This window comes from Paramormyrops kingsleyae, chromosome 9 (assembly GCF_048594095.1).
Source record: "Paramormyrops kingsleyae isolate MSU_618 chromosome 9, PKINGS_0.4, whole genome shotgun sequence".
Taxonomy (NCBI): domain Eukaryota; kingdom Metazoa; phylum Chordata; class Actinopteri; order Osteoglossiformes; family Mormyridae; genus Paramormyrops; species Paramormyrops kingsleyae.
Genome location: NC_132805.1, coordinates 30406354 through 30550532, shown reverse-complemented (window position 1 = coordinate 30550532; position 144179 = coordinate 30406354). Strand labels below are relative to the sequence as shown.

General features: G+C 42.1%; 2 long non-coding RNA genes across 3 annotated transcripts; both read right to left on the bottom strand.

The window, feature by feature from the left end:
- Positions 1-56827: 56827 nt before the first annotated feature.
- On the bottom strand, positions 56828-117885 carry LOC111844152 (uncharacterized). Of its 2 annotated transcripts, XR_002838321.1 has the most exons (6): positions 117847-117885; positions 78026-78081; positions 76656-76715; positions 71315-71427; positions 65620-65664; positions 62682-62763 (listed from the first exon to the last, which is right to left on the bottom strand). It is a non-coding gene; the product is annotated as an uncharacterized lncRNA (long non-coding RNA). The 2 variants fall into 2 exon arrangements; XR_002838322.2 differs by lacking the exons at positions 62682-62763; positions 65620-65664; positions 71315-71427 and adding an exon at positions 56828-57903.
- A 13796-nt stretch (positions 117886-131681) lies between these two features.
- Positions 131682-138366, bottom strand: LOC111843868 (uncharacterized). The gene is made up of 2 exons (XR_002838263.2): positions 138164-138366; positions 131682-132086 (listed from the first exon to the last, which is right to left on the bottom strand). It is a non-coding gene; the product is annotated as an uncharacterized lncRNA (long non-coding RNA).
- Between the last annotated feature and the right edge of the window lie 5813 nt (positions 138367-144179).

The window sequence follows — 144179 nt, the reverse complement described above, 5'->3', positions numbered from 1 at the left end:
ACAGTGCCAATACTTCACCTGCTAGTGGAACAATATATTAATATAATAATACTGTCTAAACAATGCTTGCATCAGGGAAAATTCTTTTATAGAGTAATGAACGCCTGGACGCATCCCTGGGTAGCATAATGAGCCTCGACATAAATACGAAATATATATTTATTTCGAGACCATAACCGTACATTTTAAGAGGACAGTGTCATTCCTACGCACTCTCAGAATGCCATGTAGTGGAAAGAAGATGACAGCCTTTCCAGTTTTTCTGCCCCCCCCCCCGATAATCCCCACACACTGCCACCTTGAGGTCAGTTGAAGTACTGCAAGGTAGCTGGATCATCATAATTCAGCGTCCCTTACAGACATGCCAGGAAGGGGTTCATTCCATGAATCCTGTACTCTCACCGTTTTCTTTTGCTTGATCTTCAAAGCATCTTCTGATTGGGCAGCAACGTTATTAAAAAGTGCCAGCGTTATAATCCCAAACATACATTATTCGTCAATCAACGAGATGTGGAAAAGCATCAAATGGTAGCCTGCTGAAGCTTTAATCATCGAAAGGTAAACAGCTTCTGTAATAGGTGACCCTACATGTACTGCAATCCTATCCTGGTAAATGGTTTGGAAAATGTCAGAATGGATGGATTACTCTTATACATTCCAAAACAGCAGCGCATATTTTTATGCATTTTAATATTCTAAAAATGCCACACTGAATGCAAATCCACCCATTATACATACTTTATCTACCTTATAGCCCTTTTGCTGTCATTTCTAAGAATATATCAGTAATCCAGGCCTGGAATTTATAAGACACATGGGGGTCCTGCTTCTTATCCAAGGAAAGCTGCTTCTGATTAGAATAAAATTCAAATGTGATTGGCCACTGCCTTTAGTTAGGGGATGATCTCTTTCCCATGATCTTAATTAATTTGGCATATGTGTGTGTATATATATATATATATATAGACACACACACATACACGCTCCTCTACTTACGAACTTTCAACTTACGAACTTTCAGACATACGAACAAAGAGGACTGGAAGTCCAAATTGTGTTCCTTGGGCTCCCATTTCCTGTCCGCAACATAAATTTTTTTTTTCTGCTTGCCAATTCCTCCTAGTACGACTTCTGGCCGCTACTCCCGCCTCACAGCAGTGTAGCGTGCGTACTCCCGGCATCCTAGCTCTTAGTACTTGCGTATACCCTTAAAATGATGTTGAATAATGACTTGCAAACATTTCAAGTTACAAACGGCTGTTCGGAACGTACCTCATTCGTAAGTAGAGGAGCGTCTGTATACATAATGATATGATTATGATTTCCATTTTATGTCTGGGACTTCTTATTCAATATTGAACATAATCCATCCATCCATCTTCTAGCCATGGGTCATGGAGTACTAAATGTAATAATAAAAATAAATTATTATTATTATTAGCATTATGATTGAATTTGTTAGCTGATATAGCAGAGGCGGAGGACTAAATAGTATTAAAAGTGAACATTTCAGAAAAGCGATAACTGAAGCGAAATCACTATTGTGTTAGAAACATAGATCAATAGACCATGTGAAATTAAACTTTATTTGCCATTTGTACAAGCACTTAGGAATTTGTTACATATGCATACCAATGGAGATGATTATGTGGCTAAGCATGGGATTCAAACCAGCAACCTTCAAAGTAGAGACACAGCAGCCTAACCCACTGAGCCACACAGAGCTTCAGATATGATGCACGAAGTATCAGGGCATCTTCTTACAAGGTGAAACCTGGCCGAGCTGTGTCACGGTATACGTTTTAGTGATCTGGAGTCCCGCAGCCGGTACTGCATTCCTGTCACTCACTCGACTTCCTGCCACAGCACACACGGGAAGCATCGACGCAGGAGTGCGGTGGCGGGTCGGCTGGCAGACCTGGTCGGGGGTCCGTCTGCAGTCAGACTTACATAAAAGTCAGAGAAAGAAAAGAGCTCTTTGAGGCGGAGGCTCACAGGGGTCTGTGTCAGTCTCAGGGAAGGAGCTTCCGGAAGATTCCGGGAGGTACATGTAGCTATGGCAGTGGAGCGTCCTGGTAACCAGCAGTTTTTAGCGGGGGTGTGCTACTTACATATACCAGGGAATACATTCAAGGGAATGGTTTATCCCGCTACAATAGCAACACTACATTATTAACAAACAGTTTACCACATACAGTGGATAAAAAATGTAGACTAGCAGCGGAAAAATGGAGCGAAGCGATTGTAAAACAGATGCACGCTTACAATTCTGGTCTCACTAATAAATTGAACGAAAATAAAACGTGTCACGCAAATCCATCATGCAAATACACATGATCTTATTTCCACATCCCATAAACATAAAACAAAATTCCATAAATGCTGATTATGTATTGGGTTCGCAGAGGAAAGTCATCAAGTGATCAGCATTTATCCGTAGAAATGCCTCCCCAGTGATAAGCCTTTACGGTATAAATCACGAGGGCGTCAGGTGATTACAGATCAGGTAAAAGGCTCATCTCATCACACAGTGAGTGTCAAAGGTCACCTGAGCTACACTGACGCTGGTGATAAAACGCATCGATTAGCAAACCATGCTAACGAGACGTCACAGCAAGTGCCCAGGGGCGTCCTTAAAAACCCAAAGCGTACATCGGCTAACCAAGATGTCAGACCGTAAATCAGCATGGTGTTTTAGAAGGTCGAAGCGCACTGTCTGGGAGAAGTCAGAAAAACGTGATCTTCACGCAAACGCAGAACAAATTTGTTTGGTGTCAATAAAACTATAAAGGATCCCTAAAGATATAAAGAGAGACATGATGTAAATGGGGTTTCTGTTCCATATCACTGAACACATGACATGGCCAGTGGTCCAGAATTGAAAGGATCTATCCAATCCACAACTGAAACTTCCCTACAAGACAAGAGATGCGAGGGGAACAAAACACTGATTGAATGCATATGACAGAGAAGGACTCAGACTAGAAGTAGAAAATAAAGGCGGAAAAATCTTATATGGGTAACGATGCACAGCTAGTGAAACTGTCTGCTCGCGACTGCTTTTGCTTTTTGATGATGCAAGTATAGCTTGCTGTTTTACCACGACTCATTTTGACACAAATATCTGAATCTACTTGTTCACATTGATCTTATTCAAGTCTGCACGAGTGTTAAGGATGGATATGAACATTTGTGATTCCAGCATAAGTCACTGGATCTGAATCCAAGTCACATAAAGGCCTCCCCTGCCTCTGATCAGAAGGTTGCCAGTTCAAATCCTGTGATCGGCAGAGTGATGTCACCATTGGCCCCTTGAGCAGGGTCCTTAACACCCAATTGGTCCAGGAACTGGTTGACCCTGCTTTCTCTGTTGTATGTCATTTTGGATAAAAGTACTTGCTAAACAAAAAATAATGAGATTTGTAACTCATTATGTAGACATATTTGCAATAGTATGCTGACAGGTGATAGTTACTTCAGATGGGTAGGTTCCATATTACAAACACTCTTCATTAGTCAGGTCATACCTGAGATCCCGGTCCAGGTATCTGTGAAAAGCGTGACCCCGCTGGGTCAATTCCCAGCCCTGCGGTGCCCTCGTTCTGTCTCACTAAGCCTCAGCCGCGTCTGTTTAAGCAAATTACTTAAAGCAAATTACTTATGATGACTTAATTTGCATAATACCCACCCATTTGTGCAGCAGCCCCTTAAATTAATATGCATCAATAATACACAAAAGTACTCAAATAGAATGCAGTAGCCTTTTGCATGTGAATTAACCACATGTTTGCATGTCCCTACAGCTTTAACCATGTCCGCCCTTTCATAACAGAAAACGGCAGAGTTAAAGTCCTTCTTTAACGGAAAACTGCTACACAGCAGCATATTCAAAAGCCAAACTAAAGAGCCAGTCTTTCTGCCCTGCTGAATAGAAGATAATTGGAGACAAGGCACCAGTGACAATAATCATCATGAGCCAGAACAGCAACGGGAGCGATCTGGTTTCCTGGAACCTATTTGCCTAACTGTATTTCTCTGGTGTATTGAAAGATGGCATTTAAAACTGAATAGCTACTCTCATGCTGTCTATTCAAATGCCTTTTTTTTCACAATGAGCAGAACATTAGTAATAAGAAAATCAAGTTTAAACTCAGTTTAAGGTCACAAAGTGCGTATCAGACCACCCCCCACAAAAAGTACACCCTTTAAAGAAAAAAAACGAATAAAACACATTACTATATTGCTATTAGATAGCATAATACTCCTTCTTAGTGAACATTGCGAACCGTAACATTATCCCAAACCGATTTCTCTTTACGATGGATCTGACATGCATTCGCTTTAGACACAAGTGCCATGAGCATTTGTACACATTCAAAAAATCCCCTTTTGTTTCTTCTGCTAATTCACTTTCCGACTTTATTTATTTTAAATAGAGGCGGCCGCCCCCTACTCCCCTGGTTACGCTGGAATTTACACCTTTATAATAAAGACGCGTCAAGGTTGCACGCTTCGGAAGCGCGTCTCCCGTGCAAGACGCTTTATTAGTCCGAAAGCCCCGAGGTTAAAGCTTGGCGCCCAACGCCTGGTTTCAGATCGGTTTTCATCCAAATGATTCCCAGCGTTACCACTGAGGTATTTCAATCAGACGTAAATGTAACACTGCATTTCGTTTTTAGACCCGCAGTAAACTAAATAACGCGCAGGACCTTTTAAAACACGCGTCTCCGGTCATTTTAAAGCGTTCAGCTGCAGCGGAGTGCATGCAGTTACCGTGATGCCACGTGTAATATCAGTTTACCATAGGGGTATTTTATTTTAGCTTTACACACTTGGTACTCAGCAAATGATTCAGTACTCTGTCAAGCAGATTTACCAGTCTGGCAGATGTGTATGATAAAAAACACCAAACGTAAGCTTATTGGCTTGTTGAATAGGCCTATATATATTAAGCTGTTTTTTCATATCCCTAAAATGCATTAAACAACACAGTTTTAACGGTTGCCTTAAAAAAACGTTATGTACTCACACTAATAGAAATTTAAAGCTAAACATTTATCCATCCATTTTCTGTGACCGCTTGTCCTATTCAGGGTCATGGGGGGTCAAAAGCTAAACGGTTTTCTTTAATTGGTACTGCTTTAATCAGATATGCATTTACCGATATTTATATATTTTTCAACCTAAATTGTATTATTTTTCAACAAAAAGTCATTTTTATTTTGATTACATTCTGCTTACCATGGGTACCCTTGGTTTACTGTTACTGATAATCAGAGATGCAGAAACTGAAATATTTTGTATATATATTTCAGTAAAAAAAATGTATATATATCGTTTAAAAAGTATGGTAGCAGCATTGTTGAGAGTTCTTAAGGCGTATGTGTACAATGCTAGACCTCATTTTCAGCTCTGTGGGAGAGCTAGAAGCCAGCTGGCATCAGAGTGCGATTACGTGTTGTATATCCATGTACAAGTGCCATCATCCCAAATCACCCACTCACGCTGACAGCCAGTAGTTATCAGCAGAGTTCATGCAGACAGTGTCAGATCTGTGACTTACAGCTTATGCAAGGCATTGTGGGAAATGTCCTTCTCAGCACCGCTAAGAGTCTGACCCCTGGGGAGTTATGAAACCGGCCAGCTAGATACTTCACAGCTAACTTCTAAAGGGTATAACAGAAGGATCCCTCTTGCATCTGCATCCTGTGGGCTACAGAACTCTGCTTCATGAGCACTAAAGCCAAAGCAAGAAGCCAAAATTGTAATTCTATTTGCAAAATGGGGAAAAATTATGTGAAATCAACAGTAACAGAACACATTGCTTATTTGAATTTCATTTGGCTAATCTAAATTATTCTGTACATTTGATTCTGCCATTCCCTTGCCCCACAGTAGGGGGCGGTAGCATTAGGCTGTGCCCGGCTATTTTCTTTGAGCCTCAGTGCACAGGGAGGAACATGATCAGAAAAATGTCTGGAAAATTCCTGCCTGGAAATTCTGTGTCTTGTTAGGTTCTGTGTTTGTCCTCCACTCTTTGAGAGACACGTATGAACGGAACCCTTTGTGTTTTATCGTTTTCACAGAATCAAAGTTTTTTTTTCACCTTTCTTTTTATCCCCCCCTCTCCTGCCGGTACAGCACCTCTCACAACGGAATAATTGAGTGGAGGCTTTTCAGCTGCCCGCAAAGTGATTGCTGTAACAAATGCTTAGAAGATAACAGGCAGCTAAGTCATAGCGGCCGGACGCAAGGGCTACAGAATAACAATGTTCCGATAAATAAAATAAATCACACGGGTTATCTAATGCAGCATGGTTACATAAATGCTAAATGCTATTTCGAAAGCAACCGCCCTCAAATCCGAAGACAAGAACAAATGAAAGGAGAGTTAAAAGCACATTGTGCATGACAATGAAGCCTTGCAAAGGTGGTGGTTGGGGTGGTGAGGGGGCTAGGCTACTAGCTCCATCCGATTTCATTTTTTCCACAACAGGCAAAAAGATCGAGAAAAACCAGGGAAATGAGAGAGAGAGAGACAACTCGTTTGCTTCTTTGCAGTATCCAGCCACATAATTTCCACAAGTGCCAATACAGGGTGAGGGAAATCTGAGGGCCGCTTCCGGGAAGTGCAGGGCGCGCACACACTACGCAAATTTCAGAGACACCCATTCACCTAAACCACGCATCTTTGGAATATGGGAGGAAACTGGAATGCCAGGGAGAACATGCACACTCACACACACGGAGCTGGAATGGAACCCACAGCTATAGAGGTGTGAATCTGCTGAACTGATACACCTAGTGTTACACCTAGAATAAAAATGATCAAATCAAAATGAAGTGACAGCAATCAATGCCAATCTAAGCATCGCCTTTTGCAGAGAATCGATATTATTCTGGAATTTAATAATGCGAAATACAAAAAGGCAAGAAATGTGTCTGAATTTTAATTTGGTTACTTAGGATTATTATTCTGTGTGTCTCTGGTATAATGCTTTCATTGAAGGATTTAATGATATTTAAGTTGCAAACAGGGTGATTTGCCTGAAATATTTACAGAATAAATAAACTAAATGAGAACTTAATCTAGAAATAATATACAAAAAAAATATAAACCTATATTCTCTTTGGGAATGGCAAATATAAATCACCCAACAAGCATCACTTGAATAAATGAAAAGTTCTAATTAGATTTAAAATCTTTGCAATATAGATTATTGGTGGAGTTTTTCAACAAAGTTGCAGAGGGGAGTCTAATCAGATGGGTCCCTGCCAGGGCTGTACGTTCCCATGGGCGTCTCCCAGTTTGATGTCCTAATGGGAGAACAGGGAATCTCACGCCTACATTCAGGTGTGATTCCCTTCCAAGCAGCAGAAAAATGATAGACAGTCTCACAGATGATCCAGTGTGTGTGTGTGTGTGTGGGGGGGGGGGTTATGTATACATTTACATTTAGAGAGAGAGAGAGAGAAAGAGAGGGGGTGCTAAAAAACTACTAAGAGCAGCTCAGTGGGTTACAATGCTCTGTCTATGATCAGAAGGTTGCTGGTTCAAATCCCAGGCTCAGCAGAGTGTTTTTATCATTGGTTGACTACAAATGTATGTCACTTTGAATAATAGTATCGGACAAATAACAGGAAAGCAGATCTACTTATAGGAGCTGCATATCCCATAAAGGTGATTCACTTGGAAAATGTACAGTCACTGATCTTGTTTGTGCAGGTTTGAAGAGAAACTTAACACTCTGAAACCGGGTTTATACTGTCAACTATACATGATGCTCCCCCCCCACCCTGATTGACAACTGTTACCGTCCCCCCCTCACCCCCCGGGAAGCTCTCCAGATCATTTTCTTTGTAAAAGTAGCTCTATCTGCATTAGACAGTCAAGGGTAGCCAGAAAATTTTGAATTATGTAAAACATAAATTAGAAAAAAATGAGTTGGCAGCTTGATTTTGTTATAATATAATGTACATATCCAAGAGGCCAATATCCAAAGGGCCAGTTGTTTGGGAGTGGGGGGGGGGGGGGCGCTGCACGCAGAAAGAGGTCATCCAGCAGAGCTCAGAACGAACGCCATAAACCAAGCCGGCCCTTTTAAATGGGCCATACTTCATATCGGAGGTGTTAAATGACACAGAGGCTGCCTGGCAACCATCAATCCTGGCTGGATGGGATGTGAGACGCGCGTGTGTGTGGAATGCAGGCCTGTGAGGCTCTGCCGGTCCTGTACCCACCTGCCCAGCGCTAATGAACTCCAAAATGACAAACACCATACAAATCATACACAAATAACACTAATTATACAGCCTTAACGCTAAACCATAATAAATGCCTCTCTCTTCAACAGGAAACATACTTCTTCAATTAGACTACAGAAGACTCATCTATATAATCACATACACAAAACACCATTATAGACTGATGCTGTAACCTGCCCGGTTATGAAAAATCAATACATTTTTATCAACATATACACTGCATGTATAAATAGGCCAAAATAAATCTTTTGCTTCACAAGAGGAAACTTCCAGAACTAATATGTTCCGGAAAAATATGTCTCTTCATGCTCCCGAGAATGGCGTTCTCCGTAAATGGTTTAATTTCGGATATTCATTAAGAACAGGCTGTTTACGCGCCGCCTGGATGTTAGTGCTCTCAGCACACAGCGGAACCTCAGACTTGCTAATTACAGATTCACAGACGAGAGCCTTGGATCAGAAGGGTCTAGGGGCTGAAAGGGGATTAGCCTTTTCATTAAATCCTGTCATGATCTAACCACCACAGTGTTCTAATAATTTTACTCTAACGTTCGCTAATGTTATATGCACATTTAATTCACAGATTTAAACCAGACAGGTGTATAAATTCATGGTACATATGTGCATCAGTATTTTTTTTAAAAAAAAGGGGATGGTGCTTATAATGTTGGATGTGACACATCCACGCTATAGCCGCCGTACTGACAGAGATCCAGTCCGCCCCACGGGGGGTCCTGCCACCTCCCTTCATCTCATGTTGAGTCAGAGACGGTCGCCATAGAAACCTGGCAAATACCAAGTGGCGTCCCTTCATGAAGGGATGTTAATACGGGGGCTTGGTTGAGGCTCAGGTTGGCGAGGAATTACTTTTAAGAGATCTGAAATAATAAACGACGACGAAAAAAAACGTAATACTGCAGTGACTCACAAAGAAGAAAGGACTGAAAGTCAAACTGGAAAGAAAAAGGGTTATTACCATGTATGTATTGGGTAGGAAAACTTTGTTAAGACTTTAATCAGACAATGCATTCCTCAATGGGCAATAAAAACAACAACATAACAATAATAATAAAAATAATAATGTACTCAACTTCACACACAGTGTGAAAGAATGGACACATTAATATCCAGATTGTGATGAAATAAGTCCAGGCCTCAAGATAATTAAAGTCAATTAATCGTTTCCTCTAATATACCACGCGTATATAACTCTATAATCACTCTTACTGTGGTGTAACTGTGGTAAAGTAACCATGGCAATTACATCTGGACAAGAATGGAAAATAACCAAAGACTTACGTGGCAGGCCTGCGTTTGGCAACCCTCTTTAGCCACGTTTATAAACGCTCTACAGCAAGTCCCTGGCATTTCAAGGGAAACCTTTAATTGGGTATTTATCCCAAAAAGATCCGCGGTCCAAATCCCATGCTCATCAGACTATGCGAGGGTCCTACCTGTAAGTGTGGGCTCAACCGGGCCGGGGAAAGGGATTAAAAAACAGACGATTACACATCCAGGTAGACAGGAAAAGCAATACCTGGCACCATCATAGAAGACTCACATCGTCACGACATTAAGCTAGCAATAAAAAATACCCTTACTCAAGAAAACCACCAGTGTGAAGACTCAAAAAAGGGCTAGCCTTGCCGTTCCCTAATTTTGACATAAGATTACAGGTCCTCTATGCCTTTGAATGAAATTAGCCGTATCGAAATGGCTGGAGTTTTTAAATCTTCGATACATGTAAAGCAAAGCAGATAAAGGCAAGTAAGCGTAATGTTGGAAGCACCAAAGGTGAGTAAGGGCAGACATGCGGCCTGGGCTACAGTCCAGTCCCCTCCCACAACCCTGTACTGGACCAACAGTCAGAATATGGATGGATGGACTTAAGATGGAAACCTTATCCGTATGACATAATAAACTCACATTACAATTAATATTGCATTATACGTATTCTTTCAAGCGAAGTCTTACCGCACAGATCGACTTATGGAATCAGTACCATCAGGGTGACTCTGTTGGAAAAGGTGCTCGTGTACAAAATAACTGAGGGACATTTCCCCACCGGCGTCAGGATCTCCAAGCATCACAATCTATACAAGCAGGAACTGTCGGCCAGACCTATCAATGGAACAGAAGGGAAAGGCAATCTGGAATTCAGTACTGTTCACTGAACAGGCTTAAAATCAAAATCAATATCCATTCCCATCTGTCCGCTGATTTTTTTTAGGGTGAAAATCCCAACAGATGTGTCTTCTTTGAACCTATTTGGTAGTGGCGAGCCAGCCATGAAAACGGAGTGATAACTCGATGGGGAAGAGGAGCACTGTGAGTTTTAGGGATTAAAAAATGATATTTGGTGGTAGGGGTGGGGGGGGATTTTAAATTCTCATGAAAATGCAAATCCTTTTATTTGTAATAATTTCAAATGTGCGATATTTTCCCTCCACATGCGTGCTCATTAATTCCGGATGTAGGGGGATGCATCTTAATCGGCAATGATATTGGGCCTGGACTGATTATTAAGTAATTAAACGCATTTGGAAAAACCTCGGAAATCGGTTTTCCCAGAGACACACATTGTTTTGCGGTGAAGCTCTTGGAAGCGGGGCCGATTATAGGATCTAGGTGGGGGCACAAGAGGGCCCATAATTCATGCAGTGGGGCCAACCTTATCATTGGCCAATGATATGTTTTGAATTGGTGAGTGACAGAGTGACAGGGGCGGGGCACTCCAGGGGCCAATCAGCTTTCAGCTGGGGCCAATGGTCCTGTAGGCCCGCCCCAGTATATGCCCCTGTTTGGAGGGCTGTCTGTAGAACAAGGCGCAGTCAGATGAAAAGTGTCATCACCATCTTTCATTCTACTATCAGCTCCAGGAGGTGTACTACTTTTTGATAGGATGAAGACCGCTGTCCCAGGCGAGGAGTGACACAGCAAGACACAATCAGGACATTTCCACGGCCACAAGTCTTACGTAAACTACGATTTGTGACACAGAAGTGATAAACAACACTTTGCAGGACTGCAAATAAAATGCGCCAAACATATAAATTCACATGTAGGTTGGGGGACGAGCTGCTCTGCGCAGGCCTCACCTTTGACCCTTCTTCTTCACGATTATCGGAAAATGCTGGGTGAAACGGTGCAGGACTGGATACGGTGTGGCTCACTGAGTAGCGCCCTTCAGTTGTGCCTGAGGGGCTGGGGGTTTGAATTTGGACCCCTGCTATGTGGCTGAGGAGTTTGCTGCTCTGTGTTGGGGGCTCTGTGTGGCTCAGAGGGTTAGAACGCTGTGCCTGCGGTCAAAAGATCCGCGGTCCAAATCTCAAAGTCTGCAAAGTGATTTCACTGTCGGGCCCTTGAGCAAAGCCCTAAACTGACTGCTCCAGGGATCGTTCTTTCACAAAAAGTGTGTGTGTCACTTTAGATAAAAGCATCTTCTAAATAAATAAAACGAAACGTCAAAATCACAGTGCCAGTCCAGCGAGAACCGGTGCATTCAGATCAGAGACCGCAGCCTTCCTACTGCTCAGTACCATAACAAAGATGAAGATTGTACAGCATAATACTGGAACGGCAAAGTGCAGAGCTCAGCCGGTGAGTGTACACGCGTGTGCGAATTAACCGCACGTGCAGCCGGTGAGTGTACACGTGTGTCCGAATTAACCGCACGTGCAGCCGGTGAGTGTACACGCGTGTGTGAATTAACCGCACGTGCAGCCGGTGAGTGTACACGCGTGTGCGAATTAACCGCACGTGCAGCCGGTGAGTGTACACGCGTGTGCGAATTAACGGCACATGCAGCCGGTGAGTGTACACGCGTGTGCGAATTAACCGCACATGCAGCCGGTGAGAGTACACGCGTGTGCGAATTAACCGCACATGCAGCCGGTGAGTGTATATGCATGTGTGAATTAACCGCACGTCCAGCAAGTGAGTGTATATGCGCGTGTGAATTAACCGCACGTCCAGCCAGTGAGTGTACACGCGTGTGTGAATTAACTGTATGTCACAGCTCCTCTGTGAAGTTATGCATTATATACGCAATGACACATGTCCACAGTCGTATGTCTTGAGAAGCTGGACAGATACTTAAATAAAAATGACTTGACACCGCGCTCAAATTCCAGACAAACTGCTGACATGAAGCATAACCCCAAACATGTCACTGCTGAAATAAGATGCAGCATTACCCGTGTTAGATTATCACGCTGGTATGTTACATTTTAAGGGATTTCTATTTTGGCAAATTATATGAGTACATCACTGTATTACGTACACTCATATACAAGGGAATGTGAATCATATGTGTGTGTGTGTGTATATATATATATATATATATATATATATATATACACACACACACACACACACATATGTTGTAAACATGAGCTTAACAGGTTTTTTTTATCACATTTTGGGGACATTTGCTCTCCCCACACATACAAACACACACACACTTGTGCAAAAGTCTTAGACAGTCATAGAAAATTATGTACAAATGATCTTCATGTGGGTGCAAAACTGTCTCTGTCAGCGTAGCCATTTCAAACCCTCCCCTAAAGTCACCCCAGTATTTGCTGCAACCATCTAACATACCTGTGTTTTTTTTTATTATTACTCAACCACGAGCATACCATGTTTGGCTAATCAATACCTCATTGACTTTTTTAACTAATTAAATTCATTAATTAAGTGAGCTGGTGGTGAAATTTAACAGGGATGCCCCTGAGGAGAGGTTTGGGAACTGAAGCGGTGTTCATCTAGCCGCCCAACAAGATAGCGGTGACTTACTGGAGAACAGAAGAAATTCTTTTATGTTATCATGTTACTAATTATTTGCATATGTTCTAATGTTAAATTGTGTCTTTTTTTTCTTGAACAAGAATAACATCTACAGAGAGAGCAGGATAAGGCCTCCCAAACACACAAACACAGCCGTATAAATATCAGTACTCATACATGAGCTTCTCCTTTGCACTTAATCAGGTTATTCTACAGGTGACCAAATAGCAGGAAATTACAATACATTATTCTGATTTTATCAGCTGGACACATCTTAAGAATCTGTAGGAATGGGCCTATTGTAAAAGACACATACAGAGAAGGCGCAGAGTAAGGTCACTCAGCTGAAGGAAACATGGAAAACATCCCTAATAAATGTTCTAGCTCACTTCCCGTTACAGGACACTTGCTGGCCAATCAGAGCCAAAAGGAGAGTATTTAACAAGTTGCTCTTTAGCGCCACCTACGGTCAAAGTGGGGAAGTCAGGTGGCAAGTGGAGCTAATAGGGGCAAGAGTTCTCTCTCACGCAAGATCTGCATTTCTATTCTTGGTTTGTGATTAAGAAAATGTTTGTTTATTCAGGGGGGTTAGTCTCCCTCCCCCATCCTGTGTGCTATTAAGTACAGGGTTGTAGGGGGACCTGAAGTCTGTCCCAGGCAGCATAGGGCACAGGACAGGGTAGTACCCAAATGCAACCCCTCAGACATACTACGGACAGTTTAAAGACACCGAGTCACCTAAGAGCATCTCAGACTGTGAAAGGGGAGTGGAGGACTTGAAGGAAACCCTCACAAGCAGCACTCAAGCCACCAATCCCAGCGTGGAGGTGCTCCGTGCCGAGCCGCCACGCCGCTGAGGCCCAGAAGGGCCCGCTTTTATTTTGAGCACGACCCTGCAACCCCGTCCTCGATAAGATGCTGAAAGATGGATGGATGCTACCCAGTTTGGAGACAGATACAGACAAAAATAACTAGGCTTGCTCGCCGTTCCTTTGCATGCCCGGGCATTAATATTGCAGACCTTAGAAAAAATGACGAAAATGTTGTCCATCCTTCAGAACAATGCTGTGCTTATACATTATAAATAGGGTGCTGAAGACACTATAGGTCCATCAGGACCTGGACTGCAGGGCTCAGAAACACCATATTGGTATTATGGTAAGCATGGTAAACATCCACTTATAACTCACACTATAATCCCAGTCAGCACGACCATTTATTAACCACTGCCACTGTAACCTCAGCACCTTGTTGTCCTACTTGTATGTTATTGTAAATTGTATGTAAGTTACTATGCAGTATTTACTATTTATTGTTTTTTATTGTTACATGTTGTTTGAGTCTACAGGGCGGTGCACAAACAAGTATTTCATTGTATTGTGTTTGCAAAAGACAATGAAGCTTTGGAAGCCTTTGAATCTATTGGTAGCTGATGGAGTCAGACTGAGTGCTGGCAGCATCAGCTATGCCGTATCTCAGGTTCTGCCACCAAAGGTAATAATTAATCTGCAGTTCTGCTTGTGTGGGTCCTCTAAATTAATTATATACTGCCACAGAGCTCTTCCCAATTAAATGTGAAACCCCGTTGCTTTTTGTTTTTTTTTTTGTGTGAGCATGATGTAAGCCCTCATTGCCGAAGGACTGTTTTTGGTGATCTGTTTTACTAGAGAGAGAAAGAGAGAAAAATGGTGAAATTATGTGATTTCGCTTCCCTGCCTGAACCAAGTTACTATTTAAATTCTTTTAGTTGACACTTTTAGCAAAAGCGGTATTGTTTTTTGAGAAAGCAGCCAGTCCATGGAGAAATTGGGTTAAGGGCTTGATAGCGGGACACACTCTGCCGGCCCTGGGAGTCAAACCAATGAACTTCTGATCAGCCTCCTAACCTGCTGAACCAGACATAGCACATACAAGGCACTGAACGCTATTGAAATTCAGCTAAGAGCTATTTTTATCTTATTTTTATACTATTTTAGTTTTCTCTGTATTACATATTTACTTTCAAGCTCAGTCCTGGAAGCAGGTGAAAAAACTTTTCACTACACAGTGAAAAAAATAGCCGGTTCAATACATTAAGGAATATTCCTGCATTCCTGGGGTAAAGCTTATTAACTGTTTTAATGTAACTTCTGATGTGACTGATGTGACTGATGGCACCGGTTTCTCTCCCCGCACCTTCATCCAGAGCAGAGAGGACGTGTGATGTGTCCCACATCAGCCCACCCTGGGGTGTCGCTTAAAAGTGCACTTTAATCCTCCGCGCCCTTTATGTCAGTTTCTGCAGCTTACGTCTAATTACGATAAGGTTATCGCTTTCGCCAATTATCCCTAGGATGCAATTAAAAGCAAAAATGGCTGCAATCAATTTTCTATAAATTGTAACGAAAAGTGAGATACGACTTTAGTTGGATGAATGTACACCTCGAAGTTTCAATAACGTTCCCGGGCTAATTTAGCGCATGCAGCATTCATGACATTACTGCTGCTGTCCTACAAGTAGCTACAATATGAAGAATGAATATAGGTGTTTTGTTGTGTAGACACGAGCATTTTAGCTAAGCGGCGTTTAGGAATAGCTGGGCTTTATGAATAATGGATGGAATGATTCATTACTTTGAGGTCTAGGAGAGCAGCAGAAGCTAATGGACTGATAGAGGGCAGGTGGCCATTTCACACTGTTTGTGGACGTTATTATTGCACTCAGGTTGTGCGGCTGACAGGGAGCTTTGGGTGTCTGTGTGCCGAAGTGTGACACCATTAAACCAAACAGTAAATTCCATTTGGTGAAGGAGGACTTTATCATCCTGGGACGTTCTTTACACAACCTTCTCTGCGTCCCACATCATATCGGAAAATCATACAGACAAATGATTACACTGAAGAAAAATTAAAGACCAGAGGTGATTCATCGGTTTTGTAGAACTGATTTCACAATTCAGTTTGTGGGATTTTATTCAAGAGATCATTTTCGGTGATAAGTTTTGGGGTTTCAGGATTAGAATGAGATGAGAAGGTGATATTAGCATAGGCTAATTTGATGATGTATATTGTAGAATCAAGGCTCTGTAGTGTTCACATTTTCCTTCAAATCTGTAAAAACATGGGTTTTTATCATACATTTTATCAGATGACCACATAAAAACCATGCATTCTAATGATTCGGAGAGATGACATCATCATCCACTCTGCTCCCCCGATCCATTTATTTCTACCTCGACTAACTGCTGATAACAGATCCAGCCATCCATCTCCTGACTGATTACGCAGTACCAGCTCACAAGATCCGATAAAACATCACTTGTCTGGGGAAGATGCCACAGAGCAAACAGGAATAATCACAAGGTTGCTGTGTGTCCGTGTATGTGTGTGTGTGTGTGTGTGTGTATGTGTGTGTGTTTTTTTCAATGGGACCCAGGTCTAGTGCCTTCCACACGCATGGCGCTCTGAGACACAGGTCTTCGAGATCCACAGCAGGTCGCCCATGGAGTGATTCGCATGCCGTGTCTGCAGCAGCGTCAGTCACAGGTGTGTAAATAATGCTCGTCTCCTAAAGAACACTAACACTGATGTTCCAAACGATCTGTGCGTTTTTTGCACAGACCTGGATGTAACACAGGTATGTGATCTGTAAAGGAAAATGGAGGAATCCACAAGCTGACCTGCAGGGAGAACCAGGTGACCTGGTTTAGTGTGCTGATTAATTTCACGTGCCCACAACCTCCTGTTCTGCATCCCATAATGGACCTGAGTCCTTCCCGTCTCTCCCCCCCGTTTGCTTTTCACTTCACTCCCCCGAAAAAGGGCGGCTTTTCTTCTGCACTTTCTGGTGTTTACGGCCACTCAAACCACGGGGCCCCGGGCTACTGGGGGGTCCCTCTTGGCCACAGACAGACAGTTATTACCCAAAATGTTACAGACTACCTCAGTTAGCGACCACTTGCAAATACGACGGTAATAAAAAAAATTAATTTTCCTACAAATGCTCACATTTACCACCAAATTTCGTACACCTGACAACAACACACGAGTCATGCACAGGCATGTCAAGAGAAGATGTACATTGAAGGCATTGGATGCTGTTTTATTTATGTCAACTCTTGCATGTACAAGCCCCCCCCCCCCCCATTATCTCTAGGGTGGCGTCCCCAACAAGTTGAACATCCTTTTTTTTGTGCCACAGCCTTGTCCTCAAGTGACACGAGTTTCCATCAAACAGCACACGCGGTGCACACCCAACCCCCCCCTCCCCCCCCCCACGGAGACACATGATCCAAGAAACGCAATGGCAATCCTTCAGTGATCTGTCTTAAAGGAAAAGCCATTAACCAGGCAACAAAAGCCATTTTATTTAGGAGTAATTTAAATTCACAGTATGTCGCAGTACAAAACCTAATCGTCCCCGAAAAAAGGAGAGTAGATTTATAAAATCACATTAACACGTCTGATGCTCTGATTATTTTCTTAAAGGAACATCGCACCTAAATCAGTCATGTGATTTCAGCAGCGGGATTGTGATTACAGTTAATGTCCTTTACTTTGCAGAACAACAAACCTTTTCATATAAAAACACCTACACCAGTTTTTCTGAAACAGCACAGAGAAGGAGAAGGGAAGCGTTATATATATCTTTACACACGATGAACATTGCTCATTCTCCGCATCGGGAGATAATTCCTGAGAATGACATGGCTCCACTTTGCGTAACGCTACTCCAGCCATCGGGCTAACGACAACATCCTCCTAGTCGCCGATCCGCAGCTTCGAACGCCAAAGGAAGAGCGAGATGAGACACATCCGCCCCCCCCCCCCGCCGTCCGCCAGAGAGAGAGAGCATGCCTCGCTTGACTTTTTCCCTCCCTTCTCTTGTGATTTTTCCCGTGTGATACCAGCTGACCGGTGGAGCCGGGGCAACTGTCATGAGGACGCGAGGGCTTGGCGTCGCTGGAGGAGCGGGGGCTCGCCTTGCTGCGTGCTCGTCGCTCGGCAAAAAGCGAAATAAAATCCGGGAGAGGGGTATTGGAAGGCGACGAGCAGGGGCTGGGTGGGGACATCGACGGATTCTCCGTGTGCACGGAGAGCCTCACTTCCCCTTTTTTCCTTCTTGTGACCGGCTATCGTGCTTCATTCTTCGTTCGCATGCTTCCTCGGTGCTGCTGGATAGATAACCTGCAAGCCGGTGCGTCGCTCCAGCCCAAAACAATAGAGTCTGCATCAGAGACGGCTCACGCTCTCTGCCGCAGAGCCGCCGGCTGCTCCCGATCCCCCGACACCTGCCGTACGCTTACGCGCCGCTCACCTCGCCAAGCCGGAGATGTTCTTCACGGTGGAAGTCCTAGAGGACCGTGGGGGGAGGGGGGAGCGCCGAACGAGAGCGGAGAGGTCTTCGTGTTTTTGGATCTACATCTACAACGCCCAAAGAAAGAACAAACTTGTCTCTCTTTTTTTTTTTCCTGCCATGTGTGGAATAATGCTCGGAGTTGCACCCATCCCCGCCGCTCGGCAGGCTAAGGTTCATTTAGCACTTTGCGGGAGATGGATCAGCGCGCCGGCGCCGTGATGTATCCCTCTTGTCAAAAGCGGAACCTCAGGGAGCGACCGGCGAACCGGCAGCCGGGGCTGTTTGATTGCTTCATCCATTGCATCTGCCGGCTCAGCTCTCGTGCGAGAGAATCATTTACCACCGGAGAAGGACGCGCTCGCGAGGACGGGCGACGGAAAAGAGGCGACACGGGTGCCTGGACCTTCCGTTAGGGGGAATCTGTCAGAGTGGATGAAGTGGGCTACCCCCCGGGAGCCTTCTGCCTGTTCTGGGGCAGCCCACGAGTGTCTGGGGGATCACTTATAGCCTCCATCCTCATGCATCTCTGCCCTGGGCTTGCCTTACCGTGGTGTTCCCAAAAAAAGCAGATCAATGTCCGTCTGTGTCTGTCTGTATTCTATTTGTTTTCAGTGACCAATCTATCAGTCTGTACCTGTTTCTGTGCCGCCTCTGGACGACGAGGCAGAGTTTTTCTTCGTACCCCGTTACCCTCTGCGTGTGCGCGTGCATGCGAGTTTGTGCGCACGCGATAATACAGCCCATCCTCACTCTCCTGCCCCCCCTCATTACTTCCCGTCACAAGGCATCACCCCCCGCCGTCGCAGTTGGTCAAAACTCGCAAAACGCCTTTAAATAGCGCAACACTGGAGGGATGCTTGGTTTGTGGACGATTGCATCATCAAACTGGATGGGGTCATTAAAATCCGGGAGAGGGGCATTTTAAAAGTTCCCTTTTGCCTCCATCCACTTCATTGACAGACGTGGCATTTTAAATCCTACTATCGCCCCCACGTCAGCCCAAATGATTGATTTCTATTATCACTGGCAAAAGATACTGAACACTCCTGTTCCATATCTCTTGTTTCCCTCCATGTGCTTGAAATCAGGTATAGCCACATAGTCGGGTGCACTGGATTACAGAGCTGGGAAAATGTCAAAGCATTGATGGCAGTTGATACAGTTTTTAAATTTTGGTCGGGATTTATTTATTTTTTTGCTGAATCTGACAACTTCTCACAGCTTGAGATCCAGTCCCATACTCAAGTCTTCTATGCTCCATTTTTGGAACATGTTGGCCTTTAGCTATATACCTCCAACAGTCTGCTACCGTATGACGAGCAGACCAGCATGAGGAGAAGAACAGGTCTTCTGCTGTGTCAGTGAAGGTCAGGATTCTTTAGTTTGAGTCGCACTCTGGTGCCTACGAAGTGATGCATGGACAAACGGAGAGCTTTGTGATCTAAACGTAACAGATATGACTTTCATTCACGCTGGAGAATCAGTGCAGAATTAGCGCTTTACGGCAGCTACTGCTTTTTCAAAAAGGGTTATTTACTGAACGAAAGAAAATGTCCACCGTGTGTTTTTGCAGCTACTTCTAAGCATCTGCAGTGACTGAGAGCATAACGGAAACAAGACTATGATAAAATATACCAGATCTTCAGAAGTAATTACTCTGAAGATTAACGCCATCAACTTGACATTATTTTAACCTCGAAAAAGCATAAAATTAACGAAATCTAGTAAAACATGAACAAAATCACACCTGACAGTGTTTTGCGCCGCTGTATTTGAAACTCGAATCATTTTGTATTGAATACATCGGCATATCAAAAGCCTCTGGGTAAAACGTTCAGATTAAAGCATTCATATTCATGAGCAGTTTACATCCTCAGATACGAAAATGCAAGTGGCACACTTTTTATCATTTTACCGAATGCTTGTATGCCGTGGTTTGGATGAAAAGCTAAAACAAACTCTTAACAGACAGTACAATATATCGAAAACTTGGGCTCTCAATTGGCACAAAAAAATGAACAAATGCTGTTTGTGGTAAATGTTCTGTTTTAGTGGAACAAAGACCATAGGTTTTATTTCCATTTACCACCTGTGACTATATACAGTATGTGTAACAGGGAAGAATCGACATAGTGTGTGTTCAAGAATATTACAGGAATTCACAGAGAAAGATAGATTTCACGTTCATGTTTTGAACATTTTTGGTGCTACACCAAACATTTTGTGACTGAAAATGGACATTGTTGACGAATCCATCACAATGCTCAATTCATATTGGTTGATTTCATCGCTTTACATCACAATATATCATCACAATGATAAGTCCTCAGTGACATTATCCAATCAAACCTTAAAAAATGTGACCTGGTTTGACCTGAACCAGGAAAAGTGTTTAGCAGGTCCATGCATAGATGGAAAAAGGCAACTTAAGTAACACTGTTTACTGGGATTAAATATAATATTTATGGAAAATTTAAGCAACAAGCATAAAGCATCACCATTCAGGACTGGCAAGAAAATAATTTATAATACACTGGAAATGTTGGTAACAATTTAATGGCTACATTATCCATCCATTTTCTACCCACTTATCCTGGTCAGGATGTCAGAGGGCGAGGAGGCTATCCCAGAAATCTCAGTGCACAGGTCTGGGGTACTCCCTGGATGGCATGGAGAGTGGTACATTATATGCTGTAACTATATCCTCCTGAGACCCAAGGAAAAAAGTGTCCTTCAATTTTAGGTTATTTGTCTTTGGAGGAAATAAGACATCTTACAATTTAGATTTTTTTCAAATTTATCTTTATTTCTAATTTCACAGCATGTTCTCTTTAGTGTACAACACAAATAAATATGTTTCCTTACATCAGTGAAAAGATAGATGCAAAAACAAAATGTCCACTACAATGGACATAAATGAATGTCTCAGGAGGATATACACCTAAATACATCTCGAAATGCATTTTATACCGGCGCTAAGTGCTTCGGAGATACTTATCTTCAGAACACGAATTTAAATTTGAAGTGCTTCTGAAGATTTGCTTTTTTTCTGAAGAAATTCAGGTTAAGGGCTCCTCCAAGTACTTGGAGACCAGTTTCTTAATCACCATTATGGAAAATGAGGACAGCTGACTGTGTCTGGCTTGTTACCTTGGCGACCCATCAGGGCACTTGGTTATAATTCCTATTTCCTAGCCTTAAAGATTGTTCTCGGGGTTGTGGGTGCATTAAGTGCCATGTGGGTACCCAGAACACCTGTCACCAGCTCACATCTGGGTCTGGAGGGCACAGAGACTCCCCTCTGTCAGATGTCCGTACTTGTGGCCCAGCCTCCTTTACAAAAACCGTGAAATATAAAATATTAATTCTCCCATATCGGTGTGGGTACTTTCCAGGAAGATGGCAGCAGAAAGCTTAAATATCATGCACATTAGGAATTCAAAGCTGCACCGTTGTCAGAGAAAGTGTCAATAAGATAGGCTTTCTTTCTGACGCCACCAGGGAGCTAATCAAACTGTCTGACAGAGATCACGTATCCATATAATGTGAAGCTGCTCAGGGTTGTGAAATGCATTCTGTCTGTGCAGATTTCATGTGAAATATCTGTGAGGAATATCACTCCGTGTCACATAGGGGATCCATTCAGGGTCTACACCCTGTTCCCTAAATTCCTGGTGACGGATGATTTTATAAGTGGAAATTGAAAACGGGTGGTCTGGATGGAATAATATATACCACTCACAAAGCTAATATTGTGATAACTTTCTTTGGTATATTTTCTATTTTTCCTAAAAAAAAAAAACTGGTACATCTTAATAACTGCTGACTTTGCATTATCACACTAATACAGAGGATGACTACAAAGGAGCAAGCATTATTAATTACAGGAAACTAATTGTGAAAGACAGGAAAAAACTGACAGAATTTCACAACATGTATTCATATGACCATGCAAATGAACTTATATATAAGTTGAATACAGAAGATTATTCATTAATACTGAAAAGCAATTATCATTAATAATATCAATTAATACAGAAGAATCAAGTTTTACAGGGAAGATCTGAATAAATTTCAATGTCAGCAAATTTTGCCCCATTTTTAAATGTAACCATGCAAATGAAAGAAAATTTAGATCTGTAAAAACAGTCTTATGGTGTACATTTTGTGTTCACAAATTTGACAGTGGTTTTTGAGTCAGTTTGTGACTGAAAAGCTTTCAGTTTAATAAGGTCACCCTGCCAGAAACGGAAACCTCACATCCTGGTCAACAGCTTCTCGATGGTCTCGATCTGTCTGTTGAGTTAGAGATTAGCTTCCTCGCTAAGAATGAGCTAACGACGAATCACTACGCAAAAAAATAATCAGCACATCATTTGATAAATTGGACATGAATCTGTGGGGTGCAATAAACAAGTACTGTTTTTTAATGAAATAAGAGCAAAAGACGCAAACCAGAATAACAGCTTCATTTGGAGAAATGAACATTGAGAAAGAGCCAAGTGGTCTCACAAAGCAGAGGATGAACAGGGAGGTTGGTGACATGGGAACCGGCTCCATTCTGCCAGCACCACCGTAGACGGGGACTTAAGCAGAACGATCCGGAAAGCGTGGAATGACATTTGGATTTCAGATCAGATCAAAACAAGACAGATATAACCCTCGAATGCAGAACAGTCTTTAAGGTCTATATTTGACCCCAGAACAGAAAAACAAGTCCGCATTGGAAGGTAGATATTAAATTCCCGAAAGAGTTTTCATTTTAATCATAAAAGAAGCGGCAGGCTCCTCACTCCCATGCCCAGCTACCAGCGCCATTATAATCTCAAAAGAGGAATTATACATGAGCCTCTAACCCAGCGCGCAGGCGGCCTGCATGCTCCTGGATGTCAGCACATGTAATTTTGTTTGTATTTTTTCTCTAACAGTGGGTCATTAATATAGGGCCCTGTCTGGAGTGAAGGAGTCGCGCGGGTAAGACTTGAATGACTGCTTGATTGATGCTGGCCTCTCTCCAGGGTCCCAGAGTCCTGTCAGTGGGGCTCTGGCTGGAATAATGCAAACTGATTTGACTTGCACTCTTACAGGGGTAGTGTGTCATCGTGTCACCAGGCAACTGAGGTTATTACGGGGCTAGGGCAGACAGACGGGGACGGTAAGGTCAACAGACCGTGCCGTCATTAGGAATGCAGGTCTGACCTAGTTGCAGTCTCTGATCGCGGACCGGAGAACAGCACCAGCTAGGCTCAGGCAAATTCCTCTGATAGGCATGGGCTGTTGCTATGGGAATAAGGGGAACGTTTTTTTTTTTTTTTTTACGGTCCATACAATTTTGTTGCACCACATAAACACTTCCTCGCAGGCTTGGAAACAGATAAAGACAGTCTTCTGCTGGGGACACAAAACGTGAGGAGCGTGAAGAATTTCACCATAATTTTTTTTCATTGTTATTGGGAGCTTTGAATCATGTTCCAGTTATTGTATACATTCCCCCCCCCCCAATAAAATGGTTTCCTTGACTCCTTAACTGTATTCTACGTTAATAAATGTTCTGGTTCATACATGAATTATGAATACGTTTTCTCTTGGCGTAACTAATTCTTCCATGATCTTCTTATGCAAATCAGGTCTTAGATTGATTCTCTTATATCCCGATAAGCAGACAGAAGATGGATGGATGGATGGATTGTTTTATTTGCCCTTTAGCTTGATACTATTTTCCTAATGATTATTTTTATTTATGATGTATTACAATGATTGTAATGTCTTTTTTTCTATTGGAGGATATTACCTTCAATAAAAACATATATTAGTAATAATAATCTCCCATTGTCTACAATCATATAATACCACCATTTTCTTTCATAATGGATCTATTATAGTATCCCTGAGTAAATAATTTCTCTGATACAACAGTTTCACAGTCACATATGAATTTTATTCATGATAATACATTCAGTACACAATTGTACAAATTATACTGCAATGCTTTTTGCTGGCTAATGACTTTCCATTTTAAATGTGCATTATATCCCATGGCAGGTTTATTTATTCTGTGGTTATAATTTTTTCCCACAACTTATTGGTTTGGCTTAATGAATGATCTGATTAAAGACGCCAGCGTTGTGTCAATGAAGGTTGCTTTGCATCCAAAAACCTCCAGCTAGATCTGTGCCATTTACAACTTGCTGTTTTTGATGACATGATTGTAACATCACACCTTAGTCGCAGTATGTCCTTTTTACCTATAAGCACGGCTGATCAACTGATCTTAAATCGACTTTGATTTATAGACAGTAGAAGTTATTGAGAATAAAACTGTACTGATCACTTACACTTGGGCCTTCATAGGATGCTCAGCCTTGCTGCACTAATGGCCAGTCCCCACTGTGACAGTATATATGTGTGTGATGTGCCATTTGCCTCACTGTACAAAAGCATCTGCTAAATGCATAAATGGAAAGCACTTGTTCACAAAGGGGAGTATACTTTCTGTTAGGCTGTAGTGTTCTCACCTGTTCTGTAATGGGAATTGTCACCAATTGGACAAACACAAACATATGTTTCTTCTTTTATTTTCATCCCTATCCTTCCCTTTCACAGTGTCACCTCTTCCTCTATTAATAAAAAAGACTCTCTTTGTGACATTTTGGTCATTGTATATACGCTACATCTCAATTGGACTGTTTACCTCACCTCTCTCTCCTCTGCTGCCAGCCAGGAACGAATATGGAAATATAGAACCCTAAAGCAGTAGTGTGATCCAAAAAATGATCTATACATTTAATGGGATAAATATTGCCTGGCCTCTTCTCGCCTGCCTTCTGCATGTGTTCCATTCCATCCGTCTCTGAATCATACTTACTGAGCAGCTTGTAAGCCATCCCGGGATTCTTGCGCGGTTTACAGAGCACTTACCTGTGAGATTTACGCATCACTCACTGAGTCCCACCTTCCACGTTCTGTCAGTATCCGCCTGCCGATACACAAAAAGGAATTCAATAAATACCCAGAAAATGATTATCAAATGATTACAGGCAGATAAAGCAATAAATACAAATACAATGTAACAGACATGACTTTTAAACAACAAAACCGAGCAACTTAAGACATTACAACATAATGATAAAATACCTGCCTGTGATTATTGAAGCTACAGTTCATATTTAAGTGATGTAAACACAATGAAAATGCATTAAAACACAAACAAAATAGCAACACATCTAAAATTTGATTTCTCAGTTCGTATGCCAAGGATACGTACAGTGATACACAGACGAGTGAAACGTGTTTTTACGTTAACGTCAGCACACCGGATGAGCCAGGTAGCTACGGCTCATTATTTTCCGAGTTTAGAGATGGCCGCAGGAGGTCGAGCTTCAGATACAGCAAGTTAGCGAGTTGTTTATCGTTAAGCGATTCAGGCTAATTTCACCATAGGCTGCATAACAGCGCTCAATTTGGCCCAAACCCAGACAGTGCTGAATATTTGTATGTTTTATGATGTAGCTTCACCCAGTGGGAGGCACAGCGAGGGCATGGGGCCGGATTCGGGTGATTGTTGGTATTTCCACGGCGATTGATTAGCAGTCCCTGCCTTGCATGCCCACAGGTAACTCGTTAATGGAACCCAGCTGGCTCTGTTTAGGCTAATTGCTGTGTTAGGGGTTTTGTAGGGTCAGCTGGATGTATTTGGAGAGGAATTGTTCTGGAGGAGAAATAAGGTGAAGGATGGACCAGATGAATGTACAGGGTCTTTCTTTAAATAGCTTTGTTTTTATGGGTTTTTAGGTAAGTCTTTTCAGTGTTACGTTTGAGCCCATTTAAAGGGCTTCAAACCATCTTTATAAAGACAGTAAAGACATTTGAACCCTGGTATACTGTGTCTTTGTCCTTGTGCCCATACGTCATCTCACAATGTGACACAACAGCATCCGGCACAATTGCTAGAGATTAATAGTAGCAGTCAAAACTATGGAGAACAAAGATTCAAATGGACTCCATGGATGTTCTTAGGTCTGATCACTCGGGGCTATAGCCCAGAGTATTTTTAGCCTAGCCCCGAGTATTTTTAGCCCCGATGCCAGTCTTCCTTCCGTCAAATAAAAAGTCAAGCCCCAGGTAAATGATTGATTTTTTTTTAATAGCTAGAAACGGACTTCCATTCAAATTTCACTGGTAAAGCACATGCCCCAAAGATCGTCTTACTAAAGGTCATAATGAAGTCCAATCAGGATGAGGCTGATGAGAATGACATGAAAACTTACCGACTTTTGGTTACTTCACCTGACAGTCACAAAGAGAACTTGCAATCCTCATCCCCTAAAAATAAACTACTGTTGAACAAAATTCACTTAACTCAAAATTCACTTTTTCTGTCAACAAAGAATATATTTGGTCTGTAGTAGTCCTTTGCTATGATAACTCAGTTACAGGTATCCCATCCAGGGTATATCCCAATGTTACGCCTTGTGCTGTCTGGAATAATCCCCCCCCATATAAATTGATTAACAGCGGATTTCAATATCCCAATTTTTATTATTTTTCAAAAAACTAGACATGTTTTCATTTAAGCATAAATCAGCAGAAAAAATGAAATGATTTCTGTTTGACAGATTAGTGTTGTGGTTGCATTTTGAAATTTCATGCGGAGAATAACTCAGCTGGGCTGGGCGGAACAATGGAGGTCGTTGATTATGGGATGGATGTTTTACACCGCGGTGGGCTAAAATTGAGGAATGCAAAGAGAAGGACTCCTGCAGGCTGCATTAGTGTCATCGCAGCTGGAACCGGAGCAGAACAATCACTCCGGGCCCGAACGGCGCTCATCACATGCCGGATCCGCTCAAGCATCCCATTTTAATGTGAAACTGTCTTTTCCCATAATGCATAGCACTCTGTGCCTGTATTGTCAGGCTTCTAGCATGAGATTATTTTGAAATGCAGCAAATCTCAATGTACTGTACATAATTTATAGAATATTGCAAGACTGCAGGATATTCTTCGGTGGATAATACCGGGGGGGGGGGGAGACGGGGGGGGGGGGGGGGGGGGGGGGAGAGGGTATACTGTATACAGTTTATATTATCATGTGATTTCTGTGAACATATTGCAGCCTCGTTACACAAACACAGCAATTAGGCCACAGTAGGCTGAAGAGAGAGAGAAGGGAGTATTGAACAATTAAGATGTTGATTCCAAGCTGTATCCCCTTGTTTGGACAATCTGTAATCGCGGTATGAAACAGATCTTCCCTCCATAACCGCAGCCATGTAGTCTTTTGGGCTTGGTAAACACTTAGCAGTGAAGATGACAAAATCGCAAAGACGTGACCCCGGGAAGAGGCCGATTCTATCTGAGCCTCATCACAACACCTAAACATCACGGGAGAAGCTTGACAGCTAAATTGCCGTCAAAATATTAGTTTGTATCGAATGTGTATCTGACAGGAAATATACTGAACCGCAGGACAAATGAGCCGTCTGTTTTCACAAACTGCTTATCCAGACGGGGCGGCGGTGATCCGAAGCCAATTCCGCAAAGCAGGGGGGCATAACAGGGGGCGCGGGGCATCTCGGGGCACGACTGCACACAAACCGGGGCAATTTAGAGTCACCGGATCACCTGAGGCAGAGGTGTGAAAGCAATAATACCTCCCACTGCGACAACATGCTGGTTCTTCTAGAAGGTACTATGCCCCCAAAAGGCAGAACAACCACTCATTATTGTTTATTAGTATTAAAAACCATAATCATTCTATTTTGTTTTCTTCAAAGTCATACATAAATATTTCAAACATTTATCGTTTAAAAAAACGAAACAAAATTCTTTGAAAATGAAGGTTAGACAAAGAAAACAAAACATAAATCAGAGAAGTACGTTAGGCTACGTCTGCCTAATTAAATTGCATAAATCATAAAAAGCTGACGCAATTTCAATGTGTGCCTTTTTTAATATTACTTTAGGACTGACTCATATATCCCTATTCTGTTCCATACTGTTATATTAGACATACATTAAAGCAGTCATGATCATGAGATACCGGCCTCCTAAACTGCATATGATTTATGCATATGAATGCTATAAATATACTTTTGCAAAGCTTACAAGAAGCATATTTTGTAAAGCATTACTCTCCATGGGGTTAGGAGGACCCTCTTTCATCATCTTTATTAACGCCTGTCATTGACCCCCCTTCCTATAAAAGCAACCCCCCCCCCCCACGCCCCCAATTTGTGGGACTGGTCCTATGCAAATGCACGCAGCAGCCACCACAGCCCTGAGAGGAGGGAGCAGTGATTAACGTATGAGCCTCGCCAATCTCCCCCCGGCCCTGGTCCCTGACCCTTTTATGTAAAGTGAAGGTGAACCGGGAAGGTGGCCGGGAAGATTAAGAGAAACAGCCCCCTGCCAAAAAAAATAAAAAAATAAAATAAAATCCCGTCTCCCTAGAAATGTGTCTCCATGACAGGGTCTAATTTGGTGTGTCTGAGAAGGAGCGGCAGGCGAGCGAGCGACAGGCAGGCCCAGAGGCCAGATCACACAGATGATGTGTGATCGCACCGAACTGGCATCCCATCTCGTAATGAAAGGCAAGACGGTGAAACCAGCTAGTCACACACGGATTACCGCAACTTGCTCTCCGCCGGCCCGTCTAAAGCCAGACACGCCATCTTATTTTGGGAAAGGAGAGGAAGGTGTAGAAGATTTAGACGGAAAAAAGGAGAGGGTAAAAATGGTCATGGGGGGGCGAAGGCCATTTTAGCCACAAGAGCGACGGTCAGGAAAAGATACACTGCAATTCTCGGCTTTACTTTCTTACTGTAAAACCTGGGAAAAGCGACTCCAGCCACGGCGTGACGGTAATAAGCGACTGGATAAAGCGACTGCACCCAGAAAGGCTTTATTTTCTGACAGTAACAGGCCCCAGAAAAGGATCCACAGTGACAGTGTGGGTACCGGACGCCCCGCCGTTCTCCAGGCCCGCGATGAGTGGGAAAACATGCCTGAGAGTTGCAGTATTGAGGGGCTTTTATTTCCTGACGGGCAGGATGAAATAAATAAAAAACCAGAAGAAGCAAAGGGAATCACCCAGGCCCTTGTGACAGGTCCGAAAGATCATGAGAAAGAAGGGGCTGCAAATGAAAATGGCAGCGGGGAAACGGTCTGGAAATGCAAATGCTGTCTAGAAAGCAGAGGAAGGAGGCGGAACAAGGGCAGACAAAAGAGGAACCGCGGGCTGTGTGTTCGAAGTGGAGAGGCTGGGACATGAGCCCGATCACGAGGAAGACAGAGACAACATACTGTAACAGTAAATCATACAGCAAACAGCCACCTAACCCCCACTACGTGATCTCATTGGGGACAGAACCATTACCGCTGTGTTCACCGCCACAACTCGCATCACCTACAGAGGACCTCGAGACCAACTCCTAGGCGATCCGGATAAACCGCTCTATAGGTTTCGGAATTGAAACGTGACCCCGGGTAAAGCGGACGATTACTTAGGAATGTAAACATTTCGTGAAGGTGAACAAACAAAGAACACAGCTCAGCACCCTGGGACTGGAATTAAATAAAGTTAAGATGGTTAGTGTGTAATGCCTTTTCAGATAAGCGTGAGGGATTACTGCTGTGTTCCTGCTTGGTAGGAGGCTGACTAATTAACTAAACTCAGGCCCTGACAGGTCTAAGACTCATTCAAACCTGCGCCTTGTAACCTGTTAAATGTTCAGTGACATTAAAAGCTGTGCCAAGGTAAAAAATAAAAAGTTTAATGATGCCGGCTAGGTCCAAAACAATGGTACGTATTTGTATTATAGGTGTCTTATAATATAGTATGACACTTCAATTAATAACCTGAGCTGACAGCAATTATAATTGTCCATTTTGCTGGGACATTGGCAGGGCGTATGTCCCAGCATGCCCCACGTGGAATTGTAAATAGTCCTTGTCATATTGTTGTTGTTAATGTTAATGGTTGCATTTTCCTACTGTCGCGTGTGTGCTTGCCCTTGTCTTGTGTGTACCCAGTCCGATCCTCGCGTGTATTGAGCGTGTGTAAATCTCCCGCCGTCTGTGCGTCTTGCAGTTGGGCGTCTGACAACCTTGAACTTCCTATCTGTGTATTGGGTTTGGTGCCTGTTGTAGTCCTTTTCAGAACTGATCGTCCAGCAAAGTTGCTCCAGCTTGGCGGACCTTGAGATGGCAGAGAAGCGATGGCACCCCAGGTGAGACGCGAAGCTCGTCTGCTGGTGCTGCAGCAGAGGAGGGCACCGGGCTCGGCACTGCCCAGAAGCTTGCACCAGAGCCTCCGGCAGACGAGGAGGGGACGCTGGAGAAAGAGAGGCACCCTCTGCTCCATCCAGGACGCACCGGACCCGCACAACACGCCCTGAAACTGCTCCTGCCCACCCGCCAAAACCTTGGCAGAGACGATGTCGGGAGACCAAGAAGGGTGGGCACCACAGCAGACTCCAGCAGCTCACTGGATGTCAAGGGTTCCCCACTTGTCAGTGGCGAGAAGCCGCAGCGTGACTCAGGCTGTGAGGCAGCAGAGGCAGCGGGTAGAGGCTGCTGGGTTGGAGCGGGAATAGGCATGCCGCAGCTGGGAGACCCAGCTCGCTAAAAAGCGCCGTGAGCTTGACGAGCAGCGGGAGCGGGACCATCACAACCGGGAGCGGCTGCGGGAGCCCATGGGGCAGGAGCGGTAGGGGCTGGAACAGCTGTGCGGTGAGTTGGCCAGCTGGGAGAAGGAGCGCGACCACCAGAAGTGCCTGGCCGAGGCAGCAGAGGCGGCGCTGCATGGCTGCGAGATGGTGCTGCTCGGCCAGGAGGAGGCGTGTCGCAGATTGGAGCCCCAGCTAGCTGAGAAACACCGCGGGCTGCAGGAGGCGGAGGTCACGCTGCGTAGCCGGGAGGAGGTGTGCCATGCTCTGGAGGCCCAGTTGGCCCAGGAGCGCGGCGAGCTGGTGGCCCAACCGGAGTAGGGCAAGCTGCTGTGCAGGGCCACCCGACCCTGCAAGAAGGAGGCCCAGCGGCAAGACCAGCCGGCCCTCCCAAGCGGGGGAGGAAGAAGGGGGTAGGGGCCAGCAGGGGGCCGCTCCGCCGGAAGTCTCCGGCAGTATCTTGCGCTGGGTGTCCCCGGAGTAGGGACCCTGGCTGTGGGAGTCCCTGGGTGTGGACCCCCTGGAAGCTGTGCTGGGTCCCCTTACGGCGCGGAAGAAGGGTCAGCGCCGGCGGGGATCTGACATGCCAGCACCGGCCAGCAGCTAGCCACGCCAGTGCGCGGAGAGTGACTTGCCCCGTCATCGGAGGCCTCGCACCATTGGCTGCCAGCGGAACCCTGGGACTCGCGTTGGCACTGAGGTGGGGACGGGGGCTGCTGGTCGCCGGGATGGTCGACCACTGAGGGGGGGCAGTGTAGCACCGGTTTTGTTGTATTGTGGTTGTTAATGTTAATGGTTGCATTTCCCTTTTGTTGCATGTGTGTTTGCCCGTGTCTTGTGTGTACCCGGTCCAATCCTCGCATGTATTTAGTGTATGTAATTCTTCCACCGTGTGTGCATCAGCAGTTCGGTGTCTGACAACCTTGTGTTTCCCATCTGTACATTGGGTTCCGTGCTCGTTGGGTGCCTGTTGTGGTCCTTTTCAGGACTGCTAATAAAGAGCATGATTTCCCCGGCAAGCGAGTCTCCGTGTCTCTGTCTGCTCCCACAATGCCTCGGTCCGCCCGGGGCCACAGTATTGATATAAAGTACTTTTACTCATGGGCAATCAAAGACATTTTATTTCTTATTATATTATAGCCTCTGAAACTAACAGGATATACAGGACATATTAAAACTGAGAATAAAACCCTTATATACAAACATTCAAAGTTTAATCAGTTTTATGTATTCAAAAGTAATATGGGCGACAGTTTCAAAACAGAACTGATGCCTCCAGTCTATATTATTTTAGAACCATATTTTATTTAGTCTTTTTGACAAAGATACCACACACTTTCATTTGCTGTTTTTATGTGAAACACCGACTGTAAATTATTTTTGTAGGTTCCGGAATATTAACGTAAAACCCAAACACTGCACTATTTCCTTGGAGAACAAAATGCTGAGATGACGCAGAAGGGCGACTAAAAATCTGTATCACTGTCACCGTGCGAACGATTCGCCGTCGTTTAGTGCCAGTCCTCGATTTGCATTATGCATCACGTCCCACTGTTGTTCCCAATAATGAGGCGGGACGTCGAATTTAAACACTACAGTTTCATTCATAAAACGTCTTTAGCGTATGTCATAAAGCTGTCATAAGATACAGCAGAACACTTAGCGGCAGAAGGGAAAAAAAGCGATAATGTCATTTAACTCGATTTAGCCAAAATGAAGAACATGGCGCGCGGCAACGATTTACGCTTTGACAGAAACAGCCACTCCCGAAACAGGCCTAGGGGACGCCCACAAAAAATAATGGAGGCATGAAAACATTTAACTGTCAGTTACTGCTATATGAACAACAATCATGGCAATAAAACTGATGCCTAGAGCACATTTAGTTACATATAATACACAGAATAATGTATGGTGCTGCAGAATTCCATTTTATGAAATTACAAGGATACATGTACCCTCTGACTATCAGCAGTTCAGCGTGCATCACCTGCAAAGTGCATTGTCAACAAGAAATCAATTGTTGGACCGGGGCAGCGTGCAATTACATTGTCCAGTTAGCCTGGCATTTTGCAGTGGGGAGACGCAATCTTGTTGTGCAACAACTTAGCGATTTATCACCTTGCAGTGAGCGGAAGTTGTGATGGATAACTCGCCTTTGACCCGTACGCAGGTCCCGGCAGAGTGCACGGGCCCCCCCACAAAGAGGGTGATTCTATGACGTACATGAGTAGCTTAACAATGAAGCCGCAATCCTCAATCCACCATCTTGGCTGTTTTTCCAGTTGTCACCATGGGTTTGATTTTCCAATTTAAAAAAAAACCCATTTTTTTCCTTTAGAAATATTCAATTTTAACATTTCTCCCTCACTTATCCAAAAGGTGATTGTCTGAAGGACTGCACTTACTGAAAACTGTGCATAACAAAACCAATGGTGTCAATTCGACTTTATAAGTCCGGGGGGGGGGGCGGGCGGTGAAATAAACACCAAGGGTGTTGAATTAGCACGGCCAAATATCGTGGTGTGAGCTTTATGGATTGTATAATGCCTTGAGGGGTGAAATACATACTCTTTTTTGTCCCTAACTTTGTAAGGATTTAAAAAATACGGTTCTGGCACTGAATAGACCTTCAGTGGTTATCTTTAGGTTTCTACCATCTTATAAAAAATCTTTGGCTCACTTTTTTTCACCATTGATGACAAGGAAATACTGGCTGGGGTAAAACAAAACTGGTGCTTAATTAAAACTATTTATATGGTTAACTGCTCTATTAGTTCCTATAAGAAAATTTTGTTATATGACTATGGAATAAGAAGTAGGCGTATCATTACCGGAGAAGCTTTTTTCAGCCAATAATGGTTCGGTTTATAGCTGGTTTATACAATATGATAGATCATAAAATACTGTAATCATATATAATAATCAAGTCATGTAAATATTGAAGTTTTTAATATTTAAAGTTTTCCATGTTATTATTTTGTTTAAGTATGATTGGTGGTACTTGATATATTATTGTTATGTTTACTATTGATTGAAATCATTAACATTGATTTTTCAGTAACCACTTATACAATGCAGGGTCAGGAAAGGCAGGAATCTATCCCAGGGTGCACCAGAAAACGGGATGCCAGTCCATCACAGGCATCAGCGAGCCACCTAACCCATGTGACTTTGGTGACGGCGATTCCCAGGTGGAATTTCTGGAGAGCATTAAAACTACTGCAGGAAACAGATGAACCCACAGCCCTGCAGGTGTAGAAGTTTCTAAAAGAAGTTTAAAGACTTTAACAGGCAAACAGTGACGTTACTGCGGCTTGTAAACGTCATCGAGGAGCCAGCTTGTCATTCTCAGGATAAACAATCAGCACGTAAATCCTCAAGAACAAAATGGAAGAGATGTTTGCATGACGTTGCTTTTTTGGCCCAGTCCACTTTTATTTTTTAAAATTGTCTTTGGTTTCCTATAAAGCTTCCCCTGAAAGTGCACCAACATTACACACGTTGCTGTTGTTTCAGTATCGGCAAGCACACAAACACCTACCTCTGCGATTTTTAACCTCACCCCCACTAAATGTCCTTTCGCTAAGGACATTTGCTGCTAAGATAATTCTGGTCGGATTTGAATCAGGTTTCCTACTGAGTCATTTTTCACTATTTTTTTATTTTTTTAAACACAAGCACTAACTTCTACATGCAACAACAGCACTACTGAGCTACAAAGAATTTAGTATTTCAGTGGTTCTTTGGTAATTTTCCTTAAAATATTTGGGCAAGTAGTACAAAATATGGATTGGATCAATTCACGCAAGAAAAGGCATACGGCACGAATGCTGGGCAGTGCACTGGTCAATGCATGGCCTTCCACTAAAAATACAAACTCCAGTATTTAAAAACAGGATGATATTTGAAGTGGTAGCTGTAAGGACTGAAACGTTTAAAAATTTCTGGCTGTATGTAAGTAAAACGAAGGACAACAAACACAGAAGACAAAAAGTAAGAGAAACACGACATTGACAAACATAAAAAGGTATTTGGTACTGGCTTCACAAGAATGGAATGAAGTACCTCATGTTGTATTTACTTTATTACGTACACCTAGCTAGTAGGGTAAGACCTACCCTCTGCACACCACTATGGTCCTATCTTTGTATATCTGGCCTTCCTGGAAGCTTCGAGCCTGACCATTCTCCTCTGATGGCAGAGCTACCCTTTACTGGAGGTTTTTTGTTCATTACATCATTTTGTAAATTTTACACACTGTATTGTGTGAAAATCCCAGGAAGACGGCTGTTTCTGCGATGCTGGAACCAACAATCACACCATGCTTAAAATCGCTTATATCGCACATCATAGCAGTCATAGCCATGCAAATGCTTAGCCAAACAGTATCTGAATCTCTTGTCTCTCTCTGCATGCTTTACGTATTCAACTGCAGCCACATGATGCGCTGTTTGCATTTACAAGCAGGTGCACCTAGTAAACTGCCCACTGGGTGTATATTAACTCTGCTGTAAAAATAGGTAGCTAGTGCATTTCCTGAGTGCTATTAAAATATTTAAGTGGAAATTTGTTAGCTTAATTCAGTGGAGGTGCAGCTGAATATGTTTCAAAGCTTTTTGCCATCATTTTCCATGCCTGTTTATTTATTCAAACTACCAGTTTGAACATTTAATTTCATGAATAAAATTACATGCTTGTATTGGGGTCTAACACTGGCATACGGAGAAAATGGCAACATTTGGCCGTGTTCACAGGGGGAACCAAAGGCACAACAATCTTAGCCGCAAACGCTGCTCGCAATCATGCTTCCCCAAACACTACGTGCATACAGTGATTTCATAATTGTTTGACACACTTTTACGCATTCAGTGAAATGTCTAAAGGATATCGTGGATTGATAAGTTATACATTTGGGTTTAGCGGTGCTCCGGCTTTTATGCAGGGAAAACTTGTAAAAGCAGAGGTTCTACTGAACTATGGCACATTTGGTGTTTTTGATCTTAGTTAAAACACTAAGGGAGATCGAGGAAAAACAATCCCAGGAATGGCCTGTTGGTCTGAAATATAAATTTGATCATTTTAATTCCATTTCACGCCCATACTCACAATCCTAAGAGAGAAATACACACGGGCAGAGAAACAGGGAGTCCCTCCCCTTTCAGGTCACAAACAGAAACGTCCATGCCCCCTCCCCGTGTTTGGGAGACTAAGGGTGTACTCACACTAGATGAACTGTACTGTGCCCAAGAATGTTTGAACCCTAAAGTCTAGTTCATTTGACTAGTGTGATCACTCTATTCCCTCCTCGAGCACAGTACACATAACCGTGCCGAGACTCGCTCTAAGAAGTGGGCCTAGGCATGGTTCAGTTGGACTTGGACCCAATACGCATCCAGTGTGATCGCTAACCACTCCCAAGTACGGAACACACACATGATGTCACTAATTTGACTGGCACACGCACATGTACCCTGTATATGAACCAGACTTGGAAGAAACGGATCCGCTAGGCTGTATGAACCAGGAAGCAACAAACATTTAATCAATCAATGCGGCAAAGGGATCACTTTGGTCTACGGCAGAGATGGTGTGTAAAGACCAGCGGGGGAATAGAGAGGAGAGACAGTCATGCTCAGGCACTATACAAGGCAACCGGGCCAAGTGTGATATGACCTAAAAGTGGTCTGTTACAATTTGTGCAGTTCAGCTCTTTCTGGTATTTACTCTCAACTTCAGAGCTGTTGCTGGATAGGTGTAATGGGTTAAAGGCACTGGCTGGCAGTGAACGTGTGACAGGATTCTCCACTCACTGACACTGCGGTTACACAGACTGATGGACGGTTAGATAAGGTCTATTCTCACAACATGCCCCTCCCCCGCGCAGGCACATTCGAGTAAGCATTTCAGATCACCTCCCATGATAGTGGACATTTGGGTACATTTTCATAGGGAAGATAAAGCAACAGAAAAACTACATCCAGGTTTTCACGTCCGACATTTACACACAGCTTGAGCTCAGAAATGACCTCCCACGTCTCCTTTGTGTCCTGAACCTTCACTTTGAAGATGTTATTTGTCACATGCATCTGCATTCTTGCATCTCAGAGGTAAATGTACGAAATCATTACATGCGCATTGCTGAAATCCAGCAGCATCTCACCCCGGCATGGAAGGTGAACATGGGGGAAGGTTGAGCTCAACTTTCCAGCCTCTCCAAAACCTGTCAGATCTGCTGCGATTCATTTCACTGCTGAGAGCCTATTGGCTGCTAAGGACGGCATGCCTGCGCCCTCCTAACCGGGAAATCCCATCACCTATTACAGGCATTCAGGGGCGGAACACATCGTCACACCGAGGTCGCTTTTCACAAGCCTGCCGCTTCCTTTAATCTCATGTCTCCAACACACCCGGTAACAACAATGAACGTATATCATACATGTTTAATCGCTGGAAACAATGTACATCTGACCTGCGGATTAACTGAGGTAACAAAAGACTAATGAACAGTGTCAGAATTTAATAAACCCTATTAATTACAAGGGCTCCCCCGCCGTATCGTGCTTGGTAGTAATTCCTGTCTTAAGTGCTGACTAGACGACCGTGTTCACAGAGGGAACCAAAAGCGCAGCAAACACTGTCACTCCCCACGCTAATCTAACACATCTGGATAGTGTTTCGGTGCCCTCGCCCTGTGACACATGAAATCTGCAAGTTATTTATGTATTTGCTTATTTATTTATAATTATTTTTATGATCCTGTTTCCAGGGAGTGGGAATCTGTCAGGGAGAAACACTATTAGCTTTCATCTGACAGAACCCACAAAGGCATCCAGAGATTGCTCTTTTTTGATTTTCTTGAAAGTTTTTTCTCAGGTCAGACTGACTACTTTTTGCACTGAAGTAAAAGCACACCAAAGTGGTTACCCCCTCCATCTCACTCCACCCTCATGAATTTCACTTCCACTCTTCTCTGCCTCAAAGGTCACACCTACATGTTGGCCAGAAATAGCGACGAGTGTTGGTTTTAGGCTTCAGGAACTTCTAACGCAACTGTAAGTACACGGGCTGAAAATGACAGCAGAAACAGCACGGAAGGAACAGAAAACTAAAATTCATGTAAAAGAATTAATCTTAACAGGCAACTAAGGTGCATATTTTTTGGTAATATGTCTTAATTAAGAGACTGACAAAATCGTGATGTTCTTCCAAATACTTCAGATTTTTACAGTAATAAAAAGCCACAACAAACAGTAAAAGGGCTCTATAAAAAGATAATAAGGGCTGGCTATCTCCGGTGAGTTTTTCTCTCAGACATAATACCAACACCTTGTTGTAATAAATTAGCAGATTGGAACTGCAACTGTCTCCTGTGTAACTGTAACTTGCTCTAGTTGTCTGAAACACAAACAGAATACAATATCAAATCTGAAAAGAAACAGATAGTATATTCTTCAGTGATGATGCAATCCCTACAGTTTCACCACTTTCAATTTGCGAAAAAAAACGAACAGTATTTTCATTTCTTCAAAATGTTATTACGGTGCAGCATTTTCCACATTTAGTGTATAGATGGTTGAATTAGCTAGACAATAAGAAAAATACAGGCATGGTTTTGTCGAAATCCCCCGCTGGAGTAGTCTTACATGTTGTCTCACCATCGCATGTGTCTGGAACAGCAATGCCACCTGTTGATCTCGCATGCTGAGCGTAATGATTAAGGGAATGTGAACAGAACACAGGTACAGGACATAATGTTCTACTTACAGAGCTGTACAAACACACTAGGCATTCGATTTCAGTGACAAGTAATATCCTCATATGTCTCTGGTCTAACTGTCAGAATGTGGTTGATGTACAAGTAGCTGCAAAGACATGCAGTTAGACAGAGATCATTCTTTATTTGCACAAGTCAGAAAACAGGTACGTTGCAATTAATTCGTTTCTACATATCCCATCTTGTCTCTTTTTTAAGACATACACATATGTGAGAGGTGAGAGCAGAGATTGGGGTCAAGTGGGTGAGAGCAAAGATTGGGGTCAACTGTCCATCCAGTGCCACTGGGGTGCTTTTGAGGGGAATAACGACATTGGTCAAGGGCCCAGTGGAGATATGGCTACTTGAGCACGGGATTCAAACCAACAACCTTCTGATCACAGTCACAGATGCCTAACCCCCCCCCCCCAAGCATCACACCAAACCCCAGCAAATCAACCTAAATGGCATCTGTAAATTTTATAGTGTGCGATGTGTGTGTGCCCTGTGATGGACTGGCATCCCATTCAGGGTGTAACCCAGCCCCGTGCCCTGTGATGGACTGGCATCCCATCCAGGGTGTAACCCAGCCCTGTGATGGACTGGCATCCCATTCAGGGTGTAACCCAGCCCCGTGCCCTGTGATGGACTGGCATCCCATTCAGGGTGTAACCCAGCCCCGTGCCCTGTGATGGACTGGCATCCCATTCAGGGTGTAACCCAGCCCCGTGCCCTGTGATGGACTGGCATCCCATTCAGGGTGTAACCCAGGCTTGTAACCTGTGCTGCCCACCCCAGCCACATTCAATAATGTTTCTTAAATTAATTGTTAATATGAACAGTTTCATTGCAAATGTTCTTTCATGTACATTGTTAATTTTTATATGATTTATAATTTGTAGTTTTTATACTATATTATTATTATTTTCACATTTTATCAGTGGTCTAATGGTATAAAGGTAGGCTGATATAGTGATAACTTAATGGGGAAAATTATGAAAATCAAGTATTTTTTATTCAGTAGTATCAAACATAACAATGAAAAGCATTTTAGCTGAAGTCATCATTACATAACGGTAATTTCAATTACAAAGCTCTTGCAACATAAACTTGTCCCCCAGAGAAAAAACACACCTCACACTTTCTTCTTGGTTCAATTAATCCCAAGATGCCTTGTGGTTAAATACCTTGTGAACATTTATATTTAAATGTATGTAAATTAAAACAATGCAATGTGTTACAGTAAGTCAAGTCTGCTTTAATAATTAATACCAATTGCCGAAGGTTCATTATAGTTTAAAATTAAGCATTCATATATATAAATATATATAAATATATATATACACATACACATATATATATATATAGATGTTTGTATATATTTCAGTATAAAAATGCAAGTTGTTATATAAACATATACATACATAATATGCATCAATTATGCAAAAAAGCAAGATGTCAGCTTTAACGTATATAACCTTTGTAAATAATACATTTAATTAAAGTGGTACGTCTTTCAAAAGAAATGGCTCTTCTATGGTCTATTTGCATGCTGATTGCTCTCTAAAAGATTCTCTGTTTATTTCAGATATCAAATTACTGCATATGCATGGTAATTCTGTAATGATACATTCTTTACGTGAGGCCACAATATAATTCAGTATGCTACAAAGAACTAGTAATTAAATTCACATAATTTTTATATTCTAATATTATGCAACAGGGCTGCTGCAGTTGTTAGCCCTGGTGCCTCACACCTCCAAGACCAAAGTTCAAGGCTCTGCTGTGGCTACTCTGTGGCTACTCCATGTGTGTGGAGTTTGAATGTTCTCCCTTTGTTGTTGTGGGGATTCCTCTGGGTACTCCAGTTTCTCCTCACAGTCCAAAAACATGCTGAGGTTAATTGGAGTTACCAGATTACCCGTAGGTGTGAATGGTGTGTGTGAGTGTGCCCTGCGATGGGTTGGCACCCCGTCCTGGGTTGTTCCCTGCCTTGCACCCATAGTCTCCAGGATCGGCTCCAGGCCTTGCGACTCTCATTAGGACAAGTGGGTACAGAGGACAGAGACATTATGCAGCATGTTATAAGATGAGCTTTTTCTTATAATGAAATATTTAAAGTTTAAGACTTTAAAGGTAAAGTTGATTTTCCCTAAGAAGTCGATAGTTAATTCCTATTATTGGTTTCATCTGTATATTTATCGCTACACTCACATGCTGATTAATCGGATGACCGCCTTGTAAATGTATGAGTAAATCTCCAATGTGGGAGCTTCAAAACCAAGCAAAAAGTAATGCAATTAGCCCAAACATCAGTATCAGGAGTCATATTAATACAGCTCTTCTAATTTCTCCGTCTCAGGTTTTTAAAAACGTTTACCCTTGGGATGTGCAGACGTCACGTGTGATGGCTAATGTCGCAACGCAGCTTGTCGCGTGGCTATCGAACATGCCTAGCTAGCAGCAAATGTTGCGTCCGCCAGGCCGCCCGCAGGCGTGTGTTTGGCTTGGGTCGATCCCCGGTCTCCAGCAGGCCTCTCTGTGCCCAGCGCCGTAACGAGTAATGCAGCTGCTACAGCTATCAAAAGTTTAATCACAACAGCCAAGGTCTGTACCCTTTCCAAAAGGGGGTTTGCGTGAGTTTGCCAGACCCATCCAGTCCCACTCCCGCCCAACTCAAACCTTGTCCTCACCCGGCACACTCTTCCCCCTCCCTAAAAGAAACCTCCAGCTCATTTATATAAACCTCAGCGCCGTGCGGAAAAAAAAAAAGCCATGCGAATTTATTTGACTTTGTGTCGGAGATGTAGAACACAGACTGCCCTTTATTACAGAGCTTGCTGAGAATGTGCAAGATGAAGCTAGTATTTGAAAAGGCAAGCACTCCACCAAATTCTCCTCACCCCCCCCCTTAAAAAGATGGTGACCCTTCAAAATTGCCTCCATCTGTTTAGGTCACATAGCATAGAAAATGTATTTATCAGATTTTACTGGGTCTGTGTTGCATTTAGGCAGACCCAGCTGCTCAGGGGCAACACACAGCCCCACAGCCCAAACAAACAGGTGATTCCACACATGAGGACTCATAACAAAGACTTTTATGGCTTTTCTCACTGCTGTAACCCATTAAACGCTCTGGGCTGCAGTTATTTTCTTTACAGGATCTGACCCATCGTTTTGGCCGGGAACAGCATCTCAGCTGCGTTAAAGACAGGTTTTAAGGGCATGGGATTAAGAGCATTTCTTCCCCTCAACCGTGCGCCTTTCCTTATAAATGATCTTCAAACATGTCAGCACTCTGATTAGGGATACGTATTCGGGAAAATATTTGCATGCTTTTTGCGGAAATGTTAGATTTATGGGCACTAAGTATAGTATATGTGGAAGCTGGTGTGCTGGTAAGGATCATATTGGCAAGAGCGAGTATCGAGCAAAATGCTTTAATTATTCTTTTAATTATAAAAATTAAAATCGCTCACTCATCACTCTTTAGTTTGCTAGTTTGTTATGAATAAAAAAATGATTGTCCTTGTCTGTTATGCCTGTTTATTTTTTGGATAGAATGTGTATTCTTTTTATAATACGTATTAAGAAAAAAGATTTATGTTTTGGATTTCCTTTCAGGGTTACGAGGATCACAACCCTATTTCCAAGAAGCATAAGACTAGGCGGGCAGAAGCTTTTCTGGGACTGTGGGAGGAATCGGAAGAAGCCGCAAAATCCTCCCGTTACGTACGGGACCCACTTGCGGAGAGCTGGGGGCTGAACAAGAAGAACTGTAAACAGTGCAGCCGGTAAATAATGGCACTTACAATCAGCATATTTAATGTAAAAACATTAAAGTGTAACATCTTTCAAGGGGCCATTCTCTCCTTAAAAAAAGGTCCCGTTGTCAGCAGTTTTCATACGAGTGACTGTAGGCAAGAGATAAAAATAAATGAAGAAAGCTATATGAAGAGTCTTTGTGTAATTACGATGTTTAATCGACATCTGGAGCATAGGAATGCTGAGGGGATTTGCACTTTTAATACAACAGGCTTTATTTGAATAAATCAGTTGTTTTAAGGCTACAGGGCTGCAGGGCAGGAAATAATATGTAAAAATGGGGCACTTTTTACTTCTCAAAACATCAAATTAATCTACTAAGGCTAATATGCAAAAAGGTGTAAGCATTAGGTTAAAATCTGCTTTAAAAGTGGGTTAGAATGCATGGGTAACAAAAAACAGAATTTCAGTAAAAGCTTGATTAATGAACTGCTTATAGACCATGTGACCACATAAATTAAATATCTAAGTTAGTGGTTTTTGCATTTATATGACTGTAAATGTGAAAATGTGTTTTAGTGTCAAACCTCTTAAGTTATTAATATAACAATTAATTGACTAATGCCATGTCATAGATCATTAGAACCATTTGTTATGCACTCTGTTGGCATATATGAAGTATGTTCAGTGTAATAAATAGCATGTGTTCATTCGTAATACTCTCAATAATACTGAAAGAAGTTTATTTTTTTCAGGAATCAAACACTCGAATAGTGAAGTGGTGCTTAATTTCTGTCGCTCTTTTCAGTTTCCTGTTTATATCTGCATTAACTAAAGTGGCTAATTTTTTTTTCTCTGTGAGTAACGAACACGCTAATTGATGAGGAAGGTCACAGTCAAAATCTGACTTGTGTTTAAACATTGAAAACTGGAGACCTGCTGGCACTTACTTTTTGAAATTCAAACTGTCAACACAGTCAACACAGTAAGGCCTTCTCTAGGTAAATATACAGTTCCTGAATAAAAATACACAAATAAAACTTGCATTTGGGGTCTGGTTCTTTCCACAGTTTGTTTTGCTGATAGCTGGGCTATTATCTGCCTTGCTTACAAAAACAATGGTATTAAAAAACAAAACAAGAAACTCCTCGCTGCCTCCTGCTGTACACAAAATGAAATGGCATGTAGATAAGTAACCCTAACTAAGAAGGTGTAGGTTGCTTTTAGACATCTCCAAACATCCTTAAGGTGCACATACATTTCATCGTGCTGTTCTAACACAGCACTTAACACTACATTGAGACCACATTCCTAGCAGTTAACCTAACATGATTAAATTAAATAGGTGTGGTGGCTATTTTCCTACCAAGATATGGACCATTGCTTCTTATTTATCAATCATTAGATCTGCATAAAGCCATAATAAAATCAAAAAAGGATTGGGAGGGGGGTTCATTAAATAGCAGATTAGGATAATTAATGTTGTGCTTCTGAAATAGCTTATTCTTGAAATTTTAATCTGCCACTGAATGAAAACTCCAGAAGTCAACGTTTCGTTCTAAACTTTTGCATTGCATTCCAGTTCACTATGACCTACCATACACCCAAAAACAGTAGTTTTTTTTTTATATATATCACTACAACGGCAAGATTGATGAAGCAAAACTCTTGACTTTGTTAGTTGGTTCCTCCTGGCACGGATTTCAAACAAGCAAGATGACCATGTTGTGGAAAAATAAAGCACGATTTCTAAGATTCCTTAGCCTTGAAGGACCATATGGTCCTCATCATGCCTTAAAAAAAAAATAAACTGAGCAACTCTGGTAAAATACATCATGTAAGCAAGAATTTAGCATGTAGGGTGCCACAGCAAGCACGTACGACTGAAAACCCCAGCATGAAGAGTGTCCCTCTTTCATAAGCGTCAATCTTTCATGCAAAGTTCACCTCTAACCCTAACCCTTCACCATGCCTGTGGTTTGTGAAGCCCTTAAAACACCACAATTCCCAGGGGCAGACACCTCTATACTACAGGGGTAAAAAATCTCATATCAATGCCTTGGTCTATATGTTTACATTTGTCATGGTTGGAGGCCAGAGGTGAAAATATTCGTTGACGTAAGTCAACCTAACCTTATAGCTACCCAAAAGCTTGATTGTTTTGAACAATTGGGTACAGACTGTCACAAGTTGCATTTATGCATCCATCTGTCCGTCCAGGCCTGTAGCCAGAAATAAATTTCATGTGGGGATTTTGTTGGCAAATTCTCCTACCAGGCTATGTGTCTGTTTGGTCATTAAAAAATTGGAGGGGGGGGGAGGTTAGCACATAATTTCACTACATGGCTACATGCCTTTGTCCAGCTTCCAAACGCTTTTTGAGTAAAGGGTGGCAGGGGACTGGGACCAAGCCCTTGAACCACAGGGCTCAAGGCTGGGGAGCACTAGTGCTTGACATTCATTAGCTTAGAAAACACTTTCATCTAAAGCAAATTGCAGCTTATGCAATACTAAAGATATATCGTCTTCATTTTGTATTAGTTGTTTCTACACCAAAACATGTATTGCCAAATCAATGCAATTGATGTACCAATCAGGGTTGCCCACTCTCACGCATCGGCCGTGACACTCACACTTCCAGACTCTCATGCTCACGTGAGATATCTTACTGCAAATCTATATCATTCCATTATAAACCTAAAATTAGCTGCATCAAAAGCATTGGGGTAGTTTGCAAACCTTACAGGCTATTTACAAGGTAATAAACCTGTTACATACATGTAAATGCGTGTGAATATTTGTGCAGACTTGTCACTAACTGAAAATCTCACTGCAGCCAACTAACCAGCGTTGGCATCCCTGCAGTATCTTATAGTACACAAGTAAATATTCCTTATATAGAATGTATAACAGATTGGAGCTGAGTAGCTACGTAGGCAAACCATATGGCCAACAGGGATGGTCACTCAAGATCTTACTGATCCTGAGTGAGGTTACAGGACCAGAAAGTTAGGTGAAGCCTAACAAGGTATTTGTTATCATGACAAGGTCCAGATACTGTAGGTGTCAAATGTCATGGTGCAGACAGGAAATGAGGTGGACGATCCACTTGCGGCTCCAAAACAAAAAAGGGTTTATTTAAGGGAAGTACAGAACACTAGGAATCACACAAAAACCACGAGGGGTTAGAAAACTATAACAGAATTTAATACTAAAAACAAGCTACAAAAAGCATAAGGGAAACACAACCAGGGAGCAGGACAACACAGAGAGCAGAACCAGGAACAGAATACAAGGAGAAAAACACATGGCAACATAACACCATGACATTACAATGGCAGATAAAGCACAGAGTGAGGGAAGGAACTTAAATACACAGACTTCCAGGGAAAACAAGGAGCAGGCGTAACCTAATCAAAGAACCAATCAAGGGAGACACAGGAGCAACGAGAAACAGGTGGACACGATAACTCTAAGAAGACTAAGAATCTACAGCAAGAACTAGAGGAAAGACCACCAGGAAAAACTAGAAAAAAGAAAACACAGAAGTAATCACAATAAACCAGGGGAAACTGTAGAATAAGAGAACATGAAGTAAACACTAGAGAAGAAAAATCCAGGTGAGACTGGTCTCAAGGTAGCCTTGAACCCACCACATGGGGAAACAGACTTGGAGCCGCACACTCAGCCACTGACCTATGCAGAAGTCTGGGGAACAGGGAAAACACACTAGACACACTGGGGCTGAAGGCCAACAAACAGGGAAGAGGACAGGATGGCCAGCGACCCCTGCTGGCCAAAACGGGAAGAGGACATGGAGGGCAGGGAGGGATGGGCACTGAATCTGACAGTCAAATATCAGCTTGTAAAAAGGTAAAACCGTTACTGGGTTTATGAAATGGATCAAAACAGCTATTAGCTGTAGTTTGCCTTACATTAAACCACAGGTCTATACAAAGCAAAGGTGTTTTATTTTTGAAAGTTTCTTTAGATAAAACCATTTGCATGAATTGGGCCTCAAAAATACTCAAATCTTTATGGGCAAGGTCTTACACTGACTGAAAAGGATCCATAAAAGAGATCATTTCTGGATTTCATGCAACTAACCTTGGTAGTTCACATCTTATATTTAATCAGAAGAATGTAGTGAGCATGTAGTTTATTCACTGTGCCCTTGGTAGTAATGTCTTAAATTATGCACCTTGTTGATCATCATAATGAAATTAGTATATATATTGCATTTTTCATATTCTAACTGCTGATCACAAGAATTCAAAACACACAGCCTTGGTTTTTCAAACAATTTAGTACAATGATCTAGCCTTGGACAAAAACATCAGACAAATGTCATTTCCAGTTGACAGTAAGCATTCCTGTAGGGCTGCACAAACACACAGTCAATAGGATGAGAAAACAGCTGTGTTCATGCTACTCTTAAAAAACTTTAACCTTGGTCTTCATTTGCTATGAAAGCTCAAGTACTCGCCTTACTTTTGTATTACCCTGTAAGAGCCTGCTTGGGGAAGTAACAAGTATTATCAGAAACACCACAATAGACGGGAAAGCATCCAGGCTCACTGTGTGCTATAGAGTGTTGATTAAAGCAGGGCAATAGGTGGCGTGATAGTTGAGGATGCAGCCTTGTGACCCAGTAGATACCAGGTGGAATCGTAATAGAACTCCTGGTACAATAACCTTATGCAAGAAAATTAACTGGAATTGCAACCGTTTAAATGGACAGAAGCAAAACATTACATTTTAATTAACAGCTGCTAGAAAATGCTTGGAGAAATTGGAGGTTTAGGACCTTGCTCAAGGGCCCTGTGGTGAAGTCACATGGTATACTGTACCTACCAAAAGGCAGCTTACATATGCTATACCTACTGAAAGGCAGCATTACACACACTATACCTACTGAAAGACAGCATTACACACACTATACCTACTGAAAGGCAGCATTACACACACTATACCTACTGAAAGGCAGCATTACTCACACTATACCTACTGAAAGGCAAAATTACACATACTATACCTACTGAAAGGCAGCATTACACACACTATACCTACTGAAAGGCAGCATTACACACACTATACCTACTGAAAGGCAGCGTTACACACACTATACCTACTGAAAGGCAGCATTACACACACTATACCTACTGAAAGGCAGCATTACACACACTATACCTACTGAAAGGCAGCATTACACACACTATACCTACTGAAAGACAGCATTACACACACTATACCTACTGAAAGACAGCATTACACACACTATACCTACTGAAAGACAGCATTACACACACTATACCTACTGAAAGGCAGCATTACACACACTATACCTACTGAAAGGCAGCATTACTCACACTATACCTACTGAAAGGCAGCATTACTCACACTATACCTACTGAAAGGCAAAATTACACATACTATACCTACTGAAAGGCAGCATTACACACACTATACCTACTGAAAGGCAGCGTTACACACACTATACCTACTGAAAGGCAGCATTACACACACTATACCTACTGAAAGGCAGCATTACACACGCTATACCTACTGAAAGACAGCATTACACACACTATACCTACTGAAAGGCAGCATTACACACACTATACCTACTGAAAGGCAGCATTACACACAGTATACCTACTGAAAGGCAGCATTACACACGCTATACCTACTGAAAGGCAGCATTACTCACACTATACCTACTGAAAGGCAGCATTACTCACACTATACCTACTGAAAGGCAGCATTACTCACACTATACCTACTGAAAGGCAGCATTACACACGCTATACCTACTGAAAGGCAGCATTACACACACTATACCTACTGAAAGGCAGCATTACACACAGTATACCTACTGAAAGGCAGCATTACACACAGTATACCTACTGAAAGGCAGCATTACACACACTATACCTACTGAAAGGCAGCATTACACACAGTATACCTACTGAAAGGCAGCATTACACACAGTATACCTACTGAAAGGCAGCATTACACACACTATACCTACTGAAAGGCAGCATTACTCACACTATACCTACTGAAAGGCAGCATTACTCACACTATACCTACTGAAAGGCAGCATTACTCACACTATACCTACTGAAAGGCAGCATTACACACGCTATACCTACTGAAAGGCAGCATTACACACACTATACCTACTGAAAGGCAGCATTACACACAGTATACCTACTGAAAGGCAGCATTACACACAGTATACCTACTGAAAGGCAGCATTACACACACTATACCTACTGAAAGGCAGCATTACACACAGTATACCTACTGAAAGGCAGCATTACACACAGTATACCTACTGAAAGGCAGCATTACACACACTATACCTACTGAAAGGCAGCATTACACACACTATACCTACTGAAAGGCAGCATTACTCACACTATACCTACTGAAAGGCAGCATTACACACAGTATACCTACTGAAAGGCAGCGTTACACATAATATACCTACTGAAAGGCAGCGTTATACACACTGTACCAACTGAAAGGCAGCATTACACACACTATACCTACTAAAAGGCAGCATTACACACACTATACCTACTGAAAGGCAGCGTTATACACACTGTACCAACTGAAAGGCAGCGTTACACACAGTATACCTACTGAAAGGCAGCATTACACACACTATACCTGAAAGGCAGTGTTTCACATGCTATACCCACTGAAAGGCAGCATTTCACACGCTGTACCTACTGAAAAGAAACATTAGACACACTATACCTACTTAAAGGCAGCGTTACACATGCTACAACTACTGAAATTACTTTACACATCTTATACAAACCTAAATGCAATATGCACGTAGTATCTGGGTGTCCTGGTGTCTGGGTGGGACTGCTGTCATGGACGCTTGTTAAGAATTTATGAGCAGATAGAGGAGGTCAGATTATGGAATGTTGCACAGCCATGCTTGTGAAGCGAGTGCAGAATTGAAAGTTGGGCTGAATTTTTAGTGTGGTTTTCTTTAACAAACCGTGAAACACCTTTAAGATGATGTGTGTATATGATCACCATCCATCTCCCAGTCAGCTGTCCCACGTAGGGGGGTCCTGGAGCTCATCCCAGGCAGCAGCGGGCAGGAGGCCAGGTAATGACCTGGATGGGGTGCCAGCCTATCGCTTTTATACATTTCACAGTATATGTTTCTCAGGGGAATGTCTTTCTGATGTGCATTTCCAGTCATAAATACCATCTACAAAGGTGACTTGGGTTTCAGCCCGCACTTTCTTTTGTGTTAGCTCTCAGCAATATCGCAACAAACAAAATTATTAATCAAGAGCAGAACAGACCAATGGGCCGTCTTCCAGATAGAATAACGGAATTCACTGATCCACATGTCTGTCTTGTAACAGCGTATCCTGGTCAGGAATAATAGTGATGCAACTGCAAATTTTTTTTTTTAAAAAGCCATTTTTAAAAAAAAAATTAATATAATTCACATAAAAGAGAGATGCATTTGCATCATAAGGAGAATTATCATATAAGCACTGAGGGAGGAATGCAAAATAAATTGTCTTCTCTTTTTGGAGCAGTTTTCTTTTTTTGTGAACTCAAAAGAGGACTTCCTTTTCATTTGGAGAGCAAAAGCCATTAAAGGAATCTCTGACATTTTCATTCAGCGGCTTGACAGTTCTGCACCCGTCTTACTTCCATTTATAAGTGCGACAAAGCGCGAGACTCTGATAAGTGGCCTAATTAAGCATTTGTGTTTCTTTATCACAGAGCCCGGGCTCACCCGCTAATTGCATTAATACATCCAATATGAGACAGTTTGTTTAGGATTTATTTTCGGGCTGCAGATTGTTTCTGTGCGAATGCAATTTCCAAGTCTGGTTTGTAATAAGAAACGACAAAGACGACCAAAGAGAAAAAAAATAGTTTCACTTGTGCATTACTTCTGACAAATTTACTAATCTCAAGTGAATGAGGAGACGGTAGGAAACATTTCAGTAATGAAAGAACAATTCTGGTACTTAGAAGTCATGTATAGCAGAGATAGAGCATAGAAAACCTTATTTATGTTTAATGGATTTTACCCTGTGCTGCATGGGACCGACTCCACCAAGGGAGGGACAGCTGGTTAATGGAGTCACGGATAAATGTTTTTTTGGGCGGGATGTGGGATAGGATGCTGCGTCTGTTATAAGAAGGTCACTGGTTTGAATCCCATGGGATGTAATGCTCCTTTTCAGTAGGTACAGCGTGTATAACGTTGCCTTTCACTAGGTACAGCGTGTGTAATGCTTCTTTTCAGTAGGTACAGTATAATGTACAGTATGTAGTGCTGCCTTTCAGTAAGTATAGTGTGTGTAATGCTGCCTTTTAGTAGGTATACTGTGTGTAATGCTGCCTTTTAGTAGGTATACTGTGTGTAATGCTGCCTTTCAGCAGGTATAGCGTGTGTATTGCTGTCTTTCAGTAGATATAGTGTGTAATGCTTCTTTTCAGTAGGTATAGTGTGTGTAATGCTGCCTTTTAGTAGGTATACTGTGTGTAATGCTGCCTTTCAGTAGGTACAGTATAGTGTGTGTAATGCTGCCTTTTAGTAGGTATACTGTGAGTAATGCTGCCTTTCAGTAGGTATAGTGTGTGTAATGCTTCTTTTCAGTAGGTATAGTGTGAGTAATGCTGCCTTTCAGTAGGTATAGTGTGTGTAATGCTGCCTTTCAGTAGGTATAGTGTGTAATGCTTCTTTTCAGTAGGTATAGTGTGAGTAATGCTGCCTTTCAGTAGGTATAGTGTGTGTAATGCTGCCTTTCAGTAGGTATAGTGTGTGTAATGCTGCCTTTCAGTAGGTATAGCGTGTGTAATGCTGCCTTTCAGTAGGTATACTGTGTGTAATGCTGCCTTTCAGTAGGTATAGTGTGTGTAATGCTGCCTTTCAGCAGGTATAGCGTGTGTATTGCTGTCTTTCAGTAGATATAGTGTGTAATGCTTCTTTTCAGTAGGTATAGTGTGTGTAATGCTGCCTTTCAGCAGGTATAGTGTGTGTAATACTGCCTTTCAGTAGGTATAGTGTGTGTAATACTGCCTTTCAGTAGGTATAGGGTGTTTAACGCTGCCTTTCAGAAGGTATAGTGTGTGCAATGTTGCCTTTCAATAGGTATAGCGTGTAATGCTGCCTTTCAGTAGGTACAGTATAGTGTGTGTAACGCTGCCTTTCAGTAGGTATAGGGTGTGTAACGCTGCCTTTCAGTAGGTATAGGGTGTGTAACGCTGCCTTTCAGTAGGTATAGGGTGTGTAATGCTGCCTTACCCAGCACCTCCACACAGCCACATTTACATTCACTACAGTCCTGTACAAGTGGATCGCTTTTGGCATAAAATGACCAGATATTGCAAATGATATAAAAATTGTAATTGGACTCAAGGAAGTTGTATGAAATGAACACAATTGTGCCCTCAGTTTCTTGAGGAATGTTTCGTTTGTGTTGCTAAGGTGTCCCCCAGTCTTGTACTGCCTGGGACAGGCTCCCCCCTCCCCCCACCCACACCCCCCACGACTAAGCAAGATGGATATTAGCTTTATATTTTGCACACAGCAAGCAACATCATGTGACACAAACTGTTCTTGCAATATTATTAATAATATTAGTGTGCATGGAGGGTTCTATAAAAGGAACAGACGGAGTCTAAAGGTTTCATTACCCGGCATCAGCATAATTACATACATTTCATTTGCCTCTAATGGTCTGCACCCCACATCTTCTACTGGTGAGCAATATTACCATAAAAGACATTTCTTATTACCCTCCTGTATGTGTTTGTGCAGCTCCAATGAGGTGGAGATCAACAACAGGAAAGTGCAAAGACACTGACTGTCTCGTATCCAGGCAGAACATTAGCTCAACCCAGCACGACTCTTAACATGTCAGGCTTGGGGGGGGGGGGGGTTAGAGAGAGAGAAAGAGAAAGGGGGCATCCAGCTTTAATTGGAAACACAGGGAACTTTCCAGGAACTGTTAAACTTTCCTAAGGTTCCTGCTGAAGTAAAACGAGCATTCTCAGCCTCAGGGCCGTACGAAGGGTTATAGAGATTGGAGGTGATGAGGATTTCTGAATCTTGAAATTTAAAATGGGATTTCTGCTTTTATTTTGTCACTCAGGTCTACAACCCAGCTACTTAAACTATGACAAGCCTGAAATTTTATTGCTTTTTAGCACACTTTGTATGTACAGTACTAGGCTGTTTTAGCACACTTTGTATGTACGGTACTAGGCCGTTTTAGCACACTTTGTATGTACGGTATTAGGCCTTTTTAGCACGCTTTGTATGTATGGTATTAGGCCTTTTTAGCACGCTTTGTATGTACGGTACTAGGCTGTTTTAGCACACTTTGTATGTACGGTATTAGGCCTTTTTAGCACACTTTGTATGTATGGTATTAGGCCTTTTTAGCACGCTTTGTATGTACGGTACTAGGCTGTTTTAGCACACTTTGTATGTATGGTATTAGGCCTTTTTAGCACGCTTTGTATGTACGGTACTAGGCTGTTTTAGCACACTTTGTATGTACGGTACTAGGCTGTTTTAGCACGCTTTGTATATACGGTACTAGGCTGTTTTAGCACACTTTGTATGTACGGTACTAGGCCATTTTAGCACACTTTGTATGTACGGTACTAGGCCATTTTACCACACTTTGTATATACGGTACTAGGCCATTTTACCACACTTTGTATGTACGGTACTAGGCCATTTTAGCACGCTTTGTATGTACGGTATTAGGCCTTTTTAGCACGCTTTGATTGTACGGTACTAGCTTGTTTTAGCACACTTTGTATGTACGGTACTAGGCCATTTTACCACACTTTGTATGTACGGTACTAGGCCATTTTAGCACACTTTGTATGTACGGTATTAGGCCTTTTTAGCACACTTTGTATGTACGGTATTAGGCCTTTTTAGCACGCTTTGTATGTACGGTACTAGGCTGCCCCTTCTGCATCAGGCCCGATCTTAACAAGCGGTCATCAGAGTGCTTTTTATGTAGAATGACGCGGCCCATTAATGAACGAATATTGAATATCTTGGCTTATGACTGTAACTAAACGGTTTTCTTAGTCTGCTATCTGATACGAGCAATTAAAATAGCCCCATTTATGCGCCTGGACCATGACAGCAGCAGTAAAAGACATTTTTGCGGAAGGCAGTGATGCGAGAATTACATGTTGTTTAGCTGTTGAAATAAAGGCGCAGATTCTTTTATTGAAATGGCAAAAAAATAAAATGGCAAAATGGAGGACGGCTAACAGCTCCCTGATGGATTTAGTTATGAAACCACAATAACACAAGATAATTAAATCCAGCAGCACCTAACATAAATGCCCCTTCATGTTACACTCTCACTTGGCAGTTTTCTGGTACAAGGACATTGAAACATGCTGAAATGAATGATTATAAAAATGCTTAAACCGGTAAGGTGTCAGTTCACTGGATAAAGCTTGCATGCAGAGCAGGTGAATTTGTGAATTTTATAAGTTAATAATGAATGAAAAGTAGCATGGTTGCCTCAGACTTTGTGCTGCGGGTGTCTGACTTGTTCTGTTTCTGCAGTTCCCCACCACATTGTCCAAAGCACGCAGTGATTAGTGTGATTAGTGTCCCTAGCGTGTGACTGCGCGCGTGAGTGTGAGTGCAGTGATGGACTCGTGTCCCGTCCGGATGTCCCCGGTCTCGTCCCTCATGGCCCTGTGATCGATAAGTGGGCATGAAGGATGGATAGACAGATGGAATGCTGGTGAAGAACGAAGATGCCACCGCAATCCCGCCTTATGCCATCACTGCAGATACGGTGTCAGCAAACAGCCTGAATTTTGTCTAGGTGCCACACTGTGAACCAGTCGCATACTAACACGCTGCAGCATCAAGAATACTGACCTCGGTTGTCTAAACTCTGAAGTACAATTTGATTGAATAATAGTTTGCCAATTTCTGGGATGCAAGAAAGGCAATAAATCAATTAAAAAATCATTTTCACAGTTTCACACTTAAATAATTTAAATAATCTTTCTGAAAAGTCATTAATAACTCCTGGCAAGGCATTTAGGGGATCTCAGTATAAATTTCCACATATTAAATTAGTTTTCTCACAATAAATTTACAGTCATGGATTTTAAACAGAAGACAAAAAAAAAAATCTTTCATTAAATAAGAAATACGGCAGTGTCAGTTTTTAGGGTTTAAGGGAATTATTTCTTTGGCACACAATGAAAACCACATTAAACTGTACATATGGATATCATCCTACACTCTAGCGGGGCCCCCTGCTGGCAGACAAAATTCGGGCTAATTTCCAGGAAACTTATAGCATCAGACAAGATGTGGTGGCAACACACAGTTCAAGCAACAGTGAAATCGAACCAGCAGTCATCCAGTAACACCTCGCTGTGGAAACGATGCTCTAGGAAGCCCATTTCTAAGGCTTCACACACTAAATCAATGGGGCAAAATTAATTTCAACACACAAGGGTTCAAGTCACAGTGCCGAAGCTCACTTCAATTATCGGGGCAGTATCCTGGTTTTTGATGGCAGTCGTTCCTAACAGACCCATTTCCCTCCTTTGTTGAGGAGCAGAACCTGACGTCGTTCTCTAGGTCTGTCACTGATACAGAGATCGTGACAGGCGGAGAGTTTGTCTGTCTCACAGGATGTGAGAAGTGGAAGGAAGCCGCGACCGGTACTGACGCGACTCGGTGCGGGTCGATGCATCTTAATGTTTTTGGCATTGGACTTAATAGAATCGCACCCCCCACCCCCAGCCCTCCACCACCCAAGCATCCGTTGTTCCCCACAATCCCTCAATTAAATCAAGAGATCCATCACTTAGCAGCTGAGCTTGACGCCGCTCTTAATCACTGGGTGGGAGATTGTTATAGGCTACGATCGATCCTTCTTGACCCGCAGACCCTGGGGGAGAGTAGCCTGGAATGGGTTAGGTGAGAGTAACTGTGTGGTGCGTTAGTGAACTTCAAAGGAAGCTCTGTCACACAGACTGCCTTCCAGTGACGGACTAGCGGACTTGCCTCTGGGGTAACTTCCCAGGCGTACGCTGCCATTCCGTAACCATCAACCGGCCTCCTCAGCTGACAGCTCAGTTCCTTACATTACACTGTCTGCACAGACGGATAATCTACCCATCCATCCATCTATCCATCTTCCATACCAGCTTGTCTGCTGCAGGGTCACAGGGTTAACCTGGAACCTATGTCAGGAAACAGGACACACTCGTATATTAAAAGTGCGCGCGTGCACACACACACACACACACACATGCGCGCGCACACACACACACACACACGCACACACACACGCACACACACACACACACACACATTAGGTATCTATATCTTTGTGGGGACTCTCCAGTCATTTCTATGGCTTTAACCCTAATCCCAACAATGACACCCTTATCCCCTACCCAGCCCTAACCTTATCTAGAAGTAGGTAAACAAAACTTTTTTTTTTTTTACATTTTTTGATTGCATTCACAGATTTTTATAATGTCCCCACAAAGATAAAATATTAGGTGTTTATCACATTGTGGAGACATTTGGTTTCCATAATATAATATATACATGACCATACACACAACATGTAAACACAACGGAACCAATAGTAAAGTTAAAATGTATAAAGTTAAAAAAATAATTAAGCCGGCATTGAACATTTTGTAAGGCATTACGCACAAAATCTGCTGACTTAATTTATCAAATTAGCTGAAGTGCTATAGCTGTTCACGGGTAAGAAATATGTTAAAGCTTGGCTGTACATTTTCACTTTGTAAATTAGGGTTTATGCAACTGAGTTCCCATGTTATGTAGCGGATTTTTAAAAAAGGAAAAAATGTGTGTTAAAATGCTTATCTTGTTCGGATTTTTTTTTTTTTAAACACAAGTTAATCCGTATTCAGGACTGCAAATCCCTGCCGTGCATCTAACCCCAAGCATGAGAGGGGTAATTGATGGGTTGTGTAAATGTAAATTAGGATTCATATAGGCCCAGTTTGTGCATTAAAATGTTTACTATTTGCCAACGGGTCTGACCTCACCTCCAGCACTCTCCTCATCTAAAAACACACATGACAGCTCTTAGGGAACCCCAAGGCTTAAATATACATGGAAATCAATATGTGGTGGGTAATAAGGAAAGGGATAAAGCATTGTGTATTCATCCTGATTTATAGCAGTTTTATTTTACCAAAGGATGCCTGTAATTGCTTGACCTCAAGCCAGAAAAAATGCAAAGTTCAGCAAATCAGACACTTTTTAACACTGGTGTTTGTAACTGGTGTGGGTTTGTAATTATCTGCTTGAGCACTGTGAGGTGAAAGGATTTGGAGGTCCAGGCTGATCCCTGAAGTCCAGGCTGATGCTATAGGTCCAGGCTGATGTCTGAAGGTCCAAGCTGATGTCTGAAGGTCCAGGCTGATGCTTGGAGATCCAGGCTGATGTCTGAAGATCCAGGCTGATGTTTGGAGGTCCAAGCTGATGTCTGAAGATCCAGGCTGATGTTTGGAGGTCCAAGCTAATGCCTGAGGCCCAAGCTGATGCCGGAGGCCCAAGCTGATGCCGGAGGTCCAGTCTGATGTTTGGAGGTCCAGGCTGATGTTTGGAGGTCCAGGCTGATGTTTAGAGGTCCAGGTTGATGTTTGGAGGTCCAAGATGATGTTTGGAGGTCCAGGTTGACTTTTGGAGGTCCAGGCTGATTTTTGGAGGTCCAGGCTGATGCTTGGAGATCCAACCCTTCTCCTGACTTTTGTCCAAATCGTAGTCAATCCTGACACTATAACTCCTTGCCTGCAACCTTATGTCATTAACCTCTAGAAAGACATGTAGTGTAATGCCCTCTTTGCCCCATTAGGGACAGGATCAGGGACCTGCTGAAGATGAATGCTGGTTCATCTCGGACATTAGATCCAGCCGCTGCATCCTCTCCAGTAAGGACGCGGCACTGTGTTCCACCTTCGCAATAGACCTGAACCAATGTTATTCCGGCACTGCTTCACATTGCTCACTTTTACATTAGTTCATACCTAGGGAATTTTGTTTAACTTTAATGGATGGGCCTTTTTCCCTCTTTAATGTACCAGTTCAGTTACAAAAATGACACAGGGTTACCGCACAGCACACATATTAAAATTTAATGCGAAGTCGCGTCGGCGATGATGAATTAACGTACGGGCTTAAAATCAATATTGCGCCCGCAGAAGCGTCACTCTAAGCATCCCACCCTAGTAATGTCCTGGAGAATAGTGAGAAGTCAGCAGATTATCTGTGGGCATAAGGGAAGGCACTGTTAGGCTTTTCTCCCCAGACACACTGCCTGCTTACCAAGTCTGCAGCTCTGCCTTTGTTTACTTGTCCTATTCATTCATTCATTCATTCATTCATTCATTCATCCACCAGTGGATACTTCTCAAGCTCACCGTACTGAGTGCGAACACCTATTTGTCTTGCCCTGCTCACTCCCCGCACGTGTCTCACACCAGTGTGCACCACTCTTTACAATGTGTTCCCCCACATTTCTGCAGTTGAAGCATTAGCTCAGTGGCATCGTATGAATAATTTATGACAGGAACATTTTGCTAACAGACAGCTGACTAAAGAAGAGTAAAGCATACATTTCCCTCACTACATCCAGAAAGCCTTTTTTCAGCCTATTATAATGGGTATATGTGAATGACTGAGCTATAGAATCACAGTGGGGCTTCCTCTTTCCTGGAGATATTGAACTTAACAGCACTGTATGTATTCTGGGAAGAAAGTATTTATTATTACAGGGCTGTATGAAGAGCACACTTACAAGAATGTGCAATCCAGCCCTGTTCTTCTATAGTCATCTGTACCTGGAATCCAGCTTTCCATTATTTAATCTATCCAACCATCTACTTGAATCTGTGTTTTTGCCAGGATATTTTAAATGCCAATATTAACATACAGACCTCTTTTTCATTCACACTGCACTGTGAATCAACTTGAAAAATCACTAATCAACCTGAAAAATGTACGCCGCATCGCAGTACCTAGATTCCTGGTGCTGAAGGTACCTCACCATGATTCACCACAGCCAGTGTCCTTGCGAAAGATCATCGGATGGAGCAATTTTCTTCTGAGAGTCAAGTTCTGTACCAGTTAAGCCCCAAGCTTTGTATTTATAATTAATTTAGTGATAATTAGGTGGATAATTCTTAATCACAGATCCCCACGTCTTAATGAAAACACTGCAAATGGGTGTTCCAGCTTTGCGGGTGTTGTGCCGCAGGAATAGATTAATATTGTGGGAGACTGATTAATTGCAAAAATTGTATAAACTAAATAAAATGAAAAAGAACACGATCATCCGGTTTATGGTAAATTCACAGATATATGGAAGATCGATTGATTGAAATATGAACTCACTCTGGGATCATAGTGCCATGTAAACAAAGACTGATGCAGTTATGCATGTATACATATGACATGTCTGGCCCTTCACTTCTGCCAGCCCGTCACCCCTCTGACTCAGTGCATCTTCCGTTGTTACCCTTCGTTACGTCAGACACTGAAAGGTGACCCTTGCCTGCAGTGGAGCAAAACCACTTTGAACCGGCCTCTGTTTGCTGAACTCGTGACCATACAGACCGCAGGTCCCAATTCTGAGGGAATCTCGTGCCGCTTGCAGACCTCTGTCTCCATGCTCCTCGATTACCTGTCTTTGGACCTTTGGGTGATTTGCTTCAGGTTACGAGAGTGTATTTCATAAAAAGGCATCATAAAATGCCTGAGACTCACCTCGAAAGTTAGTCTAAAATCTTAATGTGTCACGTATTTATGTTTAATTTTATTCTAAATTAATTACTGTATCTAAATGAAACGGTGTAAGTATAGTCCCTTAAAGGTATTTGTATAAATGCTTCAAAATATAAAAGATTCACAGACTTCAGGTCAAGTGATCACCATCGCCTTAAGAAATGCGTTCCCAGAACATAAAATCCTCTGTGTATACGAGCTACAGGATTCAGTACGAGGGACACAGATCACCTAATAACAGCCATCAGTGATAGAAAATCACTAAACACAAACCTGTTCATTACCAGGCTTGCTTTCAATGGATTCATACACAAACTTTCAAACAATCTCTCTACCATTATTATTATTATATATAATAATAATCATAATAATAATAATAACAACATGGCTAGTGCCCCTGGTTGTACTGTAGTGATTCTGTGAGTGACACGCAGGGTTGTCGGTGGGGGGGGGGGGGGTTGGTTTGCCTTGCTTTTTTATCTGCGGGGGGGGGGGGGATGCCTCTCTTTTCCCCATTTTTGAGCTTGCCGCTTGCTGATATTAAAAGCATCACAGTGCCCCCAGTAGAAGGTGAATCAGGCCCCTCCCTCCTGTGGGGGGGGGGGGGGCCTTCGGCCAGCGGTGGCTGCACTCTTCGCACTCTTAGTGAACAGACTGCCGCAGACAGCTCGCATCTGCGCATTTTCACCAGGGACGACGCAGCACGTTATTCTGAATGCGTTATACAGTAGGTATGCCGAAGGTATGACAGGATACAAACATGGCAGCCGCTCACAGGATTACAAGCTGACGCATTCGGTCTTCCTGGCCCCCAGGGTGTCGGGGGGGGTCTGTAAAGCATGTGATCCTCACACCACCCACCGAGCAGGCAATGCGTCATATTTACTTATTGGTGTAGCGGATAGGTGTGACAGTGTTAATCAAAAGGGGGGCGGGGGGGGGGAGACGACGTGTTTGGGAGAAAGAAAAAAGCCCCACAGACCTCAAGACAGCTGCCAGCCTTAGTGACGTTATGCAGATATATTAGGGACGTGGATCTGATATGAAAAAAGCTGCAATTTAGAGTCATTACCTTAAGAGTCTCAAAGTCTCAAATGCAGGACTTACTACTATCAGAACTCCAGCATTCCAGATTACCTTCCTATAATATCAATTATTCCATCGTAACATTAGCCTTATAATTAAGAACAGATTACCTTAGAGTAAACACGTTATCTAAATTAAGCACCGTTTAGATTAAAATCATTGTTCTTCATGGTAAACACTTAATTCTCTCATTGTGTTTTAATTGCCACTTGATTCCAGAATTTACTGCAAAAGACCAACATCCCCAGACAAACAAATTTAGTCTTTACTAATGTTTAATGCCTATGGTGGGTTGTATTTTTAGTGTGTTATTTTCAAAATGTAAAACTCAGTGAAAATGATTCCCTTTTGAATCAGTATGTCTATTGAGCCGTGATGGAAGCGCCATCTTCATAACAATGGATGCCTACATAATTTTAACATTTATTTGAATTCTGAAGTAGGCACCTAGACTTTACATTAAATCTGTTTACATTTAGGAGAAAATGATTAAATTCAGTTTTTAAGAAGCATGAGTCTCTTCTACCTTTGACTTACTTATTTTTAGTGATTTATGTGATGCCTGATGTACCACTGCCATGGGAATGAGTAATATTCATGTACAAGAAAATATAAATTAAGTGATATATAGAACTGGTGCCTCACTAAGTTTGATTTCCTTCATTTTATACTGTTAGAACACAGAAATAGCAGTGTCCCATAAATATTTAATGAACACAAGAAGAGCCCATTAAAACACTTTAATGCATAATTGTTTTTGTAATTGTTTAACCAGTCTGAACCGTGTGGCCCTTGTGTTCGTTCACTGGAAATATTTTTCTGAACATTTCATTTACTTAGCTCCTAAATACAAATTAAAACATATATAATTATCTGAATATAATTCTGTCCTCTGAGGTTGTTTGTAATAGCAATAGCTTTGGGCTAGCAGATCGCATTCGCTATTCTGCGTTTTAAACTGTGTGTTTTAAAATAATTTAAAATACATTCACAGTGACTTTTGTTAAATTGCCAGGGAAGCAGTTGCCTTCATTAGCATTCGAGGGGAAACTGGAGAGCGCAGCTCCGCTCACTGCATACAGCACTTCACTGTAAGCTAAAGCTAAGTACCTTCCTCACTTTGAGTATTTAATACTCCGCAGCATGATGCTACTTTTCAACCTGGTCGCTTCACTGCAGCCTGCATATTTTGAACATACCTGTATTCATTTTAGCCCTGATTCATAGTTCAACGTGGATCTTGAAAAAGTGAACTAAGGCAGCCACTGCATTTTCATTACGTTTTAATTGTCCTTATTTATTTGGCAATCTTTCTTCTGACGCCATATATTTTAAGCCATTGGCCTGGTTATAACATATTACATGGTTGCATTGCTGGTATTGAAATCTGTGGAATCCCTTTGTGTAACAGACCTAGTGTGCCTTGACTGAATCTCATCCCATCAGTCGACAGTTTCCATTGCATGCTTGGCAGGAATTTGCCGCAATATTGTCATATTTATACACAAGTATACTTACTTGGGCCCTATTGCTGGCATCTGTCTGGCCTCCTAAAATTCAGACAGCTGGTCAATTCACACTCTCTCTCCCCCCCCCCCCCCCCCACCAAAGTCAGCTGGAAAATGGTCCATATTTCTTCAGCCTCGTAGCACATGCTACCATTCACCCAGTCAAGTCAGTGATTAACATTAAACAATTTAGTCTGAACTTCACCAAAAGCACAATAAACATAGAGCTGTGGCCACAGTTCTGTGAAACTGAGAGCCTATTTAAAAATGCGAATACGTATTAGTGACCCTTAATTTAAACAGCACTACTTGTCCTGAAATGCGACACCTACTGAAAATTATTTTACGCACAGCTTAAAATGTGGTGTTATGGAAATGAAATTAGTGCAGGAATCGCTAAAAGCCATTCTCCCAGTGATCCTTCCTGGAGGTATGTATCACTGTCTCATTACGTATCTGCTGAACCTGTGACCTTTAATGTGAAGGGATTGATGTTGTGTTCGCCAAATAAATAAACATACTCCAAAGCAATGAGATACCTTCGGCTGATTAATAGACTACTTCATGGAGAGTTAACATTATTATTGCTTGCATTTCCTGTAAATTGGAAAAAAAGTATGCAGACTGCTTTCCTAACACCGCACAAAACAGACCGGTCATTAATCTGCTCCTTTATTACATTTGTTAGCCTTGCATTGATGTACAATCCCTCCCCTCTTGAGCAACGAGGAATCCCTCAACGAATAAAGCTGAAAAAGAAAAAAAACAAAATCCATTTTCTAGAAGATACTCATGCTGTTTTGTCACAAATATACACCGATAGCTTACACAGAGAGACTGTTCATTGCCCCAGACTAATCTAAACCGGTATCAGTGCTATTGGGAGGAAAAAAAAAATGGCACGTCAAGGAACAATGTAATCTCCTAATTATCCTTTGGCACCATGGGGTTGTGCTTGATGACACATTTCTCATAATAAATATATGAGATAGGTCTCGTAATTCACTGTATTAATTAAAACATGGAAGAAAAATGTTCACTGTAAATCCACGTCCACGATGCGTACAGAACGATAACTCTGTTTGTCTTGTCACTGACTGCTACATACTAAGTGCCCCCCACCCCCCGGATCTGGGCTAGTTCCCCACAGGTTTATCTGTGTAATGTTCATAAAATGAATGTCCTGCCACCTGTATTGTCCCAGCACTGAATAATTCCCTCGAAATCTACTGTACGTCAGAAGCGGCACAGACAGCCCATGGACAGGACATCGTTAGAACTGCCGGCGTCTCTGTGGAATTTGGGTCTGCCTGAAAATTGAATAGCTGGCCCCAGTTTTTCTCCCAGTATCCCGCGTGTCCTCCTCCTGTTCATGTTATTTCCACTAAACATATGATATAAATATATGCATAGCAGACAAATAAGCACATATTGGGAATAAGGTGGATTGAAATGTCTTTTAAAATTGATCGTATTTTCTGATGCTAAAGATACACAATATCGAATACTGAGTATCAGCAACATTTATCATGTTCCAGTCGCGGTTAACTAAGCGGGGTAATTGTGCCCCGCCCTCAAGCAGTGATTGGCCGCTGGGCTTGCTGAGGTAATTGACCACGGCCTATATGGACACTGAGATGAACCAGAGCACTTCTGCTGCAGTCACAGTCAATGGCAGCTTTTTAAAGACTGATGTTACTTTTTACTCTTGCTATTGCTAAGTGTCGGGTTAGGAAAAGAGGACCAGAGAATAACTTTAACCATCGATTTTGGGGGGCCATATGTGGATCAGCAAGATAGGATGTTGGTTTGAATCCCAGGCAATTGACTGAACCCCAAATTGCTCCACAGCTACTGGCTGACCCTGTTCTCTGTGACCCCCAAACTTGCTCTCACCTGCAAGATGAGACAAAACGATGCCACCCCCCCCACCCCCCAACAGGGATGAAGGAAGTATCATTACTGGACCCAAAGACCGCAAATTTCTACCAGAAGTTGTGCCCCGTTTCCCCACCTATGACTCCACAGCCAACATCAGGAGGTATGCTAACACCACATCTCCCGGCCCACATCTCCCAGCCCACATCTCCCAGCCCACATCTCCCGGCCCAATAGCGATGCATCTTCCTTTCATAATTGCACTTTAAAATTCAGTATCCACCATCATTACTTACCCCTATCCTGTTTGTCCCTCTTTTTTTTAAATCATTATTCATCATTAATGAGGATTAAACAGAAGTTATGGGTAATTCTGCAAGTGAGGGGTTGAAGAAATGTAACCATAAAATGGGCCACTTCCATTTGCATAAAGTCGGTAAGGTGAATTACTGGACTATATCATTATTGCTGTTGTTAAAGATGATATGTTTTAATGTAGCCATTTGAGCACCGTACTAGGCCGCTCAGAATGGCCGTCCAACACATTCCACAGTTAACGTTACGCTGAGACACAGCCGGCTATTTAACAGATCTGCTTTAACAGGATTTTTCATTATGGTTAAAACGGTAATGCTCATTTCTCTAAGTGTCTTACTATCATCTTCTATTGAACGATTTTAAAATTTGTTAGCAAAACTATATAATTCCCCAGCTGATGTGCTAAAACATGCATTTCATCAATGCCGGAGTATTTTGCAGAAAATAAAAAATAAAATGAAAAAACGGTTCTTTGGAGTTCACCTGTATAAAGGCGTAGTATATACTGATTTTATCCAATAAAGAAACATGATGCTGTCAACAATCTCACTCCCAGAGGAATTTCATAGCTAAGCATTCAGAACACTGAATAAATGTCAGGTTTTGGAGGAAGCATTAAATTGGTGGCACATTAAAAAGTGAGCTTCAGGCAAACCTCTTTGTAATATCCTCACAGAGGCTGGGCTTTTGGCTGGATTGCACTGACTGGACCACTGTGGCAGCTCGTTAGATCTTTCGCCCACCGTTCTCCCCGCAAAAACCCGGCATGAAGAGATTTGTCTAGAGAAAACTCAGCCAGACCTTGAAGCCTGTTTGCTTAGTATATGCAAATTGAGCCATACTTCCAAAAAAAAGTCAACGGCACATAAACCACAAAGTACTGCTACAGAAATGCAGTACCTGTTACGGGGAGCTAAGGCACCCATTGAATCTGTCATTTCAAAAGTATATTTCCTTCCTTTTGCAATTAAATATAATTTGGCTCTACAATCATAGATGACAGTCGGATGACAAAGATGACAAAAATGAAGTCTGGGAATATTAAAATACCTACAGCATTTTCCCCAACTATTTTGGCATCTTGTGGAGCTTGCACATCAATTTGCAAACAGATTATGTCTGTGACTGGAGACAGTAAACTAAGGAATGCAGTATGCATTCAGGTCAGTCTGTTAGGGGCGACATTCAGGTAACAAACGAGAAGAGAAAGACCCATTTTTTCCTCCCTAATTTCCAAACAAAGACACCACAGAAGAAGGAGAATATTACATACAAAAAAAAAAAACATCCAAGGCCCATAAATTAGAGATATTACATCTATCAAGGAAGTACCTATCAAAATATTGTGGGAAAAATATTTAAACCAGACGTGCCATCAATAAAACAAGCCTAAAAGAGCGGATTGTTACCTTGACATCTGTTTGGCAGCGGTCAGCTGTTACTTTTCTCCAGACCTTGAAGAATAATGAATATTACTCCCACTGCATTGCTAAAAACGTTAACTCCATAATGCCTAAATCAGCATGGAGGGCATATGGTACTTTGCTTAAAGAGCTTGGGGCATCTGGGACTTGTGAATGGAGGAAACGCAGCTCGGCGAGGCAAAGTCAGGACCGATGGAGACAGAGGGAAAAGTGCTTTGTATCCATAACTGAGCTTAATGGAGTATTAGATGTGTTATATTACACATTACACAAGGAAAGTGAGAATTTTAGCCTTATTTAGTCAAATTTCCATCCATACAGCCCTCCATCGATCCTCCAAATGTTCATCCACTTTACGGGCAGCCCATCGTAGGTAGTGTAAAAACAATTTTATGCATTGATTGACTGGGATTCACATTGCTTAAAAATGACAAACTAGCCTTTCTTTAGAGAGATATGGATTTGAACGAGAGCTACTATTTCTGACAAGGAAATGCAAATGAATTGAGGCAGGGGTGCGTGAAACTGGTTACAGGGGGATTGTGGGATATCACGGTGGGACCCCACATGACCAAGGTCACAAGTGCCCACGGTGTTTATTGTCTGGCAGTTCACCTTGGTTTAACGGGCGTATGCGCATAACGCAGGGGAGCGCAGATGGCATTTAACTCTTGGTGTGCCACTGAGTGTGCCAACTGGACCAGCTGGCGCTGAATGGTGTTGGAGAGCTGAGGCCATTAATCTTCCAGCTCTTGTCTTACCACGACCGCATGCAGAAGTGCCCTGTAGGACTGATTTATCGATGGCAGGGTGTATAACCACTGTCTTAGACTGAGGGACAAGACAGAGCCTTCTAAATGAATTAACTACTCTATTCAGAGAACAGGCAACAAACCATACCTGCCCTGTGTAACATAATTAGCTATGTAACAATCCGCAGAAAGATGAACAGATAAATAAACTCGTTCTGTTCAGTCTTCATTCCCCAGTTAGGTCCTTAGTTTACAGAATTACACAATTAGATTACAGGATTTACAGAAATTCAGGCCACACCTGAATCATAGCTACTTCCATACCAGACCGGTTTACATTATTAATGTGATGTTTTTAGTTAACTCTGCCATAAAAACACGCCGCTAAAATTAAAACCACCACTCTGCCAGCACGGTCTGCGAAACCAGGCAGCATATTTCGTGAAAAGGAGACCAGCGGCAGAACTTCTCGGCAGTGCTACGCCTAACTGCACCGCGTCTTCCATGTCTCGGGCCCTCTTTTAACGATTAAGGCATCTTTGTTTCTTCCATCTCCTTGTCATCACTCCATCCCAAAAGGCCGGGTCTGACTTGTCACATAAATGCTAACACGGCACGGCTATCCCTATTTACGACTTGGTGCAGTACTGTTAACGATCACCACCAATTATCGCTAATGCCCATTAGCGTAGTGCAATGTTTATTTTAAATGCAGAATTAATTGCACTGTCAATCATATCGGGCTGTCTATGCACATAAGTTTGCGTTTGTGTTCACATGCAACAGTATACAATGGATTTAAACATAATTAATATTGATTTAGAGGGTTCTGGAGCCATGCCCACACATATCCCTCTCCTTCCTGACAGTCAATTACGTTTTTATGAATTTGGCAGCTAGCATATGTAGCTCTCCCTGAAGCTTACTTACGATTTAAATCAGGAAGAACTTTGTGTGTGTTTTTTTTTTTCCATAGTGGTCCCTGGTTTAGATGCTTATTTATACATCGTGACAGGTAGAAATAACTGGAAATGTTTATAATCTACTGCTTTGGTGGGTTATAAATATTTAACGAGCAAAATTTCCATAGCCCTTTTTTTTTCCAGCATAACAAAGCAATCAGGATTTGTGGCTGCAGCCCCTGCCAGTCACCATTCTTGTTTATAGCTCTTGGTGTAATTCCATCAGAATGTCAATTATCGCTTATTTGTGCGCATGCATGGATGCTAAGAGACGAAACGGCCGCAAAAGAGATTGTAGCTCAGCTGCGGCGCATTAATTTCCTCTGTCTCTAAAACTGTGGCGGTAATTTTGTTCCTTGGAGACCTGGTATCACCCTGGCAGAGTGAAAAGCGCTTGTAGGCAAAAAAAAATTGTTCTCCTTCAAATGACCTTGTAAAAAGGCAAACCTTCTACAACTTTTCCTTCCGTTCCATTATTTCTGGTAAACAGAAAGCCTTCACTTGGGGTGAAAGTCACAATGGATTGGGGATGGTGTGCATTTAAAGATATTCTGTTTGTCATTAACTTGCTGAATGAATTTACTTAAAAAATGTAATCCAATTTCTTGCCGATGCATTTTTTTTTATAGATATTATGGGTGCATACATATAAAAGAAAATTATTAACCTGTAGCTTGTGTGAAGCAAACATTTCAGAGGCATTTAGATCTAACTTATTGCTAAATTGACTTCTTCATGACAACTGCGGTAGTACAGTGACTCAGTGGGTAGGGAGTAAGGTAGCCTTGCACCTCGAGGTTTAGGGGGCTTAAATCCTGCCCTCCATTTTTATGTGTGAAATTTGTATTGCCTCCCAGTCTTCATGCAAGTTTCCCCCAAAAGCTTATCGTTACAGCAGTCATAGAGTCCTCAAACTGCCCACTGTGTGTCCCTGCCCTACCACAAACCGGCACCCGTGCCCCGCGCCCCGTGATGGACTGGCATCCCATCCAGGGTGCCCCCTGCCCTTTGATGGACTGGCATCCCATCCAGGGTGCCCCGCGCCCCGTGATGGACTGGCACCCCATCCAGGGTGCCCCCTGCCCTTTGATGGACTGGCATCCCATCCAGGGTGCCCCGCGCCCCGTGATGGACTGGCACCCCATCCAGGGTGCCCCCTGCCCTTTGATGGACTGGCATCCCATCCAGGGTGCCCCCTGCCCTTTGATGGACTGGCATCCCATCCAGGGTGCCCCCTGCCCTTTGATGGACTGGCACCCCATCCAGGGTGCCCCGCGCCCCGTGATGGACTGGCATCCCATCCAGGGTGCCCCGCGCCCCGTGATGGACTGGCATCCCATCCAGGGTGCCCCCTGCCCTTTGATGGACTGGCATCCCATCCAGGGTGCCCCGCGCCCCGTGATGGACTGGCATCCCATCCAGGGTACCCCCTGCCCTTTGATGGACTGGCACCCCATCCAGGGTGCCCCGCGCCCTGTGATGGACTGGCATCCCATCCAGGGTGCCCCGCGCCCCGTGATGGACTGGCATCCCATCCAGGGTGCCCCCTGCCCTTTGATGGACTGGCATCCCATCCAGGGTGCCCCGCGCCCCGTGATGGACTGGCATCCCATCCAGGGTGCCCCCTGCCCTTTGATGGACTGGCACCATCCAGGGTGCCCCCTGCCCTTTGATGGACTGGCATCCCATCCAGGGTGCTCCCTGCCCTTTGATGGACTGGCATCCCATCCAGGGTGCCCCCTGCCCTTTGATGGACTGGCACCATCCAGGATGCCCTAAACTTCCTGGGATATACAACCATTTATTCTTTAATCTCCACATTAAAAGACAAGGAATAGTAATAAATAGGTGTGTAGCATGATACACTGAATTAAATTAAATTAAATATTATTTACTTAAAAAAAATGTTCCTGAAGATCTGCAAATTGCAGATGGAGTGAAATGTTCTAAAGAGTAACAGACTCACTCTGCTGCGTGATGCTGGAGGGTGATTAGCGATGGCGATGCATTCCTCGCCCGTTTGTGTACTCGCTGTTATGTATCTGTCACTTTGGCAGTTTGCGTACGTCAGTCTAGATACAAGTGCCAGCTAAATTAATATCATGTAAATTTGCTTACGTCTCAGAGCTCATTATGGCTTTTGATAAAAAAACAAAACAAAACAATAGCGACTAAGTTTATAGGCATTTCAGCAGAACACGTCAAGTGCAGGAAACAGTTCAAATGACATCATGGTAAAAAAAAAAAAAATATGCTGTTTTCTCAAAAGCTTCATCTGTTATCTAAGCCTCATCAACAGGGGTGTCATTAGGGATTTTGGGCCCCATGAAGCATATTACATTCCAGATTTTTTACAGCTCCTGTCACTCAGGGAACCTTGGAATCATCCAAACTGCCCCCGCTACCTTTACGGCGCCCCTACTCATCGATGTCCCAAGTTGGAAAACTAGTTTGTGGGAGGAAAAAGATAAATGATACTTTACTATACTGGAAATTGTTGGCTGGGCCGAACACTTTCAATGATTGAATTTTATTAAGACGTCGGCTACTTGGCCAAAGCTCAGCAGGCTAATGCTAATTCTCACCATGTCGTCGACGGCATTTCCACAACTACGCCATCAGTTACTCGTTACATGCAAAACTCCTTACATTAAGCTGGTAATTTAATTGCCAGGAATCAGCATCCTACATCTGCGACATGTTCATGCAGAAATAACAATTAAACGGTTGGTTATATAAAAATGCGCACTAGCGGGAGCCTACTTATAGAAACAGAAGCTATTTCGTTTTGGTTTCCCCACTAAACTAGCGCACTGAGGAGACATCCTGCTGCCACCTGTACAAGCCGGGAACTGCATAATGACAAGGTAATTTTGTCATTATTATAAACGAGCTCTCGTTATTATCTCATTGTTGTGTTGTATTAACGAGGCACGGTCTTGTAATAACAGTGTAAAACACCTCCAGATTTTTTTTTTTGCCTGATCAACAGGAATGCGTCACATTGTTGAATGGGAGAGACTAAGAGGCCAAGATAGTCGCTGTAAGAAATAAATTAAAAACGACACACAGCTCTTAGCTGAATGCTAATTAAGCGCCAGTTTCCTTCCTCTCTAAAGCTCTTCTAAATTTCCATTGTCTGCCATCCTCTTTTTATAGATCTCTCTTAAGGGCTGATGGTTCTGACTTAAAATTAAGGTGATTATATGTTTAAACTAATGTTTTATTGATTAATGTGACACTAGAACATAAAAGAGTGACTGAAACTTCTGGATTATAATATCAATATTTTAATCCCTGTTGGGTATAAAGGAGAATATTCAATATTTCAATATGTTGGATTCAAGCTTATTTCCACTACAGTGATAGCGGTTGGAGTATTGTCTGTATGCTCAAGACATCATGACACAATACAGGGAATCAAATTAAATCTATTAGCTAAAATGCTTCAGTATGCAATTGGGGGCTGTTTCATTGGTCACTACATCCCAGTCTTACAATGTGTTTGACATTCTGCTTATCGATTTTTATTTCTTTTGTTTAAACCAGGGAACACAATGACTTTTCAGTTTGTTTTTAATATCTTTTTTTTCTATGCCTGCAATGAAATTCAGGTCTTGCAATCAGTATCTGTCACTGCACACCCTCAGGGTCTGGGAGTTCAAATCTTGCCCCCCACCCTCTGTTTTTGGAACTTCCATACTCTCCGAGATTTTCCATCCGCAGCCCAAATACATGCAGTTAGATGACCTGTCTAAATTGCCCATAGTGTGTGTGTGTGTGTGTGTGTGTGTATACACTGTGATTGACTGACTGGAGTACCTCAGTCTTGCACCTTAAAATGTCTGGGATAGGCTCCAGGGCATATGTTTATTCATACTGCATAAATCAAAATAAACATGAAAAGTACTTATGTGTGAATATACACATTCCAAAAACATGCTAACGGGCATCGTGAACACTGACCCATTACGCTGGCCCTCCACACCGTACGCCACGCCGAAACCCACAGCTCACACCGCCAGGGACCATCTCAGCCCGCCTTTACGGACGTCAAGCCAGTGCGTGGCACTGCTCTTCTGAAACAGAATGGCCAGAATCCTCATTCTCCATGCGTGAAAGATTCATCCAGGTTACACTGGCACTGCGTTCTGCATAAGTAAGCGATCGTCTGTAAATGTGTAGACTGTGTTTACCGTGCAGCTCTAGTGGGGTAAACGGATACAGCCGCTGCACTGCTGCTCGTCGGGGGCCGTTACGCTACAGTGAAGACGCAGCAGGATCTACGATGGCGCGCAGTTTATAATTCACTACCCGCAGTTCCTGACATTGACCAATGCGACGAGCAATACTTTCAGCTTAGTGTACATTATTCCTGGGTATATGTGTGCCCTGCAGGGGACGTTCATTGCAATTATCTGAACCGCCTTGATTAAGTGTGTTTGCAAGTGTGTGTTTGTTCATGTGTAGACTGGGTGGGGGCAGTAAAAAACTCACCCTGCTACAAGTTTAATATCAGCGCTACCAAGTAAGGAAGCAGAGGGGGCCTTTGCAAGGCACACAAGTTGAATTTTAAAGGTAATAACTTTAACAACCCCTTTTAAATTACAATTATGCAAACATATTATATATAAATATAATAATATAAATAAATATTAATTATTCTGGTGCAAACATGATTTCCTTTACAAGGCACAGGGGTAAATCTCAATACCAAGAACGCAATGACCATATTTGTGGTCTTGGCAAGACCGGTCTTGCTAACTTGCCTTCCAAGAACGAACGCGGGGCACAATGAATCATAGGATTGGTTTTGTTCAGCGAGGATGCAACTGATGTATCCTTGATATTTGTGGTAAAGCAAGACCAACATTTGGGGATTTTTAAGCGTCCCCTGTACTTGTTTTTAGTTTTGGAACTGCCAATGGAAGATGACATAAGACAAGTACAGGAAATCACAGGTACGGACAAGTGCGCATATTGAGATTCACCCACAGATTTTTGTTAGTAGAATACGAGCTTCTGGTTTTGGCGGGATCAAGAAGCTCTCTGTCCACCTCTGTCCATCACCACCATCTTTTTGTAATTCTCTTAATTTCTATCATTCCTTCGCATCAGAGCATGAGGCATTCAGGCAGAACGTGGTCGAATGTTTGTTGTAACAATGACACTGTTCAGATTGATTAGTGTAAAATTTAGCTTTGATCTGGTTAAGTTTAATCTAACGTGAAGTGATACATTGTGCCACAAAGCCTCAGTGATAATTCATAGTGCCTTCGCTCCTCATTTTCTTTGGATCATAATTAGTTTAGTCGAGATGAAAATAAACTGCAAAATCTGCTTAAACTAGAAACATCAAATGCACTGCATTTGTTAAACACGAATTCCTGACGGGTGGATAAAGGGAGACAAATGAAAGTTCCATTAACACATTTGTTAGTTATATTTAGGCTCAATCTCTGATTAATTGGATGTTTTCCTCAAACTTTCCACACTTATACTCCTCCTTCAAAACAGACTGTCTTTCATACAGGGGAACTTCAAAAGGTTGTTTGGCCTTACATGAGGAGATGATTATTTTCCAAGCAGCACCCTTTCATCCTTCAGTCAAGATTAAAAGAAGGCTGAATATCGTGCGTGGGCCCACTATCAGAGCTGTGGCCAATATTCCAGCCTAATTTACCAGCTTTGCATTTTGTTGCTTTTTAAAATTCAGTTAATTTCAAATCCTCTCATTTAATTTCCTCATCGGTCTGATGTCCTTTGGCAAAAATAAAGAGGGCATCTTTTAAAAAAAAAAGCATTGTTTTTAATGCACTGTACTAGCCTGTGATGTGATGAGCTCCAAAATAGCTCCTCACTGGGGCACAGGGTGACCCCCACACATCCAGAGGTGCATATTTTCCCGGTGTCCCTACAAGTCACCTCCCACAATCCAAAGACGGTTGCTGGATCGGTGTCTGTAAATTACCCATAATGCATCTGTATACGTGGCAGACCCGTGATGGACTGGCATCTTGTCCGTGGTGTCTCGTGCTCCCTGGAGTAGATTCCAGGCTTGATGGCTAGATGGATGGGTGGCTCATTTGTCATTACTTGGTCCTGAAATGCAGTACGATTTTGTGCTTCCTGTGTGTTAAACTTGCCCTGAAATTGTCCATTCTCAGTCCTCTCAGCTCTACTTTTTTTTTTAATGAGTACAATAGCTACCCCCATAGCTTCTGACGACTGGTCGTGCCATTAGGTCGCACTGAAAACATCAGTCCTGTTAAAGCAGTTGGATCCGGTCCGTAAGTGTCAGTTGCTGCTCTGTTTCAGGACCTTGTTACTGGGAGTTATGTCTAACGAAAGCAAGAGAGATCAGTAACCTTCCACAGTCACTTTGCACAGAGATGATGAAGTTGGAATTGCTAAGGAATCTGGATCTAATGATAGTTTTAGTGAAAGTGTATTGTGGCATAAATTAACAAGTGCCTCAGTCTGAATCTTAGGTTTAATACGAAGAGCCAGATGATGCACAAAAATGCTCTTCAGGTTGCTGTTTTGTGCCTATGTTTATCATCGGGCCGATCCTCTTGACCTAATCTTGTTACTAGATCACACCCACAGGTCAATTCTGATCATTAATCTAAGCAAGATCGTTAGGCCACGCCCCCCCACCTGCCCTGTTTACTGGTTCGACAGTCCAGCTGGGAGCAATGTAACATGGTCCGATGCAGCTGTCAGTTTGTGCATCTCTGATGAATAAACATAAACACCTGGACCATGCAGCACCTGGCCTGCGGGGTCCTAACTGTGCTGTGATGGCGTAGGCCGTGTGTTCTTGGCACAGTTTGGGTCTCCTGACAGGTAACGTACTGCGGTACATCACTGTCCTACTCCCACGACCTGAGACTCAACATCCAACGACGTGAAGTCTACTGCTGCTTCGCACAGATGTTTCTTTCCGTTCCGTTCCTTGCCAGTGTGAAGCCGCCCCCCCGCCCGTCTCGTTATTTCAGCACTGTAGCCAAGCTCGGCGCCTCATCACGCCCGATCGCTCGCTGTCACGTCTGCTTCCGCGGAGACGCGCTGAGCCCCGATTCGGCTTCTTCCTGGCTGGGAGCGACGTCCTACCGAACGGCACCGAACACGACCTGTCACCTTTCGGCTTGAGGAGACCAAGGACAAAGCTAACTATCTACCACAGGCCCTCAAAATCAGCCAAATGAGCAAACAAACGAACAAATAAATATATAATCCCCAGGGCGTGATCCCATGGGCCGCGCGTCTGCAGGAGCTCCTGTGATTTTGGCTTCTGTCACACCAGATACCACGCGGAACCCTGCACCCCCCACTGCTTCTCCTCACACTTTTTCCGAGCTGTTTTGTCGGCACATATTGACATAAAGCTACAAAGAAAACTCCACAATCACACTGCTGCTTCATGCATTTCCAAACTGCAGAAAGAGGACAGGCAAACGTGTGACTTATTTTTAATTATGCAAATTCCACCTGCATGGAGTTATATTACAACTGATTATATTACATATAGCTTATATTTAACTAACCATGCTCCAATCTATAATAATAAATAACAATAATATTTGATAATTAATAATAAATGTTACAATAAAACACAACAACAATGCTATTATTATTAGTAGGAGTAGGATCATTGTTATTGTATAGCAGAAATGATATTGTGGGTTGGTCAGATCCAAATAAATGCTTACAAAAATAAAAGGTAATAACAAATCTTGTACATAATTATTGTATAAAACTATTTAAGTAACATTATCTTATAATTTCTTATAAGAACAACCATTGTCCCAAAGGAAAGCTGATCCACCAATTCTCGTTTCACAATGGGCTAAGTGCTTATAAGTCTGATGTCTGGATATCCTAGACAGAGTTGTAAATGTATTTCCAGGTTTACCGCGGTTCTTAGTTAAAAACAGTACCTTCTTTATACGGAACCATTAGAACGGAAGGCAGTGGGGGGGCGGTGCATGCATACTGGAGGGGGGAACTGGAAAACCATAATTACCTCACTTACGGGATGTAAACTTGTCTGCTCACCAGCCCACATGAGTACAGTGCAAGCAGCATATCCTCACCGACATTCTGTGATTTTATTAAATATCTGTGAGATGATCCTTCCCCTATTAATATGCTGTTTCCGTACATTACATGCTGTGGTTTGAACAGGGAAACACAAGGCTAGGATAAATATTTAATGTCCAGAGTAGATGGTATTGAAAATATAAATGATGTTGATAAGGTCCCTAGTGATACTGCTCTTGCCTAATATGATGACAAGGACTAAGTTCTGTTTGTGTATGAATTTTATGTTATATATTATCATGCATAGCTATTAAAAGTTAGATATGTATACAGACACATCCATTTGCCAAATGGTTATCCTGGTCAAGTTTATGGGGGGGCGGAGCCTATCAGAGGAAGCACAGGGCTGGAGAGCATGGTAGAGAGGGTGGCAGTCCATGGTGCTCAAATTCACCCAATCATACCCTATGGCCAGTTTATAATTACATTTTACCTATTTAGCAGACAGCTTTATCCAAAGCAACATACAACTGGGAAAGAAGGGTCAGTCAGTCCCTGGATCAACTGGGATTAAGGGTCCATGGTGACTTCACTTTGACAACCACGGTATTTGACCCAATGACCATCTGATCACAGACAGTGTGTCCTGATCCACTGAGCCACACACCACCCCTATACAAGCCAATTAGCCTGACTGTATGTTTCCGGATTGCTAGAGGAAACCTCCACACGACATTATGACAGTGTCAAGGAACTCCAGTCAACTTAACGTCAACTAATACCAACACATCGCAAAAGATCTGGTGTTGGATAAGCCTTGTGACCAACAGACCATGGGTTTAAAGAAGAAACTTTGCTTCCAAGCATCTGGATAGGTGCTTCACCAAAACTACTGATACAAAAAATGCAAATGAGAAAAGCGCAAGCTTTGAAAATTTCTTCAGATAAATCAGTGCTCCAAGCAACTCAGTATACATTGAAATATAATTAAATATACTTGCCTAAGACAACATATGCTTGAGTCTAGACTAGAACCCTCAGGATATTGAAATACTGAAAACTCAATGTTTGGTAGAGATGCCTGGAATTCCATCCTGTAGCAACTTAACAATTGATTAAAACATTTTTCCCCCCACATTGGCATTAGGGATTTACCCAAAGGGCATCTCCGGATCTTCAATAAGAAGCTCTGCAACAAGGTAGACAGCTTTACACTTGGTCACCCCAAAGAGGCAGAGAATGAGGAGAATCGAGGACCAACCTCTGCGTGTCCGTCAGCTACAGCGGGAACTTTGTCAGTGTGGGTCTGGTGACCTGCAACCTGAGAAAAGAAGCGGACTGGTGGGACATGTAGGAATGGAAACTTCAGTAGGCATGTATCAATGAATCGCGAATCGGTTAAAAATCGATGTAAATGTATAATGATTTAAACTGGCTGATGTGGGAAAATGAATCGTTACTTTAGGAGTACTTCACGGTACTTTAACAGAAAAAACTGGTGTAATATTACATTTGATTTCACGACGTTAGTTCGACGTCAGATGTCACTGCGTATTCACGTCGACGTCGTACGTTAGTTTTTGGTTTTGACCGAAAGCGAGATGGCGATCGAATTTGAAATTGAGGACACACCCCCCGATCTTAAATCAGCAGTGTGGCAGCGTTATAGCTTTCCGGTAATCACAAACGAAAACGGCGAGAAAAGCAAAGACAAAAACTGCTTACAAACATTGTAAAAGATATGATAACATACACAAATACACAACGAAAATGCTATAGCATGTCCACCGGTAACACAGTGAGCTCAATTCACCACCGCCAGAGTGAAGATTATTAAAAGGGCAAACCACGCTAAATAGCTGCACAATCAAGCCTTAGTTTATTTGGTAACACTTTATATTAAGTGCACCTTCATAATTCATTCATTATGCATTTATAGAACATTCAGTGGACCTTCATAATGCATTCATAGAACATTCATAAGCAGCTTGCAAGTACACTTTAACATCCTAACATCCCTTAACAGCTTTAATATGCATTAATAACAAACATTACATGATTATACAATTATAGTGTTTGTTATTATATAATGATTGTTATTAATGTATTTTACTGTTATTAAGGGATGTTAGGATGTAAAGGTATACATGCATGATGTTTATGAATGATTTCTGAATACTTAATGAATACATTATGAAGGTGTACTGAACGTTTTATGAATGCAATATAAAAGCATTATGAAAGTGCAGTTAATTACCGCTTATTTGAAGATTTTTTTTATTTTGATTTCAGATTTTTTTTAAACAGTATTTTATTCAATTTCAGTTGCACTGTTAAGAAGAGGACACGTTCTGCCCAGTTTAGAAAGATAAATAAAGGAATATTTTGAATAAATTTGTCTGCAGCTCATTCTGTTAAAAAATCATGAGAAAATCGTATCGTGAACTCAGAATCGTGCATCGTATCGAATCGTGAGTTGAGTGTATCGTTACATCTCTAGTCTTCAGTTTATATAATTACCCAGGGATTGTGGCTATTAATGGTCTTCAAAGGGCTTGTGTTTCTGAGTATGTACTGAATCACAGAGTGATAAATCAAGTAATTGACTGGGGGCCACTCATAATACATTACCTCATGAAATCTTGGCTCTGAGGCATAATATCCATCCATCCATCCATCCATCCATCCTGTAAAACACACAGGTTTGTCATTATATCTTTGTGGTGACTCTCCCTTCATTTCTATGGATAAAACTCTAATCCCAACATGCCGACCTTAACCCCTACCCAGCCCTAACCAAACAAAATATGTGACTTGTGATGTTTTTATTTTTTTGTAAAATTGAGTTTCCCCCCGGAAAAATGTCTCCACAAGGTCAAACTAACAGGTTTTTATTACACTGTTGCAACATTAGGTCCCCACAATGTCATACATACACACACTAGGAGCACTAGAAGCTAATCCAACTGCAATACCCAGAGGAAACTCACACAATACACACATCACAAAAAAAAAAACACACACACACGCATGCACAGCACAGAGACGGGATGAGAAACCCTAACCCTAGAGGTATGATGCCACAGTGCTTCCCTGTAAACCACCAAGTCACCTCGTCATTACACGCTGCGAGAGAAAGGTACAGAAATATATTAACACAGGGGCCTAATGTTTACTCTGTAATAGCCGGCACATTCCGCGAAACAGGTACAGAGGCTTTTCCTGCTTGCAGGCTGCCTCGCCACACTGAATGATAAGAATGTCCTAATGAGGCCTTGCATCGTCCTCATGCATGCCGTAGCCGCCTCATGGGGGCGATTATCTCCGCCGATGCCACTCGGAAAGCGGCTGCCCGGGCCTGCGATCCCGTCAGGAATTTCAGGGGCGACGCGGGACAGTCGGGGAAGGTGTGGTAAGTGGTGGAATTAGGAGTAACAGGCAGACAAACAGAGTAATGAGACGCGAACGAGTTTCCAGCCAGTCTCTTGACCGGAAAAAAAAACAAAAACCCGAAAATACTGTAATAAGGCTACAGGATTGTCACCGGTCTCAGTGGCTAGGAGCAGTCTGCCACGGACGGGTGCCGGAAACAGGGACTCCCCGTGGCAAACCCCGCAGCCGCGCATCAGTCGTACGACTACAGACGCGCTGGGGCGCTTGGTGGCACCGGCTGACGCCAGCGACGACTCATACCGTCCCGTCGTTTCCCTCCGGTCCTGATTCTGTCATCAGGCACCTGGGATGTAAAAGAAACTCTGCCTTTACTGTCTCGACATTTCAGCCCGGTGCTGAAAACGCCGCTTCTGAGAAATCAATTTTCAATCAGTCAATATTATTTAAAAAGCTCTTTTAAATGATACCTGAGTGTGCAGTAAAGTGCCGAACAAACGTAAAAACAAGAGCAGGGGTAAAAAATAATAATAAAAATAAGAAAAAACCAGCAGCAGTTAAATATATATATAAAGAACAGTGTAAGGCCATCCATAAAGGAAATAGCATACGGGAAAGTATTCTTAAATAACAGAACCCTTTTTTCAACACTGCCCCAGTACAAAACCATCACATTTAATCAAATTTACAGCAGATGTACTAACCTAGACTCCTCCTTCTTAACCCAGTAAACATTCATGCCCCACCTTTATATTTCAGGGGCACCACATTTGAAATATTGCTCCTGTGGGCAGAGAAAATGTCATTTCTCATGTATCCTGAAGAGTATGATGTGTGTGTGTGTATATATATATATATACTGTACACATATATGTGTATATATATATATATATATATATAGAGAGAGAGAGAGAGAGACACACACACACACATAGTGAGTGTAATGTTCTTATGTTCTTCACAAAGGATGCATGGTAAGGAGAGCGTGATGTTCTTTATGAGGGTGAATATTTAGTGGTTGAAATGGAACCCAGTATCTGGTATTGAATTTGCAACTGTAATTTCAATTACTTACTTACTTACTTACTTACATCCATCCATCCATCCATCCATCCATCCATCCATCCATCCATCCATCCATCCATCCATCCATCCATCCATCCATCCATCCATCCATCCATCCATCCATCCATCCATCCATCCATCCATCCACCCACCCACCACTTATCCCGTAGAGGGTGGCAGCTTTTATCTTTTCCTATTATGATATTATGAGCAGCACGGTGGCTCGGGGGAAGCACTGTGGCCCCCAGGTTTGGGGTTCGAATCCTGCTCCCCTGTGAGTGAAATTTGCATATTCTCCATTACTCTGTTACTATGGGTTCCTGCGGCAGTCCAAAAGCATGCAGTAAAGCGTGAAGTGCTGTCTCTGAATTGCCCAGAGTGTGTCCTGTGACAGACTGACATCCTGACCGGGGGGGGGGGTGGCCCCATGTCCCGTGTTGCCTGGGACGGGCTCCAGGATCACAGTGGTCCTCTACTGGATAAGCGTTTATAGAAAATGGGTGTAAGGATGGATTATTGCTTATATTATTAAAAACTGCAGGTGGTCTTTTCCCAAATTCCAAACTCTTCAGGGCATTATTGTTCATTTCCTGAGAAGGAACCCCCCCCCCCTTCTGAGGGTCTTTTTGGCACCATACGATGTTCAGAAAGACTCTGTCCCTTCAGCTTGTGTTATGGACAATTCTGAGTTTTTGCACGTCAACGTTGCTGTGTTGCACTGCAGCAAGGATATACATCACTACAGCGCTCAGTGTCACATCAAGCTGGGGGTGGCAGCCGCGGGCCTGTGGGCTGGGGTGGGGGGGAATACAAATGGAGACGAAGGAAATGGCGTATATGACAAAGTGTGACTGATAAAACATCATTCATAATTTATTACCCTAACTGTGACACGCGGCTGCAGTCAGTGTTCGTGACGAAATCGGAATGCGGTATTTCATTATATGAAATGTGCGCCGTTTATTTCTTAGCCGTTATCAATTAATAGGACATTTCTCAGGGATTCCTGCAAAATTAGACACACCAAGCCAGTCGACGGCAGACAAATTCTGGCTACTGACCAGATCAGGAAGAAAAGAGCTGAACACGTGAATGGCACAGAACCGCAATAAAAACACCCGGAAAAATGACGAACTGTAGCTACATTTATCAAGCTGACACATTTATACAAAGCGTACAGCTGAGAAAGGGGGGTCAACCAGACCCCACAACAGGGGATTACGGGTCTGGCTCAAAGGCCCAACAGTGACACTGCTTTGCTGACCACAGGATTTGAGCCAGCAACCGTTCACTCACAAGCACAGCATCCTAACTCACTAATTGATCTGTTTAAAATAACTCATTTGAGGACACTGTAGAGAACTTGCTTGAGGTTATTGCTGCCAAAGGAGGGTTGACCAGTTATTAAATCCATGGGTTTAAGTTCTGTTTCCAACCTACATTGTGATTGTTTGAATGATGTATTCAATGCATATGAGAGCAACACAATAATTGGTGGGTTATCAGTTAAAGCAAATCGTGTTTGTTCATTATTGTAACTGAGATAAAGATCAGATGACATTTTATAACCAATTAATCCAGAAAACCAGGTTCACACCATAAGGTTCACATACATTTTCTTACTACTGTATATTAACAAGGATTGCAGGTAAATAATTGAACATGTTAACCCATATACATTTAATGCGTCTACCAGAGTAAATTAATCATCCATCCATTTTCTGAATCTACTTCTTCAGCACTGGAGCCTGACAGGACACAGTGGATGGGTTTCCAGTGAATTGCAGACATAAATTAAATATACATTTTTACTAATTTATATCTTGAAGTATCACATTTAAAATATGCATGTGATCATAATAAGCACAGCAATGCAAAATTTAGAATAGCTATCCGCAAGAAAAACAGACAATGACGCCTAAAAATCCTCATTGACCAATGTGTTGCACGCAGAGGTGGAAATTTCAGGTCCAGAAAGTACAAATCCAGACCAAGGTTTTGTTTCAACCAAGCAGTTGAGTACTCTGTGGTTATGACTCTTTATATTCAAGTGGTTGGTTGAAACAAAACCTTGGTCTGGATTTCTATACTTTCTTGACCTGAAATTTCCAAGTTATTACAATATCATTGGGAGGATTTTCAGAGGAGGTATAAAATCTTCCCACCATACATTTAGCACTGTCCTGGGAGGTGGGGCTGGCGGAAGCTACTTCCTGGAGTCAGTGCCACGACGGAGACCCCTGCCTGTGCACACTCCTGCGGGACCCCAAAGCCGGACACCGGCATCGGCTCTTAAAGGGCCAGTTCTCACTGACTTATGCAAATACACACAGCTTATACCTGAAATCAAAGGGATCACTCTGCTCCCCAGAGCTCAATCTACAGTCAGTGTATGAGTCAGAATGCCCCCCCCCCCCCCCCCGCAATTCCTCCACACACCTCCACCTTTTTAAATGTAGTCATTGCAGGAGATAATAAAGACCTTCTTGGACCAATCATGTGAGTTGTCCTTTTTTCAATTATGTTATATTGTTTTGTTAAAAAGCATAACCAACAACTTACGTAAAATCTACAGAGGCTGTGTAATCACCTCATGATGCCTGCTCACGGTGAGATAATAGCTACCTTTTTAATGGCAAAACCCTCGTTGACCTGAAAGCTTCATCACTAACTGCCAAGAATGTTGACGACTTATTGGTGGGTTTTTCCTTTTTCCCCTCAACTCCCCTGTCATTCCGACCAAGGTTCCTCTGCCTCTGTCATCACAGATCCATCGAGGGCTTGCCGTTTACCTTCCAGTGCCTGAATTGTTTCCAGAAGACCAACAAACATATATCAACTTAGGAGGCATCTTGGATTTGGCCAGTGGTTTTTGTGCAGCCCAGTGGGCAGGACGCTGTGGCAGTGTGTGGAAGGTCTCTGGTTCAAATCCCACTTTGCCAGAATAATTTCACTACTGGCCTTTAACCCCCAATTGCACCAGGGATGGACTGGCCCAGCTTTCACAAAAAAGGCATGTGGCTTTAGATAAAAGCGTCCGCTAAATGAATAAAGTATACAATATGAAGTCAATCAGGAGACGACACGTTTTAGAATGTGATGTCCCGCAAGTGAAGAAACGCAACCCCGAGTACAAAATCTGCCACCTTCAGCTGAATTGTTGCTTTGTTGATGTCTCTGCCCTGGTCTGAACCCAAGGTGGGAACAGTTTCTTCCGAGATGCTTTACAGCGAACATGTATTCCTATAATTACCTCAGCGGACGTGTTACAGAAAAATAAATAAATATCAATATTTTGTTTTTAAGTGGCTTTGCAAATAATGATTTGTCATAGTTCTTCCCTGACCAAAGCGCAGCTAATGAGGAGAACAGGAAAGGTCTTAGTTTTGGCTAGTACAATTAGCATTACAAATATACAGTCTTAGATAAAAAGGAAATTGCTTTTGTATATATACGTATTAGCTTATCCTTTAAATAGAACACTCTGTCCATATTATGCAGCCAAAAGCATTTTAAGTTTTATCTCTCGCCATGGTTTTCTTTAGCCAAGAACTTTAGACGTCCTTTAGGATGGAGTCGAACGGTCTGTCCCATTTTAGCCAGACTATGAGAAAGCTAAAAGCTTAAAAGTGTAATAACTAAGCACATTAGAAAAGCAAGCCAAGCAATAAATAAATTGAGTGTTGCTTTAAAAACTGCATCAGTGACATCTCACCACATCCCGCATCCCCAGAAGCCGTCACTGTTCATTAAGACGGAAGCTTGCGATTGATACTTCGTGCTTAAGCTGGTTCTGTAGCTGCCTCCCTAACGTACAGTATACTGTACCCGCAAGCTGCTGAACGGATAACAGGGCCGCTTTCCCCTGCTTTTGGTTGGCCGTCAGTACACTACCTTCCTGTTAGCAGAACACATTCAGCACTTCTTGAAGACACACTAGAATAATCAGGTGTCTAATTTGTGCAGAATGCATAACGGCTTTGTGTGCATTTTGAAAGTTATCCCAGATCTGACTATGGAAGTCTAAACTTGAAAGCATTTACAGCCTGTGAAAATTCATCAAGTGTCAGAAGTGTTTTGTGGAAAACAGTTGCATATTTTTATAATGTGCTTAAGAGTTAACAAGCTAAGTATGTTATCATATTATATTGTCCTGCAATATTATTGTTAATTTCTTTATGTGCTTTATATAAGTTACAGATATGACCAATTATTGATTTGTTATAACTTAATAATCATGTGTATTCATTCCAGGAATAACATTTTTATTTATAAACTTTCAAAAAAAATTCTTGACTTTTTCTTTAAGAATGAAAGTGATATGCAAAATGTCCACAGCAGGTTATAAATATAATCCTGATGTAAGTTTTATTTTTTCATGCAAATAGTTAATAAATTTTGAAACAAAAGAAAATATTACATGTGCTAAATACTAGACATCTGAAATTAAATAATGCTGTTTTCTGTAAACATCTCTGTACAGTAAATGTATCAAGGATACCATGTCGAAGGTCAATACTATGTTTTACCTCTTACAATTAAGATCAAATTTCCAAGGGTATAAATAAAGGCCAGACAATCGGGGACGCCGTCAATTTGTTTGTGCTTCATTATCCTTCATTATTCTTCACTGCTCTTTGGGATTAAATTTTCATTCGGAGACATGAACCATCCATCTTTCGGCACATGTCATCGGCTAATGCCTCGCATCAGAAGACAGATCCTGTATTTTTAATTAAATTAAGAAGAAAAGGTGCACACTTAAAACTATCCTTTATAATTCACTTGATAATGATGCACAGCAATTACAGTTTCCTATGGAAAATGTTGCCATCTTTTACCACCTAATCACTCTTCCGACTTCCAGCTCACAAAGCCTATAAACCAGCAAACGTAGCTGTCAGCATAATGAAATTGAACGTGATTTAAGGCGATGCGAATATAATTTAATTCAGAGCAACATTAATTTGCTATTCAGTAAGGGAACGAATCGGCCAAAGGGCAACAACCATGTGTTTACTGTGGACACCAGGAGCTCCACAAGGGCAAGGTCACATGGCCATTGCTGTTCCTGAGTTCCTGAGCAACAGAAGTATACTTTATTAGTCACTATCATGTAATATGATAACAAAGTATTTAAAAAAATGATTTCCCAAAAGACTCTGTAGATATTGTCCTGAAAACTGTCATGTTGCTATGTGGATTTTGTGAGTTCAATTTCAAAGCGTCCCGATCTTCTAACGTTTTTTAGTAATTGACGATTGTTTGAAAAATGGCCTAATTGTTTAGGTGACACTTTTATTCAAAAGGACAATTTAGCCCGAGGCCTATTCAGGTTAACCACCTTGCCCAAGGGTACTAAAGCAGTTCCTAGGATTCAAGCCACTGACTCTGAGGTTGTGGTTCTGTGTGCGTCGCCACATTCCGTACAATCAAACACAATCTGATTGAGCCACTATCATACTTCGACAGGTATATCCTTCGCTGTATTAAAGGTCACTGTCCAATGGACTTGACTAAATTCCAGTGTAGCTCGTGACCAAAGAAGGCAAGAGGCATTAATATAACAAATAGCATTGGAACTTGTGAACCACTCAGTCCTGGGCTATTATAACGTACCTTAAGGCATTCTTATTTTTCCACAGCTAATACGTGCTCAGCAGTGGACGCTCAGTAAAGCATATTTCATACTACTGTAACTGACTATTCATATCACTGTGCAATTATTTGCTATATTCATAGGACAAATTTGAAAATAATAACAGTTCCATGGTACATAGAGCCAGAGCTCTGATATGGCGAAATATGTACTGTAGCTAACGACTATGTCTATATTTTTTCTGTTTTTAAATAATTTGCTATTAATATCTACCTAGAATGGAGTTTCGTGTTTAAAATGCCAGTGCCATGTTAAATTTAGTTCCATTTTGAATCTCTATATTGCTTTTTGCACTGTTAAAAGCAAGGGTTCATATAAAATAATTCTGACGAAATTTGAGCAGCTCAAAGATGTAAATTTTATGTGAACGCATTCGCACTATCTAGTCACAGCCAAATCTAAATGACTTAAGCAGTGATCAGTGACCAAACATGATCTGTGCCTAACTGGAGCACAGTTGTAGTATAGCTACTCACCGCATGACCTACCAGAAGTTACATGAGCTTATACAATTTACCACGTAAGTCAGGAACGCCGGCGCGTGTCATTATCATATATATTACATTTCCATTTGCCCCGTGCTTCTCCCTCGGAGGGGCCGACGAATCACTTTGCTCCACTTCCCACCTGGATCATGCGGGGCGACCTCTGGAGCCATCGCTAAACGCTAACCGCTACTTGCTCCAACGTCTTTGCCAACGGCGGGACTGGCTTCCCTTGTAAAAATTAAAAATGGACGAAAGGCAAAAAAAGTTCCCCATCCTGAGGCCAGATTCAGGCAAGAGGTCCTTTCCATGGACCGTGAACGTGAACATTTTGCATGTTTTCGCTCATACCCATTTTCCTTTCACCGCGATAGGGGCAGGACTACGTGGTGGCCGGTGGCACCACCACACAGCGCAAACTGGCTCCCCTTCAAACGCATGTTCAAGGGCTTAAAATGGAACTGATAAACCAATACTCCCAGCAAACGGGGATTTGATGAAAGTGGAGCTGCCTGTTATGTTGTGAGTTCAAGGACCGGGTATGAAAATACAGGCGCTTGCAAAGCAACTGAATTCCTCCTGTTGACTTATCTGCAAATTGCCAGTACTCACCCCCCCCGACCTGCCGGGAAGGCTGTCTGTTTGGGACTCGACTTTGGAAGTTCTCTCGATGGACTGAGCAGCAAAACAGATTGAACAGACTTTCAATGTACAATGACAGTCATGCCCACGAGATAAAGATAATCAAGACGTGAGATTTATGAGGATTCTCTACCCTTTGTCCTGTTTGCTGTCATCAGAGTCAATGTAAGCCCTCTTCCTTATGGAGTATAGCAATAAATATGTTTCCTGCTGTTGCTGTTAATTAAGTTTTCATCTCTAAAATTATCTTGAATGATTACTTAGTAACATTGTAGAACAACATAAATAAAAATAAGTGCACACACATACATACACACACACACAGACTGTACAGTTACTCCATCCACATTGAAGGGGTTAGGCTTAGCGTTAGGGTTAGGCATGCATCTAGGGGCACGATCTGGAAAAACCATGTAAAATTCTTAGGTCTCCTTGGCGAGCGAAGCGAAAAGTTACGAGAAACATGAGATACAAAGATCACTGCGAGATACCATGTGAGAGGCTGCCGTAAACACACTTGGCCTCCTTCAAACCAGCTCTGTACTTATATTTTATGCATTTATAAGTCACTAAACTTTTTTTGGGTCATCTGTGGCTTTTGCAAAACAATTTACATTTCATCTCTTACGCTGACTCCGCAACATATTAACACCGTGATGGGGAAAGTTGTGACGCAGAAGCAAGGGCGTAACTTTGGCTGGAACATTGAGGGGGGGGGGTGTCGAGGTCTCCACCCATTACAGGGGAAACATGATTATTGGGGGGTCATATTGGCTGGATCTGATTCTTGGGGGGGTCATGACCTCCCTGGAAATTCCGCCCATGCGCAGAAGGGCCGACAGTATACAGAACAATGTTCCATAATATTAGAAAATATAAATATAATGAATTTAGAGTTACCCATTGCCGACATGCTGACATTTAAGAGTACTGTACTATTTGGAAGCCTTACTAATCTACTAACCTATCAAATATCACTGGAACCCCACCAACAGATTCAGGTTCTGATGGGATGCATCTCAAAAATCATTCCTTTCTCCTCCTGCCGGGGTCTCCTGCCTCCATCGGCCCCTTCCTGCAGATAGACAAACGAATCCCTCACGCAAACAAAAGATAAAATTGACGTGTTATAATTTGGCTGTGGCAGATTTCCAGCAGGAGCGGGGCGTCGGCAGTCAAAAGGCTGGAAACCAGCGAGAGGCAAAATAACTGAAAATGCTGGTTGTGGAGATATTAAATTTGTCTCCTTGTCACTTATGGTTGTCTCCCGTCTGCGTTGTGCGGTAAACTTGCCCTAGATGCAAGCAAACTGCAGTAGCACAATAGGGCTACCTGATAAATTCTCCCTTTTAATAACCACCGTGATCTTAATATATATTTATGAAGGCTTCGGCCTGCCCAAGCCTGCTTTTGAGGACAGCAGGTGGTCAGTGGATAAAGATATTGCCTGGATCCAAAGGTATTTTCAAAGGCTACTTAGCCACAGAGAATAGCAGAGCTCATAGAGATCCACAGGTGTCCCTCTAATCCCAGGGCGCGAGCATGTGCCAGGTGACGAAATGGAAATTAAGTTTCAGGATTCAGCTTCGGGGCTTTCAAGCTGACCCACTAGGGAAATGTTATCTCTAACTGTTACGGCTGAAGGGGGAAAAAAAACGGCAATTGGCCGCAGACAGGTTTTATGTCTGGCTAGTCTCAATGCTACACTCTCCCATCGAGGACAGATTCCTCAAAAAATCGGTGGACAAATTAGTCTTCCGGAACCTTCTGGAATCATCTTCCAATCATCTTGGAAAGCGTGTCAGGGAAATTTTAGATTGGCCATGCCATGTCAAATATGTAGTTACTGAGCAACATTTCAGACAAAAGTTTAGATCGCCACATTAATTTTACTATACACCATATCTTTGAATGTGCTGGTAACATGGCATTGGAATTCGTGACCATGTAATAATTAGTCTAGTCTACTGTTCGCTGGTTCTCTTAATCTGCAATGGATAGGCCAAAGAAAAATTCTTTACTCTGGATTCATTATAATTGCAATTGCAATTGCAATTATGAATTTGCAGTCAAATATTATTCACCCACACAATCTGTACTATTTTAAAATTATTACCTGTTTTTGTCTAGTGTGTATAACAGAAAAATTGTCTGCAGAACTACCTCTCCATCCAACCATGATATTCAGTTTAGGATCACATTGCATTCAGTCCATTGCAAGGCACAGACTCGAAATTTAAGACACTAACTGATCTAACTGTGTATATTTAGGCTGTGGAAAAAAATCGAAGAACCTGGAAGACACTCCCTCAAAAAACAGAATCATATCCAAACCCCCCACTGTTGTGACACCTGACTTGTAGAATGGAGCTATATCAGAATATGCAGAGATTTTAGATTTTGGGCATCTTACCACATGGATTGCGTGCCGCCTCTGCTCTGTATGCGTGTGTGGAGTTTGAATGCTCCCCCCATATCATTTTGTTCCCTCCCAAAGTACAAACACATCCAGTCAGGCTAACTGGCATCTCTAATTGCTGCAGTGTGTGGCTGAGTGTCCTGTGATGGACTGGCCTTCTGCCCAAGGTGTCTCCAGCCCTGTGCTGTGATCCTAATGGGTCGGTTAGGAGATGAATGATAGATTGACACCTGTGTTTTGGGCTAGCTTGTTTAAAGAGGATGAAAATAAACTTGACCACAGTATCCACCATGTTTTTATGTAAATAAAAGATTTTAAAGATTAAAACTGTAACACTTAATTCAGTCCAATGCATTTTGCTCACATTTCATCAAACATCAGCTCATAAGAACACCGTGCACTGTAGAGTCTGTATAACACATCCGCAGAAGTCAATAAAATATTTGAGTCGGGATTGAATCGGACAAGCTGTCTACAGTGAACATGTTAAAGAGTCCTATGAGTGAACGCAAAACGTTATGGGGGGAGGGGCTGTGATTTATAATAATGCCATCAAGGTTATGATGCCTAAATTGTTTCCGTGGAGTAAGATTTACTGCAAAATATTATGCAGTGGCAGATTACAAGTTAACGTTTAACGCTATTTTCCAGTGCTATTGCCATCTCCAGTCATGGGGATCACTGCGAAAAAAGCCATTAAAGTTTTCTTGTCTTTCAATTACGCAAATGCTTGTTAATTGTGAAATTAGTGTCTGTCTTCGGTGTGCTCGAACCCTTATGTATATTTTACACTCCCACTAATGATACAGGGAAGAGGAGGACAGAAAGGAGAGTTTTTTTTTTTTTTTAAAGAACTAGCATCTTTGAATAATTTATGTTACTTCCGGCATTTTTCCCCTCAGCATCACGCTGCCACCTGATCTTGGTGATACATTTATTAATCTGGTGTCTGCATGTCTTGCAGACCTCGTCCAACTTCGCGTCTTTGAAGTATATGCTAATCCTTTCCTTCAGATGAACAAAAAGCATGCGTTTGATTGCTCCAATACCAACATAATGCAAATCATTTTGGCAATCAACTGTTCTTCCCAAATCAAGAACAACAGAAAAATGAGAAGCTGAAAGAGTAAAATTTCATTGACCACTTCTCATGTCGTGTTTTTGTACTTTTGTACATTTCAGATTCTGTATTGATTCACTAGCTGATTATAAAGTCTAAAATGGGAATAAAGTAAGGAGACCCATTGACAGAAAGAGAGATACCCTGAAGTGTCAGTGAAACAATGACTTTTCAATCAACGATCATTTTAGGTCTTCCTGCTACTATTAATACAGCATGGTAATGTCCCTAAACCATTCAAAACTTCAGTGGCACCGTTTTGTTTGTGCTCTGTTACAAAGAATAAAAATGTAAATGGTTCATTACAGTAGCTGTTTATCTATTGAAAAAAAATGTAAGGAGTTGAATCACAAAGAAGAGAACTGGAGACTTAAGCCCTTGACTCATTGTGTCGAAAATATAATGATCATAGTGGACCTGGTGAAAGAAAATATTCAGTATGTTTTATTTTACTTTAGATTTATGTTGCGTCCCTCTTCCACACATGGCTACTGGCTCTGACAGAATAATCAGTAAAAACTTGTCTGCTTTAATGAGAAAGACTGCTGGTTGTTTTATTGCTCTAGACTTTCGGGAGCTTAATCTTGATAAAACAAACAAACAAATGTATATATAAATTATTTCCCCAAAGCATTAAATGAGGTATATTTTACTAGAGGTCCACATCTCCCGCGCGTTTTCTGGGAGAGCAAATCTTTACTGATGACGGGCAAATTCATTACAGGATGACAGAGAAGGGCCAGAACGTTGATTCTGCCAGAATTACCCTCTGCATTCTACAGCACCTGCTCTTCCGTTTGTCATCTATAGAATCCATCCATTTTCAATAAGCACACGCAGGCTGGTGTGAAGGTACGGAGAGCCCACCACAGCGCATTGATTTGAAGCGGGCATCGCCTAAATAATGTTGACAAAATATGTATATAGTATATATATAAGTCAGCTGGAAGTAAATTTGGGTCTATAATTATCTGTTTGCCATTCAGTATGAAACATTAGGCGATTGCAAAAAACATTCTTTATGCAAAGTCATAAATTCCTAAAGAAATCGCAGAAAATAAATGCATGCCTCATCCTGGCTGGGATTTTTACAATGCTATAAATAGCTAAATATAATGAGAATAATAAAAAATAATTAAATAAAGGGCTGTAACAAAACTCAGTAGCAAGTATCACCAAGAGAAAAGCAAGCACTGGAAACAAAACAGTGAAACTTAAGTTGCAGAGCAGAAACATGTAAACCTTCGGGCTAAAAAAAACAGGATGGAAAACAAAGCGAACGGTAAAGAGATGCAGCAAAAGAGCCACTCGGAGGGATGAAAGGAAACCCGAGGTCATATGCAACCAACTGTGCACGGGCTTAGTTAATGAATCTCGCATATATGCAATTTACGTGCAGACAGGAGCCGGAGCAGAGCGCGCCTAACCAATGGGCATCATTAATCGCGGACGCTCGCTCGCTCCCGTGAGCCGCGTCTGTTATCTCTGACAAGCCTGAGCCTCCGGTTCGGGTTCAGAGACTTTTTTTTTTTCGGGAGCCCCCGTCTTGCACCAGAACCCACCGCTCCGTGACAGCCCGGCTTTGGAGCAAACTGACACATGTCACAGGTATGTCCTCATGGCTGCAGATCATACAGCAGGGAATACATTAGACAGAGCAACACATGTTCCTCTTATATGGGGCTTATATGCGCGTGAGGACCCACTGTGCAGTGCTGCGGTGCCCTATATATTTATTTTTAAATATTTTGTTTTCTGATTTTTTTTTTTTTTAGCTCTGACATACAGGGCATCTAAAATAAATTTGATCGCACCACTTCCCCAAGTTGGGATAAATAAAAAAAATACAAAATGTAACTCTGGAAAAGAAATCTCTATAAAATAGCTAAAAAAAACATCCACTGGCTTAAGGCAATATGTTTAAATAATGAGCTCATTCTTTGTGAGAACTACAAACCTGGCCAGTAATGCCTTTTTTATGTCAGGTTCCGGTGGTCTCATGCAAGCCTCTTTACAGCTGGGGAGGTGGTAACTGGGAAATGGAATGTAGCTTCCCCCCCGGCACTGAATTCCTATTCTGAAGACTCTGTCTCAGGCTCCCGGGACGCGAAGAACCTTTGCACAGCCAGGATGTGGAGGTGGTGGCTACTTCAATTAAGGTTACCGATGGCACTGGGCAGGCGTGCCTCCCCGCAGCCCGCGACATGGCACGACCCGGGTTTATGCTACGCTTGGAAGCTAATTGGATGCTACTTATTTACACAGTATTCCGAGGTGCTGCGGCCTCAGAACAGCGTACTTAAGCGGATGCTGTTCCCCTAACACATCTATCCAGAATCACCCATCTCACGCTGGTCTCCTTTACCTTGAGATACACACACGCTGTGTGGAGGAATCATGGCAAGAAGCCAAACCATTTCAGAAAAACAGGGTGACCTACACGTGATGCGTATTCCTATTGTACTTTATCTCGCTGGCACAGGCCCTGCGCTTCCATTACGGCGACCGTGCGCTGCTTCATAAACCATTTCCCCCTTTGCATTTCTGGTATTTGCCCCAGCTGTTAGGTACTGCCCCCCCCCCCCCCTCACAGAGAGCACAAACAGGGAGTGGAACCACAAGCGAACTTGGGAGTGAGGACATTCATTTATTTGGCAGATATATCCAAAGCGATGCAGATTTGCGAAAACAGAATCAGCCAGTCCCTGGAGCAATGGTGGTTAAAGGCCCAATAGTGACACCACTCTGTCAACCACAGGATCTGAACCAGCAACCTTCTGATGTCGAGCACAGCATCTTAAGGCTACTCAGAGTATACAGTGTTTTAACCCGAAGCCGACCAAGAAACACCTCAATACTGAACCAAAATGGATTTCCTCCAGAGTCACTCTACACCTGAATCTGATTAGTTCTAAGAAGGAGGAGACAGTAGGACGAGGGTGCAGTTCCCGCAGGGACACACTGAGGCCGTAAGGACGGTCACAGAGTCACGAGGAAGTCACTCAGCCTCACGTTGTTTAGTTTATCTAGTAACTCGCTTTGTCCTAAAATGTCAGACCCCCCCGCAGGCTCTGGCAGCTCTCCGAAGGTCTTTCTGCACCTCAGCGGGTCGGGTACCTGGGGGAAGCTGTGTTCAATAAAGCTCTAATTATATTTGCAGACAAACTGCTTCGGAAAATAGAATGTAGCGAATACTAGCGGCCAGCCCATCCTACACACTGGTGGTGGCTGGCATCTTTACATGTGAACAATGAAGCTTGAATTGTGGCTGTGAATCACAACACAGCATAAGTTATAGGAAGCAAAATCCTGTTGCAATTTTTTTTTGCATGTGATCAGCTTTAACTACTTAGCCTCATTTATCATGTACTTTTTAAAGATAAATTTTTTTGGTCCCTACCAATGCTGAAACCAACACCCTTAACTTGTACAGTACTTACTGCATTTACTGTTACTTACTGAGTATTATTTACTAAGAAGTATTTTTGAATGTTTTCAGTAACTTTCCCTTTTAAAGTTTGTCATTTTACAGAGTTTTGTTTTAACAACCAACTATAAAGTAGTCTAACATTCATTTTAGAAGTTTAATTCCAAAATACTCTCACATGCATTGTAAAATAAAATTATTTCTACTATTCATTTAAAAATAAAATTCTCAAATTACCCATACACTCCTCACTAGAAGGTTTAACGGTATTGTATACATTATTATATTTTATATTTTTGCATCTACAGAAAGTTATGCATCCAAATAAAATTTCAGTTCAGCAATGAAAGCCTTGCACATATGCTGATATTAATAATACACACATCTGAGTATGGGAATTTGACTGGCGATATCTTATTATACCATGATTATGTGAGGTCATCGCTATAATTTGCCCAATAAATAACATTTAATGCTCGATTGATTGATTTACATGAGATAAAGCTGTGTCCATAAAACTAATGGCAATAGCTTGAGCAAGAATATTACGAAAGTCATTTAAAAATTATATTTTGTATTATCTCTTCAAGCATTGATCTCTGCTATAAAGTTAACTTAAAGTAGACGTACAGTAGCACTGACAGACAGATGCTGCGCCTTCTGAAATGTTTACCAGTCCAAGCATAAATGCACTCCATGAATATAGATGTCCGGTTTCTCTAATCATTCCTTTGACCTTTACATGAAAGTCTGAAATCTCTGTTAACGGCATGTATAGCCGAAAATTTAATGCTATGCAATGAAGCTGCAGATCCAATAACACTTAACCATCGAATCCTTGTCAAGGTCATCATGTGAAGAGCCGAAATGTAATCCATGAATCTTTAACATGGCATAAAAAGTGAGGAATCCATTTACATTTATAGCCACGTGTGATTTACATTTATAACGTAAGGAAATCTCATGGCTCCTTTTCACCCCGCAAAACCAGATACTCAAGCACAACTTCAGCTGGTGAAACAATTAAATCTGACACATCAAAAAGTCAGTATATTCCAAAATACTTTAATATCAAAATACTTTTTAAAAATATCTTGCAAGCTGGATCGGACCTACATAATTCATATATATGTTAATGTGTACAGAACGTGTGTTTTTAAATGACCATGCACAAACATGTACAGAAACTTACAATGTACATAATAGTTTGTGTCGTGTTAGTTTGTATAGCCAAAACATGTACAAATTTCACTTTCATTCATTCCCTGTTACCTGGTGGTTGATATTTTCCCACCATGCGAGGTTCTCTATTTTGGAAAGTCATCCTTTGAGCTCTGGTCTTTTCACCAAAGTAACATGGTGTGAAAGTATTTTTTTCTCTTCATGCACCTGTAATAAATTAGCACTGTGACACGCGTTTAAAGCAGTGTCATGTGGTTAAGTGCGTAAAGGATTAATTTACGGTCTTCAATGACGGCTTCACAATTTAAAAACAATAACTTTGCATGGTGTCCTTCTCGGGTAAATACGTGATTGGCAGGGTGGTCTGATTGGTCAGGTATGGTGAGATGGGTGGAGCCTCTGGAGTAGGTGAGGGAAAGGTGGTCAGGGCCAGAGAGTTAATGGCAGAGCTTACAAGGCAGAGGCCTGCTAAGGTCACCATACTAAAGTACTCTGTGGGTTTAAATGGCTGGGGTGACAATGAAAACACAGCTGTCCGAGCTCAGAAGAGTCAGAGCCGGTGTCCCATGATGCTGTGCGAGTGGGGGGGGGCAGCTGATGTTAATGCTTTTCACAAAATAAAAATCCCCCAGCAGTCTGCCTACACAAACACATTTTACACCAGCAGCTGCTGGTCATGCATTATGCTGCCACTGCTTACCAGAGCATTAAAAACGATTACAAAAATGCGCAGCCTTGGTTTGTTCACAAATACACACACCGGTTTTCTGAAGCTAGTGCGGATGTTAATGTGTTAACAACAGTCAGATGGGGTTTTAATGTGTTAAGAACAGGCAGAGGGGATGTTACGGTGTTAAAAAAAGGCAGAGGGGATGTTACTGTGTTAAAAACAGGCAGAGGGGATGTTACTGTGTTAAGAACAGGCAGAGGGGATGTTACTGTGTTAAGAACAGGCAGAGGGGATGTTACTGTGTTAAGAACAGGCAGAGGGGATGTTACTGTGTCAAGAACAGGCAGAGGGGATGTTACTGTGTCAAGAACAGGCAGAGGGGATGTTACTGTGTTAAGAACAGGCAGAGGGGATGTTACTGTGTTAAGAACAGGCAGAGAGGCTGTGAACAGCACAGCTATAACAACTTAAGTTAAAGTAGTGGTTTATAAATAAATTATTGCAATGAAAGTATTTGTGCAGAGAATGAGATGCAAATATATTTCTACAAAGAATTCTTTCTGGCGTAAGTAGAGTAGAGTGACTCATTCCGTCTTTCACATTACGGATTTTAAGCTGCTTTCATGCAGACAGGTTTAGTGTGAGGCCACCTTCAGCATCACTGACAGCCCCGCCCCGCACCCGCACTCCCCCCCGAGCCAAAATAAGCCCCCGTCTAGGTGGTCTCATGTACAGAAAGACGCTGTGTGGCATGTTACTCAAATTAAATCCCGTGGTCTAAAAACTCCTGACTCCAACTAAAAGTTACTCAAACTCTAGTATAAATGTGCATATTTCTCAGGGATGCAGGGATGCCGTTCCAGGCTGAGCCTGAAATCAACACGGGTTTGATCAGACCTTCCCACCTGATCTTTGTTTCCAGTAGTTATTTTTATTTTTCTTCAGTTAGTGCATGAAAACATACCCCACCCCCACCCCCCCTGGCACTTCTGTTTCTCTTTGAGGATTATTATTTTCTTACTGTGCTGATTGTCCATTCCCCCACCAAATCCTCGCTTTCCTGTTCATCCCAAAATGGGAAAACATCCCTAAAACGGAGTATGCCTCCATTTCCCCAGTTTCCCCCGTCACACGGCTCTCCTCTCCAGCTCAGGCGACATTCCCACATTATTAGGAGGTTGTCTGGCCTCCAGCCCCCTGCTCCCGATATACGTTACTGCCAGTGCGGTGTTTCGATTCCATACATAGCAGCGTAGCATTAGTCTGAAACCTTAACACGAGGCAAACAGCAATAGCTGTCTGATTAGAGATACTTCAGCGCAGACAATTGTGCTTTTCCGTGTAGTTTTTTGAAGGAATGGGGGCAGGTTGGTTGTTTCTGGGGCCTCACTCAAAAACCCCCCTTAATGGCTAAATAAATAGCTAACGAGTAGTGGTAGAAGATTGCAGCTAGGTGGCTAGTTCGCAGATCAGGCTCCTAAATAAAGAACAGGTTTGGTTAGTATTTAGTGTAGTGACTATTTGTGACCATCGGGGGGCTCAGACCTCAGGGGCGTGCAAATGTGTGGTTTAAGTTGTGGTAAACACTACCATTGCAAAGGAGTATAGTTGATGCAACAGGAAGCAGGGCACAGGGTGCAGCAACGGGTTAGGATGATGTACCTGTGATTGTAAGGTACCGGGTTCGAATCCTGTGATTGACAGAGTGATTTCATCACAGAGTCCTTGACTAAGACTCTTTAACTGTCAGTTGCTGCAGAGGCTGGCTGACCCAGCTTCATCGATTCTATGTTGCTTTGGATAAAGGAGTCCACTGAGTAAATAAGATGTAGACAGAAGGTGCACCATGCTACCTAAGCACAGGATTGAGGCATATGGTGATATTAGTGACATAAATTTGCACCACCAGCTTACAAACAAACCTTTCCTGTCTGGATTGTGTTTAAAGTATGAATACTGGCTTATAGAGTCATGCATTAACAAACGGAATAGCATTTACATGTTATATTCCATTAAGAACTGAACTGGCACAGAATGTAACAAAAAGTTACACACACCAACATATATGTGAATGAGTGAAACATGGGAGTGGAACTGAACTCACGACGACACAGCGAGGTACTGTATGAAAGTCATGCATGTGAGGAGATGACTTCCCCGTATGGCGACCATATAACTGGCCCCCAGCATCACTGCTCCCGTCCGGGGAAGATGCCGGACACTCAGGAGGTCTTACACATCTCAGCAGCCCAGGGACGGCCTGCATCTACCTTAGGGTCTGAGTACAGGAGCAGAGAGGGCCGGATGGAGGGATGGATGGATGGATAGATGGATGGATTGCTTTTCCTTAAACTACAGACAATACAAAAATAAATAAATAAATAAATAAACAGAAGCATTTATTTGTAAATGATCTGATAATCATCTTTTGGACATTTAATAATGACATTTTATTGATCCCAGTATGGAAATTTTCTTTCTGCCTACCCTCTCTATAGCAGGTGGGTGTAGACCTGGCAGCGATGGGCAGCTACCAGTAGTGGTGCTCCTGGGGCTGGGGGTTAAGGGCCTTGCTCAGCAGCCAACAGGCATGACCATTCTGCCAAGGTGGGGCTCAAACCAACAACCTTTGGATCACAGGCGCAGAGGCTTAATGCACTGAGCCACATGCTGCCCCTCCTTGATGCATAGCAACAAGTATCAATGGGCATTTATATCAGGATTCCTATATACAAACTCCCCTTTGCTTGGAAACCATCATTTTGGCTCTGAATAAACTTATAATAAATTCTAATGAGACTTGTACCACTTTTTACGGGGGTTTCGTTCCTGATAATGTCTTTTTCACTGTGACCCAGTGGTTGGAAGATAGATAGATCGATGGATAGATGTTTTAAACAACTTTTTTTTTTCTTTTATTGCACAAATACTGTAAGTTTCCCAATTCTTGAGATGATAAACTGTGTACCCCATACACATAAGGTGTGGTCAACAACCTGGATGATTCCAAAATGTTTACATACTTTGTTGAATTCATCTATCCCCCCTGACACACGTGTAATTATCTTTTGGCCACGACAAATCTGCAGACCCCCCCCCCCCCCACAAGTACAGATGACCTTGTCTAACATTAATTATTCCTACCCCCCATGATCTATTCTTAATTCAGTCCTGACCACGTTGCACTATCCCAGTCGGTCACGCCATGAAAATATTTCGCTGTGTGCGTGAGCGCACTGTCAGATACGGCTGATGGGCCACGTCTCCGCCAGGTTCGGCGTCTAATGGTCCTTTATTTACGGAGTGAGGAACACGCGCGGAATTTCAACGACGGTGATTAGCACGCCGCGATAGCTTTTCAAAGTCAGAGCTTCGTCCCTGTGGATATTTTTCCTCATTACCGACCGACTCCGATCCCGGCTCTGTTTCCCTGCTGTCACGCCGGTGACAGGAAGGGGGCTCTCCGGGTCGGGAATGACGAGGTTCAACAGAGTTCTAAAGTGAAGCTCCCGTGACGCCATTAGCATCCTCAACAGGCTGTAACTCATGTCACTGTCCTTCACCTTAAAAGCACCTTCAGAATAAACAGACAGTAAAGAAAAAAACTGGAATAAACCAGGCTACCTGTATATATATGTATTGTGTTTCTGGAGCACGAGCAGAGAGAAGTATTGGGGAGTAACTAACCTGCACCCCTCGAGATGGGTTTGCTGTTCCTGGGACCCCACTCAAAAACCCACTTGACCCCTTCCCTATAGATTACAAAAACTAAATTAATAACTAATGAGTGGTCAGAAGATTATAGCTAGTTAGCCGGTTAGCAGAACATGCTGCTTCAGCATCTCCCAAATATGGAAGGTATTAATTTAACAGTATGTGTAGTGTAGTGAGAAGATGGATTTATGGATGGATGGATGGACAGACTGGTGACGGACTGACCTTGGGGGCCCAGCGCATGTGTAGTTCAAGCGATGGTAAACACCGTTGCTAGTGCAGCAAGCCAGTCTTCATCGAGGGCCCACTAGTTTCCGCTTGAAAATGTAAGGAAACAGAACAATAACAGATACGGGACCATTTTTATTTACTAGGTTTGAAGATGCTAGCTGGAAGAGCGAGTGGGGCAGGGGGTGGCTGTCACCACCAATGTATCCATGGACACGATGCTTCCATCTAGACATCAGTCACCTCTGGCCTGAAGCATAATGACTGTCATCATGCCCTAAATCTCTACGTTACTCCGGCTTTCTGTAAGCTAGGACTGCAAGCTGCACCACTGCAGTAAATATGATATTTTCGCGACGGTGTTACAGTGTCTGCTTAACATTTCGATAACATGCCAAAAAAAGAACAAAAAGTATTTTTTATGCAAATCCGTATTCTTATTGCCACTGTTGTTAAGATAATTCAGCAGATTCTGTACAGAAGAGACGGGGCTACATTGAGATTTATCAGGAACCACTCGATAGGTTCGTGCTGCGCTATTCCTGTATTTTATGAAATACAAAATGTTGGGGAATTTCTGATGGGATCAAAAGCCCAGACGGGGCTTTGCTATGAGATCCCAGCATTTTTAAAGATGATTCCCTGCGGGCGTCTCTCACCTCTTCAGATCTGTATGCATCCCCATCGTTTCAGGTTGTGGTACGAGATCTGTTTGGGGTCAGGAATCACCGGCGGATTTGATGCATTATGTGGAATTCATATAACAGTCGTTAGAGCACATATCTATAATCCACAGCTATCTGCTACGTGCCTTATATGTCACAGACTGTCATTTGAGTTCTGACCATACACCGGCCCAAAATCAGCGGCTGACATAAACCCCGATCTTTTTTGAGAATCTGAAAAAGAACGGGACTTAGTTCGGGTACAGGCTTGGGTGGGTCACGTTTATGCAATTCTACATTCCTCTTCTAAGTCTTTCTCTTAGGAGGAGAAAAAGAGCTCCTTCCATGTGAATACCCATCTTTTAACTGCATATCATGGGGGAAAGCATGGAGTCTGTCCCAGATCATATCGGGCACGAGGCACGTGTACACCCTGGATGGGATGCCAGTCCATCACAGATCACACACTCACACACTATAGACAACTGCGAGATAGTGATTAGCCCATATCTATGTCTTTGGGCTGCAGAATCATCTTATCTGCATGTCTGCATTAATGTTGGAGTCACCTGGAGGAAACCACACAGTATGTGGGGAATATGTCAGCTCCCTACACGAGTGTGGGGGCGGGACTTAATCCCCAGCACCGGAGGTGGGTGACAGCTGTACTCCCTACAGGGCTACTGTGCCCCCCATGTGAATATCAACACGAGACATAAGGGGATCCTCTTATTTGTCCTGTGCTCCCATAATTAACAAGCTGCTATGGTGTACTTTTGGTATATATTATGTATGCGTCAATCCTTCAACCACTTATCACATTCAGGGTCTCGGGTCCATGTATCCAATTACTGAATAAGTGTAAAAATATTATACATCTATATATAATGAAAAAGTGATGGAATTTTGAATCTAACACATATTTAGCTGGATCTTCACCAGGTTGGATTTCTATTCAGATACTTATTTGTATTTGAACCTCATTTATTACATATTTTCCACGATTGCTGCAGTTAATAATTGTTAGGCGCTTTTTCAGCGTGTCGACCCCGGTCTAACCTGTGTTGCAGATTATTTATTACTTCTTCATTACTTTGCCTTTGGTTACATGGACGACTACAGAATTCGGTATGCTAAGGAGTATCGATAATTCTGAATCACACCGCTATCAATGTACCAAAACCTTTAGGCAGTACAGCATGAAGCTGGTGTGTATATTTCCCAGTAGAAACAAGTTCAAACTCAGACTTGTGGGGTTTTCATCAGCAGTGTTTTTTCTTTCTTTTTTTAAACATTGCAAGCCCTAGTTTTGAAAACTGATGGCATGTAAAAGTTTATGGTCCTCTTCAGAAGGATGTGCATCGTGGGATCCTGAACAGCTGCACCGAGGGGGTCCAACACACCAGAACGTCAAACTCCTTAGCTCTAGGCTGACAAGTCAAGATTTTTTTGTGATATATAAAGAAAACACACTTGTTGGGGAGCTGAGGTTATACCATGACTGCATCCAAAAGCGTTTCAGCTTCTCCGCAAAGAATCACGTCATAGTCGTAAAATTATCAATGGTGGACACAGACCAAGAGGTCACATGGGTACACAGGGTCATGTGACGACCAGTGCTGTCTTTATATTGGCCGCCCTAATAACATTTGTCTTACATTTTGAAACAAAAAAGGCTTTATGATTTTAAAGACTATTGTCTACAGAAAATTTACAGATGTTTGCTAGATTACAGTCTCAGTCTGTGTTAGTAGTATGCCTTCAGACGGGTGACACCTACAGATCTTGCTGTATGAACAATGGCATAAAAATATTACCTAATGTTTTGACTACAAACAGAAAGAGACTAAAACTCGTATCCGTCTTGCAGGTTTGTGTGCAATTCAACAAGTGTAGCTTTATTGTTTCCTCTTTTTTATTCAGCATTTCAGCTGGGGAGACGTTACATTCAGAAAGAGCCACGAGCCTCATACTCTAAAGGGTTTTTTTCTATTTCAATCAACTATCCATGTCTGTGTGCTGATGTGTGCCACTGGTGATTAAGCATGTTTTTCTGCCGGTGCTTTGAACTTGAATAAGAAGTCATTGGCGATGCACGTGTTCACGCATGTATTGATGACATTCATTTGTCTCTGACAGAAGAAATTAGGAGTCAAAGATTAGAAGTCAAATGAAATAATAAATTGGTATCGGTTCAGTGGTTACATCCAAAAGCAAAGTGTACAAAAAATAAAAACTAAACGATCACAGCCGAGGAACAGCCAAACGAGAATTAAAAGGGAAGAAAAAGACCACAATCCTGAAAATGCCATTTTTTACTTCCTCTCTGCACTCGGTGTGATTCCTTTCTCAAGAATGCCGTGAAGCGGCTGTGAAACGTTGCTTTCACTTTCTGCCACTGCTGAGTTTTGTTCACACCTTATCGTACGATTTGGAACTAAATCAATATTACTACAAGCAGACTAAGAAAACTGAATCAAGGAAGATTACAGTACAAACACACATGAATGCTTCCTTGCCTAAAGATTAATGCCCAGTAACAGATAAACAGTAACAGATATAATCCTGATTCTCCGTATCCAAAGAGTATCATTTACATTTATTTTATTTCACAGACGTGAATACAAGTGAGGCAAATAGCACATTACAAACATACTGCGACGAGGAGTCAACTAGGCGTGAGGGCAGCTGCACTGAGACTCCAGTGAAGGCCCAGGAACGAGTGTGAGTAGCATTAGAGAGCAACATGACGGCTTTCAAGCAAAGCAAGAACCTAGTAAGAGAAATATACAAATCAGCAGAAAGGGCAACACCAAGAGCAGCCAGTGAACAGGGAGTGGTGTAGGCTTATACTGTAGGTAAGTGCAACTGAACTGGCCCTACAGTGGGATCATCCAGGTGGATTCTGGGAGATACGCGGGAAGACAGAGTTCCCAGAGTTCAGCAGTGAAATGTGTACCAATGTGAAATCCCTCTGCTGAGTTTAGAAACTCCTCTTACGACGTGTACTGTGTTATAACACGAATTATCAGAGTGACGACTTATCGAGGTGTCGACTAATGCAAGAGCATGGCTGGGAAACACACATTTTTATCTTAAAAAATGCATTTCTATATGTCCTCCTCTCAGGTTTTCATGAATTGAATACAATGCATCCCCTGTATAAATGAACTGCTTCCCATGATGCCTCAGATTGGGGATAGCATTATTAAGACTGATGGAGCAGGGCCCTTCTATTTGGTGTTTGGCGTCCTCAGGGATTTGTGTGTGTGTGTATATATATTACAGAAGCGGTGTCATTTTCTCGGTAAGTTCTCTGCAATGTGAGACTCTGTTATTGATTATATGGCACCCTACAAAATATACGTGCATTATTTTCCTAGACATTTCCGTGAGGTACCGCCATCCGCTTGTAAGAAATTGATATGGGTTTTAAAGGAATACCTGCATTATCTGTAACCGCTTCTAGTCCCGTTCATTACCATACGTATCTTATTCAGTTTGATGCCCGCATCTGTTATCTGCCAAAGATGACTGAATAATAAACAAAAAAGGCTTTTGAAAATATTTCTCAAAACGAACCGTACAAACTGCTATGGCTGAGGGAAAAAAATCAAACACACTTTTACATATTTATAACACGATTTAGGCTTATTATGGATTTGTGTCTCACTTCAGCAGTTTACCCAGACCTCAATCTGTGTGCAGCAAGAAAACAGTCGCACTGTTAATAACAAGTTTGTATGTATACAAACAATTCATAGCTACATCCGTTTAATCAATTGAAAGTATGCAGTCCTCAGCATTTTAATTAAAACATGATCTTCCAGTTACAATGAACAAAGAGTATAGCAATCAAACATTGTCACAGGCAGTCTTGCTTACTCTAGCTTTAGAATTGTTCACAATAAACAAAATGTGTCATTACAGTAACTTGAATATAGCACTCCGTGGATGGGGTAAAGACATTTAAAGACACAACTGCAATAATAATATTTGAAATCCCGTTTTACATGAGTCCAGTTTGTAAATTACTGATCTGCATGTTTCATATCAACAACAAATCAAACGACCGCCACACATTCCGTGGTACAGGGCTGTTTTTTCAGCTACACCCTAAACACACGTCATAGCCTGATTTCATTATGTCTCAGTCGACCTGCAAGGCGATACATATTCCAATTTCATTACTTTGCTATAGAATAGAGGAAAGACCAACGGCGGCTAAAATTTGAATAAATCGCGTTAGCAGGCTAAACTCCGCCATTGCCCAGGTACAAATCAAATAAGCATCCAAGAGGTGACACATTCAGTACGAACAATGCCATGCAAAAACGGTGCCAATTACTCTGTCTCTGTCGTTCCTGAGTGGAGATACGAAGAATAACTGTCTGGCCGCCGTCCCTGAACAAGGACAATCTTATTCATGCTGAAATCCATTTGTTCCATTCAAAATTCAATATCTGCACTGTCAGTAATTTTATTTTAGAAAATTCAGCAGGAAGAAACAGCTTGTGGGCCCTGTTACTTTCCATTATTGTTCTGTGTGTTTATTTGCTCAGTTGGCTATGGGACAACTCTGTACGCTATTGTGGGTGTCTGAATTTATTCTGGATACCAAGGGAGGCTAATCTGTTGATTTTTTCTGCACAGAATCTGAATTTCATGGGTACATTGTCAAGCTTTGTGGAGTTACTTCAAATTTACTACAAAACCCTTCTATGGCAGATAAGGATTTTAATTTATATATATATATATATATATATATATGTAACATTTTAAGATGTTTGTCGAAAATATGTCAATATTTTTGACACACACAACAGATTTGGTAATTACAGCTTCGGATCAAATTTATTTCATTTAAGCTAAAGTAAGATCAATAGCGTCAGAAACAAACAGGAAGTGCTGCTACATTGCATCAGGAATCAAAGAAGTGAAAGTAACAAGTCCTGAAGCTAGTCTTCTAAAAGGGGTATTCATGAATATATTGTTAAAAAAAAACAAGTGTACTCTGGCTACGTATTAAAGCTGCTTGGCTGCTAGCTGAAGCCAAAAAACATTTACTAACGTTAGTGATTAAACGTTTCCTATAGTAGCTTTACTGGGACGAGGCAGAAAGAACCAGCAGGACCCCATACTGCCAAATCATATATAACAAGCATGTCTGGATTACAAAGCACAAATTAATAAAATTCCTTGTAGATGGCATGAGCTGTGTTTATTTTCAAAACACTGTTTGGCGCCAGGGTTTCTGCTAGAATTTTCCTTAGCCATAATAAGCAAAAGTAATGCACAGAAACAAGTAAGACTGCTATAGCATTTGGCAAAAGCTTGAATGGACCTTGTGTGGATACTTGATGTATCGCCTCTTGAAAGTCTTTCTATATATACGATGGCACTTTGCAAGGAAAATATTTACATGATAAGGCCCAACATCATAAATGAGCCAAAACAATAAGTACAGATTAAGACACTGCATCTCCCAAACCCTTGAAGGCTTCCCATGGTTGATGTCGCATTATAAAGATTTATAACACTCTTCATAGGACTGCTGTAGTATTACTGGCAAGAGGGTAAGACAATTAACTGGTTAATCTTTGTCATTTTGAACATCAGGTTCCTTATTTATAATTTAAACGTTTCATTATGATAATCAACCACGAACGGGCTGCAGCTAGCATCACCTGTGGTACCAAAGAGCGCAGTTCCTATCATCATTTAACGAAGACAATCGAACTCATTCTCCATAGCTCACGGCAATGTGATTCGCGAGTAAGGTGGCTTCAGTTAGGTACAACACCACGGTTTACATGCGACAGCATAATGACACACTATGCACCAACTCCATACAGCCGTGGCCTAAATTAAAAACACTTTGTTATCATTGTCAGAGATATTAGGAACTGAAATTCCATGGATAATACAGCAGCTAATAGCAGAAGCAAAGCGAAGGGAAGAAAATAGTTGTGATTAGGCCACAGACTGCGATATTAAATTACGAGTCGCGTGATTGGATACCGTTGATTTAAGGTTGGTAGCTATGTGGTGCATAAAGAATGGGGAGCCTTGCAGGCCCAAGGGGCAAGCTGTTGGCCATGGTGGGGGAGGGGCTCATCCCTCAACATCCACATTATTCCTGCGGCTACCGATTCATTTTTTATATTATCTCGGTAATTATTTAGTACAAATACTAATGATAGTAGCGCTACTACTAATATTAATATGCGATAAATACATGATAATTCTGACCCCCACGGGCGTACGAGCGGTTCAGCGGGTTAGGATGCTGGTTCAAATCCCAGGGTCGGCGGAACGATTTCACTACTGGGCCCCTGAGCCTGGTCTATAGTCCCCAGTTGCTCCAGGGACTTTCTGACGCTGCGTTTTCAAAAATATATACGTTGCATTGCATTAAAATGTCTGCCAAATAAATGTTCATGATGTCTTTTGGCAGTAATTTTTTATAGGTATATATTAGTAGCCTTGTGTACATAAGAAGTCCAAAATCGGTTGAGGAATGTTTGCTTTGGACGCGGATTAATTTATGCCGGTGACAGTGCACTCTCCTGCAGTATGTGTTCTTCAACTAATTAGTTCATCGAGCTCCGCTGTCACATCCTACTAGTGGGGGCCGTCGGACTGAACCACCACGATGCTAAAGGGGTTTTTAGTGTGGAACGACATCTCAGCTGTCATCGTAGCGGTACCAGACACAGAGCTGTGGTTCAGGTGCTCTAAGATTATCTCGCTCCTCTTTGGGAAGAACAAATGCAGGCTTTTCTTTTCCTTTTGGCCTCCATTTGCTGATACCCCACATGGCTCGCTGTAAAATTAAATTTGGATTTGCTTGGAAGAGAGCTCCGAACCGAGATCCATAAATTCATGAATAAAAATAAAGAAAAATGTGAGTCTGCGAAGGCAGAAGAAGGAGGTGATGAATAAGAATCCTGGTGTTATCTCACGGAAACCCAGCGTGAGGCCTGCTCTGATCCCCAGCTGGACGGGTGCCGGAAGATGCCAATAGCGGGGCGCGAACACACCCCCCTCCCCCTTTGCACTTTCAATCCTCACTGCATGCTTTCGACCTGCTTTGGCCTCACTGCAAATTATTTTTTCTGTCCCCCCCCCCCCCCATAATATAAGGATGTAGAGCAGACAGGGAACAGGTAAACTGTCTGCAGGTTGCCGTAAAAATCGCAGTGGCGCACGTGCGAGCCTTGGTGCTTCGCTGAGAGCCTTAATTCCACACATTTGAACGCAGTATCTCTTTAATGCTCTCAGTGTACCAGTTAGAGTTCACCGCAAGTTCACTCGTCCTTCTTCTGACATTTCAGAGCGATTCAGCTTTTCTGGTTTACTGCTATTGCTGTGGTAAAAATGAGTTTTTCTATTATCTGTGCTGGTGGAATGTATCACACAGAGAGAAAGCTCATGAATTTATAAAAATTGAATAATTCCGTAACAGTAACAAGAAGGATTTAGAGCCCAATGTTAAAAATGGGGTTTGTGTATGCTTCCTGACAAGGCAGTAAGAGGGAGATCTCAGAGTATTCAAGACACTGGTTACTTCATTCTAGTCCCCTTTGAAGTACCTTAGATATGTCATCACCCACATAATATGATGATCAGAACTGAAATAAGGCACTAACAGACACACTAGAGTGCCAGAAGAGTAGCAAATTCCCCTAAAGTGAGTCTCGTCGAGTGTTTTAAGGCTCTGGAGACCTGATGGTTTTGTCCATGTTAGCGAATCACATGTGCAGCTCTGTAGGTTAAGGCCGAAGTTAGGTCCGAATCCCGCGGTGGGCATTGTGATGTCACTGTTGGGCTCTTGAGCAAGGCCCATGACCCCTAAGCACTGCAAGCACTGTCTGGCCCTGTTTTCTCCAAACTGAAAATCACTGTGGGTAAATGTGTCGGCCAAACAAATAAATGAAAAAGAAAAATCAACCATTGCAGTGCATCACAAAAAGCTGACTTGGTCTACATGATACAAGCGATCAAACTGAAAAACAGATATTAAATTTGCACAAACCTGAACTGAGGATCGTCATGGCAACGTAAAGGGGAAGCTGGCAAAATAAACCCCAAACTGGGAGTGTGGATGTTCCAACTCCAGGGAGGAAGAGGGATGGAAAGGTTTGAAGGAGCGAAATCCTTCACAGGGTGAGAGACCCGTGCTGTCGGTCCAGCTGGTCAGCATCACAGGCTGCAATCTGTAGCAGAGAATCCAGGTGTGTGCTGACGGTCTGTCAGGGCAGTCTGCCATCTGAAAGGAGCGGGTCACAGCTAGTGAAGGGACAGTGCCAATGACAGGAATGGTGGCAGAGCGGCTGCACGGATCAGGCCTGGATCTCTGCCTTTTGTGACACCCTTATTTCTGTCTTCCAATAACTTGTCCGACCACCGGGGCGGCGATGTAGAAACCAGGTGTTCAAACCCTGCACAGTACAAAACATATGAAAACCCAAAAAGGACCACATTTTGCCCCAGGCTACTTAGTCCAGGGGAATTCATTACAGTTTTAACTCTTCTTAGAGTAACACACAGATATTTGTGTTATTTTATTGATGCAGAAGCGAGTGAATTCTATGCAGAAATATTTTTTTCCTTCTTGTGACCTCAGAGTGTCATGTAGATGAACCCAGTGGAGGCTAAAAAATGACTGACAAAAAGTTGGCCTGTAGCCCATCAAAGACGAAATGGTGACATGTAGACAAATTCTGAAGAAGGAAAAAAAACATCTAGACAGGTAAACAGTCGACTGGTCACGTCAAAATATATTCTGAAGACATGAATATATCCCATAACCCTACATGAGTAGTTAATTCCCAGTACGTTTCTGGTGTAAAAGTAGCCTTCCAGCGACATCCAGAAAATACTAAGTGAAAAGCCCACAGATTTTTAGAAGATTAACAGGAGATCGCAGACAGATTCGTGTGGGAAATAAGAATGAATGTGGTAATATATCCATGTTATGCTGAAAAAGTAGGTGATCATGTTAGAGTGAGATAATGATGATGTGTCACCAGGGGCGGGGCAGGTCACAAATAATTATTTTTGACTTTTCCTGAGGGTGGGGGAAATTTGAAAATACATTTACCTCAGCATGGATCACAATGACAGCTCTTCCCTAACTTATGTTTAACAAAATCTAGAGATTTACTGATCCCTTTTATGGCTTTTTAAGGTGCAATTGACCAAAATTATGTATGCAGAAGCAAAGAGATACAGATGAATGGTTTTTTTCCTTCAAAATATTAGAATCTACTCTGGCTGAGTAGTTTTTAGTCATTTGGAAGCTTGTGGTTGCCCTCTACAGGAAGGTGACAAATTACACTTGATCCTCATGGAAATTATCAGCAAAACTAATATTGGTGTTACTTTACAATAAACGTGACTCTGTGTGTCTATGTCAGAGAATAAGCCTGTATGTGTGAGTATGTAATTACATGTCATTTACTCTGGGGAGTAAACATTTCACCTACATTAAAGTAAACTTCCTATTGTAATAAAACAATAAATAATAACAAGAATAACAGTAACAACAACACAGTGTTTCTGTGCTGTTTCATGAAATACAATCACATTAGTCTGCAGACCTGCATAGATTTTGAATATTTGCCGCTGCTGCGGGGAGATTAACGGACTTCTTTCAATGTCCATAAACTGTAAGGATGAATGGAGGAACAAATGATATGTTTTCACTGATCCCTGCCTAGCTAGCATTTTATGACAGACATCATATTTTCCTACTGGATGGCTGAATGTTGTATACAGCTTGCCTTCACGTGCCCTTTATTTAAAGGTGTATTTTAAAGTTTTTTTTTTTTATTACATTTACTTATTTTAGTCAACACACACTCCCCTACTGGTTCTCCAAATCAGATCTGTGCTGGACATCACAGATGCAGAGGTGTTGGAGGGGCATGAATTCCCTGGCAGATTCAGGGGCTCCAGCATATGACAGGGGTCCTCGTATTTTGTCAGGGGTCCTGGGATTTCTAGGTTCGTCCCTGACTGGGTGTGAAGAGTCTATCGCCTGGTCCTGGCTGGATTATATACAAATGCATCGGTTACGTTTGTTTAAGAAATGCCTTCAAGTACTACATGACAAAGGTCTTTAAAGTTAATGCTCTTGTTCTGACATTTGATACTGCTCATGCAGGATAGCGATATATAGCCTGGTGCCCGTCCCTGGAGGTACGGAGAGGGAGACGGGGAATGCTCCCGACAGGATGCCAGTTTGTTACAGGGCACAAACACTCATAGACACAATGGTCCACTATGGACAATTAAGAGACCTAACCACATGTGTTTGAGCCATGAGCAGAAACCTGTACGCACACACACACACACACACACACACACACACACACACGTGTGGGTATACCTTACCTTTTGGGGATACAATATCCCCACAACGTGATGAATACCTGTTTTTTTTTACCTTATGGGGACCAGGAAACTGAAACTCAATTAAAAAAAAATCTGTGACTGCAATGAAAAACTAAAAATGCAAAAGCTCTTGTATTTTGCTTGGTTATTTATGGTTATGGTGAGGGCTGGGTGGGGGTTAAGGTTTTCCCATAGAAATGAATACGCAGTCCCCATAAAGATATGTTTACCCGACATGCACGCACTCACGCACACACACACAGCTGGGGATGGGCTCGACACCTGTAAGCATGGAGGAGTCACAGCGTTACGCACTGAGCCACCGTACCATCCCCCCTGTTAATGCCGATTATTTCTTTAAAATCATTGTGCATCTTGCACAGTGGAATGCAAAATGCAGCCAGACTATTGCCTGGAGGACGATACTAAGCAAACATTTATTAATTATGCACATAAAAACAAAGTTTTCTACAGAGATTACACTGTAATGTACCTCTGCCTCAGCTTTTCACTACATTAGAGATGACATTTAATTGGTCGCTCTCATCGCCCAATGAGCGTGTCCCCCGCCACCACTGACAAACAGGACAGCTTCTCGCGGCCATCCTCTCATGAATTAAACCTTTTGTTACGCGGCTGAATTTATGCCCACAGATAAGATGAGTCACTGAGTCCCAGTGCATCTATTTGTTACTTTTTAGCATTGCAGGGAAGCCAGTGTTACACAGACAGTAAACTCCGCCGATATTCAAATTATATCGCATTTCACGTTTTAATATTTTATATAAAATATCAGATATGTTACTGTGTCATGACATTCACAGGCATCATTTTAACTTAAGCATTATTGCAAATATCCATTCATCCATTTTTTACCCTTTTATCCAATATAATATTATGGGTAGGGGGTAGGGGAACACCTTGGATGGAATATCAGTCCAATAGAAACACAGGGACAGTTTGGAAGGACCAAATCGCTACATGCATTTGGAGACTGGAATCCCCAAAGCCTTTGCGATTTGATGCAAATAGTTCCGTTCTGTCTATATTTTCCTAACTGATTTGAGAAGTGAGTATTTCAGATTCATCCACGAATTTCAATATGGCAATGGCTTTAGTGGGGCTTTATCAGAAGCAATTTAAGGTTCTCTCTTGCTGTGTTATTTTGGATGAAATAATGTGCCAGAAGCATAAACAGCAGGGGAATTTCAAATGGTGGATGTTGGATTTTACCGGTTATGCAGAAACGTAATGCAATAAGGACTACAAACATCACTGTCTGCTGAAGAGATAAGAGAATCAGCATGTAAATATTTCTTGTTTTGTTTTAGGATGGAAATGCTGAAAATGACCAGGCCGTGAATTATCCATCTCGGCTGAGCATCTCACTTCAGCAAACAATTCAAATGGCTTTTGCTCTACCCCGCATGCTAATTTACATTAATTAGTTCCCTCACTTGAGGACACACCAGCCCAGCTGCGTCACGGCTTGCACGGAGTTCATTTGTAAATTTTCCCCTCTAATGACTTTCAGTGATGGTTAATTCTGAGTAATGGCTCAACACTTACGGCAAAATGAAATCTAATGACGGCATGCAAACCACTCATCAGAAAAGACACGCTGACCACTGTCAGTGAATATATTAACGCCCACTGATTTCCCAGCACATCTGATTGTTTAATCAGTAACTTTCCTTTACAGGCAGTTCTTGACCGACATAAGTTATCCATGCCATGCACCTATGAGTAAGTCAAATTTTACGTAACTCGGATTCATCTTCTCATACCAATCAATCAACACATACGGCAAAAATATACTAGTAATATGTACTAAAAACACACATGAAATAAATTAAAAGATGAAGTGTAAATTTACTTATAGGCACCCAACGCCTTTTTGAGTTACGTAAATGCTGCGTAACCTGGATATTTTTTGCGTAAGTCTGGATTTGCATGAGTTGCTTTTACGCAACTTGAGCTGTGTGTATATATATAGCCAGGAGCCTGTTCCAGGAGGCTCAGGAAAGAAGGATGAGGATACCAGGGCACTATGAGCGTGCTGCAGATGCAGATTTATCTAGCGGTGCATCACAGGGAGAACAAGCAAGAACCAGCATACACAGGACAGGGACAGGATTCCGACCCCAACCCTGAAGATGACAGCGCCCCCCTCTGAGCCAATGCCAGCCAGCATTCATGGGTATACAGTGTGGTGAAAATGGTTGAGTTTAATAACCTCTTTCCACTTTTTTCTAACATGGACGTATGATGTACTTGCAGTTCATCCATATTCTCCCATATGTGGCCCATATTCACACCCCACCCTTCCCGAACCCAAACTTAGCTCACTCGGTTGACCAGCTTCTGTCACTGCCGTGTACATTGTTGTTTATGATGGTGGCATCTGCGGGAGTCCAAAATGGGGCGACCCAAAAACATAATAACGGCCTTAGCGGCGCTCCAAGACTTTTCCGCATCATCATTTACAGTCATCCTGCACAGATAAAACAGACGCAGTCTTTTTATGAACCACAAAGTTTTAAGTTAAGTTTCACCCGCTCCATGATGTTACCTGCCTAATTAGTGCTAGAAAAATTGATATTAGAATGTACCCATGTGCTGGTCTCAAGCCTAGTTTTAAACTCAAGGGATGTGTTTGACTAAAATTTATTGTCTATGAACACAAAGTATAAAAACCAGCATGCAGTGTATGTCAAATACACCGTTATTCTATACAATCAGTACATGTACACTGCAGACAGTATGTATGTTACTTTAATATTAGTATACTAATACTAATACTAGTACTAATACTAAACATCCCTTTCAATTTGTATTAGTGCTTCTTGAAAGTACGGTGAAAAGGATTAGAAGGTATAATATTCACAACTCAAAAAAAGCAGATTTTGGGGTCGTGTTTGAATCATTCGAGCTGTGTTCTGCTGAATGATTTCATCTATCATCATGGATCTATTGTAAAAAAACACACACACACAAATGTTCATTCAGGAGATAATTAAGAAAAGCATCCAGGGCCATGTACACATACAGCATTATCTCAGCACTTCAGAAGCAGCATCACTTATTTACGTATGAATACATTGCTTGGCGTTAAAGCCAATATGATAAAAGTACTCAAATACAGTATTAATATATTCAATTTTGCAGACAAGGCTGAAGGCATGCAGATAAAATCAAGACAGCTGCTAATTCTATAGAGGCAGATTTTTCAATTTAAGTATGAGTACCAGGGTCATATCACAGTCAGCTGATATTTATCTTGCGTATGATTGGCTTGCGAGGCTACAAGACGTGGAGCGACGGGGTCCTATAGTCCCACCAGTAACTGTTGCCGAAGAGTCCCACTGCAGCAGCAGATAATTAGGACCTGCACTCTCGTGGTCTCCGGAGGATCGGTGTGCTCCTCAAACTCTTGGCTATGTCCCAAAGGGACTTCTGGCTTTGTTATACAGTACCTGACAGGCCGTGTTTGGCAACAAGCGGAGAGGTAAACAGCCTATGGGCTCTTCCCTAGACCCCCCCCCACAAAAAAAAACGTATGTGGTTGTTAGAAAAATTGACAAGAGAACATGAAGTCTGACTAAAAATCAAACCAGATTCTCCGTTATGAAAGCTCTTGAAACTTACTCGGGTAAAATCTTGATTATGATACTGGTAATGCTGAAGTTTACAGAGTTTAAACAATATGGCAGAAATAGTAGCTTCTACTGAATGCTCGTCATTTAGATATAATGGAAAAATAAGGCCACTATATTACCTCTTATCTAGATATTTGTTGTATAAACAGAAAAAAATACTTTCACCCTTTTCTTCATAGACTATCAGACATCACAAGCTAGTTCTTGATTTCACTGAATGCAATAAATTGATGTGTTCTTGCAGACAATGAGAAATGTTGTGCAATTTTCCCATAGTGCATTCCTACTTTTTCAGGCAAAATGTACTAAACATTTAAAAGGCAACAGGTGACAATTCTGGCCCCATTTTGGGCTCCAGTTTTCCAAGTTGTTTCTAAGCTGATCGATTTGAAGACCTGTTTGATCTGCTGTGGATTTCTGGTCACATGCAACATGAGTGTCAGGGGAAATGGGGAAACACTGATAAAAAGCACGATGAACATTCAGACAGGGCACACGGCCACAAGCCCAAGCCCAAACACAACGATCACCTACACAGTGATCAGATGAACCAAACATTGTTCCTGACTGCATTTTTACCTGACAGTATATTTAATGAGGCTATTAAGATTTTAGTAGAATTTTCTTTTATTTATATTATCTTTTTATTTAAAAATTACTATGCATAAGGTTACCTGTCTGAATTTGGAGAAATCTGATTGGATAAAGGGGGTCAAACAGGAAGTAAGAAGTTTTAGTTAGTTGGTTTGTTTCGAAAACTCATGTGGAATCCTGAAGAAATGGTTGGGAAAAAAATGCCTGCCTCCATTGTTAATTATTTGGAAGAAGCTCTGTCTACCTTTAGGTGAACCCATAAATAAATTAACGGAGACTCACCTTAAGGTAGCACATAGTGTACCTTTAATGGTTATTCTGAAAATAACTGGCAGGTCGCACAGCCTAACAACCACGTTACCCATGGCGACTTGCAGGAAGAAATTCACGGGAAGAAATGTATAATTACTCCCGTGGCGTCTGGAGCCTGGAGTGCAGTGGGCCACTTGACCGAGTGCCTCCCCCCCCCCCCCCCCCCCCGTGATAGGCATTGTTCCCAAGCATACGGCCCCCTTTTTTTAGGACACATCTGGACCTCTTCAGTCCCTCAACCGGGCACAAGAAGCAGCACTGTACATTTGGAATCACTGTTAAAGGCCTTGACGGTCCTCTAAGCACGGGTAGGGGCCGACATGGGGTGCGCGGGTGCATTCTGCTCTATGAATAAGCTGTAGATGGGGAAAGCGAGCCTTCTTAAGAAAAAGGATAGACGAAAGGAAAGTACATTCCAAAAATCCATGGGTAAGGGGCAAATTACAGCTGCAGATACGCTGTTTCCTTAGGACTGTTACAGTATGTTATATAATGTTATATTAAGTTATGTTATGTTGTTATGTTATATATTGCATTGTGCTACACCATGTATTATGCATCGCGTATGCTTCACTACGTGATGTTCTGTTGTTACGTTACGTTATGATAGGTAGTTCTCTTCCTTTTTCTGTTTTTTTGTAAATTTCTTTCTGTTTTTTTGTGAATTTCCCCAAAAACACTGTATTTACTGTAATGTCTGTCCTGTCATGATTTTTGGGCCCAGGAGGAACATTATTTCGCTTCATGTGTAAATGGCTGGCATGACCAATAAAGCTTCATTTGATTTGCCTTGGCTTGATTGTCCTTCTTTTAGCGGAGTTAGCTGAGGGAAGCTGGGTACACACGCCCGTGCGTTTCCACAGCACATAACGACATCTCTTTGCGTGCTTTACAAATTATTAACTTTTTAAGCCAAGCCACACAAAATCAATACTTTTTAGACCCTGTTACACAAAATCGATAGAGCGGTCTGGAAATGCTGCCCGGGGTCTGTGTGCCCCCATCCCATTGCGATGACAGTAATCAGTTACGAGCGCTGCTAAGTAGGGCGAGCGAATTAAACGCACCTCGTTTTCAGGTGCTGGGGGGGGGGGGGGGCTGCTTTTTCAGCAACTCACAGGAGCAGCATGAAATTTAACATTAGATATACAAGTTTTTACTGGTGCAATAAAATAATGCATTTAATTCAGTTCAAGGTTTGCAAATATTAACACTGGACTGATGTATAAATTCATCTTCACAACTGACATGGAAATCCAATGAACAAATTAAAAGGACAGGTTATATTAGACTGTTTAAATATCTGAATATGCAAGCTGAAACCATTCAGTTAACTGTCATAAGATATTTATAGGTTTATGACATCATAACCTGTCTCAGGGAGAGGAGCACGTCAATGTAGAAATTAAACAGAAGAATAATAATCAAGAAAATTACGTAAATAGATATGTTTATTAATGTCTTTGTTGGCCAACCTGGGATAATTTTATTATTGTGTGTGTGTGCTACATCTAGACCTAAGGCAATGTGGGTTACTTTCAGGCTGGGAGTGTCCTGCCAGCGAGATCTGCACCCCCAAGCCACTCAACTCCAGCATTCAGAAAGAGAGAATCGGGCCCTTGTGGACCTGCGGGGTCCCCCGAGCTGCCAACGTGTGCTGCCAGACCGTGACAAATTTAATTTCGGCAGTCGGTTGTTCGCAGCGGCGCAGAGCTTGTCTGGAAAAGGTCAATGGGTAGCGCCTGCCATTTGGCCTGGGCGCTGGGCGTCATGCCACAGCTCCGTTTGCAGATATGGCAGCACATCATCTGCCACGTCCCCCCCCCAGCCCCCACCCGGCCCTGGCACAGCATCACGCAGGAGCCGCTCAGCATCCCCAGCCAGAGCGAGTGCTGACGCCTTTTCCCCGTCATTTTCAGACAAACACAACGATGTAAGCAGTAATTAGCATGAAATTCCTGCACTGGATACTCTTATGATTTGCCATCCGAAAGTCTGTTTGTCATCGACTCTGGACTAAATCATGTTGTCACAGACTGCAGGAGTGTGTCCCCTGCAGCCATTTTGGTCACTCCGCTATTATTCTGCTGGACTCGCACAGCTGGGTCACCCCGCCGATCCAAGAAGGTTCCGTAATCAGCATCGGAGTCTGGTCGTCACACAAGATGGCGGGAACTCGAGCAAATATAAGGAGTTTTGCAATTACAAAGCCAAGCATTTGATCTGTCAAACACAGAGTTGTGTGTGTGTGTGTGTGGGGGGGGGGGGCACAAGGCTGCAATACAGCCTGGATGGGGTGTCAGTCATTCACGGGGCACTTTGGTAATAACACCCTACACTTCCCCAGTGCTCCACACCACAGCCATACTGTGATAAACCAGGGACTGGATATTTCAGGTGGGGCCTGGAATTTTCTAGAGACCATTCTTAATGAGGTCCCTATGAAACACTTACCGGTCAGATTAGACCAGCTGAGGCATTAATGTATTAAACAGCTTAAGACCACTGAACAGCACTGATCCGCATGACAAGTAAGACATTTCCTGCTATTCTCGGGGAGCTTTTCCTCATATATGTGTGCAACAGAATAAATCTGTTTTAGATGACTTGCTTTTTGTGGAGTAGTTCAATTTCTTATTTACTAACCATTAAAGCATATTCAGAAGATTATAATGATTATTATCTCGGTACTTTTCATGTGATCATTATGCCGGTTTAAAAAATTTTTAAATTGCTGCAAACTTTAAGCAATGCAGATAATAGATAATCACCCGTTGTGTCACTATGGAAAGGTTTATTAAGGGATTATTTTTAACTAACCTTTTCTGCAGGTTGTGGAGGGGAGATCTGTTATGGGACAGCAAAACAGAGCTGTAGGTTGAGAGGAAGAAAATAACTTACCCTCAGTGGGGTAATCTCTCTCATTAGGGACAGCTGGGTTCCATTAACGGAGGCATCTGTGGACAGGGGGACCATGATCAATCACCATGGAAAAAAGAAAAAAACACACAGGACACGCAGCCCCGTCGCACCAAGCTCGTCGTCCCGTTAGAGGCAGACATGTTTCTGTGTCTACTGCATCAGCATGAGTATGCAAATCAAATGTGCTTTTCCGTGAAATGTATGAACATTCGGCCACAGCTCAAGGAACGCGGGTGCCATAATGTACCATTTATATGCAGAGCAAGCTACTTCTGAATAAAAATCGCCAACACCAACCCAATTTCTTACAGATGTCAAGAATTACATTTGTAGCCATTTTTCCATATTGGATGTTCACTGGGGAAGTTCATGGAATAATCTCTCCGCAAAATTATTCCCGCCGCATATGGTCTTTGGTTAGCTTACTTTTGGTGTGCCCCCCCCCCTCAAAAATGAACCAGAAAATATACGGCATTTGCTCAAACCTAGAGAACATCTATCACAGCACGCGGCGACCCACACCAGAAGTGGCAGTGGAAAAATGATGGCGATCAGATCACGCCGCAAACAGACGACCAAATTATTATTAAATATGTCAAATCTTTGGTGCGAAGTCATCAACACAGAGTAAAGTCACTTAAACTGGAAATTCTCACCAGCAGAGATAATTATGTGCCAGGGACTCTTGACAAAGATCAGCAGTAGCAATAGGCAGAAATACAGCGGTACCATTTATCATGCTGCTGGAACCCCCCCTCCCCCCCCAGTCGATTCATATCAGAAAGCTTACAAAACCAGCAGCCTTCATGTGATACTGGGTGGGGTTGGCCATCTTGGAAGGTTCGTGTAGGTGGGGATTGTATCATCCTCAAATCACTTGTTTCTAGTTGTCTAGGTGCTGTAAACAGTGGGGCCCCTGAGGATAGGGGGCCCCCTGTTGGCTACAAGTAGTCACACAAGTGGGGGGGCTTGAAGTGACTTTTGAGTGCCCCCTGGCTACAACAGTTTGGCTTTCACCCCATAATACCCGAGTTTGCCTGTCTGTGTACTCGCATGTACCCACGGACAGAGAAAGACGTAAATTCGCCCAGCAGCCAATAAGCCGCCGTGTCAGTGATCTACTGCATCTTTCAAAGGGAGACAGCGTTTTTTATATAAAAGCGGATATCCATAAGCAGGTTTACGGCCTCCACTGTGGGGAGCATTAACGAGGACATGGGGCTTCGTAAACAGCACGCTAAATCTTCACTGCGCTCGACAGGATGGCGTGGGGGGACCCCCCCCGGGCTCGCTAATCCGGAGGGCATTTGGGGAAAGATGCTGAGAGACTGACGGCCGGGCCGGGCCGGGCCGGACGGGAAATCGGTGACCCGAACCCATGACTGATTCTCAGCACCTCCTTCCCTTTCATCTTGGAAGCACTGACTGTTCCAAGATAAAAAAAAAACAGCAAACAAGGTTCATGAATCAAAATACCCACAAACAAGTTTTCCCCCAGAAATGAAGACATACTGAAATTGATTTCGTCTGATATGGCGATACGGCAGGGCGATACAGCGTTGGGGGGGGCTTTTATTGCACCACAGATACTGTGGAGCACTGTATAATGCAGAATTTATGGCGGTCTAGAGATCGACGTACTGCCTGTCCCCCTCATCAGCTCTGTAAGTGTGTGAAATGTCCTTTAATACCCAAGAAGGGGGGTATCAGATTTCTATCCTACAGTAGTTTCACCCCCCCCAACCTGTGTCAAAGGATCAGTCTGTTTATTTGTGATCTTTTTACTAAAACACAGCCATAAAAACGTACTAGCACTTTTTTTGTAGCAGCTACAGTACCTAAGTCATTCTCTTTTTTTTCAATGTTTTTAAATAGATACACATTTTAATACCATAAATTACAGTTAAATTTTTAAATTTGATTTAAAATAATGTTCTAAAGAAGTCCATGTCTTACACTGAAATACATGGTGTTATGAATAAATATAGACCTTTAAATGAATTATTCCCAAATAATAATACGCATAACTATGATACATTACTCGGGAAAACCTATTTAACGTTTGTTACGGTTATCGTCTAAATGAAAACCTTGGAACAGGAAGTAAGCATGATGCTTGGGGTGGTCACATGACTTCCGTACCCCTTCACATCTGCAACAACTCTTCCTCTAATCCAGCGCTGTGAGTAAAAACATACAAAACAATTTGATGTTCTCTCCGATAGTTTTCAGACAAGTGATCACTTATCTTTTCTTTTCTGGGCTGCTTTTCCCTGCTCCATTACACATTAATATGGTGCCCTTGCAATCTTGGGTAGTGACAAGTCCATAGTTGTGTAGATGGCTTTTGGGATGAGGTTTTAAAAGGAAAGCAATATCCCGTAAAAGATATCCTGCTACGACGGGGACAGGGCATTAACCCTGGTGTCATGGGCAAAGCCGCTGCTTTGTTTGACCTGCTAAGAAGCCTCCTACTCTGGTAAAATTGTCTGATCATATCGGTGTCCTGATTAATTTTCCTGACCTGTTGTGCAAGCGGTGCTCTTGACCTCTTCAACACAGCACACCGTTGTGGAATTCATAAAGTCAGCAGGATTTGTCGTAGATGCTCAGAAATCCCTCATTACGGCAGCTCAATTCGTTTCACCAAACGAAAATCGATTGCCAGTTTTTAGGAGACAAAACATTTCTCTCAAAAACACCCCGATGCGTCACACTTTGCACGGACAGCTGCAGCAACGTTTAAGCCTCTTAATAACCCAAAGGTGCTGCGCTTAAATCTCAACTCCACTTTGGACCAGAGAACCGAGGAATGGAACGTGTCGGGCGTCACTCGACGAAGACCGCCGCTATGAGGAATGTAGCAGACAGCTGGGCTGTGAGACCCATCAAAGAGCTTAATGTTCAGGGTGATCTGAAGCGTTTCTCCATATCATGGATTTCAAACAACGCTGATAGCAGCGAATTACTATGAGGTTCTGCATAAAGGGAGGAAGTATAGGTATGAAGAAAGCATGAATTTCCATATAACAAACCCTTTCTTTAGCCAGAGTTTTACTTGTAACTTTTTTTTCATTTTTGAAATGTTTCATTAATATCCAGAATAAAGACATACTTGGACTTTATTTATTTAGCAGATGAAGTTATCCAATGCAAAGTACGTTTTATTTTGTGAGAAATGTCAGACGTACTTAAGGGCCTAGTGGTGAAATCATTTTGTTAATATAGGGATTTGAACTAGCAACCATATGATCACAGAGGCAGCATTTCAACCCTCTGAGCCACAGATCATTATACAGAGCATAGCTGTAGACTGTGTCAGGCTCGAACAGACACACACATACATGAGGCTTTCTAGAGCGGTAAGAGTCAGGCCCTGCATTAATACCAACATCTAGGACCAAAGCATGTAGAAAAATATCCTGGTGCCTATTCACACTGCCGTATAATTTAATGAAGGCCGCATATTTGAGACTAGTCAACAACGGCAAAACGTCTCGTACTTCAGAAACCCGGGGCGACCGGGAAGGAACAAAAATTGATCCGGATGAAATCAGAAATTGCTCATGTGGATGGAAAGTGACACGACAGACCTGGAGAAAAGGTCACAGTGGAAACACGGGTGCAACAACAGGACCTACTGTACTAAGTACCCGTCCTGTTTCCGTGGTCACCATTTCTCTTTGGATCACGCTGGTTCCGTTCTGGGTAAATAAAATAGAAACCTGTGCTGCAGTGGTAATCAGTGCTTCAGAATAAAGAAAGAAAATTCTGGCAAGTTTTTCTGGTTATGAAACCTATTCAATGCCTAAAAGATACAGGTAACAGACACTGAAATTATGCTTTAGGTACTATATGTGGCTGATGCAAGATATCGCTCTTAAGTGTCAGACCCAGTGACTTTTTAATGTCTTCTATAGGAAACAGGCTGACCATTCACACTGACCTCCAGTTCTCTTTGTGTCTCTGTATGGAAATGGTCGTTGCAGGAGGGTAACACTTTTCAGCGCTTATGTCCCTCTGAGCTGAAGTTTTTTTACTCCCGACGTTCTGACATCGGAGCACATTTCACCAATGCTTTTTAAATTTACACCGCAAACCGCTGAATCACGGAAATTTTTGACAAAAGACGGAAATTACGTCTAGCTACTGCCTGAACAGGACCGGCAGCTTCGGGACACGTGTGAATTCCAATGCGCTGCGATGGATGATATCTAGCAAGAAAACATGCAGTATCATGCTTCCGGAAGCATAAAGCTGTCAGTATTTTCCTGGAACCAGATAAGAACAAATTAAATCAATTAATTATAGGAATGTAACAGGGAGGAGTCACTTAAACCATAGGTTATCCAACCTTACTTTGAGGTGCTCCAAATACCAGAATGAATTCTGAAAGCATGCATCGTAACATATGATTGCAGTGCATTACTAAGATTTAACCGATTACAATTGTTTCTTAATTACTTTAACAGTTATTGACGTGTAAAGGCATTTGATTGATGTTTGTCCATCCAAACTTATATTCACCCACCAGATAACTCCCTGCGTTTCTCATGCACCGTAGCTGTTAGATTTTATGATCACGGGTCCGAGTTGCGACGTTCTTCAAGAAAAAAAAGAGTGGGCCATCCCGAGGGAGGCATGACATCTGACCGCGGAAAAAGTTTTGACGTTCGGCTGAGATTTAATGAGGTGTCCTTACTGTGGGACAAAGTCGGAATTGCAGGCGCACATTTTCCCCAAATATTAGCATTCATTGTGCAAAATGTTCATGTAAATTACTTGTTGTTTTATCGGGAAGTGGGTCAGACTGACTGGTCCTTTCCAGAATCCCCCTTTCCCCAAATCTAACAGTACCTATCATTTTTCAGCTGGATGTGGTTGAATGCAGTCCCGACACATTCATTGTTTTGATTTCCAACCATCTAACAATTTATCACCAGTATGGAGCTATTAATAAGCAAGAAAAAAACATCTTTTTGAAAAAAACATCTGATTAAAATATAAAAAACTATATTAGTTTCACTTCACTATTTTTTACTGTGCATTTTTTGATAAATTAGAAGATATTAAACTTAAAATATTTAGGCACATAAATATTAAAACCCTGAGCTTATACTATATACTTAATAATGATATAGAATCTTCCGAAGACTGGCTTCTTATTAAGTGTTGTTTAATAGTATCTTAAGCCAATGTTACGCATTCCTGTTCCTCTCCACTCCACTGCCAAAGTGCCAGTTTAATCACTCTTTAATTGACTATACCTGACTGGGCAATTGAGTCAGCACTTAGAAGTATGTATGGAGGAGGCAAAGAGGAATTTTCCAACTGGCTACCTGCCAAATAATTTATTACTGTATGTCTGACGGCCGCATTCCTCTCCACATGCTGCACGTTAAGCATGAAAGGCACCTTTGCCATAATTATTGATCTTTGACACGAGTGAGTTTGCGTCCTGAGCTTCCATCTGCCCTAATTTTAAAGTCCCTCCGATTTTAAAGTGTGCATTGAATTTTAAGAGATCAGTACATTGTCTGGTACTCTCCGCCTCTCCCTCCATGAGGTCTGGGTGGGATGGATTATATTTTATCTTTTAATAGCCGTGGTGTTATGGTGCCATACATCTCCTGCACTGCTCTACCTTCCGTAATCACTCCCTCAGTACCTTCCCAGCATGCACGGCGCCTCCCCACCCTCACTTATAGCCTCAGACATGACTTCTTAATGGAAATAGCTTTTTTTTTTTATATCAGTTTCATCTTTCCTCTGATTACAAAATCATTTCCTTCGCAATTTTCTTCTAGAATCAAAAATTAATTCAAGTGATCTTCAGTTATTTAATGCACATGCAAAGATCTGTTTCTTGACTAGTCATTTGTTTTTTAACTTATCTGCTCTGAGTTTCATCCAGAAGCGTCATGACGCTATATTAATGAGTATCAGTGCCGCTTACCGATAACGGGGTTGAATGGCAGGCACCTTTCTAAAATAAACTGCATATCCACTAATGCAGAACTGTCATTATTAACTATTCCACTTATAAATCTCTACCAGGCCACTTGCATGGTGAAATACATGGTTGCAACCATGAACAGTTCATACACAAATAATTATAATTGACTATTACAAACATTCAAAAATTGCATTAATAGAAAAGTGTGACATGAATAAGAGGCTGCTAGTTCACTCTTGCTATTTCATAAGAGGGTGCAAGATGACCTTCAGACACGTTTGACCTCCATTATCATATAATATATATAATAAAATTATCCCCTAAAAATACACTCTTACTGTGAGTATGTATGTGCCGTGTGATGGACTATCACCCCATTTAGGATGGACTGCAGGCTCCACACCCACAACCCCAACCAGAATAAGCAGTGATGTATAAGATGGATGGATGGAAATGTACTGTTATAATAACAAATTGAGTGAATGTAATTTTTTTGGTCAAAAACCATTCATTGGTGAAACATGATAAAGTTTTAAACTCCTGTATAATGTATAATTTAAAAATAACCAAAATGCACAATTTGAAATTGGTGCGCAAAGTGCTTATGCGTGGATTGAGCACAGCGTGTGTCAGCATGCTGTCTGTTCGCACGTCGACTGGCCAGCATCCTAACTCAGCTGTTGTCTAGCACTGCTTGGCTACATTCACTATTCCTGTACTGTACTATAGCACTCACTATTTCTGCACTGTGCTATAGAACTCACTATTCCTGTACTGTGCTATAGCACTCACTATTTCTGTACTGTGCTATAGAACTCACTATTCCTGTACTGTGCTATAGCACTCACTATTTCTGTACTGTGCTATAGAACTCACTATTCCTGTACTGTACTATAGCACTCACTATTTCTGCACTGTGCTATAGAACTCACTATTTCTGTACTGTGCTATAGCACTCACTATTTCTGTACTGTGCTATAGAACTCACTATTCCTGTACTGTACTATAGCACTCACTATTTCTGCACTGTGCTATAGAACTCACTATTTCTGTACTGTGCTATAGCACTCACTATTCCTGTACTGTGCTATAGAACTCACTATTCCTGTACTGTGCTATAGCATTGCTATTTGTGTTGTGTTTTTAGCATTTGCTATATGTGTTTTTGTATTACCCTTTTGTGTAAGAAATGAATCCTAAAAAAGTTAGTGGTTAAAGTGTTGTACTGTACGGTGCATGTACAATGTTTTTTGTAATTTTTCCCTAAACAATACATTATAACAATTACTGTACTATTTTTACACAGAATTTACATTGTATTAGTACAGTTCTGCAATCTAGGCACGATTTTCAATATATGACAGGTGGGGAATAGGTGGATATGCACTTTTAATAGGCGCTTTTATATAAGGCTCTTGAACGTACATGGTTTTGGAGTATTGTGCTATATAACATTATTATAATAAAATGAAATGCTACTCATTACTCGATACTCATTATCGGCTACTCATTACCTGCACCTACTGGAGCACAGGCTTCTGCGGCCAAAGTATCTTCCTCCAGGAAGCCAAACTGCCACCTGAGTAACAGTCCCTGTCATGGCTCATCCTCTCTAAACACCCAGTCCTGGGTACCAGGTGAACAACAAGCTTTCCGGGGCATCTTCCACCAGAGAGATACCAGATTTACTGAATGACAACTGTGGCCGAGTGCCAACTTCTGCCGCTACAACAAGCGCATCGCAGACGGCAATATGCGCTGATGCACAGCTCATGCTAGAACTGACATTCAAACCATATTTTGGTTCATTTCCAGCATTTTGGTTTGCTTGCTAATTACAGATCTCCTGCGGTTCATTTAACTGTACTGAACAAACTACTAAACTTTTTATTAGGCTGTCGGGCCTTGATGTACGTTTGACGTAACAGAGATATGCAACAGATGCAGAACAATAAAAAAGGACAACAAACTATATGGTAGAATGTGTATGGTTTGGTAGCTATAAAACCCTTTCATGTATGTCATGTGAATTATCTTTCCTGCACTCCTGCTTGTGTATTTTCACGAAAAAAGCTTTGACGGTTGCTTGTGGCTACGTGAGAAGGAGAACGCATTGCTCTTGGTGTAAAGTCATCCTTCTGGTTCTCATCAAGTAAACAGCAGATGTGAGAGCAGAGATTTCAGCAATAATGTCACCGCTGCTGAGGATTCTGTGTCCCATAAAATGATGGTTTTACTTCATTTAGGGGGAATGCTATGCATCAGCTAGCTTGTGAATTTTCCGTGCCCCATGCAGAGCTGGCTCACTGCCTATCACGGAGGAAGCCAGACTCGACTCTCAGACTTCTTATGCTGCAGAATCAAAAGATACATTTTTAGTTGTTAATTTTGATATGAATTAAAATCAAAAACTTAAAATTGGCAAACACAAAGAGAGAGTAATATGCACCAAAGCACCAGTGAAGGTAACACAAGAGCGAGACTAGCGGCCGTGACTGGCTGTTGACATAACCTTTGTATTTCTAAGCCTTTATTGGCAGGCTGAGTGTCCACATATTTTCCCTGTGTCATTTGATTACTGGGAGACCAAACAACAATGCAGGTTCCCTCAAACAAAACAAGAACGAAAATTCACACTGCTTAACTATTTATGCAGCATGATAAATCACCCAAAAATCATCAAAAACCATTCTTTAAAAAAAAGTTTAAAAAAAAGTTTTAGCCCATTTAGCTGTCTTCTAATTGGTGTTATGTGTCCTAGGTCAATGAGCGTTCTACTCAAAGTTTATCAAAATGAACATATACCGTATTTAGCTTAACTGAATTTATTAATCTTAACTGTCCAGATTCTAAGAACACTTAAGTATTCATTAAATCATCCCAAAGTTAGACAAGTGTTTATGACTTATTTGAAAGACTTGAATACTAAATGAAGCAACATCCTTCACTTGGTCATATTATCCATACAACGATGTATCTAAAATGGCTCATCATGAAAATATGTTAAATTACAGTCAGAATGGGATACTGTCACTCCCTGTTTCCATTCCCCCTGATCTCTCTCCCCAGTCTGGCTCTAACAAGCCACACCTGCTAATTATTTGTCTTGCCTCTTGTTTCAGCCCTTGTGTGACACACTCCAGCTGCCTCTCATCTGCTCCCTCATCAGTGGTGTTATAAAGTGCCTCCCAGTCTTGAGCTCCCAGTCCAGTCATTGATGTCATCCTCTGCATGTTTGCTAACGTTGCTCCTGTCTGTTATCCCTTGGTTTTGATCCCTCGAGATCCTTTTGTTTTGCCCCCATTCCCAAATAAAGCCCCGTTTGGTTTCTGCCCTGAATCCTGCTCCCATGTCCTTCCTCCAGCTACGCCCTGAAGTGACAGAGACATAGTATGACACGCACACATATGTTATTTTTCATGATCTGGATCAATGCCATCGGTTGTTAGCCAGGGTCTGCAAAGAAGGAAAAAAATTCTTCGAACATGCACAGCATAATCACTTGTATGGTCCATAACCAGAAGACACTCATTAACAATACAATGATTTCTGCTCCCTCGTCACTCCCATGGTTGAAAAATTTTGGCCCAGCCAAGCTTGGTCATCAAAAATCACACACTAGGCTGCATCGAAAAAATGGCAGGGTCGTTAAGCAATTTATCACATTTAAAGGACAGAAATTCAAAGGGCTCCAATTGTTGGCTACAGACCATGACAGAATCACAGCAGAAATTCAGACCCAAAAGTTCTGTGAGGCAGCTAGTAATGATATGTTGAAGAAATATGGAATTTGTTGACGCGATGACTGTAGGTTATTAAGAGACAGCAACTTATAACAAGGGTTATGCAAAGCTCTGAAACAAGATGCATGAGTGAGGTGATGTCATAAAAAAATGAAGGCGGCCCCACAAGCGTGATTTAAAAAGCTCATAAACGACTGGGGCAGATGATAAAGGCAACAAATGCTGCCACTTGACGACTTTTAAGAGGGCGGTCCTCGTTAATTCCCAGCACATCTGAAGCTACCGGGAGCTTCTGAAAACACTGTCAGGTGCTATGGATGGAAGGCCTTGTTGTTTCCCCTTTAACGCAAGAATGACAGTGGGGGCTAGGCAAACTGAGAAAAGATTTTGACATAACACCTCAGTTGCATCATTCAAATATGTGCGTACTCAAAGACTTAGCTTTGGGGGGGAGTGTAATGTTGTAATATCTGTTGTTCATAAAAGTGCAGCTAAATCAATGTACATGCATATTGTTAAAATATACACACAAAAATGGTATTTTTAATCTCTCTTGCTCTCTCTCTCTCTCTCTCTCTCACACACACACACACACACACACACACACACACACACAGATTTATATTCATATCTTTGTGGGAAAAACTCTAATCCCAACAATGACGACCTTAACCCCTACCCAGCCCTAATCTTAACCAGAAGTAACCAAACAAATTACAAGACTTTAGGCATTTTTAGTTTCTTGATCGAGGTCACAGATTTTCATAAAACTGAATTTCCCCTTGTGGGGACCTAAACAATGGCCTCCACAACATCAGAACAACAGGTTTTTAATCATATTGTGGGGATGTTTGGTCCCCACAATGTAATGTATATCTCACCCACACACACACACACACATCAGGAGAACACATCATATATAAAATACCACAGTGATCTGTTTCCCATTTAACCACAAAAACGTCCTTAGGCTATAGACTCTTATAAGCTTTGGGATATAATGACCTTTTATTGCAAAACGTATAATATATTACTCGGCTTGGTACAGTCATAAGCGTGTATGTTTCCAATATCATTAATTTCTTGGACACACACATTTCTAGAGAATGTATAGAACCTGTCAAATCTGATGCAATTTATAGAGAATCTGATGGCTCATATTTTATTTTTTTCCTCCAATTTTATATGAAATTATACTCTAAATATCCTTCTCAGGATCACACAGACTCCATTTTTCTTATCATGTGATGAACTTCCTGCTTTTTCTCCTTCTCCTTGGGGAGCTTCGCAATCCCACAAATCTGATCAATAATTCTGAGGTATTTCATTAGGTCTCACCACCCTAAAAAGGCACCAAAAGACCACAAGGCATTGATTATTCCTAATTGTAGTGCGTTGCTTTCCATTCGGAAGGTGGGGCCAAAGTAAAAAGACATTTCCTAAAAATGCTAACATGCTGTCATGTAAAATTATCTACCAGCATCAGCAAAAAAACACGAACGCAGTTGCCTGTTAGCGTGTGGTTGTTGCACAGATGCATCTGCAGTGCTTGAGAGATTCTTCCATTCTTCCAAGTAAACAGAGATGTGAGCACAGATAGGATCACTTCATCCTGGCCAGGCCAGAAAGGTTACAGATGTACAGTAGGAATACATTTTACTAAAGGCGGAGCACATCTTCTCCTGCTTATGCACAAGCCACCATGCAACCTCTTCACATTTGCACACATTGCTGGATTTTCCTGAGTGAATCTCTGTCTTTTTCTTATTTTCCTAAAAAAAAAAAAAAAAAATCGATTAACTATCCTCACGCAACGTCACGCGTGTGAAACTTCAAAACTGTGGTTCTCACAGGCCAGTATTGAGTACAATCAAGTGCAAAAGGAAAATCCTTTATCCCACAGCTGTTGTAGGTGTTTGTCTGGGGGGGGATATAATAATCTGTAGCTTCTCATATTTTTATGTTTTCACTCCAATCATAAATAATGATGCAACCCAAATAATATTTTCTTTCTTCATTTTGAAAATATTCAGGACTCCCTAAGTCTAGTTTGTGACAATCTAGTTAGCAAGACTTTTTATATTACATTCATATGTAGTAAACAGAAATAAAATAAATGATTGGAAACAAAGATAAAATTCAAAAATGATAAGAAAAACTCTTGAAATAATACATCCTGCTCCTTGTTCTTAGGATCAGAGGCCTTCTGAAATGTTTTCTGTATGCTAAGGGGGTTCTGCACGAGTTATCATTAAATATAAAATATTACCACCACCTAATAATTGCTCCTGCATTATTCAGTAACCTAGTTTCTCTCTTCCTGAGATTGCATTCTAGGGTAATAATTCTATTATCTAGCAATGGATAGATTTACGTGCTATAAAGCCAAAGTCATCATGCATCAAACAACAAGACTGTCCTTGTGGGAGGGTTGTAAGTATATTATGGGATGTCACGAGCACTGACTTTTCCGCTCCCATGCCGGTAGGTAGCGTACCTACATGCTAGGAATGCTGGGATGCTCGTAATCAAGGGATTGTGAATCGATAGGTTGTGAATATCGCTACCGTGCCCAAATTAGCCTTTATTAATTACGCTACCCTACAGGTAGAGCTCAAACCTGGCCAGAATTGAAGGATAAGCCATTTACTGTAGGAGGTGTGACATTACGTCTGAGTAGCAATTTGTATAAAACCTGTATGGTACCTAAAATAAATACCGTCATCATTTATTTTGAAAATTGAATTTTCACCTGAGTTTGGTTGGTGAATCAATGGTTTTCATGTTTCAAGTGTGTAGCACTCAAGTTAAGTGTAGAAGTTTGGGAAGCTACCTAGAGTAAATCAGGAGCACGTAATGATCCATAACCAATAGCATCACAATGAGAAACCAGAGATCTGGTCATTTCTCAGCTTTCCCAGTGATACACCTTGACCTCAAAGACATAGTTTGGGGCTTTTCCCATTTCAGGAAATGACAATTAATTAATGTAAAAGTACTCACAACTGTAGATGCTTCAATTCATCTTTAGATGACTATCATTTAATACTGAGTACAGAACAAAAACACCAGAACTGCAAGTGTAATCAATGAATATTGAAATATACTTCAGTTTACAGCAAAATCTGCATATAATGGAAGGTCAAATCAATAAAGTGAAAGCATGGAACACATCAAAAACTTCAGTGTTATATCTGAATTTCATATATAGCCATAGTTTCATGAAGTACTACACTTCATAAATAAAAGTTATACCATAGTAACAATACTTATTCTCTGAGATAATAATTGTTCATAAAGAGTAATGGGCTCCTCTAGTATTTAGTTTGAACTGCTGTCATTATGTTTTGCATGGCATGTAAACAGATTCCTTGCAGCAGTAAAACCACATGTGCAAGCGGTTGGTTACAGAGCAGCACAGCACTTGGCCTGGTCATATTGCTGTAAGTAACTCTTCACTGGAGGTCTGATACGTACAATAGCTTCTTCTTCTCCCATGAGCATGTTCCAGAAAACATATTTGTCTGATGCAAGCCTTTATGGATCCACTCTGTTATATTGTCACGTAACTGGAAGGGGCAGAGGAATTGTTACTGTGGTTAATCAGGAACGGCACATCTGAGCAAGCTGAGGCCACCAAGGGGCACCTGAATAAATGGTTTATAAGGACTGTGGGAGACACAAGCTAGTATTAAAAGCAAACAAAATCCAGTTTATTATGCAATAGCGGCGTTTTACAGCCTCTTATCAGGAAAATGGCTGCATATGGGAATATGCCTTTTTATGGGGACAATCCCTGCAAAACGAACTCAGGAATCCCTCACACACGTGTGCACTTAGCTAAAAACAGGCGCTATTAATTAACGATTAAGAAATTATTCTTTTCGGAAATAAACTTGTTTAAAAACACAAGCTCGTAACAGAAAAACAATAAAAATGCAGTACTAGGAGGAGTGTTGAGTGTTGTGCAACATGAGTACCAAAAGCTTAACATCACAAAGAAAAAAACATCTAGAAAAGAGAAGCAGCACCTGTTATTTCCTTGAATGGTTTATTTTATGCCTCATCCCTTTTTTTCCCTGAGAGTTATCAGTTGCAAGGACAAATCTGATGGCAAATTTTATTGGTGAATTTGATGTTATCTTTCAAAGGGACTGAAGTCAGCTGGCAGTGCACCTCAGACGGCATGCAAACGCGAGGGTCAGTATGCGAGTAAGAAGAACCCAAAGAGTGTTTCTGCAGCATATGCTAACGTTTGCAAATGCAATAAACACGGTTTGCTCCAGTCTCTTGCTGATGTGACTCCGGGGTGTGCAGGTGACACATCATCTCACAAACGCCACGGAGAATGACGCTCCATTTCACATCACTCATTGCTTTTTTCGTTCTTCTAAGAACCACAATATTTTCTTCCAGCAAGGCCGTGACTCTAAAACACCCTGGAAGTTCAAATAATTAAAACAAATGAAAAACACAAGCAAATGTATCCTCAAAAAGAATGAGTAGATCCATAACATCTCATTCTACCTAAAGCTAAATCAGCAGAAGATGTTACAGGCTTCCCCATCATACACAAGGAAGAAGGTACAGTACTATGTTGTATTTCAACCATACTGTAATGCAGCTGTATATTATACATCAACAGCTAAATTAAAGAACAAATATAGCAATGATAAAAAAATAATAATTTAGAAGCACTTAAGCCAACACTTCTTACTTTACTGCAAATTCATATGAAACCATTCACTTTCAACACAGGGTTTTGACAAATTGACGAAGAAAGCATGCATAAATAATTAATAATGCATGACAGAAAAAAAAAAAAAAAAAATGCTTTTGGTCTCTCTCCACAGACATGCAAAGGCAATTAATTTCTAGGGGAAAGTGATGGTGCTTCTGTAAATAATTATTCTTCTTGTCAAGTCAACATATGCAATACCATTATCCCAGGAGCAATCACTGTTAATTGGGTACAATATATACAAGAGAGCATGCGGAAGGGAGCACGCAGAATTATGCTGGCTGCAGTCACGGCAATTACAATAACAGTGTTATCCAGTGTCTCCTATGTAAAGGTACCTAAAGTACTGTGAGGCCCAAACCTAACATTTACCAACAAAGTGAAATCCTGCATCTATCTCTGGCATTCAGAGATTCACAGAAACAGGAAAAAAGACTGATTTCACAGAAGTTCGAAAGCCTCTAGCAAGGTCGAAACTGGGACTAGTTCTTAAGGATGTTTATATAAGAAGCCGTGAATGGGCTCAGGTAGACGTTCTGAATGTGCCCTAGAGGAGGAGATTTCAAACACAAAGCTAAGCCGACTGGTCCAACATAGCTAGCAATCAATTAAAACAGTTTTTAATTTCCGGATGCCACAGACGGACCATGCTAATGAAGAGGCCTTATCATTTTTTTATGATCAATGCAAAATCCTTATCTTATTCATGAACTACCATCCACAGTGTTTTTTAAAAAAATCTATTACAATATTACCAAATATACTGAAAATAAAATCAAAGCTTAAAAAAAATTAAAAAAGAGTGATAACATGGTGCAATAGAATGTTCCCTTTGCTCACCTTGAGCACTTTGAGCAGCTCATCATCCCTGACAGACACCGTGTGCTGATTTTGTTTTTAAGGTGTGAGGCCCCAGGACCCATGGCATGAGATTTTGAAATTCTCCCACTTTAAACACGGCTGCGTACAGAGGGATTAAACAGAAAACTCTATTCGGTCTAACAGGAGAAAACAGAAGAGTGGGGTCATGACAGATTTGCGATGGAAAGATGACAGTTCAAAGGATCATTTAATCCCTCCTTCATGCTAATCGCTTTGGATGGCTGACAGAATTTTCTTGTACTTAAACATGTACCCTGTTTACATCTATCTAGTGTTTTTGGGGAAAATAGGTATTTTTAAACTGTATTTGCATACTTCTTTGAGTAATATGCAGTATGAAAATAGGAGTAAATAAACTCAGAACAAAAAAAAAACATTAAAGAATGTAATACACAAGCCTAATTAATCCTCATTTATTTATGTAGCGTGACTGTTAGCAAAAAGGTCACTGCAGGATGCATTTTAAGAACCATACAACAATTAAAACAAGGTTATTTGTGACTGTGTGTGGTAATGTCTGTGGAAAGAGTACAGATGCATGGAAAAGGAATGTGAAAATCTTTAAAGAGAAACAAGTAGTGGGGAACAAAAACAGGGACAGAATGAAACGCAGTGGGTGAGCATCATCCCTGTTGCGCCAGAGGCTACTCTATAATATCCAGGCAGTGGTGCATGTGGATGGCATGGGGGGCTGGAAGGGGGGGGGGGGTACTGGAGCAGGTTGTATTGTGGTCATTGTTCCCAAAGCAGGTACTTCATGTGTGTAGCTACAGTGAAACCCCCAGCTATATAAATTAAGCATAAAAAGCTGCTTATGAAATGGCAACATTCACAACTAAATCAAGTCGATGCACTAGCCTTTCCATGTTAGCTTTGCTGACAGGCCTCTGAGACGATAGGCCTGCCTTACAGGATCGTATTTAAGGTCTGCCCACACATGTGAGAGTTCTTGCAGAATGACAAGCAGTATCTTTTTCATTGCTTTAATTAAGCAGGAGGAGTTTTACACATTGTTGAGTTTAGCTAAGCTCCTGATACTCTAACCCAGGGTTGTTAACTTTGGTCAGCTGGCTGCAGTGAGATTTTTAATTTGAAGCGAGTCTGCACACATATTCACACGCATTTACATGTATGTAACAGTTTTATTGCCTTGTAAATAGTCTAGGATTTGCAGACTATCCCAGTGCTTTTGATATAGCTGATTTTAGGTTTATAATGCAATTATATAGATTTGCTGTAAGATTTCTTTCGTGAGCGTGCAAGTCTGAAAGAGTGAGTCTCACGCCAGATGCGTGAGAGTTAGAAACCCTGGTAACATCAGACAGCGTTTTTTGGTAGACGAATTTCCTTATCCCGATCGTTTGAGCCACAACTGCTCAAAACCACCGTGCAGCTTAACTGAATGCCTTTTTTTGTTTGCTAATTAGGCCAATCATGCTCAACAAGTCCCTAGTCAAGTGAGGAAGGAGACCATCTCTCGTCTCATCTGGAATCGTTCCGAACCGCCGCTGAACTTAGGCTCCTATAGCTTGTCAAAAATCAGATAAATAATAATGAAAAATAAGAAGGGGCCCACGGGACTGATCCGTCCCGGGCCGCTCGCTCATTCTGACAGCTCAGCCGCAGCCACATCCGTCTCGCGGGGTCCGCTTCCATCAAAACAAGTAACTGCAGAAGGGATGGAGTCATGGAGATGAAAGGGAGTAACTAAAGCTGCTCCTCTTTATCAGGCCAGAGTCCGCTGAGGAGACACCGTGCTAGAGGCGCATCCAGACACTGTTACGTAACAGATACAGTCCTTGGCTTGAACACATCCTCAACACTCCTCTAACTCGTCTAAAAGAATCGTCCTTAAACAGAATGCCAGAAATAGTCCATTGCAGGGATAATTCCAGGAACAGCCTTGTCCGAAACCCCGTCCCACATTTTTGATGGACTGTGGTTTCTCCACCTTGCTGTTTTCATTTCATCAACTGGAGCATAATGAACTATACAAGCTTTGTTCCCTGGATCTCCGAGTGTCTTTGTCGAGTTCTCTCCGCTAGGCAGCCAGGGGGAGCAAAAAGGATCGAGAGCGGGAGGTTGGCGGTGGGGTGGGGGGGGGGATGGGTGCAGCAACACCACACAGGTCAAGACATCAAATCTGTAGCAGTGCTCATTTTTGCCTAAGCCTTGGGAATATAGACAAGTGATAACTTTTTCTTTCGCCATCACGTTACGTGCGAATGTTTCTTTTAATATGCAGCGATATTATTATAATTGCAGGATCGGTACTTCTTATGTGTGCAGTATTAGATGATAAGCATCTTTAAAAAAAGGGATTCATTCTTTTGAAGTTTGGGAATTAAGATTTGAAAATATAATAATATCACTATCGGCAAAACATGCCTTTAAGATCAACAGTCACAGCAGATCACAGTAGCTGTGGTCCTGCGCTCCTCATTTGGCCTCATTCTTCTATCAGTGATTGTTTCACTACTGCTTACATTATATTCCGTTCTGTCTGCTTCCACCATGGAAATAAAGACCCATTTTATTTTAAAGACTTCACACCAAATGAGACATTAACTATCGCAGTGGCATTTTCATAGTTTATCTCGCTAATGCAGTGTTTCCCAATCCGGTCCTCGGGGACCCCAGACGGTTCACATTTTTGCTCCCTCCCAGCTCCCGGTAGCAAAAACATGGACTGTCTGCGGGTCCCAGAGGACTGGATTGGGAAATACTGCCCTAATATAAAACTTCCACTTTACCCGTTTTTTAATTAGTTATAATGGATTATGACCTACTGCGTGCCAGAGCCGCTCCCGTTCATCTTGGGTACAGTCAGCCACTCCATCTGACGCAGGATTTTATTGCAATAATCTCAAACTGCCCCTCAGCTGCAGAGTGTGCGGGATGTATGATTTACACTCGGTCCACCTGTCTACTCCTTCCATGCATCTCTCTTTTTTGCCTGTTACAGGTTTCGTTAAATCTTAGCTGGTCCTTTTTGAATTTAATTTAACAAAAATAAAAATACAAGAAAAAGAGATATTATAATAATATTGGATAAGCACTCTCCTTACCCACACCGCGAATCATTATATAATACAAACTTTTCGTAAACGTGCTCGATACCTGATATGTGGCCCACAGCTGTTGGCTTACCCGTTTTCGTTCTCGCGTCCCCTGTGTCCCCAGTGCTCCCATCAAGGCCGCTGGCTGTCATTTCTGTGGCAGCTGTCGTCAGACCTGTGTGGACTCCTGTCCCCCAATAGAATCCCTGCCTTGTCCTCACGTCCCCAAATAGAATCCCTGCCTTGTCCTCCCGTCCCCAAATAGAATCCCTGCCTTGTCCTCCCGTCCCCAAATAGAATCCCTGCCTTGTCCTCATGTCCCCAAATAGAATCCCTGCCTTGTCCTCATGTCCCCAAATAGAATCCCTGCCTTGTCCTCATGTCCCCAAATAGAATCCCTGCCTTGTCCTCATGTCCCCAAATAGAATCCCTGCCTTGTCCTTCCGTCCCCAAATAGAATCCCTGCCTTGTCCTCCCGTCCCCAAATAGAATCCCTGCCTTGTCCTCCCGTCCCCAAATAGAATCCCTGCCTTGTCCTTATGTCCCCAAATAGAATCCCTGCCTTGTCCTCCCGTCCCCAAATAGAATCCCTGCCTTGTCCTCCCGTCCCCAAATAGAATCCCTGCCTTGTCCTCCCGTCCCAATAGAATCCCTGCCTTGTCCTCCCGTCCCCAAATAGAATCCCTGCCTTGTCCTCCCGTCCCCCAATAGAATCCCTGCCCTGTCCTCCCGTCCCCAAATAGAATCCCTGCCTTGTCCTCCCGTCCCCAAATAGAATCCCTGCCTTGTCCTCATGTCCCCAAATAGAATCAATGCCTTGTCCTCCCGTCCCCAAATAGATTGTGCTCCACACTGCAGAGATCTGATCACCATCCTACCTGGAGATGAGTTATTCTCATCTACTTCTTTACTGCATTATTCACTAAAAATACTTACAAGACATCCAGTCAACTTCCTTCACATACAGCACTGAAGAACTACAGGCATATAAACATAATTACTCCCTTAGACCTACACATATCGACATTTTATAATCTTTTCCAGACCTGGAGTTTTTATTGCTCAGACTGATGTAAAAACCTATTTGAAAGAGCAAACAGGGCGATATATAAGGCATCAGAGTTACACTCGTACCGTCTCACGTAAGGCCGGCATTTCCATGTTAGATTTCAGTTTCACTACGGGCTCAGACTCCTAAATCAGCCAAATCGTTATGATGAATATAAATTATTAACCCCCCCACCCCAACGTGAAACGCTGCAGCAAATCACCCCAAAGAGACGCGGCTAATCCCGCCCCCCCAGCACATCGTACGTCTGGGCGCTCACATAAATGCTTCATGCAGCGTTTCCCCGCCTGTAGATAAGGGTCTGGCCGGAGCGCCTTTGCTACTTGACAAGCGTGCAGTAATATTGCATTTCGGAGCAGGGTGCCGAAATCGGCTCCACCCAGCCCAGCCTCCAGGATGCCCCCCACCCCCAGACGCACATGCACGCCCCCCCCACTCTTCCTGATCACATGTAGGCAACAGCAGCTGCTGCTTAAAACCAGCATCCGCAGGGATCGGCCTGGACATTAGCATAAAAAGCATGCAGGAATTCAGGGTTTAGACTGAATACATTTTCTACCATGATGTCATGGTGGTGTGAAGATATTGGTTTGACATCGTGGGCAGTATTTTAAAAATATTAATGTCCCTTCTGGGGTTAGTAGTAAAATCAGCTTAACTTGTTTTGCTAAAAATTGGAAATGGGTAGGACAATAAGTAACTGGGAATGCTAACGGTAACAGCAATGCATTCCGCTCGGAAGAAAGGCCCGGCATTCAGGGTTACCTTTACTGCCCATTATTGCGATTGCAGAATAGGTGGGAGATATTCCAGTGGAGCGAGGCTGCAAATACAATCCCTCATTTGCAAAGTCTACATTTTTTCCTCAGATGCCCCGGAGACAGACTTATGCAACTTAACCACACAGTGAGCACACAGAGGTTTCAAATCAGAGCCAGCCAGCCGGACTTCTCCGTCCCACATAAACCTTTGAACCTTATTTCTGCAACTGCTGTGACAAGAGCTCCCTCTATGTGTGTAAGGTAAAAATGCACCTATTGCTTTCCACTCTTCAGGATTCACTAAATCCTTAAATGAACTCACTACAGCAAATGGACATCAGTGTTAGACTGCACACCGTGTCATTTGTACCATAATAAGTTAAAGCGCTTAATTACCAGCAATGCATAACTTATTGTATTTAGTGTATATCTCAGCTTATCATTTTAAAATTAACAGTAAATATTAAAAGTCTATCCCTTTCTGTATCAAAAAAAAAAGAATTATTTTTCAAGAATGGATTATGCAAAATGACCATGATTGTAAACTTGAAATGTATTGTGGGAAAATATTGTGAATAAAACCTAGGTTTTTAAAAGGGGAAGCACAGTTACCTTTGACCTCCTACCTCATGTTATTCTATGTGCCGTAATTAAACGACAAATCGCCGAGTGGAATATATCACAGTCACTCATGTCTCCGCCTTAAAATGCTGTCAGCCTAAATCTCCCCGAGCATTTACCAACGCAACTGATAAACATCGCACATCGATTTACCCTAAGGCTGACACCTCTCTGTCTGCTCTGGATGCTGTCTTAGCGCATTAAACATTAAACATCCATTTGTGCTAAATTTAAATACCCGTCTGTACTTTGGGTCTCATTGAAATAGCTGAAAACAGACATGTAAGCAACGTTAAAAGTGAGCGAAAATGAAGCGGATTGTGATTGTTCAAAGGAATGGATGAAGAATATCCTAGTCTTATTATGCTGATATTAATATAAGAAAAAATAGAGTTAAGCCCCTCTGTGGTTAAAAGGCCATCCTCCTTTTATCTTATTGGCTGCAGGGGTGCCGTAAAGGGGGGGGGGGGGGGTGTTAGGACAATTCCAAGGGCCCCTAAGTGACAGGACCTGTAAAAAAATTGAAATATAATTGGATTAGTTTGGGTTGGGGGCCCAATATGATATGCTCTCATGGGGGCCAAAATCCCTAACGGCCCCCTGGGTTGGGTGTATGAAGCTCCCAGTGCAAAGGGGCCATTTTTTCTCTAACACTGGATTCAAATGAGGTTTTTCCAATATGATAAAGCCTTTCTTTACAAATAACTTTTTAATGTCAGGAAAATCTGTTCTTTCACAAAAAAAGCTAGAGTAATATTCCTGGGAAAACAAATGATCAAATTATAAGGTAATCGCCTTCATTATGGCAACAAATGGCATCATTCTGCTACAGTGAATCTGAAATGAATCAACGGCTGCTTCTCCGACATTAATTTGTATAACTGGCCGTTTGAATGAACTTCGAATAAGCAGGCATATCACTTCTGAGCTGATGTCTCTCTTGAAATCATTGGCTTTTTCTCCATATTTGGTGAATAAGAAACAATAACAAGATATTTGTCATTTGGTCTGATTAAAGATGAACATGCCAAAATATAAATATGGGCACTACAGCCAGGACAGCTGATGACATACAAGAGAACAATGGTCCTTGTTGTTCACGTAAGTCAGAGTGACAAAAAACTCTAACTGCAGGATGAACCTCACAGACTGGCTGCCAATGTCCTCATCTGTGAGGGACTTACAAGGGCCTGTTTGTAAATATACTCCATGCTAAATTAAATTTGACCGACTGAAAAATAGTAAAAGCGTCAATGTAACAGCTAGATGCTGAAGGTCAGAAACAAGATATAGAAATCAGATACTGAAAGGAACATACATCTTACAGGCATGCAAAGACAGGAATATGCATGTGAAAGGCATGCAAAATGACAGGAATATGCATGATATAAGCATGTAAAAAGGTAGGAATTTGCGTGTTATAGGCATATACAAAGACAGGAATATGCATGTTATAGCCATGTAAAAAGATAGGAAATTGCATGTTATAAGCATATAAAAGGATAGGAATATGCATGTTACAGGCATGTAAAGATAGGAATATGCGTGTTATAGGCATATAAAAAGCTAGGAATTTGCATGTTATTGGCATGTATAAAGATAGGAATATGCAGGTTATAGGCATATAAAAATGTAGGAATTTGCATGTTATTGGCATGTATAAAGATAGGAATATGCAGGTTATAGGCAGGTATGAAAATAGGAATTTGTGTGTTATAGGTATGTATAAAGATAAGAAATTGCATGTTATAAGCATGTGTAATGGATATGATACTGTTATTAGTTTCCGAGAACGGCATAGAAAAAAAGCTTCTATTTCTAAGTTCTGTTGATTGCTTGTACTTTTATCGTGTCATAACCCAGATCGCTGACATCATTTCAACAAAGGGGACCGAAATCACAGATCTTAATCTGCTCATTCGATTGAATGTGCAGAGTTGCAGAAACACTGGAGCCATGCAGCTGCTGATCATACAAGCTCATATTTCGCAGGAGGACCAGTATGGCGACAGGCCCTCCTCTGGGTTTGTGCCGCTGAGGGTTTCCAGTGGCAGCTCAATGGGATTCATCTGTAACGTTTACCATAACTAGCTGTGCTTCAAACGGTAATGCAACATCTGGCTAATGTTAGCGTGCGATGTGTCACTGGACACAGTTCAGTCCTCGACCCTCAACCTTGGCCACTTCCTTCGATAGGGTGCTACGCATAATTAGCCCAGCCAGAACAAAGGTGAGTACATTTGCACACGCAGCTGCTCGTCTGAGAGTGTGACCTTAAATGAATTCTGGTATGATTAATATCCCTTTCCCGGCTGCTGCAGTGCCAATATATATTGATGGTGTCTGGATGAAGGTCTTGTTCATGTGCAGTGGTGGTCTTTACCTCCACTAAAACCGTGCACTTGCATAGGCCCCTGAGGTTTGGGGGCCCTCTGTTGGCCACAAACAGTCAATACACTAAACATTAAATAAGTGTCTTCTTCATTTAGGAGATGCTGAGGCAGCATGTTCTGCTAAGCAGCTAGCTGGGATCTCCGGAATCTACTTGCTAGCTATTTATTTCGTTTTTGAAACATCCTTGGGGGTGGGGGGGGGGCAGTGAGGGTAAACTGGCTTTTTGTGTGGGGCCCTAGAATCAACAAACCCAGGCCTGTTCATGTGACACAACTGTTATTCGGCAGCTGCGATAGCAAAGCTGTCTGCACTGTCTGCACTGCACAGACTGTCTGCACTGTCTGCACTGCACAGACTGTCTGCACTGCACTGACTGTCTGCACTGCACTGCACTGACTATCTGCACTGTCAAAGGGTCGTGTATCTATCACAGGATAAAGCCATGCTGATGATACAAAGCAGCCGCCTGCTTTCCAGACATTTAGTCCCTGAGATGAGAGATACTGCCTGCATGGCTTACTTCAGTGCCTGCAATCAGTAAAGCAGAGTAATGTAGAGTAATGTAGAGTAATGAAGAATTCTTAGCTTGCTGAAGCATTTCAGAAATTGCCCTTAGCAGGTCTGTACTCAGTGCCTTGTGTACAAACGGAACTTCTCACCAATGGTTAATACAACAATCATTTTGCTCAGAAACTTCTGATTAACTTACAATGGAAAAACAACAGATAAGTAACTTTATGTCATTTAAGATAAGATATTTGTGAAAACCCAAAGCAGTTGTCGCTCGTTCTGTTTTTCCACATACGTTATGGTTCTGTGCAAATTCTTCCTGCTGATTAAACCTGCAACATAACACCATTATAAAATAAGTTTAAACATGTATTGTGTGTAAAAATGCCCATTCCCCTGATAAGTGTCTATTTAAATGCTAAAATAAATTATTTTGTCCATTTTTATACCTTTTCAGAGTATTAATTTTTCTTTACTCAAATCTGTTGCTTTTGGGGTTTTAAATTTCCACACCATGACATGTGTTACTTGTAGTACAAGCAATTTATTTTGGCCTAGAGAGCATGTTTTGCATGATTTATTAAACTATGACAAATAGGCTAAGATAATGATCTCATATATCTGCCCCTGCCCTTGGCTATTTCAATATTGTCTGAAAAATCGGTATAGTAGTGAAAATAAATGTTTGGGAAATTGCTTTGAGAGTGTTTCCTGAAATGATGTCATATAGATCTATTGTGTAAAAAAAAACACCAGCATTCAATAATGCACCATCTACCTTTGCTGTAATTGCAGCTGTCAATATGCACTAATAAACAGCAGATACTTGAGAGCATATATTGCATCGAAGTGCCCCTCCGACATGGGAGAAACGAAGAAAACGCCTGTGTAATTTTAACGAATAAGTGACTGTTTATGTTAGATAAACTCTGTAAGCCATGTTCTGAGTTAGCATATGTTAATTCGCAGAAAATTAAGCAAATATGACGAAGACCTATGTCCAGCCTTCATGTGATTTAATAAACTTGAACTGCATTTCTGATTGTGATTTGCATTCCAGGAAAATATACCAAGAATATATATATATTTTAAAGTTCGGATAACGGCAAGCATCATTTGCATAAACAAAATGAATTTGCTCAAACCAAGAATGATCCAGTTTAAAGAAAACATATTGACGTAAATATTTATTTGCATTTCTAAGAGGGCAGCAAATCTATGTTAACAGAGGCACTCCTCAGTTATTTCCAATTCACTCTGCTTCATTTAACTTACCACTTTTAAACTGGTTATTTTAAAAGTCATTTCCAGGGACAACTAATGCCATAACTTGGGAAAAGAAAAAAAAACTACCCTCCTAGCATGAGCGTGCAATGTGTCAATGTTCCCAGTACAGAAAAAGGAAGACAATCAGACAGACATATATATAAGTATGTATAAAAATGGAGAGTATATATTTCTGGTTCTATACCTAATTTAAATTCCTACAGGTTTTGGCCAGTAAGTGCAAAGTAAGCCCTCCAGACGTGGCATTTCTTATTTATAAATCTGCGGCGATCACATTTCGCATTAAAGCTTCCTAGGGGGCGGTAGCGTGCAGAGACGGTGCTCAGATTACTCAGTGACACTGGGGACCCGGTCGGGCCGAGTAGGCAGCTATGCCGGCATGGACCTGCTCCGGTGAGGGCGCTCACTAAGGTCGACACGGATTTCAGGAAGAAATAATAAATAAATATACACAGAAATAAATAAGGCGGGGGGCGGGGGGGTCCTCTCACTGCATTTGCCGGCTGACCTAGAACACCATTCTGTGCCTCCATTAAGAGGATTATTGAGGGGGGGGGGGTAGTAGACGGAAAGAATTTGGGTGCAATTATCGTACTTTATTAGGCCTATATTTTATTTTATCTGTTGGTTATTAGTGCCCGGGGGTACCGGTGATGCGGCAGTGGTGTGGGGCTGCCATCAATGATGGGCCGGATGGGGCTCAGGTTCGAGCCAGTGGGCCAGGTCACCCCCCCCCCCCCGCCCCGTAATCCTGTGTGTCATGGTGGGCCCGTAAGAGGAGGCCTCTTTGACGTGGGGGGCATATGAGCCAGACAGATGCTCGGTCATGATGCTGAAATATCCCCCTTACCTACCCAGTGCAATGCCAGTGCAAACACGCAGGTCTGTTACCCCTTTCCAATTCTCCCCTTGGCTTTGTTCCCAAAGCTAGCTAGGCCATGCAGGTCAGAGCCGAAAGGCTCACCGGATTCAGCGTTTGGCTGGCTTCCCTTACAGCAAACTGGCTTCTCCTTAGTCTGTGAGCTTGTTAAGCCTCCCCCCCCCCCCACCCACCCCCGTGCAAGAATAACTATTATTGGAAAGGCAGAACAATATAATTACTCATTATTTCTAATGCTAAACGAGAAGTACTCCGGATGATTGGCAAGCAGAAAAATGCTTCTTAATAATGACGAAAGTCTCATCACTGGTAAGAAACGCTTCAGTGA